The 144,179-nt window shown below is 40.9% G+C and overlaps 3 protein-coding genes across 6 annotated transcripts in view; all 3 read right to left on the bottom strand.

The window, feature by feature from the left end:
* TECTA (tectorin alpha) overlaps nt 1-11,487 on the bottom strand; it is an 89,999-nt gene extending 78,512 nt beyond the window's left edge. The window contains exons 1-5 of the mRNA XM_025357413.1: nt 11,424-11,487; nt 8,189-8,322; nt 4,674-4,961; nt 964-1,101; nt 454-619 (exon numbers count right to left, since the gene is read on the bottom strand). Coding sequence (XP_025213198.1) covers nt 454-619; nt 964-1,101; nt 4,674-4,961; nt 8,189-8,322; nt 11,424-11,487 — 790 coding nt within the window. The remainder of the gene's footprint in view (nt 1-453; nt 620-963; nt 1,102-4,673; nt 4,962-8,188; nt 8,323-11,423) is intronic.
* A 12,035-nt stretch (nt 11,488-23,522) lies between these two features.
* On the bottom strand, nt 23,523-88,951 carry TBCEL (tubulin folding cofactor E like). 4 transcript variants are annotated; one of them, XM_025358214.1, is made up of 10 exons: nt 88,732-88,908; nt 77,142-77,353; nt 76,475-76,582; nt 67,255-67,404; nt 65,421-65,560; nt 59,035-59,216; nt 57,472-57,728; nt 54,007-54,133; nt 52,386-52,502; nt 23,523-27,529 (listed from the first exon to the last, which is right to left on the bottom strand). In XM_025358214.1, exons 4-10 carry the CDS (start codon nt 67,385-67,387, stop codon nt 27,211-27,213), a joined length of 1,275 nt encoding a protein of 424 aa, XP_025213999.1. In that variant the 5' UTR covers nt 67,388-67,404; nt 76,475-76,582; nt 77,142-77,353; nt 88,732-88,908; the 3' UTR covers nt 23,523-27,210. The 4 variants fall into 4 exon arrangements, with proteins under 4 accessions (XP_025213999.1, XP_025213998.1, XP_025213997.1 ...); XM_025358213.1 differs by lacking the exon at nt 77,142-77,353 and having other exon boundaries at nt 88,732-88,951; XM_025358212.1 differs by lacking the exons at nt 76,475-76,582; nt 77,142-77,353 and having other exon boundaries at nt 88,732-88,951.
* Nucleotides 88,952-113,045: 24,094 nt separating this feature from the next.
* GRIK4 (glutamate ionotropic receptor kainate type subunit 4) overlaps nt 113,046-144,179 on the bottom strand; it is a 427,684-nt gene continuing 396,550 nt past the window's right edge. Inside the window, exons 16-20 of the mRNA XM_025356723.1 lie at nt 140,375-140,540; nt 138,787-139,012; nt 134,089-134,217; nt 119,706-119,824; nt 113,046-115,930 (exon numbers count right to left, since the gene is read on the bottom strand). Coding sequence (XP_025212508.1) covers nt 115,574-115,930; nt 119,706-119,824; nt 134,089-134,217; nt 138,787-139,012; nt 140,375-140,540 — 997 coding nt within the window. The 3' untranslated portion in view covers nt 113,046-115,573. The remainder of the gene's footprint in view (nt 115,931-119,705; nt 119,825-134,088; nt 134,218-138,786; nt 139,013-140,374; nt 140,541-144,179) is intronic.

Below are 144,179 nucleotides of genomic sequence, written 5' to 3'. Positions count from 1 at the left end.
ATAGGAACTTGGCAATACTCCAACTGCACCCACTCCTGTGTATCTACAAAGTGCAGATGGCAGAGTGAGAATAAGGATGAGAAGAAAAAACGTAAAGGGCAGAGGGAGGAAATGGCAACAACAACAAAAATAATGTTAAACAGGAGGGTTCCCTTCTGTCCCTCTGGCTGAGAAATCACTCAAGATCCTGGTCCATTTCGGAGCTGTTCAGAACTGAGAGCTGTGTGCACACCCCAGAAAAGGACTTCCAAAGCCGCGAGGCAGCGAATGCAGGGTTTTAGCTCCTGATGTGATGAATGTGCATGCTAAAATTACCTTGATCTCCATTACCCAGCTGAGAGATGTCAAAAGAGTAAGGCTTTGGGAATGAGTCCGCCCCCGTGGCTTAAAAGCTTGCCTGTCAATCTACCCTAAACAAACCCTGCCTTGCCATAGACAGAGGAAAAGCTTTACCTCTGGAGGTGCAGCCATTGGCTGGGTCAATTTCCTTTCCGTCAACTTTAAATGCCCAGCGGCCTGGAACATTGACGTTTGTGGTCTCCTGGATATTCACGATCTCGGGGGTTCTTGACCCGGGGAGGCTGAAGAAATTGGTGAGGTTTCCACCATTAAATCCTGCCTGCAGCACAAAAGGAAGACAAGATTTTTTGAGTACAAAAATCCCCCATGGGTTAACTGGCCCTACTGTCTTATTTTTAGAATCCAGCACCTCTAAAATCAAGAGCCCTCTTTTCCTGGAGTCATTGGGGCCAGCATTCCAGGTGAGAAAGGACTGCCTAGTGCATTTCATAGCCGAATCAGGGTGCCAAACATGGGCAGGACTAGCCTCATAGTTCACCTGCGAGATCAGATGTGTGTCTCTAGTTAAAAGCTGGTGGCAGGATTCCCTCCAGAATGCTGAGCCACAGAAGCAGAGAGTGCAGCGACGGAAACACGCGGGGGATGAAGTGGAGAGTCACCTACCTGTGCCATCACTCCACCAAGACCCGTCAGGGGGTCACCGCCACTAGCCGTCCCCGTGGTCCAGTTGATCTCGTAATAATTGAAGAGGGTGAATGTGTAGGAGCCATCGGACACCAGGACGGCCTGGAAGGTGTTCACCTACAGGATGGGAATGCACAGTCTCATGACTTGCACTCCCCAGGAGGTCCTGGCCCCAGGGAGGTCCTCCCCTCACCCTGCGCCCTCCCCACCCACAGGCAGCTCAGAGCTGCTCTGCAGCCAGGCCCTCCAGCTCTGACTCCTCTCTGAATTTGTTCTCGCCTCCAGTGGGAAAAGCAAGACATGTGGGATTGTGCATCTAAAAGAGAAATTGCCTGAGATAAACCCAGAGTCTGACTCAGCGTCCGCTTACATCTCTGACTTCTACCAGACAGAAAATTCAGAGGCCTGGCTAAGCGTGTGATAATGTGAAAGCACCTATAGATGGCAGCATGAGAATAAACTACAGGAAAGACTCGGCCGGGGACCAGGATGAAAGCACCCATTCCCCTTGCAGAGTGGGTTGGACGAGGGAGCAGATACCAGTTCCTGTGATTAAAGTGGCCATGTGGATTGTGCCCTCTCCCTTCCCGGAAAACAACATTAATCTTGATGAGATGTCTCCCTTTTTAAAAATGAAAGTGAGAAAGTGATTTTTAAAAAGCACTTTGTGGAGAGAAATTACTCCTCTAATTGAGCATTTGTGCATCACTTTATTTCTGCAAAATCGTCAACATTCATCTGTACCCCAGACCAATGCTAAGATTGTATTGGCCCACGCATATCTTATAGCTAAGAAAACTAGGCACTCTGGGAAATGAGTTACTGGAAATTTCACAGTGACCCCGCAACAGAAAACGGGATTTGCGCCAGATTCCCAGTCCATCTCTCAGGGCACTGCCATTCCATGCTGCCTTCATTTTAAACTTTTTAGGATAGAGATGTTATTTAAATTCATATGAAACTTGTAAACGGTTTTCAGAAATAAGCTGTAGCAAACCCTGTCCTTTATATTTTCCGCTTGCTAATCCTTACCCCTTGTCACATGTTTTCAAAAAATTTAATAGAAATAGAGTTAAAAGGAGAGGCTGCATTGACCTTTTTCTATTCAAACCCAGCACTTTTCCCTGCTGCCTGACACTGTCCCGGTTAACAGTCTGTCCGATGCAGAGGAAGACACAAATCCTTATCCTGTGTAATCAAACTGGGGTAGAGGATCTTGGAAGCCCCAAATCTCCCCATTCTAGATGATCCCAGAAAGCGAGGTAAGCTACGAGTAAGAAGAGCCCTTTTTGTAAAGAACTTTTCTTCCCACGCTCTGTGCTGGCCACAGCTGATGGCGTTTGTGATAGACTTGCTCAGGTATATGCCTTCAGTCTCTGGCCCCATTCGACAGAAGAGGAAAGTGGGACACAGAGATGAGTGAGCAGTAGGTTCAAGATTGCTGTAAGGTCACCAGCAGGCTCTCTTTCAAGGGACAGGTGCGAAGTCAAGGTCACACAAGGACTAAAGCTACAGCCTCCTTCAGACCAGGATTCTCCTTCAGAAGGGAATTCCTTCTCCCACAATGAAGCTGGAAATATCTGGTCCAAGCAGGTCTCAAGAGCAATCCATTTCCAACCCCTGGTCACACCTCTAAACCAACCAGCCATCCCAGTGACACCCCAGAGGCTGACCGCCACCAGCACGCACCTTGGCTCACTCTCACACATTCCTACACTACAGAATTCTTCAACATTTATTCTAAGACTCTTCTGGATAAAAAACCTTTTTTGCTTCTGAGGACTTCAGCCACACCCGGAGAAGGCAGCTGAAGAAAGAAGAGTCTGGGATTTGGAGTTGGAGGACTTTGGTTTGAACCCCTGCTGTGTCTCCTAGGAGATACGAATCCTATCCTTTTTCTTGCCACTTGAAGGAGATACTTGGCCTCTCTGGACCTGTTGCCTTCCCTTGAAATTGGAGACAGTACTTCTCCAGGAACATTTTGGGGAGGGTTAAATGATATGCAAAAGTAGCCTTCAGCACCAGACACACAGTAAGCCCTCAATAAATACTAGTTTTCCTTCCTCGAAGTAAACACATCCCCTTTCCTTCCCTTCTGTTGGCCTCACATGAGAATTTTTGCCTGTAAAAGACCTCTCAAGCCCAGTGTTTAGCTGGCCTGTGATATGTGTTTCTATACGGAAGGGGAAACATGGAATAACAGGATGAAAGAGGTGGGGCCAATTTCAAAGATGGTGATGGATGGACACTTTCGCAGCTCCAGAGAACTACACCATCTTTTTTTCTCCAAGGAGCTCAAAGCACTTAGAGGTTACCTCATTCATCCTCATAGAAAGAGTTCTCACCTAGTTCAGAAATTTACTCCAAAGTACAAGCCAGAAAGTATCTAAATTATCTTGCCATTTTTATTGCCAATGGAAGTTTTTTTGAAAAACTGGTGGTCAGCATTTGATGGGCATTTCTTCCCTCCACCCCATGCCACTAAAATTTATCGATTGCTGGCATCCCGCATTCTAACGCTGTAAGATATGAGGCTTAAAGGATATAAAACATCACCCGAGGAGTCATTAGTGATCCACAACGTGACAGAGGGAAATGTATGCTTCTTTAGAGGTTATTTCTAGCCAATGCATCCGCTGTTTAAACTTGTGTCTTTCTGTTCTACAGAACCTCTTAACGATAAAGTGCTTCTTGATGCTCTGGCTAGAAGGTGCTAAAACATAATGTGTTCGTGGTGTCGCAGCTGTGAACTGCAAACCCAGCACTTTTTCACCTCTCTAACTCAGTCGTTTGTGTTCCACCCCTAAACAACTGACTCATTGCCAAGGAAACTGGAAAACAGATGGAATTGGAAATAATCCTAAGTAAGTGGAGGGCAGATTTTTTGAGTTGTCTTTGCTTACTAGAAATTATACAGTTGAAGATGTGTCTACTACTTCAAAACTCTCCACTGGCAAAGTCACCCAAACAAGCTGCAGGCTTTTGTGAAAACTGCATTCTGTCCCTTTATGTAGAAAGTTGATTATCTCTGCGATAATGCCAGTGATAATCTTTCTTATTTGACTTTTATTTGACTGCTCATTTGGGATTTCAGAGCAGATGTTGAAATTTTATTCATGAAACACTTTCACTGCCCACTCTAATTAACATCAAATATGAATAATTTCAGCCCTGGTCGCAATAAAAAAAAAATATCACAACATAATGAGCCAGTTCATTTGGGCCCAAACTTGGGACGCTATTTTTCTCTTCCAACCAAATTTTACTGGGGAGAGAGGGAGGAAATTAGGAATAGAGGGAGGCATTTGTACCTCTGTCAAGAGAAAAGGACCTTTGGGTCCCTAGATGGGCTCCTAAGCATGTGGCCTGGAATGGGTCTCCATACCTCAATCACTCTCCTGCAAAACAGGAATGTCACTTACAGCGGGAAAGTTCTTGAGGGTTTTTTTAGGCATTAGTAATGATTTGTGATAGGGGTGACATATCTTCTGAAATATTACAGCTGACTGGGCTGGTTAGCTGTGATAGTTCCCTCTGTTTCCTGCAAAGTGGGTAGCAAGACTCATGAGTTTAACTCAAGGGAACTGACACTCCTTAGCTCTAATAATTAGACTCCTTCACGGTAGCGAAGATGGACAAGAATTAGATGTCAGGTTATGAAGTGGAAAGTGGAAAATTTGAATTATTACAGGTGTGGTGCTGCTGCCTCCATAAAACGTGACTTCCTCCCACGTCACAATGAAAACCCAAGTGGCAGAGAAGGTTGCCATGTCTTTGAAGTACTTCCTGATGTCCTTGGTGGCTCTTTTCAAGATGACAGGGTCCATGGTCTCTCTATAATAGATCTCGCCTCGAATTCCATTGTGCACATCCGCCCAAAATGGGGCGATGAAGGCCCTCCCATCCGTCAGGGGAAAGGATTCCGGCGTGAACTGGCTCACTAGCACGTTGAAGGAAACAACTCCGTTGTTATTGACCTACAAAAATAAGAGAGGTTTTGCACAGCGGATCTGAAGCCATAACAACTTCAGAGTCAACAGACCAAGACAGGCATTCGCCTAACTGGATGAATGAAAACAACTTTTAAACTACTGAATTAGAACCCCCAGATGCCGGCTTCCATTGCTCAGACTAAGAGGTTCGTTTACTTCCAGACAAACTCATTGGTTTTCTTTCACATTCGATTTGTAACCAGCTTCATTTCTGATTAATAATCAGTCTCATTTTCATGTTCCCTATCCTGTCTCTATTATGCTTATCAAATGCTCCTGAGTTGTGCTTGTGCATGTGTGTACGTGTGTACTGCGGGTGAGATGTGCATGTGTGTGTACTGCAGGGTGTGTGTGTACTGGGATGAGGTGTATGGGTGTGTGTGTTCTGGGGATGGGTGTGTGTGTGTGTACTGTGGTGAGGTGTGTAAGAGTGTGTGTACTGGAGTGGGCTTTGTGTGTGTATTCTGGGGTGGGGAGTGTATGTGTGTGTACTGGGGATGGGGTGTGTATACTAGGATGTGTATGTGTGTGTTTGTGACTGGGGTGGGGCGTATGTATACTAGGTTGGGGTGTGTGTGTGTGTGTGTGTACTGGGGGTGGTGTGCATGTGTGCTTACTGAGGTGGGACATATATGTGTGTACTGGGGGTGATGTATGTGTGTGTGTATATTGGAGTGTGTGTGTGTGTACTGGGATGGACAGTGTGTGCATACTGGAGTGGGTGTGCATATATGTATGTACTGGGAGTGGGTTGTGTGTGCTTACTGAGGTGGGATGTATATGTGTGTACTGGGCATGGTGTGTGTGTGTGTATACTAGGGAGGGTGTGTACGTGTGTGTGTACTGAGGGTGGTGTGTATGTATATTTGGGTATGTATGTGTGTGTACTGGGAGTGTGTGTGTGTGTGTGTACTGGGGGTGGCGTGTGTGTGTGTGCTGGGCCAGACAGGGAGTAACATGGTTACTAAAGATAGATTCAGGGTCACTAATACAAAATAAGCAGGAAAAAGAAATAAGCATGGAAGTAAAGTGAAATTTGAAAATTGAGGTGCTCTATATTAGGCCTTGCTTCCTATTTTATAACGAAAGAGGAGTGTCAGAGAGACAGAAATCAAACACTCCGTCCAACTCCAGTCTCCGACGAACAATATTCTGCTGTGGGTGAGACATTTAAAAGACCTCTACTGATGTCACAACCACTCCTGTGCTCAGAGCAAGGACAAGGTTAAGACCTACAGATGCCCAGTTCCATTCCAGCTCGTGTGGTGTGATAGTGTCTTGGTACAATCGCTGCATAAAAACTGAGGCATGACTACGTTGTTTATATAAATGACTATCTTATGGTGATTTCTTCATGATCTGTAAATGGCTTAGTAAACCAATTAAATAGGAAACCTTACTGGAAATCACAAGCCAAGATACACCCTCAGTTTACAAGGGACCTGTAAACAATTCAACCTCTGCCTGAATCTTTAGCTCTGTACGTTGGTAGATAAACTGATTTAACTCCGTGGCTTACATGGCTTCAGCAGCAGAGGTGCCTGTAGTGAAACTGCAATTCTTGGATATAGAAAACCTGGAGATAATTTTCCTATACACTCCAATCATATGTTAATTTCCTGTTAACCAGTAACATTATGGACATTAACAGTGGCCCAGATCCCAGAGGCAAGTTATCAAGGCCTGGGCCAAGGGTAGGTCTACATGTTTGGAAGTAAGGCTTTGGGTTTGGAAGAGACATTAAGAGTCTGTTTTCTTCCAGTAATAGGGAACATCCTAGAGGCTTGAAGAAAACTGCACTACTCAAAGTGTTGGAAACGCAAGGAACAATGTATCCTCAAATAAGTCTGCCTCAGGTTAAGGACCCTCCTGTTGCAAGGGCAAGAAAAAATTCTTCAGACTCCATATCACACAGTGCAATAGAGAAGTAAAACTAGCTTAACTGGGCTTCCAGTACGGAAGTCCTCACTCTATTATTGCCAAAATCAGGTCAACACATCCCAAAACTTAAAACCAGCTATTGCAGACTAGGGAGGCCCTGTCGTGAGTAGAGAATAAAAGGCGTTTCAGGATGTCAGAGTGAAGTGTTTGCTAGGGAACAATAGGTGTAATTAAAACACACAGACTGGCAGAGGAAGCTGGTGATGACTCACATGTGTCTTGATTATATCCTATGGTTGAGATCAGTGGTTCTCAAACTTTTGTGGGCATCAGAACCACTTGGAGGACTCATGAAAACACAGATTACTGGCTCCTCCTCCCAGAGTTTCTGACTCAGTAGGTGTGGGGTGGGGCCCAAGAAATGACATTGCTCATGAGTGCCTGTGTAACCCTGCCTCTGCAGGTTCAGGGACTACCAGTTAGGTAATGGAACAGGGAACTCTTTTCTAGCGGGAATCATCCCGGAGCCATAAATCAAAAGTTGGGAGGAGAGAGGTCCCAGAGGTAGAGATGGCCAGAGGTGGACATGCTTAGGGTTGCATTCTTCCTCCAGGGATGTGGTATAATCCCTCACCCAGTTCTTTAAGGCCAACAATAAAGGCAGGCTCAGTTGCTCTGAGTCTTCCTCTTCATGTGCAACCGTTTCGCTAGCAGCAAACCCAATGATCCAAAAAAACAAAAACAAGAACCTGAGAACACAGGTGCCTAGAAGAGCTCTGATCACAAATGGGACCATTTCTTAGTGCGGGTTGAGCGATGGGATCCTCTGGCCTATCTACAGACGATTATTGAGGGTGGCCAATTCTGCAAACAACTTTGATATAATAGTTGATTACCCCTCTACTGTGTTCAGACTTTGCTTCGAATTGGTAGGAAGCCCAAGAACAACAGATGCCTAAACTTTTCACACCCCCAGAAGGGAAAGAAAAATGATATTGCTCCTACTGTGGTTCATTGTATTTTTTTATCTCATTGAGCAGCAGAAATAATGTTCATGGCATTGGGGCTTCTGCTTCACTTCTATGTTTAATCACCCACAAAAGCAATTTATTACCCTGTATACTCCTCCACCATGAACATTAGCCATTAAATATACCTTTGACTTTCTTAATCATAAAACCTATCAGCTCATGAAATCTCAGAACTTGTCGTTTTGGCTGCCAATAAATCCTCCTTCCCAGAGCTCTGGAAGAGGATACTTAAAATGCTTTTCTTAATGACAAACAAAAGGGAGAGCCAGAGAGCAACAGCTGGGCTGCTTCTCCACTTACATAGACAGTGCGGTAAGGAACGCCAAAGAAGAAAACTGGGATGGCCAACTTAATCTCAGATGAGCTTCCATCGTCTACTTTAGGGGTTTTGGTGTCATTCTGCCAAAATGGATACATGAGCTCCCTGGGCTGAGCTGTCAAGAGAGATGATGGTTAGATAGATGGCAGCTCCCTCTTCCGTTTGGCAAGCTACATCCCTCCTACTTACTGAAGCCAGTTTCTTTCAGTAAGGCTTGCAAGCTGAACACAAGTCACACTGCCCTCTCATTCATCCTAAACCTAGGCCATACACAGTGCAGTATCTTCTGCCTCTGGGAAAGGGGAGAACGGGAATGATACTGTTTCTCCATAGGAGAAAGCGCTTTGTGCACGTTCTTGCACTTTCATGCATCTTGGTGATATCTACGGTTACAACTGGCTGGAAATTTGTGAAACTTCCCTGGAACCTTGAGCTTTCTGGGTACTGAGAGGCAGCCTCTAGGTCTGGCACGGCCACAGTTTTGAAGCTCCCTTTCTAGCTCAAGAATTCCACTATCGTGTCTTTTCTTGAAAGGAGTTCCCTCCCTCTTGCCGCACAATTGGAGAAAATCCCAGATCCCAGAAGGAAATAAACAACAGTGGGGACTGGGACAAAAGTGGGAGGAGAGGATTTGTAGTAATTGGCCCATGAATGACCTTGATTGAGGGCTGGCCCTGCAAGAGGCTCTTTGTCCAACTCCTTTTTACAAAAGACAGACACAAGATCCTCCCGGGTCAGGGGGTTGGGTCCTTGAGAACTCTTTGGAGAGGAATTGCAGGGCTCTGGTCCTCCTGGTCACGGGAGAGCCATCACACAAACACACACTGCACCCCGCCGTGACAGGGTTACCCCTCTCCTGGCAGCCCCGGCTTGCTGCTCCCAGGTTTCCCGTCCATACTGTTGCAAGGTGTGGCTCAGTTTTGTGGGAGAAATGAGACAAGTTCCCTAGGGTCTGCATCACTGAGGATCAAGTCCAATAGTATCTGTGAAATAATCTACATTTTGGGTGTTACTTTTCTCTGCCTCTGTCCTTTCTTCCCTGAATGAATATAAGACAATAGGACACTATCATTTTCTCCCTTTTTCCCTTTTTTTAAATTTCTCATTCTCAAGGGCAGCGGCAAGCCCATTCTGAGCATCAGTCACACTTCTTGAGGTACCTGCTTGCTGCCATGAGATGCCGATGCCCCCATTCTCATGTCGGGCCTTCTCCTCGGGAAAGTCCCTGCTCTGTGCTGATGGAAGCAATAGGCTGGGGAGCAACCAGCCAAGGACTGTCTTTGCTCCTTTGGGAGGCTTTTAGTGAACAGACAACAGCTCATGTAAAAGAGAGTGCAAAGGGGCCAGAAAGCAGGCCTGTTGCACCAGGCCAAGAGCCAGCTCTCCAGTTCTGAAGCAGGGAGCAAGAGGAGTTCTGCCTCAACGGAGGGCTAATTTCTTTCCAGGGGCTGACATCTGAGGAAAGCAGGGAAACGAATCTGGTCATTAGTGTATATGCATCGTCCAAACCCCAGAAGTTGCTGAGAAGCTGCCCAAATTTGAGCCTGTAGGAGGCACTGTGTCAGATCATAGGAGCTCTGGGCCCATGAGCTGTATTTAATTTACAACCAGCAGGTGAAAAGGGGTCTTCTAACATTTCTATTTACATAATAGTAACAAATTAAAAATTCCTAGAAGGTATGAATTAAAAAAAAATCTTTATAATCGCTACTACAGTATTATACACAGGTACTTATTTCTCAAGTTAACAGTAACAAATTGTGTCCTGGCATGGATTTATCCTTCATGGGGAACTTTTTAGGAGTCGTGCCCAAGTATGAATGAGGGCTTAAATTCACACTGAATTATCATCATTTTTTGGAAAGATTAATTGGTATTTTGGGCTGCATTAATTGGCCAGTCTGCCTAGGGAATGGAAAATCCATAATACCCCTTGGAGGAGACAGAAAACCATGGCCAGGGAGAATGATCCTAACCTCCTCTTCTGCTGCAAAGGTGAGGCAGTTTGCAAGATTCTTCTCTTTGCGGGTGATCCTAATTAGTTCACAATTTTGAATAGGAAAGAATGGACAGTTAAATATTTTTAATTTTAAGAAGGATACAAACAATAAGAATATCTAATATGGTAAATAATACTTGTCAAATGAAAAGGAGGGTGCTAAACACAAGGGCATAGGTTTAAACTACAGTAATTAACACCTCAGAAGCCATTATTATTAAAATATAAATATATATAACTGTTAGCAGCATGGCCTATCAATAACATCAGAGTTGCTAAAAGAAAGAATATCCCTATCCATGCTTGCCCTAAGCTGAGAATTTCACAATAAACATAGCTATGTTTCCAGGATTTTTTTTTCCACCAAATAAAATGTACTTTCTTGGAGCTGGGGTAGGAGGTTGAAGTCATGGGCCCTCTTTCATTCTTGTGGGGTCTCACACTGTGGTTTAACTGTTTAAATTCACCAACTCTGGAAAAACATTAGCGCTGCACAGGGGCTGGACATGCGCACCTCAGACTTGTACTCACGTGCCACCTGAACTAGACAAACTCTCAAAGTAAAGAAAGGTGCCTAAGAATTTTAGCCATAAAATGTTGAAATCTATGTAGACTACCCCATCTTTGTCTAAAATCCAAAACAACAGTAGAAAAAAATATATGTGGCCTTTCACTAACGCAGGGCAATGCTACACAGAGAAAGAGAAGGAATCACTGAGGGGAATAATTATCTTATTTAACTTGAAGTTTTAGATTTGGGGGCCACGTAAAAGGTCACTGATATACAAGCCACTGACATCAATACCATTGTAATTTCCTAGTTTTTGGCCAAAATAAGTAGATTATTTAAAGTCTCCACCACAAATTAAATGCCTTAATGGGAATCAGTGATCAGACATGAGGTGCACATACACCTATCTTATCTACTTTTAATGGAAGTATTTTGCATTATTTTAAAGATGTACTCCATTAGCACAGGGCAAGCTGGTATATACAAATAGTATTTGAAGTTAAATCAGAAGAAAGTGGGAATATAAGTAAACTTCATTTAAAGTTAATGAATTTTACCCTTGATAATAGAATTCAATTACATTTTTCTCATGTATCTGTCGACACACATGCACCTGCCCTTACAATTATGGTTCCTAATAAACGTGTCTCTTTATCAATTCAAGAGCATGCTAACTGAGAGCTTTATGGAATTCTGTAGTACTCACCTTGGTGCCGTACAAGTGCGAAGATGAAAGAGACCCAAATTCTAAGGAATGATGAATAATTCATCCTGGAATTTTAAAAAGAAAAAGAAAAAAAAAATCCCCAGCTTGCCAGAGTAAATAGAACACCAGGTGTGTTTGGTGGCGAATCCCAAGACCATCAAAACCATCACAGAACAAATTCACGTAACAACATCAACAGTGCTGAGTCGGGCTGAAATCCCCCGAATGCTGGCAGGTCCTCCTAAGTTCAAAACTTCACGAACAAATTATAGATGCCCAGAAGAAGTCAGTCTGGAAGTGTAATGAGATCGTTCGAATTGTCAAGTAATTATTTAGAATTAGTGAGAGCAGTATGAGTAAAGGAAAGGTATCTCCTGTGCATCGAATAAAGCACTGAAAACTAGGACCCAACGCTAAAGATGCATGCGGGTCCTGGGTTGTGTCTCTGCACCAGAAACCACACCCCAGTGAGACCTGGCTTTCCTAATTTTCACAACAGCTTTCCACCAAGATCAAACAAAAGTTGGTTAAAACACAATGTGTTCTACAGCTAGGAGAATTTAGAGTTTGCCATCACCTTCTCCATAGAAGGGAGCCGATCCATCATTCTGAAGTATTGACCAGATTCAGGGCCAGTCTACTCTGTTCACTGACTTCACATAGTGAAATGAATGACAGAAACATTAGTAATAAAAAAAAGAACCAGTCCAGAATTGGAATCACAATAAAAAATAGAATCCAGTGCACAAGCAACCAATTAATTCCAGCAAGTTAATTAAAGAAGGAACGCAGCAAAGATGAACTTGTTTTCGTGTTAGTTTACAATCAGTTGCACGGTGGCTTTACCCTCCATTAGGAGCACGTTTTGTCTGTGTCACTCTGCAAAGCTACAATGAGAACACAGACACAAGCTCAAGTTAGACATCACCAAAGTGCGTGGCTAGACCACGAAGTCTCCTCCTGAGAGTATTCTTAAAAAGAAAAACCTTCCTCTTATTTGAAGTTATCACAATTCTTCAGCCAAACTTTCACGGGAAAGGCAATGAATTTATCTTGTGAGAGTTTTATTGCAAATCTTTAGTTGTCAAGTATATATGTTGTAATTTCAAGCACATATTAAATATTAGACAGTTTTGCTGGAAACGGTACAAAGGCTTTAGCAGAGATCACACACAGCTTTAACGGAGACAGATGCCATGCAAGTTTAAGACTACAGCCCTTAGGGAACTGGTTCAGAGAGAACTAAGGAGGATTCATTTAGATATTTGTATTTACGAAAAATGTCACTAACCTGTTCTGTAGAGGCTGGAGGAACTGAGTCAGAAATACTAAGCCAAATCTTGGTAAGCCAGGAAAAAATTAGGTAAAACAAGAATTCATGTCAGTTCTCCTCAACTTGTTGCCAATAATTTCTGATTCCTGAAATGATGTCTGAATCCCGTACTCTTAAAACCAAAAATTAAGTTAGTCCTGTACTAGAGACAGGTAAGTGTTGAGTTGCAATCAAGTTTTTTTCTATTGATTAAGGAAAAGTAAATCTAAAGATCAGTTTCAGGATTGCATAGAGAGGTTCTTTTCCTGAAAAACTAGACCTTTTTTTCCCCCTTAAAAAAAAAAAAAAAAAAGGTAGATTCAGATGGAAATGTCAGGTACTTGGAGCTGAAACCTTGGGCCTTTCTGATCAGAATCACTTTGCACTGAAAAACACAAAAGAAAACCCCCCTTCTACCTTTGTACCCAAAAGAAGGCAACTGTATAATGTTACAGAATTAGCATCCACCGGCATGGGATTAAAACTCCGAACAAAGCAGCTGCCTCCAACATTTAAATGAAGTTGGTTTTCCATTAAAGTCTTTTTTTGTTTCTCTGGTTTTGAACAGTTGCCACAGATAGGCTCTACTCTATTTTTTCACAGGTATGTATGAAGTATTTAAAGAAACTTTTCCAAACTTTTTAAGTTTTATGCCCTCTCTTTTCTCTCTGATGCATCGCTCTGCAGGAGATAGGACAGGGCAGTTTTCAGGCAAAATCTAACAAGGGACCTAGTGCTAGACATGATCTTCCACAAGGGAAATCTCAAACTGTGGCCTGGAAACCTCCCCTGACACCCAGGGAGGGTCACTGGAGGCAGAGGGGGGAGATAAACCCCTCCTGATAAAAGTTTGCAGTAAGTAAATAGTTTAAAAGGCATGTGAATAAGGGGAAAACGTGCTCGGTTAGATGCTTCCAAGCATCCAGTAGATGTGGAATAAGCAAAACTGGCTAAGGCATAAGCTGAATCTACTATTCGAAATGTTTAAATGGAATTTATCAAGAAAGAAGTAACTTGACTGTAGCAGGAAAAAAACTCTTCTGTAAATCAATGGGAATTTAAAAATTATTCCAAATTTTCTCTGACCAGACATTTAAATGCCAACTGTACAAAAGAAATATAATTCTAGGTTTAAGCATGTTGTCACAAGAGTGTTTGGTGAACTAAATTTTTTAGTTTAAATTACTCCATGTTTTTCCAAAAACCTGTGAAAATTCAGCAGGTTTCCCACATTGTTTATTCTCTCACTGGTGTTATGAATCCTCCACACATATTTACTTACAGATGTTAAATGACTGCTTCTCTCCAAATGACTCACATTTATTTATTTTTCTTTGGATTCTAGGAGTGCTTAGAATGGCACATATTTATATAACAGAAAAGCTAGTTTCTTGGGTGCCTATTTAAAATAAAATTAAGTTCAAATCAAAGACACATTAGAGAAGGATTCTCTTTGTCCAGCCTTAGGTTGTAGTCCAGTAGTCAACCTACATGTCTTGAAGCAAAATCGTTGGCTCCGTTTTTCGTGTTAGTTTACAATCAGTTGCACGGTGGCTTCACCTTCCATTAGGAGCGCTTTTTGTCTGTGTCACTCTGCAAAGCTGTGATGAGAACACGGATGCAAGCTCAAGTTAGACATCACCAAAGTGCGTGGCTAGACCATGAAGTCTCCTCCTGACAGTATTCTTAAAAAGAAAAACCTTCCTCTTATCATTTGAAGTTATCACAATTCTTCAGCCAAACTTTCACGGGAAAGGCAATGATCTTCCTGGTGGCATATTAATTGCTTTCTTCCTTTTTCATGCTCTCTAGGATATTTATATCTCAGCCCTTTTGACCCACGTTGGATGCTCCATCCTTCTCGAGGCAGGACTGCTGCTGGTATAAATGCCATCGGGGCATAACCAGATACACAAGATGGTGGCATACATGAATTAGAATGCCTTTGAGAATCCGGCTGCAAGGGAACACCAGGTGCGTGGGGAGACGCCAGGCTGGCTTATCACTTTGGGAAGCTGGTCAGTGAGTGTGTGTTCTGGTGTACACCCAGTGGTCACAGATTGACAAATGACAAAAATCTCTTTTCATGCTGTGTCAGCAGGAGGACTTATTTTGTTGAAAGTGTGAGGTGAGCAAAGATTTTGACAAGATTTAGATGTGGGATGGGGGGGGTGCATCGGAGCTAGTCAACCAAGATATTTGTGCTTTATTAAAAAAATGGTGAAGTTGATGCTATTTTATAGGCAAGAGGAAAGACAGCTCAAACAAAATAAAAAAATACAGTCCTCTAAAAGCAAGTAGAATGGGTTTTACGTGTGGGATGCTTTTGTTTTTGTGTTGTTTTCTTAACTTTCATATACCTTTTTCTGTGGAACAGATGGTCAGATGTGAGCTACTTTGAAATGATGCAGTTATTGGCTATGGCAGACATGGAGATGCGCCACTCAGACCCCCCACTAAACTCCGTACAACAGAGATGTGAGGAGCACAGTTGGCCAACAGCCTCTAGCCCTCAGCGCTTTCAGGCTCAGCCCCAGTGCTAAAACCCAGGACACACTCTTCATGGGACAGCCCTCCGCCAATAACTGGGCAAGGTCAGGCTACACAGTCTAGCACTTTCCAACCAAATCAGGACTCCCCAGATGGGCAGTTTTTGCTCTGGAGAGCCCTGTTGAATGACAAAGACTTGGTCAGGTGCTCAAGGGAAGCAGTTCTATTATACCAATGTCAAGGTCTACCTGGGAAAAACATACATATGTGTGTGTGTATATAGGTATATATAATTTATTACACATTATATGCATACATATATATTATACATGTGATTTATCATATACACATGTACACACACATGTACATATAGGTATTTTATATGCTTACTTTATATACCTAGCCTCATTTGGAGGCTATCTGGGTAGATGCCTCCAAAGATTTATTTCTGAAAATTTCTGATCCTTTAGACACACCCTACTGCATACCATCAGGAACTAAAATTTCCCCCAGCACAGGAAGACAGTAGAGAGGACTTCCCCCGACAAGGCAACAGTTGCTCTCTTCAAAAGCTGCTCCCACCTTCTCTCCTGAATGCCAGGCCTGTAATCTGGGCTAAGCTGCTGCATAACCCAGCCAGAGACATGCTGGGCCTGACAGGAGACAAAAGGGACTGTGCCCACGAAGGTGCTGCAGGTGCAAAGTGCCAGCACGCACTGGTAGGGATGAGGGGAGGGCATACCCAGGGGCACTCTCTAGAGCTACAGACTTCAACGTGGTGTCAAGAGCACCAGCGGATGGTGCAAACTCACTCCTAGAGAAGCTTCTAGGAGCCTGGAAAAAGTGATGGCTCACACTGAGCAAGGTTCAAATGCCTGAATTACCATGGCAGATGGCCGAAGAAGGGACCAAAAGGCTCACAGATGTTTGCATGGTGGAATAGATATATTATGTGACTCTGCTAGGCCCACTGGACAATCACGTTCCATGGAAGGCCAGAGGACAGACGCACCAGCCACCAAAGCCAGCAGGAATATACTGGAGAGGGAGGTACCAGTATCACTAAGCAGCTCAGTAGTGGCTCCCTAATGCCGGCCAAGGCTAATGCCAGGAAAGGTGATCATGGAACTTGGCTCTGATAGCAACGGAGATGATGGGTCCCTGCAGAAATACAGGCCAGGTGACATAACGCTACTGCGTGAAGCCAGGGATGCTGGGAGGGCAGTCATAATTTTTGTAATGACCAAGAAGATCAGAGGGGCAGCCAGGGGACCTGATCCTTAAAGAGTCAAGGACATGCTTAATAAAGCACAGTATCCAAGGGGCAAAGCAGATGGGCAGCCAGCAAAAGCATGGCTTCCTCTGTATAATAATATAAAAGAGCAAGAGCCAGGCGCGGTGGCTCACACCTGTAATCCCAGCACTTTGGGAGGTCGAGGCAGGCAGATCACCTGAGGTCAGGAGTTCAAGACCAGCCTGGCCAACATGGTGAAACCCTATCTCTACTAAAAACACAAAAATTAGTGGTGGTGTGCCTGTAATCCCAGCTACTCAGGAGGCTGAGGTAGGAGAATTGCTTGAACCTGGGAGGTGGAGGTTGCAGTGAGCCGAGATCTCACCACTGCACTCTAGCCTGGGCGACAGAGCAAGACTCTATCTCAAAAAAAGAAAGAAAGAAAGAAAGAAAAAAGCAGGAATGGTTGAGAAAGGTGGAGAGCAGTGGTCCCAGTAAAAATACCATGGGCCCTGCTTGGTTTCTGGATCTGAGTCAGTTTTCAAATCTGAAATCTGTAGACTGAAAAGGTAACAGGTACCCAAAGGGCAGGACCCTCCAACACCATGGCAAATATGGTAATTTTCCCAATCTGTCCCCAAAAAGACCTTTGGCCATTTACACAAGTGACCATAGACTGGGAGAAGGAGAATGCTTAGACATTTTGAGGACTGTTATAGAAGGAGTTTGAGTTAATAATGATAAAGACTCCATTAAAGTGGGAACACATAGGGCTCAGAGAATAAAAGGAATCCTAGAAAAGTTTACAGTGGGTTTACAGGGGCTGCAGACCCGCTGGATGTTATTTTCCCAGTCCAAAGATATTACAATAAAATTAAGCTTAAATCAAAGATTCACCTAGAGAAGGATTCTCTTTGCCCAGCCTGTATTAAGGTTTTAGTCCAGTAGTGAACCTAAATGTCTCGAAGCAAAATTGTCAGCTCTATTTTAATAAACTGCTGCAGCATACTAATTGTTTTCTTTTTCCATGCACTCTAGGATACTTATATCTCAGCCCTTTTGGCCCACGTTGGATGCTCCATTCTTCTCGAGGCAGGACTGCTGCTGGTATAAATGCCATCTGGGCATAACCAGATACACAAGATGGTGACATACATGAATTAGAATGCCTTTGAGAATCTGGCTGTGAGGGAACATCAGGTGCGTGGGGAGAGACCAAGCTGACTTATCATTCATTGGATTAGGAAGCTGGTCGGTGAGTGAGTACCATTGGGATTGATGTATTAATACTTGGCACATTGCATCTTTAGCTTATAGAGTAACAACTATCATAGTAAGGCAGGCAAGTGGAAATCTCTGACACTCCCTGTCCCTACTCCGACTAAAGTAGTCACATAAAAGAATATTGCACCCTGGGCTGTGGGGAGAATGGTAACATTAGTATCACTCTTAAAGAAAAGGGGTGGTGAACTCTTACCATATCTTTATCGAACTGGCCAGGATGGATCCTAGAGAATGGCTATGGACTACTCCAACTTCAACCAAGTGGTAGTACCAATCGCAGCTGCTGTGCTTCAGATACGTGATATGTGGCCATTCATTTGACAAATGCATTTTTTTCCCTGTTTGAATCAGGAATGAGGGTCAAAAATAGTTCACATCTTATAGAACAGACAACAATATATATCTATATTTCTAGCTTTGCCCCAGGGCTATAAGTCTCCCACCTTCTTTCATATTGTAATGAAAGAGATCTGAGTCATCTGGGTACTACAGAACATCACCTTGATTCACTGTATTGACAACATCAACAAACCGGGCACCATGGGCAAGAGATGGCCAGCAGGCTAGACACCTTAGTAACACACAGGGGCTCCAGAAGGTGGAAGATAAATCCTACAAAGATTCAGGGATGCTATTTCAGTAAAGTTGTAAGGAATCCAGTGGCCAGGAACATGCTGGGACAACTCCTCCAAAGGAAAAGGCAAATTGCTGCATCTTGTAGCCTGTCTACAAAGAAATTCTTTCTTCTTTGTCAGCTTCTTTGGGTTCTGGAGGCTACATGTTCTAAACCCAGAGAAATTGCTTCAGGTGATATGAAATTAAGCCAGTTTTGTGTTGGTCTGAGAACATAAAAGAATTCCATTGCAGCTCCAGGCTACGATGCAAGCAGCTCTGCTGCTTGGGCCATGTGTTCAGTAGGTCCTTTGATATTGGAGGTGTGTTTGGTGGAAAAAGATGAAATGTGGACTTTATTGCAAACCCCAGGGGAAGAACTACCACATAGGCCCCTGGAGTTCCGGAGCAAGGTCATGCCATCTGCAGCAAAGAATTACACACCTTCTGAAAATCAGCTCTCTCATGAGACTAGGCCATGTGATGGAATATTTGTCTAAGAGACAGTGGTCATGTATCCAGAACTGCCCATGAAGACCTACGCCTTGTTGGACCCACCAAGTCATGAAGTCAAGTGGACCCAGTAGCAATCTAGCATAAGATGGAAATGACATATCTGGGACCAGTCATGAGTCAGATGCCTGAGTAGGTAGTCCAGACTCCATGTCACCTGACATAGATGTGTCAGTACCTGCTCCCCAATCAGATCACACATATGGCTGTATGTGGGAAGGTGAATACGACAAGATGGAGGAGGAGGAAGAAGCCTAAGCCTGGTGCATGGATGGACTCAATTGGTGTGTGTGTGCGCAAGCCTAAAGCAGACATTGGCTGGCTTCATGACAGCCTCATTCGAGTGGCCTTGAAAGACAATGATAAGAGAACATCCTCTCAACGTGTGGTGCTTTGGGTGATATATCTTGTCATGCATTTTGTGTCAAAGGAGAAAGAGTTCTGAGGTTAGAATATGTACAAACTCATAGGCAGTGGTGAATGACATAGCTGGCTGGACAAAGGCCTGGAAAGAAAAAGATGGGAAAATCAGTGACAAAGGGGCCTGGATAGACAGATGAGAGTGGACATGAAGTGTGAAGATCTTTGTGTCATATATTATCACCTACCAGAAAACATCCACTACAAAACAGGAACTAAACAACCAGGTAGACAAAATAACTCGGCCAGTTGATGTAAAGCAGTCTTCGTCAGTGTTGGTCCAATGGGCGCATATATAAAGTGGCTACAGCAGCAGGATTGGAGGTTATGCATGGGTCAAACAGCACGAACTTCCATTTAGCAGGCTGGTCTAGCTACCACGGTATCTGAAATGTTCAATCTGTTCAACCTGCGAATAACAGAGACCAAGGCTGAAATCCCAATATGTTACTATTGGGGTAGACCATTTGGCCATCTGGTGGCAAAATAACCACATTGGACCCCTTTCATCCTAGAAGGGTCAGCACTTCCTTTCCACAGGGATGGAGCCATATTCCGGACATGGGTATGCCTTTCTTGCCCAGGGGCCTCAGCCAGCACCACTAATGGGAGGCTTGCAGAATGCCTGATCCATAAGCATAGAATTCCATGCAAAATAGCACCTGACTAGGGAACCTGCTTTATGGAAAAGGAAGTGTGGGAGTGAGCCCACGGCCATGGGATTCACTGGTTGGAGTAGTGACAGTATGAGCGGAAGATGCCAGGTGAGAATTGAAGTAAATTGCTTAAGGAATAGGTGAAGCACCACCCTGAAGACAATATTATGCAAGGATGAGGTGCTATTCTCCAGGATACTGTGTACACAGCGAGTCAGAGACCTTTGTAGGGTGCGGTGTCCCCAGTAATAAGACTACATGGATCCAGGAACCAAGGTGTGAAGGCAGGAGTGGCCCTACTTGCCATTACTCCCAATGATTACTGGGGGACTTTGTGCTCCCCAACCCCTCATCTCTGGCCTATGCAGTTGGAAGTCCTGGTTCCTCAAGAGGGTACATTCTCACCAGGGGACATGAGTCCTGCTGAATGATAAGCTATGGGCTGTAATGGTGCCTGGACACACTGGGCTCCTTGTATGCAAAGACCAGCAGGCAAGAACATGAACCATCATCTCGTTAGGAGTAGTTGACTCTAATCAGCAGGAGGAGGCAGGGCTATTGTTATACATTGGGTTCAAGGGATAACATATGGCACTCAGGTGACCAATTTTGGTGCCTCTTGGTACTCCCTTACCCAATTAGACTGTGATGGACAAGTGTAGCAACCCTAGTCTGATCAGCATACGATTACGAAGGACTCAGACTATAAGGAACGAAGGTTTGATTAAGGTTTGAGTGAAACCACCAGGTAAGCCACTGAGACCAGAGAGACAAAAGCCAAGGGGTTATAAGGATAGTGGAAGAGGGAGAGAGTGGGTAACAGTTGTCACTCTGAAATCAACTGCAGTGACAGGGGTGTTAAGCCATTTTCCTAGCCTCCCTCTTCTAAGTTTCCTCTCAGATAGAGAGGCCCACCAGAGCCCTAGAGGAGCTGCCATTGATCATGGATGGAAAATTGGATCTACACATTGCATGGAGTGGACCGTGGCAGACACTAAGATGCAAAACTCAGACCCACCCTCAGAAAAGGGATGATTTCCAGCTACAAGGTGTACGGTTAGCTGACAGCTTCCAACTGTTGGCTCCTTTAGCATCTATATCAGTTCAAGCTGAGGTTATGTTCTTGAAGCATTCCCATATCAACGATTGAGAAAAGTATTGGTAAAGGGCCCTGGCCATTTCTGGCCAAGGTAGGACTCATCTAATGGAAAATCTGTGCTCCAGAGCATCCTGTTGGGCTGACTGATTCAGGTCTGTAGCATGGTCTGATGGTCCATCTGGCTCAGCCCTACTTCTTCCCCGTTCTTTCACAGGTGTTACTCCCCAACAAACTTCCTGCACTCCCAACTCCACCTCAGCATCTGCTTCCTGGACAACAGAATCTGTGACATTGATGTCTCTGATAAATTTACAAGCCCTGTACAACTGTTTTGCTTTACTGTATGAACTACCATGGAGTCCAAATAGTTCTGTAATGCAGTTGTTTCTACCACTTATCCACTGAGTGAATAATGTCTAACCTCCTAGATCTAGCTCATTAAGGTGATTACATCTAAGGCTATATTTACATTCTCCCTGAAAATGGTAATGTTGTCCATAACAGGATCCTCAAAATACATGAAGTAATGGAAAAATGAAATTCAAATTTAAAGCAAACAAAATTTTAACACAACCAAGACAGTTCCTATTGTCCTAGTTGTATTCCCTAACAATGGAATAAAGCTTACATCTGCCCTCAAATGTATCAAATATTTTGGAAAACATTTTTCTCTTTAGTCTGTATTATTTGACGTCTGCTTCCCAGAGTCTTGTTTTTATTTATTTAACACCTTAATTGTATTACTTAAGTGACTAAGAAGCATTCAGGGATGCAAAGTCAGAATGATCTGATGAACTGAAATTGCATTGTCTTTTTTTTTTTAAAACAGATCTAGATCCTGCAGACCATAATAGAAAAGCTGTCTCCTCTATTTTAAAAGTAATATTTATATTCTTTACAAGGCTCTCTCTTGAATTTTAAGGAGGAACAGTAGCGTGACTGCCTCATCCTTTCCAATAACAAAACCTTTGATAAAGGCTCCTGGAACATTAAATTATTGTTTTTCCTCAATAAATGCCTATTTTAAGTTCACTTGGAACATCATGCCTCCTTGATAAAAGTCTGAGTTGGAACTGAGTGATCTCTCTCACCTTTGGCTATCTGCTGAAACCAGTTTTAGGGCTCTAGAATGTCCCGAGGTTAAAAAACAAATCATCAGTCTTCTTGGGTCACATTACTTGTTCATTTATTATTGTGAGTAACACCCATCCTGTGTCCAATATGGCATTTCAGAGGAGAAGGGGGGACAACAGATACGTCCCAACCACAATTTCTCAATTCTGGAAATGGTTTGAGGGCAAATTCCAGTCTGGATCTAGAGCTATCAGCCACATCAGTGATTCTGTTACAGAGCCAATCAATTTAGTAAATGGATATTGAGGACATCTCATTTTAATTTTTCAGTGAAAAGGAAGACTAACAATAAAGGTGTGTGCTGGGGAACTTTAGCAGTAAGCACTACAGTACAGCTGTCAGTGCATGGGTTCTGCAACCAAACTGCTTGCGTTTGCATCCTGGTCTTGCCACTTACCAGCCATGTAACTTTTGGTATTACTTAACCTATCTGTGCATCAATTTCCTCACTAGTAAGAAAATGGAGATAAGAGTGTCAACCTCGTAGGGTTGTTGTAAAGACCAAATAGGAACTTCTTTTCCAGAGAAGAACTGAAAGAGAAATGTGACTTCAAAAGCCAACCTTCTTGTTTTAAATGCATTCTAATAACTAGAGAAAGTCACAGTATTTTCCAGTCCAATAGTTATTGGATGTCTTGATACATGTCTACTTTGCAGGTACTCAGAGAAGCTCATACTAAATAGTAATTAAATAAAACGTAGCACAGAGGCTTAAATTACAGTTCTTTGAAATTTGAATAGCAGGCAGAAATAATCTTAAACAGGTCATGATACTTATGTATTTCTGAGGCATTGAAAGACAAGTGAATGAACTCTGTCTCTTAAATACAGAAATAAAGTACAGTCCTTAGACTTTAATCCTTGGTGCAAGGTTAATTCATAACGGCTTACCAAGAAATTATTGATAAGCAAGCAGGGTTCAAATGTACAAAATTCTAATACATATAAAAAACTATTTTTCTAAGGAAAAAAGTAGCCCCTGAATAAGAACTGGCAAATTTTAATTTCAACAAATGAGATTTTTCAATCTTACTCATAAAAGGTGATGCCAAATATCTTAAGACAGGGTTTATCCTCAAAGGATAAAAAAGCAGTATAAAGAGCATGTCAGAAGTATAAGATTTTGCTAACAGAAAAGCAATAACACGTCTCTTATGAATCTTTGTTTTCTAGTTTTCAACTCTGGCAAAATTCCAATTAAATTTGTCAAAATGGTCAGACTTTTACTAGTTTGGGCCAATCCTCCAGAGAACTCAACCACAGAACCAATGAGTATTTTTAGCTATATAAAAATAAACATATACCTTGACCCCACACTCCAGAAAAAAAATCAGAACACAAAGAGAAAATGGACTTGAATTTTAATTTTTTAAAGATTATCTATATATATATATATAAATAAAAAATGCAAAGAATAGACCTTCATGTTTAAATTATATTCTAAAATATAATTTATATATATATATATATATATATATATATTTCCATTAACTGCAGGAGACAACTGGCAAGTAAAGAGCCTGAGAGAGTCCAGTCCCTCTCCACCACTACAATGGACATATATTTCAAGGAAGCACCTATGAAAAATAGTAGAATGTTCACAACACATCTGGTAACACAGATAGCTTCTGGGTGTTCTTGAAAGCAGTTTGTTTGCATTTTCAATTTGACATGAAATGAAGGGAAAAATCAAATTCATAAACAGAAATGACATTACTTAGAACAATCTAGTATTCTGTATTCATGTTTTACATGCCCTAGAGCCTAGTATTTTCATGCAGCAAGCTACACTCACATGTGCGTTAGTAACAGCTATCAGCTGCACGCCTCAAATGGTGATCAGCTCGTAGTGCAAGTGCTCTCTGCTCCTACCACTGCTGGTTGAGCAACACAGCTGGAACATCTGGTTAGAACTGAATTTTCCTTTCTTTAAAAATAAGTGAAATTTTTAAAAACACTGTAGCATTCAGCCCTGTTATACGTAGCTCAAGTTACATTTTGGCCTTAATATTAACTGAAAGGTCTTAATAACAAGGGGCTTATACTATCTGCTGCTTTCTTACGTATTTATGGCAATGGTGGCAAAAGGTTGCAAAACCTTAATAATAAAAAAAGATATATGACTGGATTTTTTCCTTTAAAGCAATCTAGGATATTTCAACAATTCAAATTCAAAAATTGATTTCTCCAATGGCTTCAGCAGCCATTCACCCACATGTAGAAAAGACCCTTTGGCTTTGATTTGGTTTTCTTTATTACTCTTTTCCTTTTTCATAACTGGAAATAATTCCTATTTTAGAAAAGGTATGTTCCATACATTGTGCCTGCGGCAACATATCAGTAATACTGGCTATGACAGCATTTTGCCTCAAAATGTCAATAATATGCTCTCACTGAATCTGGGCAAAGTCAGTATTAAAATACAGATAAGCTGCAGATAATCAATTAGGCATAACATGTAAACTCAAAGGTCCATGGTCTCTTCTCTCCTTTAGTCCTGTTATAAAAACAATTTTGGTTACAAGTGTCTACACAGCACCAATTTTATTTCAAAAGCAGCATCTTTACTCAGCCACCCAAATGAATCTATAAGTACACATGCTCAAATAGCTTTTTGCATTAACTTCTGTCCTGTAACTCTAAAAGACCAGTAATTGTATTACATTTTTCTCTTAATCAAAAATTATTCAGCAATTATTAAAACCATCAATTACAATGCCGTAAAAATACCCATATTCGCTGAATTAAATGAGAAGCTCCCTTTACATGCAACTGTATAATAAAAGAATTATGCCCGCAGTTGATAAACACTGTGTTCTGTAATAACAGAAGAAACAGGTCTCTAATAGTAAAAAAGCATTTCATAAAACTTTGCCATATATAAAATATCTTATTAATTGTGACCATTCCACTTATGATTAAAGCATAACATAAGTGTTTGTTCTGCCTTCTGCTGTGGGACAGTCCAGGGTCATACAACTTCAAAAAATAAGAATGCATCTGTGCATCTGTTTCCCAGGCGGACAAAAGCTTGGGGCTCAATTACACTGTTTCTCTCTCAAACTCGTCTGCACTCATGCGTACATACACAAAGCACCTACAGTTTCAATCTTCATGACACTGTTGCCATACTTTTTTCCTACCAAAAGTCTGTCAGGAAAATGTGTTTGCAAAATAATTATTCTTGTCTATACCCAGCCTGGATCTCCATGGCTCATTTTTATGATTTTGAAAGATAATGTCTGCAGCAGAAGGAGAATAGGCCTTATTCATCTTTCTCAAACCCTTTGGTTTCCACCTTTAATGTTACACTGAATGTAGATTTGACTCAGTAGGCCTGGGTCAAAGGCTTTACAGATAACAAACCTGAAGTGCATTAAGAGAATAAACATCTGCCACATGGCACAGGAAAATTTAAAAAGTAGCGTTAATAAACACAACTCCTCATACATGAAGATTTTACAAGAGTCACCTAAAAATTTCATTAAAAAATTAAATTTGTAGGAGGGGTGGAATTATGTAACAAAGGTCAAAAGGTCAAATGCAATCAGATAATTGCATTCTTTGAAAAATACTTCACTTACACACTTGTATTTCTCAAGCTTCCCATCTATAAACATGGTGGACCGAGAAAAATACACATTAAAGAAAGGGATTACATCTGATTAACAAAGGAATAGAAGAACAAACAAAAAGATTTCCAAGTAGGTAAGGAACTAGCTTTTACAGAAAAGTGCTTTAAATATGCTTCTGCAAAAAATATGACTTGGAGGCAATTGTGAAGTTTTGACACTTATACTTTACTCATAGATTGGGCAGTTATACTTCTATGAGGCAACTAAATTGAAATGTAAAACAAAAGACTTGTTCAATTATTACATCACAAAGCCCCAGGGAAAACCTGAGCATAAAAGCTCCCTTTGATTAATGTTTCCCACTTTTAATGCAAAGTGCAAGAGTAAGGTCTTCGAATGGATGACACAGGTGGGAAAGTCATAAGCTCTTCCCCCACATTCCTCAACTTCATTCCCCACACACACCATAGATAGTTTGCGAGCTAATTCTCAACTCTCCTGGTGCACGTATCCAGGACTCTATTGAATTATTTATAAAGTCAGGCCTCAGTTCCCAATAGTTTAAAGTAATGAAGAAGAAAGACATGAGAAAATACATTCAATAAGCAAAAACAAAAGAACTCTAGAATCTGACATATTTCATGTTATGAAAATAATGGCTGACATAACGTACAAGGGACATTAAAAGTGAGTCAGTAACATACAAAGAAATCAGACTGTTCTGCCGGTGCTTCCAGAATAACTGCAAGTTTTCCTGGAGTTTTCACTCTACATCTATTCTTCTTCGAGGTTCTAACAGAGTTATAGCTTCTTACTGCGTACCTGAGATTAGAATCAGGTTGAAAAATGCTTAAAACACTTTCAATTATTTCAAAAGGGAGAAATGAGAACAAAAACATCACCCAGGTTGAGAAATAAGAATTATGAACAGAACAAAACTATTAGGTAAACCACACATCAAAATGAAAAAAAATAGAACTGAACCAAAAAAGCCAAGGAGGGAGGGTAGCGGAAGGAAGAACTGGGAGAGAGAAGTTCTGGCCCTTCCTGTGAAGATTCCTTGTCCCCCCGTTTAAATTCTCTAGGAGACCCTTCTAAGAGGCTACACTGTTCATGTTATCTTCACAAGTGTACCCAACAGTAACGATAATCAGGTGGCAGGCAAATCCCAGTGAACACAGTAAGAAGTCGGTGATTTCTTTGTCATCTTTCCTTACAGAGGGCACATACACTGGAAATGTGGCCAATTCCACTGGCTGAGCCAAGTAAATCTGTGGTAGAAAATACCAAAAATGGCCCCCTACCCACTCCAGGGGGGAAAAAATACAAAATCCCTCCCAAACCTAAACAGAACAAAACAAAACAAAAACAACCTCCTCCCTCCTAAAGAAAACCACATTAAAAACAAATGCCCTGCAACAAGTCCTTATGTGTACGTTTTCACAAGGCTGGTAGAGGTTATTTTGTTTTGGATTCCACGTAAATTTTATCTCCATCCCTAATGCCAAAAGAATGCAATGCCCGAGAGCTGTACTTCATTTCCTCTGGGCCAAAGGGTGCTTCATGGTCAAAATAGTAGAGAAGCATGTTGCTTGTGGGTAACTGTACCAGAGTTTTTAACTGTTTCTTTAGTTCTGCAACTGTTTGGTCCAGACGAATGTTCATTTCTTCCACCTGATCGTTAAAGTGGACTTCTACTTTTGCACTGCTCTGGGGTCTTAGGTCCACTTCTGCCAAAGGCTCCAACTTCCCATATTTTGTGATCAGTTCATGATACCTAGAAGGATTAAAAACAACAACACTGTCAGCTTAAACTACTAGCACATGTACTGTGGACTTCTTCCCAACTACAGATAAACAATATTACTAGGCTCAACATCTTTAAAAAATCTTACTCTATCATTATGATACTGTGCATTCTGTGACCTAATATGAGTGCCCGAGGGAGGCCACTGTAAAACCGGGGAATCGTTTTTCCTGAAGATGGTCACATGCCTCCTGTTAATCAATGATTACATAAGAATAGGCTTAGGAAAAAATGGAACCTAGAAAAGTAGACACTATAAAGATAATAGAAGTCCAATCTCTCTGTAGAACTTGCTTTCTTGGGTGTCATCACCAAGTGCAGATATCCAGGCATGTATCTCTTGGGAATAGATGGAAAGACGGAGGGAGGCCAGCAGTTTCTGAGGCCTGGAGAAGCCATAACTTATAAAGAAAAACATGTAGTTGTATGTTAGCAATTAACCTAACTCTTTCAGAGATGCCTTGTTTGAATGTTCCAATCTAATTTCAGGTGTAATACATAGAATTTATGGAAGAATCAAGAATACATTCTTGGAAAAAAAGTGGTAAATAAGGGATACACGTTTCTTGATCAAGGAAGGAATACAGAGCAAAAGACACCAAGAGGAAAGTGAATTACAGAGATGAGAATAGGGCCCACAAAGGTCACGTTTCCCATAGAGAAAATTCTGTCTGCACTGCCAGCCCTGGAGGATCTAGATCCGATTTTATCAAGGACACTTACAAGTTTCCTACATATCAGAAAGGGAAAAAATGCTGAAAAAAATTAATATTAGTTTTATTAAAATCAAGATACAGTGAGGTCACTTTAATTAAGGATCAGAATACAAGTCACACAAAATTATCCCCCTACCTCCTCCACACCACTTTCAGCTTTAATTCAGTTAAAATCAATGTCATAATAAGGTTTGTGGGTACATTAAACATACAGTAAGACCACTGTGGCCAGGAGTGGTGGCTCGCACCTGGAATTCTAGCACCTTGGGAAGCCCAAGGGGAAGAATCACTTGAGCCCAGGAGTTTGACCAGCATGGACAACATAGAGAGACCCCATCTCTTAAAAGAAAAAAAAAAAGATTGCTGTGCTTAGAGATGGAAGTAATCATTTCTAATAAGTGGAATAATAGGGAACGCTAAAAATAGCCCTGGCTCTGTCTTCAGGGTCTTGACTCCATTTTATAATTAGCTGTGTGACTTGGCAACTCACTGTCTTTTTGGATCTCAGTTTCCTCATTAGTAAAATTAGGAATAATTTCTTCCCTTCCTACTGTATAAGACAGTCATAAGAACCAAATAAAATATCAAACGAGTAAACACTTTGTAAATTCTATGTTCATAAACAAATAAAAATATTTACATTATATTACTGCTGCTCTGAAGCTTATTTTAAAGCACATACACCCATTAAAACATATAAGATTGCTGGACACAGTGGCTCACACCTGTAATCCCAGCACTTTGGGAGGCTGAGGCAGGTGGATCACGAGGTCAGGAGTTCGAGACCAGCCTGGTCAACATGGTGAAACCCTGTTTCTACTAAAAATGCAAAAAATTAGCCAGGCGTGGTGGTGCGCGCCTGTAGTCCCAGCTACTCAGGAGGCTGAGGCAGAAGAATCGCTTGAACCGGGAGGTGGAGGTTGCAGTGAGCTGGGATTGTGCCACTGTACTCCAGCCTGGGTGACAGAGTGAGACTCCGTCTCAGAAAAAAAAAAAATGCACCCATATATATAGATATAGATATATGAATGATTGAAATCTACTTAGGTGGGACTTCAAGATGTCAGGATTTTAGCAAAGGCAAACAAAACAAAACAAAGCAAAACAAACAAACACAAAGCTGCCAGGACTTGAAATTTTCCAAGGCTCTAAACTGAAAAGGTAAGATGATTCAAAGTCTAAGGGTATCTTTTCCCCACCCCATATCCTAGTATATGCCTTCAAATAACTGAAACTAGGTTACGAAAATTTAACAAAATCTCAGAAAAGACAGCAGAACCCAGTGGTCAAATAAGAACTGAACCCAAGTCTAGAGATGTTTTACCTTCAGACTATAGAAAAGTAAAATTGTAATACCCTAGCTCTCATATTTTGCCTAGGAGTAACAAAAGAAACAATGTCAAAGTGTTCAAAGAGAATTTACTCATACTACATTTCAGCAAAGAGATGACATGAAGAGAAGTGACCACTTCAAGCACAAGCAAGATGATGAGATACAAAATAGCAACAGAGCACATACCACAGCAAAAAGAATAAAGGAGAGGAACACATAATAAGTAAAAGACAGAGGCAGAACTCAATCTGAGAGAAAACACAACTGAAGAAAAAGAAAACACTCCACAAAACTCAAAAGTCTAGAAATTACTAAGTACTTCAATATAAAACCAGCACTCAAAGATAAATGATAAACTGTAGAATGAGATGAAAATGGAAACTGCAGAGCTAAAGAAACAAACCGAAGAGCAAAACACCACCGACACAGACCCAAATAAATGAATTAGAAAGAATGGCCCCAAAATATTATACCTAACCTAGTGCTTTGGTTTGAATGTGCTCCCCCTCCCCAAGCTCATGTGCTGGAAACTTAATACCCAGTGCAACAGTGTTGACAGGGGGCACCTTTTAGAGGCGACTAGGTCACAAGGGCTTCATGAATAGATTAATGGTGTTACAGAGGGAGTCGGCTAGTTATCCTGGCAAAAGTGAGTTCAGCCCTCTCTTGCTCTCTTGTCCTTCCTCCTTCCATCATGGATAATACAGTAGGAAAGCCATAGCCAGATGCTGGCACCCTGATACTGGATTTTCTAGCCTGCAGAACTGAGAAATAAATTTATTTTCTTTATAAATTACCAAGTCTGTGGTATTGTTATAGCAACACAAAATGAACTAAGGCACCACGTTTTTTCCAGAAATAAATTTAATAAGCAGATATTCTAAAATGAGAAATAAGAAATAGAGCACCATGAGTCCTTCTGGTAAAAAACAAAAACAAAACCCCACTACTCAACACTGAGATTAAAGAACTAGGGATAAGCCCTGAATCTATTTAAATATAAAACTAAAACACAGTAACAACTGTATACTCCTAGACTCATTCATACTTGACATTATAGCCAACTGAATTAATCTCAACCATAAACATATTTGTACACAAAATTATGACCTACATTCAGAAATTAGCCTATCTTCCATAAATGGGCAAGTACATCTAAAAATTAAATGACCTATAAATTCAGACACTCTGAAGTCTTAGTTTTCTCAAAATCAACATGTTCGAAAACAACTGCCAGTCCCCAACTATGTTCTCTTCTAGTCTTTCGTATCTCAGTAAGTGGCACTGGAAACTATCTAATTATCCTAGCCAGAAAGTGGACAGTCATTCTTATTTATTTCTCTCCTATCTCTTCTCTACTTCTCTCATTCAATCAATTACCACATCCCACTCATCTTCCTATATATCCCATGAATCTATCTGCATTTCTCTTGTTCACTCACCTTATAAATTCAGGCCACTATAATTAATAACCTAGATTGCTACAATTTTTTGTGGCTGCATAAACTAGATGAGCTTTCTCAATATCTGTTTCACCCTCCTCCTGGTAGGCCTTCCTGTATTTCAAAGATGGAAAAGCTGAAAAATACATTTCCCATACTCTGTTGCCAATGAGATTTAGCTTCTATCAATCATAGCCCTGGAGAGAGGCAGTAGATCTAGTAGATATAGTGTGGAAACAGTTTGGGTAGAGGCTTCCAAATTACTAGATCGCACAGTTCAAGCAGTCTGTTTCTAGAGTCAACGACCCCAGCAGCAGCTTGCTGATCTCCAGATCACAGTTAAAGTGATGTGATCAGCACCAGGGACAGCAGCTTGTGAATTTTCCCTTTACTTGATTCCTTACAAAGGTGAGCAGTGCCCTTGGTGGGCCAGTTCCATGGTACTACTCTAGAGTCAATCCTAGAGAGGAGGCCTAAGTCTGCTCCTCCAGCCCTTCCACAGATTTTGTAAGCACTTTATTCACTGTCTGAAATCCCTTTCTTCTTAAAAAAGCTAATGGCTTTCTATGATCTCAGGGTGGCCCAAGACAATTCTTGTCTTTATGATAGCCACAGGGTTTGTTATAAAGCACAAATTGTATCCCATCACTCCTCTACTTAAAATCACATAATACCCACCAAAATAAAGTCCTAACTCTTCAACATGATTGTGGTAGGCAGAATTTTGGCTCCCATATCTGGGTAGGCCTAATCTAATCATATGAGCCTTCAAAAACGGAGTTTCCAACTAGTAGCAAAAGAGGAAGTCAGAGACAGTCAAAGCACCAGAATTTGACACACCATTGCTGGTTTGAAGATGGCACACATGGAAAGTGTAAGAGAGAAGAGAATTCTGCCACCATTCTGACTGTACCTGCAAAGAGATTCTCCTCCAGAGCCTCTGATATAGAAAATAGCCCTGCTGACATATTGATTTTGGCCTTGTGAGACCCTAAGCAGAGAACTCAGCTGAGTCACACTGTGCCCAGACTTCTGTCCCACAGGACCGTGAAATACTAAGTAGGTATTGCTTTAAGCCGTTATGTTTATAGTAATTTATTATAGCAGCAATAGAAAACGAATACAGTAAGCATAAAAAGCCCTTCATGATCTGGTTCCTTCATAACTTTCCAACCTTATTTTGTGTCATCACCATTACCATTTTCTGCACCTTCCTTTCCACTTGTTAAAATCTTAAAATCAATGTTTATTTATTAATTTATAGGTAAGGCCAGCAGACTTTTATAGATGGGTTAGGCTTTGGATGCGGGCTTTGAGAAATATTCACTATTAAATAAAAAAGAAGCAAGTGTACTAGAGTTGTGATTCACTATACATACTGAATATGTTCCCTTAAAAGCTACATAAATAAAAATCATGGTTTCAAGATAATCTGTTTTCTCCCAATTTTCTTATTTTCCACTTATCTTTAAGCAGGAAAAATTAGTAAATATAAGAAATCATAATTTTACAAAATGTCCAGTAAATTTCAGAAAGCAATTCTGTCCTAGTCTTTCAACTTATATATTTTATTCATTATCCAAAAGTCCATTCAAACTGAACTATACTGCATGCATTGTACGCCTGAGCTTTTCTTGGCATGAGTTCCAATGTCTTCCTGAAGTTATACTCTGAAGAGGTAGATGGTTTCTGCTGACTAAGCATTCTCTGAAATTAATGATTTTGATTTATATTCTACCAGTCAGTATCTTCATCTGACCATTAACAAGTATTTAATATTCATAAGCCCCACTTCTGAAGTGGGCAAAATGTAAATAAATCTACTTTGGAAAATATTACCGATAAGGAGGTATTACAATCATCAAATGCTAAAATGTAAAGTATGCCATGTTCAGAAGTTCTCTGGTGCATTCCACCATGACCTTCTAACAGAAAATGGCCAATCACAAGTAAAACAAAATTTACTACAAACAGCATAAAGGCCAGCATAACCACGTGGGCAACTGAGAGTGATAAATGGAAACCAAATGCTAGCTGCAACCCTGTGAAGAATACCACCCACAGGCAAACTGGTGCGGTTTTTTTCCCCTTCTTATTAAATAAAAACACCCACTGAGAGAAGCTTCTTTCAACTTTAGGGGTCTTTGAATCATAAGCAGTTAGAAATCAGGCTACCAGCAGAGTGGGGTTGAAGGTGATACTAACAAAGAGAGGAAGAGAGAATGAAGCTATCTGCGGTGGAACCAGGCTAGCTCTACTCCCAGTGCAAATAAGCAAACCTTCATACACTCAGGTCCTGGTCCATGGCACACCTGTCTAATGTTACATAAGAGCAGATTTTAGTAGCACAGTGGTCATTTTTAGGAGAGGTATGCCTGTTTCTCCATCTTGCCAATCCTCACTCTTGATTCCCAAGACCTGGGGGCATTTCCTCAATCACAATTCAGTCATATATGACTCCAGAATAGGAAGATGTGGTACACTATTTGAAAAAGACCACAGGTTCCTGCCATATGTCTTAGTCTGTGTTTCTATTTATTATAAAACCTAAAACAAACATTAATTTGTTCTCATGTTTGATTAGCCTTATAAATGATCCTAAATAAACAGTATATATTTTACATAATTTTTAGGAAATTGTAAAATGAAACTCTGTCTAGAATCAGGGACTTTCCAATGGCAGAAAGCATCCAGATTTGGACATCAAATCTCCAAATTCACAATCTTTAGGAGCATCCTAGGGAAAAATAAAGGGATTTACATTTTCTGCAGGTGCCTACGCCACAATGGGATCATAAATATCCCAGAAGTATTCTATTTATCCCTTACAACTGTCTAGAGGTGTATTCATGGGTAGCTTATGTAGTAATCTCAAGTTAACAATTCTGTTAATCAATCATTCCTCAAATGCAGACAAATATTGAATCAACCGAAGTCTTTACTCTAGATAATGCTGTATTACTTCAAAATAAATCCCTAATACATGTATCTCTTTTTTTAAGAAATGTAACAAATAAAACATGAAAAATCCCAGATGGTTCACTTGGTTAAACCAAACCTTGAAGTTTAATTAACTATAAGAAAAATATGGCCAGGTGTGGTGGCTCACACCTGCAATCCCAGCACTTTCGGAGGTCGAGGTGGGTGGATTGCCTGAGGTCAGAAGTTTGTGACCAGTCTGGCCAACATGGTGAAACCCCACCTCTAGTAAAAATACAAAAAAATTAGCCAGACGCGGTGGTGTATGCCTGTAATCCCACCTACTCAGGAGGTTGAGGCAGGGGAATTGCTTGAACTGGGGAGGTGGAGGGTGTAGTGAGCTGAGATTGTACCACTGCACTCCAGCCTGGGTGACAGAGCGAGACTCCGTCTCCAAAAAAAAAAAAAAAAAAAAAAATTACTGAGTTTGTTTCCCAAGGCATTGGGAGGGATTCAAAAGTACATTCAAAACATCTTCTGACTGCTGTTATCTAATGTCTCTTGCTACAGTATGCCTTCTCACTTTTGTGTGGCATCATATCCTGGGACATCAAAGAAACCTCCTTAACATTCTACAACTGGGACTTGACAACCTACTCAAGGTTTTCTCAAGGTCACCAACATTCCACTTATTAAAACACATAAGCATCACATTTTACAGGTAGAAGGAATCTTAGAAACCATCTATTACATACTTTACAGATGTAAAAATTGAGACCCAGTTTGTTAACCCAAAGCCTCATAACTAGTGAAAGGAAAGGTGGAGATTAGAACTCAGGTGTTATTCTGAGACTATCACTGTTTTAGTTTCAACATCTTAGTGGTTTGCTGCAATAGTAAATATTGTTCTAGAAATTATTTTCTCATTCCTACATTTCAAATGTCCCCATTCAATCTCTCTTCAAGGGTTCTCATTTCTCTTATTACCACCTATACTTGGGTAGTTCTAAAAATTCACTCCTGAACTCTCTTTTCTTTTTATGAGTTCCACCACAGAGCTCATTCCACTTACCTGAAGCCACAGATGTTTCCCACTTGTCTTCCGCAAATGTCTGCATTTCACCTACCTCCAGAATTATTTAATGTCACCTTTCACACATATAGCAAAGTATCTTGAAGTGAATTTAGTATTTTCCATTTAGTTTTTCAACAGAGCTTAAGTCATGGAACTACATTTGTTTCAACTCACTATTTCTTAAATTCAAGTGTTATCAAAAATCATCTAGTAATGGATAAATAGAATGTGATCTATTCATATGATAGAATACCATACAGCAGTTAAAAGAATGATTTTAATCCACATTTATCAACATGTTGCACTTTTGCTCCAGACGCAGAGTAAAAATTGGTAAAATGTAAAAGGTTGAAATCCAAGAAGATATAGCCCAGGCTCAAAAATGATAAGCATCTCCATGGACCAGAAACTGAACAGAAATACAAGTCATAGAACTAAAACTACAAGACCTCCAAGCTAGAAATCTACAGCAGCAGAAGCAGTAAGGAGTGCAGGTCACACAAGGCAAAGGAGACTGAATGTGCTTCATGGGAGGCAGGGGAACTAGAGCCAGGTTCCCTGCTTGAAGTAGGGGTAGAACTGGGTGCTGAGAGGCTGTGCATGAAATGAGGATGAAAAAAAGAAAACTTGTGCAGATCCACTGCCTAAGGCTACCTTTGTAGAGCAATGGTTCTAATAAGTAAAAGAATAAAAGGGTAGCTCCACCATCAGGAACTGAATTAAATCACTTGGTGCTTAAGACTAGGAATATGTACTATCTCTGTAATTATTGCAGGACAGGTTCTCCAAATTCCATTATAAGAGCTGGTTCTGGACCAGGAGTTAGGTGAGCTGCTTAGAGGCAAAACCATTAGACAGGGAGACGCAAGCTCCAGCAGAAAGACATAACAATCCAAAATGCGTATGTATCTAAAAACAGATATGTACACAAGAAATAATGAAGCAAAAACTGGTAGAACAACAAATAAAAATAAACAAACCCATAATTATAATTGGAGAAATCAACACTCCTCTCAGTAATTGATAAAACCAGCAGAAAACTGTTAATGATATAAAATACCTGAATAAAACATGCCGACCAACAACATCAGAATGCACATTTTTTTCTAGTACATACGAGATACTGACCAAGAAAGACCATATTCTAAATCGAAAATGTACCTCAAATATACCACAACAGACTTTAAAAGAATTGAAATAGTACAAAGTACATTCTCTAACTATAATGAAATTATACTAGAAATAATTAATAGAAAGATGAGGAAAATCCCTGGAAAGATAAGGAAAATATCTGGAAAATAAACAACATACTTGTAAATAACCCAGTGAGTCAAAGAGGAAGTCACAAGACAAATTAGAAAATATCTGAATTCAATGAAAATTCAAATATAACAAATCCCAATTACAGAATGTATCTAAAGCAGTGCTTAAAGGAAAATTTATAGAATTAAATATTATAATAGAAAAGAACAGTCTCACATCAATGATCTATACTGAAAACACCATAAAAAGATGAGCAAATTAAATCCAAAGCAAGAAGAAGGAAGAAATAAAGATATGAGCAGAAATCAATGAAATGTAAAAACTAAAACAGAGAAAACACATAAAACCTGAAGCTGGTTCTTTAAAAAGGTTTGTAAATTTGATAAACCTGTAGCTGGATTGATTAAGAAAAGATGATGCCAATACTGGAACTATAAGAGGGAACATCACCACAGACCACAAAGACATTAAAGGCTTATGATAAGCAAATACTATGAAAAAATTTATGCTTAAATAAAACAATTATAATTCAATTCAACAATTATAATTAAATGGGTGAATTCATTCAAAAATACAAACTACTAAAGCTCACTCAAAAAGAAACAGATCACTTGAATCATGCTATATGTCCATTAAATAAATTTAATTCGTAGTTAAAACCTCCAGCAAAGAAAACACCAGACTCAGATGGCTCCACTGATAAATTCTACAAAATATTTTAGAAGAAAATAACACTGTTCTACACAAACTCTTCCAGAAAAAAAGGAGAGAACACTCAAAAATGAGGCCAGCACTACCCTGATATCAAAACAAGACAAAGACATTATAAGAAAATTATACAACAATGTCCCTTATAAGCATAAACACAAAAATCCTTAACAAAATATTAGCAAATCAAATTCACCAACATATAAGAAAAGATAATACATCATAACAAGTGGGATTTATCTTGGGAATTCAAGGCTGGTTAAAAGTGCAATTAATATAATTCACTATATTGATACATCAAGAAAAATGGTATAGCCTTTTCAGTAGATGCAGAAGAAGCATTTGAATAAATTCAGTACCCATTCAGGATAAAAGCTCCAGCAAACCTGGAATAGAAGGAAATGTCCTTAATCAAATAAAGGTCATGAACAAAAAAACCTATAGCTAACACCACTTTTAGTGGTGTAATGAATGATTTTTTCCTAAACAGGGAAAAAGGCTAGGGTGTTTGCCATCACTACTCCTATTCCAATACTATACTGGAGGTCCAAGTCAGTGTAATAAGGTCTAGAAAACAACAAAAATGTAAAAAGTCATACTGGTTGGAAAAGAAGACATGTACTATGCTAAGTAACAGACAATACGGTTGTCTACAAACAATTTATTAAAAATCTACTAGAATTAATAAATAAATTTATCAAGGCCGTAGAATACAGAGCCAATTACAAATACCAACTGTAATTCTATGCCTAGCAGTGAACAACTTAATTTGAAATTTTAAAACAGTACTACTTATAACAGGACCAAGATACATGAAATCTTTAAATAAAATGTAGCAAAATATGTACAGAATCCCTATGTGGAAAATACACAACACCAGTTTTTTAAAGAATACTTAAATAAATGGAAAGAGATACTGGGTTCATGGACAGGAATAATCAATGTTATTAAGATGTAAATTCTGGCCAAATTCTTCTATAAATTCAACACAATCCTAACCAAAATCCCAGAAGAATGTTTCATAGACTTCAACAAGCATACCCTAATATTTATATGTAAGGCAAGGAATTAGAACAGCTTAAACCATATTGAAAAATGTCAAAGTTGAAGGACCCACACTACCTTAATTGAACAGTACCATAAGGCTACAGTCATCAAGATGGTGTGGTACTGGCAAAAGGATAGAGACACGGGTCAATACACACAGAATACAGAAATACAGGCCACCTATCTGATTAGTTTATTTCTGACAAAGGTATAAAATCAATTCAATAGAAAAAGGATAGTCTTACCAGTGAATTTTGCAGGAGTAACTGGCACCCATACGCCAAAACAAAACACTTAATCCATATCCTACACCACACAGGAAAATGAACTATACCATATAACCTAGGTGTGTGGTAGACTATACTATCTAAGTTTATGTAAGTACACTTTATGATGTTCACATGACAAAACTGCCTAATGATGCATTTCTCAGAACGTATCCCTGTCATTAAGCAACACAACACTGTACTTAGGTGTAAATCTAATAAAAGACGAATAGGACTTGTATGTTGAAAATTACAAAATTCTAGTGGAAGAAATCAGAGAAGGCCTTACGGAGAGACATACTGTAATCATGCATTGGAAGGTCTCACATACTAAAAATATTAACCTTCCCCAAACTGATCTATAGGTTTAATAAAATTCTTGTTAAAACTTCAGCCAAGTTTTCTTGCAGACAGAGATAAAATTAGTCCAAAATTTATATGGAAAAGCAAAGGCCCTAAAATAGCTAAAACAATCTTGAAGAATAAAGTGTGAGGAATCATTCAACATGAATTAAAGCTTACTATATAGTCACAGTAATCAAGAGATTGTGATACTGTTCACAAACATACAGATCAATGGAACATAAAAGAAAACTAGAAATACACCAAAACAAATATACTTTCCTGATTTCTGAAAAAGGTAGAAAAGCAATGCAATGGGGAAAAGACAGCCTTTTCAAATGGACAATGCTAAAGCAACTGGACAACTATTGGCAAAAAAAAGTGAACCTCAACCTAAATCTGTTGGGAAAAGCTGAGTGTTGGGAGAAGCTGAGGCAGGGTTTGCATGTCTGACATAATGTAAGTCTTGGAACATGTCCGGGGTCCAGGGTCTAAAACCCCTTGTGGCCTTTGGAATACCGAGCTCTGTGCTAAAGGGTGGAAGGCTACCCTGATGCACTATAATCTAAGCCCAGGGCATAAAATCCCTCGTGGCTTGGATAGAATCCAGGGTTCGTGGCTCCTTGCTCCTTGCTCTCCCAGGATCGATTGTATCTTGAGTTAAAAGAACCTGCTCTCCATTATCTCAAGTAGCAGAGCAAATGCTAAACCATCACAGCTATAATCGTGTGCTTGACTTTCGACAAGGTTGAAAAGCCACAGTATGAGGGAAGAAATAGCAATTCACACTAACAAAGAATCATAAAATGCTACTTTATATTTCAATGGAGATATAAAATATGAAAAACAGACATCAAGGATACAAATCAAATTTCTGCTAGTGGTTACTTTTGGAGTAAGAAGTAGGACTGAGATTAGTAGAAAAAAGGCACTCCAATTTTATGTATAATATTATTTCTTTTTAATGAAAAATAAACTCAAAGTAGAATAAAATATTAACTATCATCAGTTCTGAACAGCGTGAACATGAATGTTTTATTACTCTCAATAATTTTTAGTAGTGTTTTACTGACAAAAAGCAAACAAAAATGAAAAAGATAAAACTGGCCCCCTGCCCTGGCCAAAACGAAAGTTCATACAGCAAAGACAATTTTCTCCAAGCCCATGATTTGGGAGGGCTGGCTCTCACTCTCTCTTTCCTTTGCAAGTATATCCAAATACTTGTATATAACTCCAATCAAGATTAGCAAGGTAGTCTGTCTTCTGCTGGGCTGGGAAAGTGGCAAGAAGTCAAAATAAAGTCCAAGGTAACTGGAATGACAAAGGCTGTAAGCAACAGGGAAAGCTAACATTTCAGAGGCTCTCCATGGTGCACCAAAGAAAATGCCCCTTTTGTTTCTCCTCAGACTCTCGGCTGAATGTGAGGAGTGCTGTGTCACGGCCCTTGTCAGAGGATGATGGAGCATGGCAATATGGAGAACCCCAGGAGACTCATGTCCAGTATAGAAATGTTCCTTCACAACAGCAGGTCCTCTGTTTGGAAGGAGTATGAGGTAACGGACACAGCACACTAAGATTTCTCCAGCATCCAAGACAAAATAAGCCTTCATTGAGGTGGTGTCCAAATACAGGCTGCTGCCTGCTCTCACAATAACATGGAGATACAATCAGCTCTATTTAGAAAAGCCATTAGTCTGAAGCAGGGAAAAACATACTCTCCATATTTTAAAAAGCATACCACCAATGACAATCAAGTCAGCATTTGAGGAATTCCTAATGTAATCCTTGCCATCATAAAGGATTTCCCAGGACATAGATCAGGGATTACTCGGGACAAACAGAAAATAAGGTACCAAAGAAAAGAAAAGGCAAAGAAAAGCCTCTAAGAAAACCTGTTTCTGGAGTTGCCACTGTCCCCGACAATGGTACTTCCTCTTTCCATCAAATAATTGTTCACTGGAGCTATTTTCTTATGACTCCTCCTTATGATAAGCAAAATTTTAAAGTCTGAAAAGGCACCCTAAATCAATGCATTTACTTCCTACCACTGTCCTCAAAAACAAAAAGAAATCACTGAGTTCCCAAAGATACATGATAAGTTGATTTCTAAAAGTTACATTTTTTTCTTTTTTTCTCTTTAAAATTAAAGAGGATGACTGTGTATTAGGTAAGCACTAAAGAAGCAATTTAGATTCAATTTCTCAGATTCAATCTCTCAGAGGAAATGGGGAGAGAAAGTAAACACAAAATGAAGGGAACACTGAAAAATATAAGCAATGTGGGCAGACATCTGATCAAGGGCAAGGCAAAAACAATAAACATGTACACTTTACTATGTGCCTGACCCACAAACATGGAGGTTTCTTTCTCTCTAAATGGTATTTCTATACCCTCAGAGAAATCAGGGCTATAAACACCAGACAACAAGTACAACTTCACGATGTGTTTTCTGAGGACCAGTTCAAATTCTAGAGTGAAATTCAGTCTTAATACACATAATCTCTCTAAAAAGACATAAGCAACCTCCACCACATATATCCTCCTTTACTACAGTCTTGATTATTAAGTTTCTGGGTCTTTCTCAGCTGCTTTTTTTTTTTTTTTAATTATTATACTTTAAGTTATAGGGTACATGTGCACAACATGCAAACATGTGCCATGTTGGTGTCTTGCACCCATTAACTCGTCATTTACATTAGGTATTTCTCCTAATGCTATCCCTCCCCACTCCCCCAATCTCACGACAGGCCCTGGTGTGTGATGTTCCCTTCCTGTGTCCAAGTGTTCTCATTGTTCAATTCCCACCTATGAATGAGAACATGCGGTGTTTTGTTTTCTGTCCTTGCAAAAGTTTGCTCAGAATGATGGTTTCCAGCTTCATCCATGTCCCTACAAAGAACATGAACTCACTTTTTTTATGGCTGCATAGTATTCCATGGTATATATGTGCCACATTTTCTTAATCCAGTCTATCATTGATGGACATTTGGGTTGTTTCCAAGTCTTTACTATTGTGAATAGTGCTGCAATAAACATACATGTGCATGTGTCTTTATAACAGCATGATTTATAATCCTTTGGGTATATACCCAGTAATGGGATCGCTGGGTCAAATGGTATTTCTAGTTCTAGATCCTTGAGGAATCGTCACATTGTCTTCTACAATGGTTGAACTAGTTTACAGTCCCACCAACAGTGTAAAAGTGTTCCTATTTCTCCACATCCTCTCCAGAACCTGTTGTTTCCTGACTTTTTAATGATCGCCATTCTAACTGGTGTGAGATGGTATCTCATTGTAGTTTTGATTTGCATTTCTCTGATGGCCAGTGATGATGAGCATTTTTTCATGTGTCTGTTGGCTGCATAAACGTCGTCTTTTGAGAAGTGTCTGTTCATATCCTTTGCCCACTTTTTGATGGGGTTGATTTTTTCTTGTAAATTTGTTCATCTTCTTCTATATACAAACCAAAATCTCTCCACTTAACTTCCCAACTTGAAACCTTTCAATGGTTTCCCACTGTCTATAAGAATAAGCCCTACTGTCCGAGCATAGCATACCAAAGTCTTTCGTGGCCTGCCCTGTTTCCTGCTTTCCTCCCCAGCATAATATGTATCATTACTTCCCAGTTATTGACTACTTTTTTTTTTTCAGACAGACTCTAGTTCTGTCGTTCGGGCTGGAGTGCAGTGGCACAATCTTGGCTCACTACAACCTCTGCCTCCTAGGTTCAAGTGATCATCCTGCCTCAGTCTCCCCAGTAGCTGAGACTACAGGCACACACCACCATGCCTGACTAATGTTTTGTATTTTTAGTAGAAATGGGGTTTCACCATGTTGGCCAGGCTGGTCTTGAACTCCTGACCTCAAGTGATCCATTCACCTTGGCCTCCCAAAGTGCTGGGATTACAGGCATGAGCCGCCGTGCCCAGCTCCCACTTACTACTTTTCACTAGTCGTATCAAACTGTTGTAGTTCACTGTACATAAAGACATTTCATACCTCTGTGCCTTTACTTCCTATGTACTCACATCTGTCTAGAATATTCTTCCCTCACTGTCGCCAGATTAACTCAATCATTTTCCAGGAAAGTACCCTCTTCCAGCAGACCTAAGTCCTCCTTCGTGTTCTCAGAGTATAAAGCAAATACTCAATCATCTTACTGAACATTTGCTATACTGCCAGGCACCGCTCTAGGCACTGGGGAGATGGCAAGGTACAAAACAGAGAAAGTCCCTACTCCTACAGAGCTTACAGTACCATGAGGGGAGATTGACAATATACAAGAAATGTAAGTCAGGTGTTGGTAAGTGACAAGAAAAATATGAACAAAAGGAGGCTAAGAGAATTACAGGAGACAGAGGTGTGGTATTTTAGACTGGGTGAGGAGAAAAGGAATCTCAGATAAGGTATCAGTGAGGGAGAGAATGAAGCAGGTAGCCTGGTGCATTCCAAACAGGGAACAAAGTGCAAAGGCCTGAGGAGGGAGTGTGCTTGATGTGTATGAGGAAGAGTAAGGATAGTTTCTGGTTTTTGTCTGTTTTTTTAATTTGAGATGGAGTCTTGCTCTGTCACCCAGGTTGGAGTGCAGTGGTATGATCTCGGCTCACCACAACCTCTGCCTCCCGGGTTCAAGCGGTTCTCCTGCCTCAGCCTCCCAAGTAGCTGGGAATACAGATATGCACCACCATGCCCAGGTAATTATTTTTGTATTTTTAGTAGAGACGGGGTCTCTCCATGGTGGTCAGGCTGGTCTCGAACTCCCGACCTCAGATGATCCGCCCGCCTTGGCCTCCCTAAGTGCTGGGATTACAGGCATGAGCTACCGCGCCCGGCCTCTGCTGTTTCTTTAAAAATCAACTTGAGTTCTTACGAACAGGCTGCTATGAGATGCACAGGCCTTAAGGGAGCAAGGGTGGACTCAGGGAGACTGGTCAGTAGGTTACTCCAATAACACAAGTAAGATATGATGAAGGATTTGGACTAAAGTTATAGGAAGCAGTAGTCAGATTCTATATATAGTTTTTAAAAGAAAAAAAAAACAGACTAGATGTGGGGTATGGGAGGAAAAAAATCACAAATGACTCCAATGTTTCTTCCCTAAGCAATTGGAATAAATGAAAAAAGGAGAAAAACTGGCAGAGCAGTAGATATGGCACAGGGGACTAGAGGTGAGGGAGGCAGGGTAGGGGAAAAGACAGGGTATCAAAATTTCAGTTTTGGATATACTAGGTTTAAACATCCAGACAGAGATACCAAGTAGGCAGTTGGAAATCGCAGTCTGGAATTTAGGGGCAGATCACAGCTAGATGTATAAATCTGGCAGTTATTAGAATACAGAAAGCATTTAAAGCCTCAGGACTGGCTAAGTGTAGGGGATGAGTACAGAAGAAAAGAGGTCCAAGGACTAAGTCCTGGGGTAACTCAAGTTTTAGAGGTTGGGAACATGAAGAGGGCCCAGCAAAGGAAATATATGTCTAGCTTAGCTTCTTGAGAGTAGACACTACTGTTTTTGTCTCTTTATCTCTAGCTTGGAACCCAGTGCCTCTTGGTCCTTAGTAGGTATTCAGTAAATAAATTAAACTGCCTTTGAAACCCAGCTAGAATCTAGAGTTATTTCCTAGAAGTTCTCCTGGTAAGGCATGAGAGTTTAATAACTGAAATATGACCAGTCCAGTAAGGACATCTTTCCAGCTACCTGCAGCACACACTGAACTTATTCGGAAACAGCATACCACACCACTGCTACATAAGCCACTAAGAAACAAGGCCCAGATGAAGGCTTTAAAAGAAAAAAGTCTATTGAGTGGAAAAGCAAACAGTATGATGGTCAAAGGCCAAGAATCAGAAAACAGAGACTTTTCCTCTTCTGTTGTTTCACAAAGTAAATAAACATGAGACATATGACTGATTGTTCAGTTTTTTGTTAGTCCATTATTGCCATAAGCAGCTAGAGAGGCTAAACTTCCAGCTCTACCTATCAGTAGAAGGCAATAAAAAGGATAATTGGGCACCTATAAGAAATTATAAAGCTCTTAATAAGTATGTCTCCCTTCAGTCTCCTAAACATTTTACTCTTTTCATCATAAAAATTCAAATGATTCAGATTTTGCATTTCATCCTGGAATAGGGAAACAGATATGTGAATCTCTGGATCATCTTTAAAGTCTTCTATTGCCAAAATGACTAATCACATAGAAACAGATGTGTGTGAATAATCCAACTGACTCACAAAATAACTTTGCTACCATAAAGGACATTCAGCTGATCATGTCGGCTCTTTATTCATAACCTCAAAGACATTTTGAGTAACTTTTCTTACTTTATGTCAAAGTTAATTAGAGCCATTTCATGTTTAACTGACACGAGAGGAAAATGAAAGGAAGAAGAAAAGCTCAGGGAAGTGAACTAGGAAGGCTGTAGTGGAAGTTAGAATCTACAGGAAAACTGGCCAGGCGTGGTGGCTCAAGCCTGTAATCCCAGCACTTTGGGAGGCCAAGGCGGGCGGATCACGAGGTCAGGAGATCGAGACCATCCTGGCTAACACGGTGAAACCCTGTCTCTACTAAAAATACAAAAAATTAGCCGGACGAGGTGGCGGGCGCCTGTAGTCCCAGCTACTCAGAGGCTGAGGCAGGAGAATGGCGTGAACCCAGGAGGCGGAGCTTGCAGTGAGCCGAGATGGTGCCACTGCACTCCAGCCTGGTGACAGAGCGAGACTCCGTCTCAAAAAAAAAAAAAAAAAAAAAAGAATCTACAGGAAAATTGAGTTGAACACTGATTTCTTTAAAAATTTCATTAAATGAAAAGGAATGTTTTCTCCAAATAAATGGATACCTCCATCCTACCTGGAAAGTAAAGCTCAATTTTATAAGAGACACTGAATGATGTAGAGGGTCAAATTCCACCTTTTACTAACTATACACAGTACTATGTGCTATTCACTGACATTTTACAGAGAGATTATGGATATAATTTGGAAGAGAAAGAAATAAGTATAATACTAATACTCTGTATATATATAGCTATTCCATAACAAATACATACTTCATAACAAATGCATTTTAATGCAACTCCTCTGCTGTTATTCGCCACTCACTCTGGCCATCAGCATGAATACTATTATAGTTCCTTTTTAAAAGCCTAATAGTTCCCAGTATACTGCAAGGGCTCAAAAGACATTTGCTGTGTGAATGGGTAATTCCACAGGGGACTTGTATGAACAACTACTAAGGAACTGGTACTATAGTAGATATATGCCAACTTTGGCTATCCAGCATCTGAATGCCCTTCTGACTGTTAGAAAACCAAAGATAGGTGAGATGCTGGAACCACTTCCTACTATACAAACTGAAGAGGAGTAGATATTCTCTTTCTCCATTCCTTGGAAGCTAGAACATGGGAAGCTGATATAAGACTGTCTAACCGTAACTGGGATTTTAAAGCTTCAGGAGTAACGCAAGGACACAAGGTCTAACAGAGATTATTCACAAGAGATACAGAAAAGCAAAGAAGTCAAAAGCATGGCTTTAAGTGTCTGAGGGCAATGAAGAAAAGCTCAGGGAAGCGAACTAGTAAAATGACTAATGATGTAAAATGACCAGTGTCAGAAGCATGTTGTTTGTATAGTGAGATAACAGAAACCTTGGCTGTACCTTGCTTCCCATCAATCCTGCTCAAACTTGAAATTTTCTGATCTTTTCTATTCTGTAGGCCACACAATATTCATTATTCTTTTACTAAATTCCTCTTCTACTTTGGTTGGCCAGAATTGATTTCTGTGGTTTGTACTAAGAAACTGGTACCAAGGAGTGGATTACAGGCAATAGTTCCTCAGGTAAGTAAGCACAATTTAGGATTGGTTTCTGGTCTAGAAGAGGCCAGTAAATATCCTATTAGTGTTAAAGGGATTCTGTAAGTCCTTGACATGGAGTAATGAAATAATTATCACCTGTGGTCACGTGGACTGTTTTAGAGAGTGCTGTACTGTGCTGGTGATTTAGAGAGTGCTGTTGAGAATACAACAATATGCGGGGCATGAAGAATTCAAAACTCTGAGGTAGAACATCTGCTGTTCTGAGGATACAAAATAGCTTAAATAAAGAAAATGTTAAGGTCAAATCTCCATAAACTAGGCTTTAGGCACAGACTGAAATGCAGGTACTGTTAAGAAAATGATCTTTTTTCTCTTACAAAAATAGAGCTGATGTAACCAGAAAAATAAATGCACAGGGTTCGATGCTCTAGGTTGCTGAATTACAAGTCACTTAAATTTGCATACATATTGATACTATTACATATACAATGGAGAATTGATTAGAAAACGAAAAGAAGGAGAATTAGAATGGAGGTATACAGGAGGATTCTGACATGAGTAAGAGTATCCTAAATCTCTAATTCTCACTTAGGCCCCCCTTGCTAACTGGGTAGCCCCTCCTCCCCTGTCAAACGAAACTGATCTTTTCTTGCTTACAAAGGCAGTAAAATCCCCCTGCCTGAGAGAATTTTCTTCCAAGAATAAACTTATTCCTCATTTGCTCTGCTCTACTAGCTCAGATAACAGCATGCTCAGTAGGGTTAATTACAAAACACCAAAAGAATTGCAAGGCTTTAGTTATTTATATGGAAAAACACATAGAAAATAAGTATGTGCCAGGCACGTTGGCTCACGCCTGTAATCCCAGCACTTTGGGAGGCTGAGGTGGGCGGATCACGAGGTCAGGAGATCGAGACCATCCTGGCTAACATGGTGAAACCCTGTCTCTACTAAAAATACAAAAAAATTAGCCGGGCGTTGTGACAGGCGCCTGTAGTACCAGCTACTCGGGAGGTTGAGGCAGGAGAATGGAGTGAACCCGGGAGGCAGAGCTTGCAGTGAGCCAAGAACGCACCACTGCCCTCCAGCCTGGGTGACAGAGCAAGACTTCGCCACAAAAAAAAAAAAAAGAAAAAGAAAAAAGAAAGAAAATAAGTATGATAATGGAGATTATTATTATTATTGTGTCACTCATGTCCTACCTCTTCTCCATTACAAATCCTAAAAGGACCCAGAAGATATTTCCTACTCTAAGACCTTGAAAATATAGTAGGAAGTAGAGCACCCATACATCTGAAAACACTTTATAGGTCAGGGATGCAGACAAGAGACACTGAAATCAGGTTGCCCATTTCAATTTAATGAAGGATGGGAGAAACCAAGCAGTGGCATTGAACCACTAGTGCATGGGAAAGTAGGTATAATCACATAAATAGCAAGGCCAGAACAGCAAGTAAAATAGTCCGAATGCATGAATCTTTTGCAATAGCTAATTGGTCATGGAGTCTTTAGGATTAGAATGAACAGGTGGTCTATGAATCCGTTTCAACAAAAGCACTGAAGCAAAAGCAACACCACTTCCCTAAAAGGAAACAGAAAGACATTGCACCACTAAAAACTGGATGATGATTCCTTATCATATTCCCATTTAACTCTTCAGTAAGTATGCATCTTGAAGAACAAAAGTGATACCAGTTGTTCTTTGTCAGAGCAGACAGGTCTGCAAACTCAAGGGTAAATGTGAAAAACACAATACAGCTCATGATTACATCCAGTGACTAACCTGCAAAACTCTTATTTCATATTTCTAGGTTTAGAAGCTTTAGAACCCGAGAGGCACGTCTGCACTAGTGCTACAACAATTATTCCAACTGGAAGCTGAGACTTCCAAGTACTGAATTTAAGTTCTACAAATTACTAGGAAAAGTCATCCCCTACCCACAATCCCCACTTAAAAATCAGCTTGTCAGCTAAGATAAGTAATCTTGACTGTCAAGGAGAAATGCAAGAGGGGTAATATACGAGTGTGGATGGAACCCTGGTGGTATCTGCTGGTATTACCAGGCCTAGTGGTAAAAAGTAATCTAAGACTACTAAAACCCAACACAAGTAAAACTACCAAGAGTGTAGATTTTACCAGAAAAGACTGAGATCCACCCCTCTCCCCCAACAAAGAGGTACAGAACACTGTCCAACAAAGTCATCTGCAGGCAAAGTTAGTTGCAAGCAAAGAAACAAAGGCAAATAATGGAAGAGGGAAGTCGTAAATACCAATTATAGCCCCAGTGTAGAAAAATGAGAGCATCAGTCCACATGTATATTTTGTTCTTTCCTGTTTCATGTAATTGTTTGTGAACTTTAACTAACTTTCCTTTTCTTTCTTCTCTATTTTTCCCATTATTCTGTAAACAGTATATACCAGGGTAATTAAGTTTACAACTGAATCAACAGATTTAAAGATATGGAAATAAAGGATGAATGAATACCACCCAAAGATCCAAGACTGGGAACTAGATGCAGCAATTCATAAGACTTAGGTTATGTCATTTAAGGAGAGAGAAATGTATTTTCATTTGTGCAAGGAATGCATTAGGGAAGATAAGAATAATTTTTTAAAATGTAGTAATTTTTTAAAATGGGGAAAATGTATGTGTAGATATTGAAGAGTCCTAGTAGAAGACAGTAATACACACTATTTGTTTTTCTGAATTGTTCCTATTTGAGGGAAAGTCCCAAGATCAGAGGAAACAAGATTTTACCCCACCTGCAGAAGCTAAAATGGAGCAGATAATCCACCTCCCTATATCTTGAGATGGGGTGTGAGTACGTGTCCTAAACATAGCCAGTTGGTCCCATGCAGATTTTTGATTCTTGGGGAATGAAGTAAAGGTGTGTGAGAAAAACCATTAGAATATGAGCTCCATGAAGGTAGGAACTTTGTTCACTTCTACTAACCGCACCTACAACACTGCTAGTCACATGGTAAGTACTTAGTAAATATTTTTTAAATGGAGAAAAAAAAGGACAGTGAGAGATTATTTTCAGCACTCATGAGGGAATAAAAAGTCCAATGATGTAGCTGCTAGTGTCCAGTGGTAAAGTCCAGCATGCGGTGTCTAGAGATGACACTGCCAGCAGCAATATATGAAGCACAACAAGAGTTCATCCTGTATCTATCCTTAACTCCCTTGGTTCCTGTCTAAAGCTGGTTCTCCATCCTACCTAACAATTCTTTTCTTTTCCCAATAGTCTTTCAATATATTCCTCTCCTGACTAAAGTTAATCAAAACCGGTTTCTATGACTCCCATTCAAGAATACCAACTAGTACAGAAGTATAAATGCACTTAGAATAATTATACCATCAGGGACAGAAAACAATTCACTGTACAGTTAGGTGCCACATGAAGACATTTTGGTCAACAGTGGACCACATATACAACAGTGGTCCCATAAGATTATAATGCAGCTGAAAAATTCCTGTCACCTAGTGACATCTTAGCATCGTAACATGACATATCACTCAAGCATTTGAGTGATGCTGGTATAAACAAACTTACTACACTACTGTATAAATGTATAGCACATAAAATTATTTACAGTACATAATACTTGACAATCAATGACTATGTTACTGGCTTATGGACTTATTACACTATTTATCGTTATTTCATAGTGTACTCCTACTTATAAGAAAAAGAAATTAACTGTAAAACAGCCTCGGGCAGGTCTTTCAGGAGGTATTCCAGAGGAAGGCACTGCTATCATAGGAGACAAAGACTCCATATATGTCCTGCCCCTGACAACCTTCTAGTGAGAACAGATGTGAAGGTGGAAGATACTGATATTGATCCTGACATCAGGATCAGGATAGTGTTTTGTGTGTGTTTGTGGCTTCATTTTCAATTAAAAAAAAGTTTAAAAAGTAGAAAAATAAAATAAAATTTAAAAAATAAGAACGCTTATATAATAAAAATATAAACAAACAAAATGCTTTTGTACAGTTGTACGATGTGTTTATATTTTAAGCTAGGTGTTATTATGTGAGTCAAAACGTTTTAAAAAATTAGAAACCTTATAAAGTAAAAAGGTTAAACTAAGCTAAGGTTGATTTACTATTAAAGAAAGAAAAAAATTGTATAAATGTAGTATAGCCTAAGTGTACAGTGTTGATAAAGTCTATAGTAGTGTACAGTAATGTCCTAGGCCTCCACATTCACTCACCACTCACTCACTGATTCTTCCACAGCAAACTCCAGTCCTGCAAGATTTTCATGGTAAGTGCCCTGGACAAGCATAGCAGTTTTTATCTTTTATACCATATCATCACTATACCTGTTGTATGTTTAGATGTATTTAGATACACAAATACTTACCACTGTGTTACAATATTCATTACAGTCACATGCAGTACAGGTTTATAGCCTAAGAGTAATAGGCTGTACCATATAGCCTAGGTGTGTAGTAGGCTATACCACCTAGGTTTGTGTAGGTATACTCTATGATGTTCGCAACATAAAATCACCTAACGATAAATTTCTCAGAACATGTCCCTGTCATTAAGCAATGGATGACTGTAGGTACGTATGCATGTATGTATGTACATGTATATATATGTATACGTGTGTGTCTGTCTATATACAAAAAACCTTTTGTAGTAGACTAGAAGTTAAATAAACCGTGATGACAGACTTATGCTCAAAGCTATTTTATTTATTAATCTAACAAATCCATTAATATGTTAGATTAGACCAAATGAAACCAGATATTAAAGCATTTTTTATCTAAAAAAAATTTCATCTGGTTTAACCTAATATACCTAGGTTGTGTTAAATGATAAAGTAGTATCTATTTTCCCCTACTTAGTTGTTCTCAGATAGTTTTTAAAAGTTACCTTAAAAATCTTACTTAATTCATCTAATATTCTTAAATGCTTAGCTTTAAAACACTACTAATAATACCACAAAATCTTGTTATATGGCACTGATTGAGACTTATAGAATGTTAACCCCCTTAAAATCTATAAACAAGAGACAACTTTGGGGGAAAAATAGACACATTCAATAAGAATGAATTAGAATCACAGAATGAATTAAAGTCACAGGCATTTTGTAACCAAAAGAACAACTAATGTGACTGACATTCAGGCTGTTTGTCTAAAACTCCTCCAGTCAAATGGGTATTCATATTACCCTTAAAGTCATTAAGGAAGAAAAGCGCATAACTTTTCCAGTAACCAATTCTAGTTACCAATACCCAGAAACCTGTTTTGGGGGTAATTTTTTTCTTGTATGTTTGCCTATATCGTACCTGCTACATTTCCTTTTACATTTACAGAATTAAAGTTAGTTCCTCATTAGACAACATTTATTAACTCTTCATATATTTAAAGTTAATTACTAATTTAGCCCTCAGCATTTCTCTTTAAATTCACCATCCTAATTCCTTTAATGTTTCCTCAAGAGTCTCTTTTCTAGTCCTTTTCTCATATTCATATTCTGTGAACTTACTGCACATTTGCCAAATCTTCCTAGCCGGAGAACTTAGTATATCCTAAAAGCAGATCCAACATGAATGAACAGACTAATTTGAGGGGTAGGTAAAAATGTACCCCAAAAAAGAAGATCAAAAAGGAATCAATGATACGGAGTATGCAGCAGGAGCTACAGGGATTGTCAAATACCCCATCATTCTTAATACAGGTGCAAAGCTAAAAGAAATATGCTGTAGAAAACGAGATAAAATAGGTTTGCTCTTGTGTTTCTTCCTTTTCTTTAAAATTTTTTTTAACAAAGTTCTCTAAGAAGGGTCCAATAACAAATGATTACATTTTGCTCTAACTCAAGAGTTCTTAACTGTCATCACCACGCTCTAAAGTGTTTGGCCAATGAGGAATTTTTTACCTGAATGGCACTTCTTCCTGTGGAACATCCACATAGTAACGAATAAAAAATCTCTCAGAATCTTCTCGTTCACCATCAGTAACAACGCTGCCATTAAGTTTGGATACTGATGGCAATCTATAAGTTAAAACCAAAATAAAGACGTATTTTAAGATACTTATATATTTAGCTTTAGAAAGAAACTAATTGGCTTGTGGGCCAGTCTCATTTTCTTGAAAGGACACATTTGATGTAGTTCCATTTGTATACAACTACTCACATGAACTAAAGTGGTCTAAACTGAAAAGACAAAAAAAATTGAATTTGACTTTCACGTGACACTGAACTTTCATAATCATACCTCCCCTTTCAAAACAAGATTCTAGGCAGCACTGTCCAACTTAGATTAATATAATGAAGCCACATATGTAATTTTAAATTATTTAATGGCCACATTTTTAAAAAATAAAAATTAAACACATGAAATTAATTTTAATATTTCATTTAACCCAATGTATCCAGAATATATAAACATTTCAACATGTAATCAATATTTTTAAATGAGCTAATTTACATTTTTAGCCATATAAAATATTTGAAATCCAGTATTTATTTTACCCTTATAGCACATTTCAATTCAGACAAGACATATTTCAAGTACTCATAGCTACACATAGCTAATGGCTGTCATATTCAACAGCCCAGTCTAGAGAATAGTCAGTAAAACTGGGTTATATAATTCAAGAATTAACTTATTATATTTGCAAAAGAATTGTGTAAAGAAAATAAAGCACAAGACCTACTGCAAGACGTATTCTTCTTCAAAGAAAAGTATGCTCACATTTATTTCTTCAGAAAGATATTAATGTGTACGTTAACAACTACAAAGCAGTAAGGATCTGCTACGCATTAGCTTGTCACAAAGATCAACAACCTGTTTAAAGAACCACTCTTCTTTAGAGAACCTTAAAGCCTACAGTTCCCCTTTCAAAACTACTATGTATAGTATACAAAGAGAAAAAAAGCAAAGCTCTATGGCCCTTGCATTTTAGCCCAAATCTTATTTCTGCTAAAGGTTCATACAAAAATAAATACTCATGGGAAATTCCCAATTATGTGGAGGCAGCGGCTGAGACACAAAAGGTAAGGGGAGTTAGAGAGAAGATAATAATGGTGGTCATATTTAAGTCAATCTACATTCAAGAAGAAAATGCAGATGCTGCTCTCTTAAATTTTCCACGAATGAAACAGTCCAAGTTTCAGGAATTTGCGATCTGAATAATCAATACGTTCACAGAGAATATAAGGACAACAATAATAGAAATGATTCCCTGCTGTACGTACTTTTACTTTGTGACCCCAAACAGGACTTCAAATATTCTAAGTATTAAAAAGCATAAAAACAGATTTGTAGAGAAATTTTTCAGTGGTGTCAGCAGCCCAACTACATTTCATGTTTTCCTCATCATACTGCTCGCATTCCTTTTCAGCAGGATTTGGAGCTACAGAGGCAGCTCCTTCAAGCACAGTCTGCTCAAAGGATGAATAAATTCATAGTGCACTCCCACTAAATAGCGCATTATTCCTTTAATGAAACAATAAGGCCTCACAAAAATAAAGCAAAACAATCAGGACAACAGACCTGGCTATTACCAATTTCCTTCGCTCCTCAGTGGTATAAGGCTGCAGAAGAGGAATTCCTAACAATCTCACTTCTTCCAGTTTGGGAAATGAATTTAGCTTATCAATGTCTTCCCAGGACTGCAAACCTAATTTGAGAAATATATTAAGTAAATCCAGAGATGCACACAAAGAAGAAAAGAAGCATAGCAAAAATATTAGCTCAATTAATAACTTCTGAAATGTTAAAAATGATCATAAACTAAATGGTCTGAAAGTTTTCTTTATCCAAGGCAAGAGTAGAACATAGTTAAAACCACAAAACCTTCCCCATAGCCTCTCCCACCTCTGTGATCCAGGGGTTAAGAAAGAAGAGCGTTATTGTCTAACATCCTCTCATCTACTCATTTTCTACCAAAATGACTTATAAAGAGGGGTCACTGGTAGTTTCATCAATAAGCAGGATGTATGCCATGATTACATAATTTAAAGAAAGCTATGTGACCAACTCATTTCATTCAAATATAGACTCATGGAATAAAACTATTGATCAGAGTTGATACTAACATACTCAAATTTTTACCTGAAAAATTCTAAAATGAGGCAAGGTTGACAGAACCAGAAACTGTCCCTCATAAATACAGCTGTCCCTCATATCTATGGGGGACTGGTTCCAGGACCTCCTACAGATACCAAAATCCACAGACGCTCAAGTCCCCTATATAAAGTAGTATTTGCATATAACTTACACAAACCCTCCTGTTTACTTTACCTCTAGGTTACTTTTAATAGCTAATACAATGTAAATAATTGTGATACTGTATTGTTTAGGGAATAATGACAAGAAAAAAGTCTGTACGTGTTCAGTACAGACACAACTACCCTTCTTCCCCCTGTATTTTCGATCTGCAGTTGGTTGAATGCATAAAGAGTCCATGAATATGGAGGGGTGACTGTATTATGAATTTGGTGACAGGAGAGAGAGAACTAAAATTTAAAACAAACAAAAACAAAAACCTGAACCTTTGAGTAAGGAGAATATGTAACAAATTAAGATTTTTAGTCCTAAAATGAAACTCTTCTTATAGCTATGAGAAACATGTATTCTCCAAGTCAATACTTAACTTCTAAGTCAGGCAGGTCTTCTACATAGGAAAAATTTTTCTATAATAATGAAGCTGGTCAATTTCACAATGCATCAAGTCTATTTCAGAGAACAACATAGTCCCATCCTATTTTTATCAACCTTCAGCAGGGGTAAAGACAGAGGAGCAATCTAGGAGGTCTCTGGTGTATAACTATCCCAAGTCACAACTACCCTCATCCCTTAGAATGGCATTTCCATCAAGGAGGAAGAATAGTTAGCTCAAGGGTGTCAAGGTATGAAATACACAGCTTCCTTGTGCAAAACACTGGATTTTAAAACTTACTTCCCACTTTTAAAACCTCTATGGTAAATTAAACTAAGTTTATGCTTTTTCAGTTGTAGGTTAGAGTTATTTCTAATTACGTAGGTGTTTTAAGAAATTAGCTAAGACGGCCAGGCGCGGTGGTTCACGCCTGTAATCCCAGCACTTTTGGAGGCCAAGGTGGGCGGATCACGAGGTCAGGAGATCCAGACCATCTTGGCTAACACGGTGAAACCCCGTCTCTACTAAAAATACAAAAAATTAGCCAGGCGTGGTGGTGGGCGCCTGTAGTCCCAGCTACTCGGGAGGCTGAGGCAGGGGAATGGCGTGAACCCGGGAGGCGGAGCTTGCAGTGAGCCGAGATCGCACCACTGCACTCCAGCCTGGGCAACAGAGCAAGACTCCTTCTCAAACAAAAAAAAAAAAAAAAAGAAAAGAAATAAGCTAAAAGACAATATCAAGAGAATGAGAAAAAAAGTCACAGACTGGGAGAATGTATTTGCAGAAGACATATCTCAGAAAGAACTGTTATTCAAAATATACGAAGAACCCTTAAAACTTAGCAATAAGGAATAAAAAACAACCTGGCTACAAAATGGGCCACAGACCTGAACAGACACCTCACCAAAAAAGATATACCGATAGCAAACAAGCATATGAAAAGACATTCAATATTATACATCATTAGAGAACTGCAGGTTAAAACAAGATACCCCAATGTACCTATTAGAATGGTCAAAATCCAAAACACTGAGAACATCAAACTCTGGTTAGGATGTAAAGCAAGAGGAACTCTTGAACTGCTGGTGGGAATGCAAAATGATACAGCCACTTTGGAAGACGGTTTGGCAGTTTCTTATAAAACTAATCATACTCTTACCATATGATCCAGCAGTCATGCTCCTTAGTATTTACCTAAATGAATTGAAAACTCATGTCCATACAAAAACTTGTACACAGATGTTTACAGCAGCTTTATTCATAACTGCCCAAACTTGGAAGCAACCAAGAAAGATGTCCTTCAGCAAGTAGGTGAGTAGATAAAATAAACTGTAGTACATCCAGAAAATGTAATAGTATTCAGCACTAAAAACAAATAAGCTATGAAGCCATGAAAAGGAATGGAGGACTTAAAGACATATTCCTAAGTGAAAGAAGCTAATCTGAGAAGGCTACATACTGTATGATTTCAACTACATGACATTCTGGAAAAGGCAAAACTATGCAGATAGTAAAAAGATGAGTGGTTGCCAGGATTGAGGGGGTAAATAGCTGGAGCACAGAGGATTTTTAGGGCAGGGAAACTATTCTGAATGTTATTACAGAGGTGGACATGTGTCACTACACATCTGTGAAGATCTGCAGAATTTACAACACCAATAGTGAACCCTTAGGTAAATTATGGACTCGAGTGATAACGACGAGTCAACATAGGTTCATTGATTGAAATGGTACAAATGTCCCATTTTGCTGTGGGTCACTGACAGTGGGGGAAGTTGTATATATGTGGGAACAAGGGGTATATGAAAACTCTCTGCACTTTCTGTTGAATTTTGATGTAAACTTTAAACTGTTCTAAAAAATAAAGTTTATCAATAAAAAAGAAATAAGCTAAATATATTCATTCCTGTGATACACAGGATCAAATGGCAATAAACTGACAATCAATTACATACAGATACTAAAAAAGTCAGCATTTGAAAAGACATAGCAGGTTGGGATTCCTTAAACTAAGTCCAGACAAAATGGTCTATTTTGTAATTCTTTGTACTATTTTTACTGTGTCTTTTAATATCCAGTGCATGAATTTCATTTCATTCTTTTCATAGCATGACCCCTTTAATGTATAAAATATAAACTGTCAACGTAATGCTATGCCACTCAGTATTTATCAGATCATTTATGAAAATCAATGTCTTAAATTTAGCCAATCATAGGCATCTGCATGTCATATAGAAAATTCACTCTAAAAAAGATAAAACTGTGACTCTGTGACTGAAAGGAATATACTTTCATTGTATTTCATGCATATGTTCAGGTTAATTTGAATGTAGAATAAGAACAAGCCTGAACCTCACCTGACTTGTGGAGGCTGATGGATCGAAGATTAGGAAACAACCTGGCCAATGAATCATCAGGCTCCTCAATAGCATTCAAATGATTGTTGGCCAGGACGAGGGTATCCAGTGAAGGAAACATAACTCCTAACTTTCGTATTTCAGTCCAGTCTTGGAGGTTATTGTCTGTTATATGTAGTAGCTTAAGAGAATGACAGCAAATAGAAGGACAAGACACTGTTTCATAGTCATTAAGGCACAGGAAGAGCTCCTCCAAACTGCAGAGACAAAAGGAAATATTTCATGTTTAAAGCAGTTTAGTTTCTACTTTATATCTATTTTCATTCATTCAATAAATAAATAAATAAGTGCCTACTATATGTGAGACTCTGCTAGGAATTGTGGAGAAAATACCAAGATGTCTTCCTGAAGTTCAAACTATAGCTGGGAAGACAAAACCTAAAGTACACACTGAAATAGCAAAGAATGATGTAAGGTAGTGCGAAATTACTTTTGTGCTTAATTAAGTACTAAATTAAGCAGTACTAACTGTAAGTATAATAGTCATTCACATAAGAATGGAATTGAAATTATAGTCAGAATAACCAGGAAAGGATGCATGGCCTTGAAGGAGGGGAGGACTGCCACAAGTTGAGAGGACATAGAAGAAAATTCCAGAAACAACATGAACAAATGTTTAGAAGTAGAAATAATAACTATCATTTGTTGAATCCCTACCCTGTGTCAGACCCTATGCCAGGTGTATTAAGATTTTATCCCTACTTCTGCAAGGTAAATGCAATTATGCCCATTTTACAGACAAGGAACCTGAGCTCAAAGAAGTTAAGTAGCTCATCAAAGGTCATATGATTAGTAGTGAAACTAGCACTTAAATGTTCATTCTGTGCCATGCTGGGTGTTGGGTGCAGTGAGGAAACCAATCTCATTAGAGTGAGAGTGCGAAATTAAGATGGAGTAAGTTGGGTGGAACAAGATTCTGAAGGGCTTTGAGAACTTCCATATTTATACAGTCAAAGAAACTACAGCTTCTTTAAATTTCCTTTGCACACTTACATGTAAATACAAAGATAGAGACAAACGAAACATAATAAAGCATTTTTTAATTGACTAAAATATAATTTCTTTCTTAATTTATTGAAAATAATACTAGGTCACTTTTCCCATCAGATCAGCTAGGTACTTAATCATCTGAATGTTAACACATTTTAGTGATACTATGACTTTTTCCTCCCAAAGAAAAGGGCTGAGGCTCAATTTGCATATCAGAAGATTAAAATGGAGTAAGGCTGAGTTGATTTAGAGTGATAAGTGCTTCTCAGGGGTATTTTCTAGCCCAGAGATGACATATCCCATGTCTTGGTGCTACTCAACACTGAACATGTATTCCACTGGAAATGCTACTAGATTACCCGCACATTTTCGTTCCAATAACTTCGTTTTTCTAACCTCTTTCTCCACTCAATCTGCAGTTCTAGTATTTCTTGGGTGGGAGATCAGCAGTAATCCTATGTACTAACACAGATGGCAACATAGCTCCCTTGCCCTCATGCTCTCTGGGCTTACTCTGGTAACTCCTGCAGTATCGTGTGGACTGTCTCCCAAGAAGCTTTGCTGTTGTTGAGGACAAGTTTGCGAACCCCAGAGAAGGACCCAGCACATGTTCTTTCTAAAACCGACAAATTCAGAGGGTTGGAACTCAGGTTTAGAAACTCCAACTGAGGAACATTTGACACAATTTTACTGACCTAAGGAGAAAAAAAGAAAAGCATTATCAGGCAGTAACCAGAGCTGTTAAATAGCAGTCATGCTCAAGAAAGCCTAGGGGAGCGGGTCTCCAGGCAAAGGGCTGTTTATATCAAGGAGTCCTATTTAGTAACGGTACTCACAGAGGGACATAAGTGATTTCAACAAACCTTGGCAAATAATTTAATCTTTCAATGAAATAGTGGCAGAACTGACTGGTACATAACAGAACTTAATGGTAAAAAGGAAGATTTCTTATGTTGCCTTTAGAAAGGCTTCTGATTCTGTTCTATGTGATGTTCTCTTTGATAAGTGGAGAAAAGATAGTTTTGATGACATTTCTTAAAGAGTTGAGATTACTTCATACAATTCTCTTTGAATATCTCCTTCCTCTCATTCTTAGCAAAATATTAAGGCTAATTAAAGGTTAAAATTCACCTGGTACTAATTCATGTGTTAAGTTTGATTATATTATCACAATCACTTAGAAAACAATTTCAATTTGGTTTAAAGATGTACCAAACTTTAAAATATGTTTACTCAAAAACAAACAAAATCCATAACTATATAATGAAAGGGAAAACAAGATTATCAACGATTTAGCTAGCAACTTGGTAGACAAAAAGGAAAAAAAGAAAATGAGCATTACTGACCTTAACTATTTGGTCTGCATGGTACTAGTCTCTTTGATATAGTTTATTCATTAAATTCTCAAAACAGCTTGCAAGATAATACTACTTTCATTTTAATAAATGAGGAATCTGAGGCTCAGAAATGTTAAATAATTTGACTAAGGTCTTACAGTTACAAAGGTCAAGTCTGGGATTTAAAATTCAGAGCCATTTTTCTTTCCAATATGCCATATTTATACATCAAAAATATAACTAGAAAAAATGAACAAAGAAGACTGAAGACTATTTGGTACAATCTGTGAGAAGGATCAGCTTAAACAAGTATGAAATAAATGCTAAATGTCCAGTAAATGTATTAAGCATCAAACAGCCAGGCAATGTTGTAAGTAAAAGTTATAAGAAAAGGAGAAAAGAGTAGTTAGGATTAGTTTTAGAGTAAAAAAACCTGGGTTCAAACGAGGTTCCAACACTTCCTAGCTGTGTGGTTTCAGACAAGTTACTTAACCTTTCCAAATCTCAGTTTCCTCATTTGTAAAATAGGGAAAACAGTTCCCATCTGTTGGTAGGATTAAATGAGATACACATATAAAGTGCTTAGCATAGCAAGTGACACATTTTTTTGAAACTTGTTTCCCCACATCCCCCCAATAGCATGTAAGCGCTATAAAAGCAGATATAGTACTTACCTACTTCACTACTGCATAGTGGGCACTTATTTATTGAATAACTTAATGGCACTAAATCATTTAATAAATGTAACTACTATGAACATAAGCACAGCATGAACCATTATCTAAACCCTGGCTACTCAACAGAATCACTGACAGAATTTAAAATACACTGATTCCAACGTTCCACCATAACTACTGAAACAGAAGCTTCATAGGTGGGACAAGCTTCAGGGTTGTAACCTGAATATCTTTCTTTTCAGAGCTCCAGAAGTAATGCCAAAAGAGTATCCAGGAGGGAGAACCATGGGTAGAAAGAAAAAGTAACCTGTATTTTACATCAGATCTACTGTGTAAACATTCAGGTCAGGAGCTCTAAAATCAGTGAGAAGTAGATTAATTCCAAGAAGTTTCAGAAGAGTGGGTGAGAAGAAAAAGTTCCCTGCATTCACTATTTCACTTATTCCACACACTAACCCTATAAAGTGGGTACCATTTTTATCTTCATTGTACAAATGAAGAAATGAGCTGACTTTTAGAGAAAATACACTAGGCTTCTGTTTAAAGTGTAAGGAATTGGCCGGGCGCGGTGGCTCAAGCCTGTAATCCCAGCACTTTGGGAGGCCGAGACGGGCGGATCACGAGGTCAGGAGATCGAGACCATCCTGGCGAACACGGTGAAACCCCGTCTCTACTAAAAAATACAAAAAACTAGCCGGGCGCGGTGGCGGGCGCTTGTAGTCCCAGCTACTCGGGAAGGCTGAGGCAGGAGAATGGCGTAAACCCGGGAGACGGAGCTTGCAGTGAGCTGAGATCCGGCCACTGCACTCCAGCCTGGGCTACAGAGCGAGACTCCGTCTCAAAAAAAAAAAAAAATAAAAAAAAAAAAAAAAAAATAAAGTGTAAGGAATTTATACCAGTGTGCACATATCCTCTTGCTTGATCCCTTTTGCAATCAAATGGTACCAAACATTTGTGCAATATATGGCTAGTATTTGGAGCTTAGTCTGTGACTAAAACACAGCTAAATAGTTCATGCAGGAACCAATCTATACTGCATTCTATGACTGAATACCAATATGAAGAACTTTCATACAGAAGATGCTTACCAGCTATACTTAACCTCTTTGTGGGGGTGGGAGGGGGACAGGAAATATGCTCCAACTAAAGCATAAAGAATAACTCAATTATAGGACAACCCCAGTTAAATAAAAATAAAACATAAACTCTTTGCTAACTACTACCACTCATATTTTATTTTTATAATAAAGAGGAAAACACTTTAAAAAATAGTCAATTTAAGGGTTTTGAAACAATTTCTGGGACATTTCCCAAGGCTAGCAGATATATGACATAATCACCACAGTCGGCATCAGCATTACCGCACAGGGAAAATAAATATTCAGAATAATGACTTGTTAACTCTAGAATATCCTAAAAGACAAAACTGGACTAGAATTTAACCATTCAAGCAGGAAAAATAACAAATGTTAGAAATAAATGAATTATTTTCTTTAAAGGGATGAAATAAAAAAGGTTTTTTTGCGTAACCTCAAACTGATAAGGCTCAGGAAGACATAATATTCATTACACAGATAAATTTACTTATGACAGAAAAATTTCCCAGTACCAAAAGCTGACAAACATTCCATGAGTTTCTAGGGCAGTATACTGACTTCTCTTTTTTAAATTCTAAAAATAAAAAAGACTCCTCCAACTGGAATGAGTATGCTCATGTGCAGAAACATGGAGATGAACTCAGATCACCTTTTAGGTTTCTACAATTCTATTATTTAATAGGGGACCCTTTACTTTGGCTTCTAAAAAGGAAGAAATTGAAGATTTAAGAAAAATGGGAAAAGGGTTTTAAGATATCAATCTGTCATCTATACCTAAGCTATTCTCTACCTTACCTGAGTGGCTACTTCCTCCCTCCTCTCAACCACTAGGTTTAATTTCTTTCATAAAATGGTTTTGATAAGTAATGGAGTAAAAAGAAGGTACCCTGGGAAAGGACAAAGATCTACTCAGCCAAAAATTCAAGTCAAAAGCTAAAAAATTACATTATTTTTAAACATAGGTGCCCAATTTTAGAAGGGTGAAGGCAAATCTTTGCCTCCCCAAAAGTATTACTTTTCTCATCCATATTTATCTTAGTCTCTGGATATACAGCAGCCAGCAAATTAAGCTACAAAAGAAGTTACTCATAATCTATAATATTCTTGGTCATCCAAAAAACCAAGGGAAAAATTATACAACTGGTTCCACATTGCCCTATCAGTACTGGCTGAAATAAATTCCATTAATGGCTAAGGACAAATTATCTTTTTGGTAATCAGATATATGGGTCATAATGGGGTTGAAATGTAATGTCCTAAAACTGGCAACCTATGAAGCATTTGTAGCCTGGCAAAGAGTTTAATCAATCCTAAAAATCAACATTCTTTTGTCATATTTCTCCCTTCTCTACGTTCTGATATATCCTCTAGAAGACTAGGATCAACTACAGTTAAGGATAAAGAGGAAATAATAAAGGAATGATGAAAACAAAAATAAATTGGAAAATGGATACCTGAAAGTAACAGCAACAAATATTTACTTGAAAACTGCCTGAAAACAGACAATAGAGCACTTAGGAATATGCAAACTGAGTACAAATACAGTATAAATAAGTATGTGACCCTCTGGCTACATGTCAATGTGGCTTGAGAAAAATTTAACATAGACCTTTGTCTAAGCAGAGAAAAATGCTGAATTACTTAGTTTACACACTGTGTACTGATCCGTATTATACCCATCTTCCTCCTGAGGTAGCAACTACATCACTATTAAACTGTTCCCAGTAATCAGCAAAAGCTTATATACATGGTCAAAGCACAAAACCTTTGTAAAATTTTGTATTTCCAAAGAAACAAATTTGAAGTGCAGACAAAGCATGTGTGGCAATTAAATGTTGCAGAGGACCAAGAAGGCACAATCTGTAATTTGTTAAACAGTAAACTATACAAGTTGTTCAGATAAGTAAATAAATACATATACAAATAGAAGTTATTTCTTAGAATAGCCCTATATATCTGCATATGTTAATAAATCACTCAGAAATAGGTGACATGCATTGCAAAGAATTTTGGTTAAAATCCTAATAAAAGTAGGAAATATAACCAAGAACACAGTTACCAGATTAAACAAGGGCATAAAATAGATAAATATAAGAAAAGCTTACCAAAACTAGGTTATGGATAGGTTTTTCTTAAACAAGAAATCTGTCTTAGAATTTGTATAGCATTCAATATCTACTAAGTGTTTCAATGATTAATTTTATCAGCAAGCCTATCTTATGGATGAGCAAACTAAAGCTCTAAAGGATTAAGTGAATTTCTTAAGATCACAGGAAAAGTTGGAACAAGAGGTCTTGAGCAATTCTTAAAATATAATCATTTAATGATTAACACACTCAACAAACATTTGACTACTTGGTATGCTGGGCTTATGATTTAAAAAAAGATAAAAATCTCCACTTGGAATAAGCTCATAGGCTATTAGGAAAACTGTGAAGTAAGCAAGTCATCACACCTGACTGTGATAAATCCTTTCATACTGGTATAGTGTAGGTGCTCTGCGATAATCTGTCTGTGAGACAGCCAGGGAAAATTTCACAGACGAATAGCAACTTGGGCCAAGTCTTGAAGGATAAATAGGAAGTGGCCAGGTAGACAAGAGAAGAAAGACAGCAGTGGGTTCAGAATGAATAAAAGCAAGGAAGCTTTTTATTTCGAGTTTATCATGAGCTGCAAGTAAAAGTATATGGCTAAAGAGGGAGAAAAAGTTCTAGAAATAGCAAAGGGCCATATGATGAACAGCCATGCTTACAGAGTCAGACCTTAATTTCCAGGCAAAGAAAGGCAACTATAGGCCTTTATGCAGGACAGCGTCATAATCATGCTTCATGTAGTAAAAGGAGTCTGTGGTAGCACTATGGAAGACAGCTTAGCGGAAGCAGAATAAAGCCGGATCCAGGAAAACCCATTAGGAAAGTCTTCCTAAAGTCACATCAAAAAGTAAGAGCCCAAATTAAGGCAGAAGAATGAACCAAGGAGGAAGAACATTTTAACCTTATTCTTCAGGGTAGCTTCTATCAGGTAATGTTATAAGCAGGTAGGTAATGTTATATATAATAATAAGAGAATGTTACAAAACTGTATTTGTGTACTTTTACAAACTATGTGTGTAGTTTATAGTTACTCTGAGGTCAACACATCAGTTATGTCAAACCACCCAAGGGATCTGATAACATAAGAAAAGTTGTAAAATATTTGAATAAATTTCAATAACAAAAATAAATATATTTATAATCTCAGTTTCAACAATCAATTTTATGTCAATTTTCAGTAAAATTTACATTACTGAACATTCAGTCAATATTTATATTGAAGTAGAAGTAGAGAATGAGCATAGGATGCATAAATTAGTGAAACAGTAGAAAATTTAATGCACTGTTAGCAGTTTAAGCTGACAAAGACTAATGAACCTCTTGATGCCTGAATTTCCTTAGCGATTTTCACCTTGATGAAAAACAAAGTAACAATAACAAAGCTAACAAAAAATCACCATAGACAGAGTCAGTTATTTGCTTTTTTTTTTTTTTTTTTTTTTAATTAAAGATGGGTTCTTGCTATGTTGCCCAGACTGGTCTTGAATTCCTGGGCTCAAGTGATCCTCCTGCCTCAGCCTCCTTAGCACTGGGATTATAGGCCTTATTTATCTTGACATACAGACATACAGACAATAAGATATACAGACAACAAGAAGCCATACAGACATCAAGTAAGAACAGAATTTAGAACATATAACATAAACAAGGGTTATTGCTGCTTTTCACCAAAATGTAGCAATATAAAAACTTCACCTCATGCCAGTCTTCGAGTTTGTTGTCAGACAGATCTAGTTCCGACACATGAGCACAGAAGGCAGCAATTTCTTTCTCATCTCCTGCACAGGTTATTCCACAGCTGTTCAACACTAGTACACTTGGGAGGTTGAGGCGATCTGAATGATGGGAGACACAAAATACTTTCCATATCAGCCAAATTCTAGTCTACCTATGTTCAGCCCCCAGGAATTGTCAAGAAACAAAAATCAAACTGTGTGAAATTACACAAGGATCTAGAAAATACAGGATATAATGGGACCAAAGGGTACTGAATTCTAAGAAGAGACACCCAGTTATTGCCCAGGAGGAGCTCAGAAGTACTGCACCAGTACCACCAAAAAAAGTCCTTTAGGCTTTAACTCATAGCAGGATTGTTTATCTCAATTACCAACAACAGAGCCCTCATCCACGCTATCATCTTATCATCTGAAAAAGAGATCCATGAAATTCATGTGTGGACTACCAGTACTTTCTAACAGGCCTCAATTCTTTCTTTTTTAAATTTAGTTCCGAAGTATTCTAGATGGCTCTTTTCTCTCTATCTGATGTGTATCTTTATATTTTGTGCCTCTGAAAATCATCTCAAACCATTAATCTACTAAATCACTTCTGTTAAGTTTATATCATTCAAGAAATCTTCCTCACTTAAGTGGATCCATTCAGAACTCTAATCTCTCTCACTCTTGTCTATCAATTATCTCCATTTCATATCCCTACAGAATTTGTCCCTTATGAAAATTAGCCTTCTTTTAAAATATAACTATAATGGAAGAAAGTGTTTCAGAGTCTTACACTATTCACTGAATTTGGTCAAACCGAGGCAATGACTTTTTGACTACTGCCTGTTTCAAAAACACATGTGTCAATAAAATCACTCTCACAATCTCTACTAAAAAGGATAAACATGAGAATGCAATCACTCTTTTCCCATTTGGTATTAAACAAGGACTCATCAAAGTAATACTTTGTTAATGGAGACCTCAAATTACATGGTTTTCAACTTGCTACTTTCAGCAACATATTTCTCAGAATGGGAATGGATCCCCCTCAAAAAAAATTACCAAGAAATCCACTTCTCTCTGCCATTTCAGGTTACATAGAGATAAAATTATTGTATTTAGCAACAGCAAACACTCAGTAACCTTTGAAAGTAAGAACTAAAACAGTGATTCAATATTAATCCCCATAATTACAAAAAACTACTTCCAAGAACTCTCAATTGCAACGCTAAGCAAAAAGGCAAGCAAAAATATACCCTGCACATTTCTAGTTACAGATTTTTGATCACATCTAATCCCTCTCCTAGAATGTATCTCATCTCTAACCAAATTCTACATTCTTGAAGGACTAGTTAAAATCTCACAGCTTTGAATCATTTTTTGATCATATTAATTATCTTTTAAATTTCTTTCCCAGTCACTATACCATTCATTTGGCTCAACATAAATTGTCTTGTGTTGATTTACCTTTGTAAATGCGAATGTCTTGTAAACCAATTAGGCTATAAGGTCCTGGAGGGCACAGGCCAGTCCTGTACTGTTTTGTACCCTCTATGTTCCATAAAAGAACATGCATTTGAGATATTATCACTCAAATTTATTCTTGTCCTACACATGCAACTAAAATATCTCTTAGTCAATCTGGAGGAAAACCAGTCCTGTTATGTTCTTTAGAAAACTGAAATCATAACAAGGAGGAAAGATTATTTGACTGTAATTAAAAATAAATCATTTGCAAACAAGGCAACATTGTGATTTAACATTCTAAGTAAGTTCCACTAAATAAGTGTTTTAGGTCCCATCTTTCTTACCTTTCATAGGAGAGCCCTGAGGTGTGGCTGGGACATGGACTCCCATCCCTGGGCCACGGCGATAAGGAAAATTTTCAGGACTGTATTTTTCACATAATACTTGCATGAAACTTCTTCCACTAGGCTGATCCATCTTTCTTTCTTAAAATGCTACAAGAAACCAAGAAATCATCAAATTATGTATTTACTCACGTAAGAAGTATTTATTGAAAACCAATTATTTATAAAGTACTAGACTAGGCATTACAAGACGTATGATACTCGGTCACTGACCCTATAAACATATACTGTGGTGACAGCTTACAATTTAGGGAAGCTACATATACAGACAAATGACAGCAATAACAGTTGAGCATATTATCTGCAATACAGATGAAAAGTATTACAAGATTTAGAAGAGGAGTTGATCACTTTCAAAAAAGGGCAAGGAGAAGGCTTTTGGCTGGTGCATAGGATTCATGTGGATAAGTAATTGGAGAAAGGTCTGAAAAAGAAGGTACAGATTGAACACCAGGCTAAATAGTTTGGATGAATCCTTTAATATCTGTCCCTCAAAATCCATTATCTTCTTCCATAGTCAAAGAACCTTTAACTGGATAACTGTATTTGGGAACGAGTGCTAGCTAAGTTCTAGCTGATGGGATAGAACCCAAGTATTCTGTGGCAGCTTCTAGGAGTCATCCTTAAAAGATGACCAGAGTGTGCCATTTGCCCTCCTTCTTTGTTTCTTCCTCCATCTGTTGCCTAGAAAACTGATACCACCAGACAGTGAACCCAAGGAATATACACTAAGAAAAGTGGGACGAAGAGCTGAAAGGGCTTTGCATCGCTGAGGACTTCATGTAACTGAGCTGCCATACTGGTACATATCTCTGGAAATTTCAGTGACAGATGAATAACCTATTTTGCTTAAGCCATTGTTCTTCTCAATTTTTTAGTTACCTATAACTGGACCTACTCCTAAACAATACAAAATGTCATCTTTTTTCGTTCTGAGTTTGGGTAGGGTCCTTTCTGTTTAGCATCAGCTAAGGGTCCAAACATTGAATGACTCCAGCATCTGAGAAGATGAGTACTGAGGACTCATGCATACATTAAAACAGGTAATATTAAACAACACGCTAACTTCTGACAACCTGATAACTCATTACTTAAAGGGCTGTCCTATGACCATATTAAATATTAATCAAAATATAGGCAGCTAAAATTGACCTCTGTAATTTCAACTATTAGGTATCAGGCATTTTTCCTAAAATAATCAGAAGGCAGAAGGATATACGTACAAAAGAAGGGATATCATAAGAAAAGGAACGGCAGTCAAAATGTATTATGGTATATATGAGTAAGCACAAAATATCTGATGTTGCCAAAGCAGCCTGCCAATGGTAGACATCATCCGGAGCATCTAAATAGGAACCTCAGAGGAGATCTTGTATACCACATTAGGAGGTTTAATGTTATCCTATAGGAAACAGAAAAAACTGAAAGGTTTTAAGGAAGGGAATACAACAACTAATTTTTAGGGAAAACTCATCCTGGAGCTGGTGAATATGAGAGAAACAAGACTGAAGGTAGGGGGAAGAGTTAGGAAGATACTGCCAGAATACAGCAGACAGATTGTGAGAGCTTGAAGTCATTCAGTGGTAGAATAAATAGAAAGCAGAGGCATATTCATGATCATGTTAAAAAGCAAACTATTCAGAAATTACAGGGACTGAGGGAGAAGGTAAAGTCAAAAATGACTCCCAGGTTTCTAGTTCAGGTGACCAGGTGACTGGTGATACCATTAACTAACAAGAAAGCAGGAACAGAGCCAGTTGTACAGAAGAAAATGATGAATTCCACTTTATACATGTTCAATTTGAAGTGCCTGTGGAATATCCAGGGAAACAATCTGGAGTTGCATGAGAAAAATGAGCTACAGATGAAGATTTGGACACCTTTATGATACACAAAATGTTATGAATAAGAACAATAACACAATAGTCACTGATATTTAAGGGACAGGAAGAGGAAAGAGAGTCATGAAGAAAAAGAAAGAAAACAGCCAGACAGTAGAGTGTTTAGCCAACATTTCAAGAAGCTTTGCTGGGAGTGGAGAAGGAAGATGGGATGATAAGAGAGTAGGGAATCTGGGCAACTGTCAAGATTTTATATCTTAAAATAAGAGAGACCTGAACATGGTTATAGATTACAAGGAAGAAGCCAGTAGCCCTGAAGAGGCTGAAACATCACTACCCGTACTTTTTCCTAGAAGAAACCAGCAGGAACGAACACTGAAAAGCTTCTCAGAAGGCTGTTTGGTATTAGCCAGATAATGCTTCAAATTGCTTCCCATTAGTGGTGACATGTTTACTTCACTATAGTTACTGGTTTACTTTTGCTTATATTGTTTAATTATAATGAACGTTAGGTATTTTTCTTATGTGATTATCCTATCTCTACCATTACATTAGAAAGGGGAGTGGAAGTGTGTAATCCTATTTCCTTCAGTATCAATTCATAGCATCAGGCATAGTTTATTATACATGGTAACAGTTTGATAAATGTTGCCAAGTATTAAAATCGCTAGCCTCTCAGGTGCTGAGAAGAAAGGGCAGAGAATTCAGGATGAAGGGTAGGTCTAGGCCCCACTCAGTTCTGATTACCTAATAGTTCTGTACCATCAGGCAAGTCAGTGCTATCTCAAATGTCTTCAACTATAAAATAAGGTATTAACATCTCTAGTACCTGGATTACAGGGTTGCTGTAGAGCCCTAAAACATACAAATGCACTATTTGGATTACAGGGCCATTGTAAAGTTCTAAAACATATAAATGTTAATTCTAAAAGGAAGTTGTAGTACAACAGAAAGCACATGGACATAGGAAATTTAAGCTCTTTCCCTAGCTGGGTAAACCACAGGCTAATTACCTAATCTCTCTCTACTTTAATTTTCTCACTTACATATGGTCTAAACCTTCCTCTCAGGTTTGTAATAAGAATTTGAAAAAAGTATGAATATAAAAGTGGTTGTTCAACTTGGCTCATTTCCTACATTACTACCAGGACCATGATCTACTGGACTTTGTGGAAGCAATTTACAAATGCCTAGAACACAGGAGATGCTCACTGAGCACATGCCCAACAACTGAACAAAAATTTTCATGATAAATGGCATCAATGTCATCATGAGTAAAGTGACCTTGAAAATAGAAGGCTGCCCTTTGCTCAAAATTCCCATTTGTAAGCTAAAAGATAGAGTTTGTTCTTTCTATCCACACAGTGTTAAGTATTTACATAGCGGCCGCCCTCTATTCCAACACTGAGTGTGTCGAAATTGAACTGTGTTGTGTTCAGCTAGGGCTTTGGGAATTTCAAGTTGAAAAGTTCTTTTTCAATGTAAACTCCTCACCTCCAACAGCAGACAACATAGAGCAGGGACTATGCCACTAGAGACAGGCACCATAGCTATTAAAAAAAAAAAAAAAAAAAAACCTGTCTCAAGCAGAATGCCAACAGAATTTTTAGAAATTTTTAACGAAAAAGCCAAAGAAGTTACATTGTTATCTTTCATACAATCAGCAGATCAAAAGAATACAAAGTGTGTGGGGAGGGTGAACTGTCACTGTCAAAATAATATCACTGAGTTTAAGCAGCACCTTTTATCTGGAGGCTTCAGAACCACTTAAACTCAAACTTACACAATTCAAGGGCAGTAATCTTACATACAAATTTAAATATAGAGAAACCAAGGGATGGTAGGAAAGACGTATTCAAGTTAAAGTGCTAGTAAGCAAGCAAACATGGGAACTTAAAAGCTTTCCCTCATGGTCCCATGTTGTAAGAACTCTTCCAAATAGGATTTTTTTTAAACACTTTTTGTTTTGTTTTATTTTTGTTTTAAGACTGAAAAGCAACACCAAGCGCCTTCATTGGCCATTTTCCAGGATGCACTATTGGATTAGCTTTCCAGGAATGCAGATGGGCACACATTAATACATAGGTTTTGAATTAGAATATCAAGATTGTGAAATGGATTGGTAATGTAACTCTACTCAAAATCTGTTGGGGCAGTCTGAGGAGGAACAGTAGGTGGGAAAAAAAGGCTGAAAACCAAACAGATTGAAAAATGAGGAAATACAGGATGGAAAAAGATCTTTCACTAGAGCCTTTAAAAGGTTTTTGGGGGGTGGGAGGGTAATCTATGACATTTTGGAAATAACAGGTATCAAATTATATCAGACTACCTCTATAGTTGGCAGAGTTCTAATACATTTGTAAAACTGTTCTGAATTGGTGCTGAAAGCCAGAGAGCCAGGGATCTTTGGTGATATTGCTTGCTTCCATTACTAAGTTGTGAAGTAGGCCTGTGAAAATTTCAATTCATTTGTGCCTCAAGATCCTGACTGTAATATACTCTTGTAAAGTGCTTGGAAAAAGTCAGGATAACGTATGAATTGGAGGATAAGGTGCTCAGTACACTTTTGCCAACTACATTAAAATCAGAACAAAACATCCAGTCACCTAGGTACTCTTAACCACTGTTGAGGTTAAGTACACAAACAATTTGTATTTTATGTTCCCAATAAATGGGTTAGGTAAGAAGCTCACACAACTGAAAGTTGTCTGAAGCTCAACACAACAGAAAGTAGGCCATGTCTGACCACTAACACTGGGAAACATATAAGATAGATCCTTTTGTACAATAAGTATGCAAGGTCAATACTTATTTCACAAAGAAACAACGTAGAGTAGTATAATTCATAAAGTACAAATACAGCCAGCCTCACTAGCTAATTCCAAAAGATATAAAAAGTACCCCACAGAGTGCCAAAATATACATTTTAAATCTTATAAAAATAGATTTATCTGCTTGTATATGCATAGACTATCTCCGGAGGAATACGAAAGTTTTGCTTTCCAATGTTTACCCTTTTGAACAACTTGAATTCACCATGTGCATACATCATCTTTTTGAAATGTAAAATGTTTTTAAGTAATGTATCTGGAAATGACCTAATAATTTGTCAAAGGGTTTTTTAATGTCTTCATTATTAGAATATTTCTATTTTTAAAATTCCAAATTGGAATTTGTGTATGTAGAATATAAAATATTAATTTTGAAGAAACTGGGGAGGAAGAAAAGAGAAATAAAATAGATGGCTAAACAGAAATACATAATTTTGTAAAACAGCAACAGCACAGAAAAAGCAAGCAGAAACAAAACATATCCAAGCCTGAGAACCAAACCGCAGTGAAACTAAGAGGAGAGAATGAGATGAAGGTGAGCAGGCTGCCAAGGCCACAGCAGCATTCTGCCCTTCTTTACCATGGCTTTCACAGGGCTCCACTATGGGGTGTATCAAAGGGCTGGAAGAATACCCTCAGCTTGCACAGTTCCATTTCCTTTGCTAGCCAGTTACCCAAATCTTTCATCCAAATTACCAAAATTTGACCCAAATTATGCTGATTCTGGAGCCATAAGCTAAGGAGATGTGATGCCTTAAGATGGCTGGGAGATTCAGGCCTCCCGGTCACCTCTGATTGTAGAGGTTAAAAAAGGAAAGAGGTGCTTCCTGCAGCAGGAAGCCATTTCTGCAGGTTTCAAGTTACTACAATAGTAGATACTTGGGAACAGATTTGTGCTTTTGAAAAAGAAATCACAATAATTCAAAATATGCATTAATTTAGGATGGGGCTAAATTTTCAAGAAGTTTTCATAGCTTTCACAAAAATGGAGAAAAGGAAAATACTCTCAAGTAGTTTAAAATTACTTTCAGTTATTTGACAAGGACCCATTTGTATTCAACGAATCAATCATATCTATTCATCAGAGAAGTGCAGAAACTACACCCTAAAAGCTACCTGCCAATATTTTGCTACCACTATTTGGAAACAAAACTTCAGGTAAACAATTTGTCAAAGGCTCCACAATTTCACCTTCAGGTTCCTTGGGTCAGATGACATTTCATTCTAGTGATTTGCTATCCACTTGGGTAATTGTTTTCTTCACAAGACAACCTGAGAATGAGAATTTCCTTACCAATTGTTTAGTAAAAATGCAGACAACTAATATATTTCGTTTTCTCTGCCATCTCTTTTCATTTTTATATCTTAACAAATTCTCCCAATTAGGTTTATTTCCCCATTCATTTATTTTTTAAATGTGTGCCTTCATAGAGCTTAGTTTCATTTAGTTCAGTTCAACAAGCAAGTAGCAGATGCTAAATCTACACCACACACTATGCTAAGCACTAAAGAAAGTGAGAAGGAATAAAATCCAAACTCTGCCCTCCGGGCATCCACACTCTAGAAGGAGATACATAACACATATCTAAAATAAGCCAGACAAGAAATAGTGAATTAAACATAAGAAGTGATTAACTTTCAGAAGTGTGATCAAGGAAGTAGGTGAATCCTGAGCCATTTTGAAAGATAAAGGTTAGCTGACAAGGTGAGGAATGGCATTCTAGGCACAGGAAACAATAGCACATGAACAACCACAAGAGACCAGAAACAAGGGTTATCAGCTGTACTGCTGAAACATAAAATATGTGTGCTGACAGGCGGGGAAAGGAGATTCAACTGTGGAGGTGACTGTGGTCAGTAAGGTCATGACTGACCTTTCTTGGGCTAGACTTTATCCTGCAAAGATAAAACGAAGAAAAATTCTGAGAGATTACCATGACTACAGTGCAAGGATGAGGGTTATTGATCTTTATGAAGAATACAGAGGTCAAAAATGAGAATTTAAAAATCAGTAAAGGACTGGGCAACTAAGAGTTTGTTTACCTTAGGAGAAGCATTTCCAGTACAGTTAAGGGAAGAGAATCCATAGAATAGGGAGTTCAGTAAATAAGCCGAGAAAAGAGTAGCAATCATACCTTTGAGAGGCTTAAATGAAAGTGGACGAGGTGGGACAGTTGGTGGAAAAAAACAAGCGTTGAGAGAGTTTTTTTTGTTTGTTTTTGTTTTTTTTTTTAAAAAAAGACAAAAGAGAAATGTATTGCCTCTGAATTTGCAGGGGGTGGGGGGAGGTCAGCAAAAACTAAGAAACGAAGCCACAGGAGGAAAATCTCCTAGCTGTCTTCAAAGAACCTCTCAGGATTGCTACCTTTCTCAATTGTTGCAAGTTTTGTTTTTGTTTTTTGTTTTTTAAACTCATTAAATTTTCACTTTGTGAACTCTTCTTCTAACCTCATCTCCAAAAAAGCTTTCTTCTTCTGAACAATTATCCACTGTATCAAAACTCTGCCAGATTCTTAGACAATTTAGGTAGCTGGAATTTTTGTTTTGTTTTCTAAAGCAGTCTTTCTGATCTGCAGCACAAGAGTATCCCCAAAAAGACTAATTTATTCTGGAAAAGCATACGTATACATGTTTTTCCCTCCAGGAAAGATGAAATAAATCAATGAATAAAGGTCTACTAACGAGGTTTATTCTAAATATTTGCTTTTTTTTTTTTTTTCCTGAGACGGAGTCTCGCTCTGTCGCCCAGGCTGGAGTGCAGTGGCCGGATCTCAGCTCACTGCAAGCTCCGCCTCCCAGAACATTTGCTTTTAAAAAAATACAACATTTGGTGGGCGTGGTGGCTCACACCTGTAATCCCAGAACTTTGGGAGGCTGAGGCAGGCGGATCACCTGAGGTCAGGAGTTCGAGACCAGCCTGGCCAGCACGGCGAAACGGTTTCCATCTCTACTAAATATACAAAAATTCGCCAGGCATGGTGGCACGTGCCTGTAGTCCCAGTTACTTGGGAGGCTGAGGCAGGAGAATCGCTTGAACCCAGGAGGCAGAGGTTGCAGTGAGTCGAGATCATGCCACTGCACCCCAGCCTGGGTGACAGAGCCAGACTCCATCTCAATAATAATAATAATACTAATAATGCTAATAATAATACAATGTTCATTCTGAATTTTTTACAATTTCCAATTGAAAATAAGTAAATAACAACAATGGCAAAACCAGTAACCCCACCATGTAGTTTCCCTTTTTATTAGCTAAGCTAATAATGTAAATAAGTATTATCAAAAGCTTTTCATATCTGAAGCATAGAGCCACATCCACACCAGGAGACTTTAGATTTCACAAGCACATGAAGCCGGAGGATGTACCTCATGGTGTGTATCCTTCCAGACCATTTTTTCCATGCTATGTAAATATATATTTTTTACACAAAGATTGAATATAGTTTTATAACCTGCCTTTTTGCAAAATAGTCCATGAAAAATTTTCCATGTCAGTAAGTGCATATCTACCTAATCATTTTTAAGGTTTATAAAGTATTCCATTAGTAAGTTTTTGGAGCTGAAGTCATGAATGACAGCTATCTCTCCCATATAAACACTTCCGGGACATTGACCAAGTCAGCGTAATTAGGCTGGATGGTCTCATTCTGTATGGCACTTCCAATTTCATTTATCCCGAAGTATCTATACCTGTGATTCTATCTCAGTTATTGTAATAGAGCGAAGTGGATGCTCTCTTTGGATGAAACGGAAAATAAACTAATTATATCAACTTTTAGCACTATTTTGTAGAATTATAGTTAGCCAATTCACTAACTTAACTCTTAGCATTCTAAAAGCAAAATGAGTGTAGCTGATAAATCCCTTATCATAACACACCATGCCACCACGATTTCACACCCTACTAAGAACCACCCTGTGTCTCAAAGTCTCTTACTCAACTATATGCTACACTATACGCAAGTCTAGTAATGTGGCACATCAACCTTTCTTGGTAGGAGGTTTTTTAAAATCCAGCACTGACAGATGAAATATGAATTTGGACTCCTGATCGTTCCTTTAATTATGCTATCAGTCAGCCACTACCACCCTCTTCTTGTATCACAGTACTATGCTTCTCCTTAAAAGCACTACAAACATTAAAATACCTACCAAAAAGCCTTTATTTCATTGTATTAGTGGCAAAGATATCTAAAACTGTGACTATGTTATCAGTGAGAAGTGCAGCCTCAGAGCTGTCTATATTTTCTACTAAAGAACTATACTGTGTTTAAGGCACTTCAGATGTTGAACAAAGACACAAACTTTTTTCACCAATGACTGCACATTAGCAACTATGATTGACTCTCATGCTTGTAGTCCACCCAAATACATAAACATAGCCCTTGAAATTTCTAATCCAAATACGCTAGCCCCAAAATGTCATAATTTTGATGAGAAATATGAGGGGAAAAAATCAAGACAATACTACTATTTAGACTGAAGTACCTGTTTGTGTGATATTTCTAAACACTTCTTTCTTCATTTCCATAGCCTCTCCTCATCCAAAAATATTGGTTTAAACCAACTGTCTATATCCCTATTAAATTAGACATTCTGAAATATAAGACAAAAACACTTTGCATATACTTTCAGCAACAAAAACAACCAAAAAGGTTTAACATTCACTGACTTTTACTCCAAGGGCTTCCAAGGAGACTTCAACCCTGCCCATCCCTCCACCCTCACCCTGCCCCACCACACACATCCTCAACTCCTTTACAAACAAATTTACATCTACTCCTACCTTTCTATTTGGCCCAGATTCGATTTGGTAAAATCCCAAGACTTTAAAGTTACATTTATTCAAAGCAGGATCAGATATATTTACTCTTGAACTGATGTCTCCCAACCAAATGTCCCTGTACTGAGATTAACAATCATTTTAAAGCCTAGTAATTTTCCATAAGCACTCTCTGAAACAGAAAAACTAACTTATCTCTATTTACAGGATACGAAACTGGGGGAACTTGCTTGGGTTTTTGTGGCCTTACCAGCATGCTAAGTCATACTTCTGTAGCTCTAATCTGTCAAGCCATTCCATCTTTACCAAAAAAGGAGTATTTCATGTCAACAGTACACAACATCACACAGAAGACATGGAAACATAACTTACAAAAATGTATGAAATCCATTACAGCCAAAATTCCTCTTGTAACCACATCAAAGTAACTGAGCCAAAAAATTAAGCAACAGTACTGACTGGTCTAATCATCAAAGGGGAAAAAATTATTCCCAACTTTTCCATCCTTCCAAAAAGCAAGATTCTTTTTCCTGAATACATTAGGTTTCATCAGAAGAAAATTGTATATGCATGTTTTCTTTCCGCTGTGAACACACAAGTTTAAGGTCATTACTTAGCTGTTTACAGAACAGATTACCCCCATTATCTGTGCTCTTCAGCAGCTACAGAAGCCATCATGTTAAGGAAAAGCCTCATTAGGAACAGACCACCAGTTCATCACTCTACAGCTTTTCAGAGCAGTTTACAAACCACCCTGACTAATAACCAGGGATTGCCAGAATGTTGAAACATCAATCACGCATAAAGGTTGCAAAAGTTTGCAGGTCATTAAAAAAAAAAAAAAAAAAAAAATCCACATTTTTTTTTTCACTAGCCCCTCCTACATTTAGTGCTATGGCAATATTGACCAGTGGTAATAAGTGCTGGTTCTAAAACTAAACTCCCTGGGGATGTAAATCCTGACTGATTCCACTACTCTGTGCAATTGTGGGCAAGTTACTTAAGTTCTCTAAGTCTACCCTTCTTCATTTACAGGAAGCCATAGTAGCCCGCAACTCCTAGCTCATAGGGTTACCAAAGAATGAATGGAGATAATATTGGTAAAGGGTGGTTAGCAAAGTGCCTGGCACATAGAAAGCACTTAACAAATATTAGCTGTTACTTCTCCTGCTACCACTATTACTGCTACCATCACCATTCAGTGAACATGGTAGCATGAACAGAATGTAGAGCTGGAGGACTAACTTGCAATTTTTGTTCAATAGATTTAATCTAATTTTTAGGTCCAAGGACTATGCTAAATTAATGCCAATTAATGACTTGGCACAGTAAAAATGTCTGACATTTATGCTATTCCTCCTTAATTGGAAGAGCTTGCCCTTACCTCTCCACCTATCTGAATTTTATGCATCCTTCAACACACTACTCAAAATATACTTTAGAGATGAAGCATTTTCAGATACCTCTCCCGATAGTGATATTTCCTTTGAGCTAAGCTCATGTTAATCTTGCCTCCAAATACTCAGTGGGCGATTAATCACATACTGGCATGTCATCTTTTCATTTTAAATAATATACCCTTATTTTTCATGTGTAGCAATGTAACTTTCATGTGTTTGTCTTGTGTCTTCAAACTGTACAGCTCTTGACAGTAATAACCATATCCTAATGGTTCTTTGCATCTATCATATACTGGAACCTTGCATATAACTGACACCCCATAAATGTGCTAATCAGTAGGTTTTCTAATCACTTTTGATTGTGCATACCAAATATATTTTATGTAATATGAAAAGTAGGTTTATTAATAAACTCTGAAATCAAAGTACTTTAGAAACAAAAATTCTTCATAGCTACAGCTAGAATACATAATTTTATCTACTCCACGGAGATTCCAAAAGAGGTGCCATCATGTCGCAGTCAGACATATTTGCCACTGCAAGTTAAATTATTCAGCAAAAACCACAACCACAAAAGATTTAATACTGAATATATGATTTTTGTACCCATACTATACTTTACAACTCATATGCAAGAGTTAATAATTTATGCCATACTTCAGAACAATAGGTGCTGCTCAGTAACTCAAGATGAATATATGTGCACTGCTGGTAGGAATGTAAATGGTACAACTGGTGTGGAAAATACGATTGTTCCTCAAAAACTTAAGCACAGAATTACTACATGACCCAGCAATTCCCCTTCTGGGAATCTACCCAAGAATCAAAAGCAAGAGTCAAAACCTATTTGTACACCAATGTTCATAGCAGTATTATTTACAATAGTCAAAAGGTAGATAAATGGATAAACAGAATGTGGCAGATCCATACAATGGAATACTATCAGCTTTAAAAAAAAACTGACACATGCTACAACATACATGAACCTTGAAGACATGATGCTAAATGAAATAAGCTAGACACAAAAGAACAAATGGTGTATGATTCCACTTACATGGGGTAACTTGAGTGCTAAGTTCACTGAGACTGTAGAATGGTGACTGTCAGGAGCCAGAAGGCATGAGGAATGGGGAGTTATTAATTAATAGGTACAAAGCTTCAGTTTGGAAAAAGAAGAAATTCTGAAGCTGATTGATGGTGATGGTTGCACAACAATGTGAATGTACTTAATGCCACTAAACTATAAAATGGTTAAAATGATAAATTTTATGTTATGTACATTTTACTATAAAATAAACATTTTTGAAAAACACAGGAATATAGTGTATGCTATATAAAAAAGATGAACATAGGTGAGGTCTACCATTTCTGATTCTTACTCTCAGCACTTATCAAATTAATGCAAATAATTCACTTGAGGATCTTAAATCATGAGGGATAAAACAGCCAAGTCTCAATAAATACATTTAGTGGGAGATCTGATTTACGATGTATACAATCTTCATTCATCTTTTTCTTGCAATCCTTTATCAATGGTCATGAGGCAAATTGTCACTAATGAGGGACTAATAGAGCCAATATTTAAATTTCAACCTCCAAATGGTATTTCCCTTTATAAAACTTATGCCTTAAGTTATTAATAATGCCTATGAGAAAATATCGTAATACAACTCTCATATAATAAAAGTTTAATAGTTTAAACTTGTTTTCAACATTTTAAGAGTTGCAATTATTTCCTACAATTATTTGCTTCAATTTACCTATGAACTAAATAATAACATGATTATAAATAAAGGTATTCTCAAAAAAGAAGTCTCTTTATTGACATAATGGCATCTATCAGAACACTTAGTATTAGAAAGATTCATAGCATTATTCTCTTAAAATAAAATGCTATAAAGATATGTGTAAATATGACAGAGAGGGGAAAGTGCTAATGCTAAGTTTCCTAAAAAACTGCCTCTCTCCCAGTATTTCATAGGTTGAGTCTCATTCTTCACAAATTCCCTATCTGCAATTTTCCCTACTTGCCAAAAGGTACTCGTTACCACAAAATCAACACTTGCAGCATTTTCGTGGTCATTTGCAGATAAGCACAAAGTAACAAAAAATTTGAGTTGTTCAACGTGTATGCTCCCTGCTGAGGTAGAACAAGGTGGCACTATGCCTTCTTGTTTCAGCTTTCATAATATAAACAAGTGTCCTTTCCATGATCTATCCAGTGCCATGCTTTTCATATTGTTGTGCTTTTGGTTGGTGACTTCACTATTTAAGTGGTCCCCAAGGGTAGTGTTGAAATGCCATCTAGTGTTTCGAAAGCACAAGGAAGCTGCAATATGCCTTATGGAGAAAATACACAATTTAGATCACTTTATTCAGGCATGAATGTAGGGCTGTTTGCAGTGAATTCAATGTTAACGAATCAATGATACATATTAAATATATTTACACAGAAACTAATATAAAACAAAATTATCTATTGATTACTTGACAAAATGCTACGATCAGAGGCTCACAGGAACCTAACCCTATATTTCCCCTAGGAGTAACAATTTCCATATTCACTAAGTCACTGTTCATGGCAACTTTATAAAAGTACTGTAAATAACAAGAATCAACTGTATTCTTACCCTGGGTAAGAAAAATAGACCAATGAAACAGAAAACAGAGCCCAAAAACATGCCCATGTAAATATGGCAGGGAAGTAGCATAGAGATCAGTAGAAAAACATTAAGCTATTCAATAATTGGTGCTAGGACAGTGAATAACAATCTGAGAAAAGATGAAATTGAATCCTTACCAAAAAATTCACCTCCACACAAAATATGAAAGCAAACTTTATCTCCTTGAGAAAAAAATAAGTTATTTCTTCTAATAGGAAGAGAACTTTATGATCTTGATTTAGGGAAATATTTCATAAAGAAAACATTTTAAAAATCCATTAACAAAAAGTTGGGCAGTCAAATGAAAACTTGACCAGGCATGGTGGCTTACATCTGTAATTCCAGGACTTTGGGAGGCCAAGGCAGGAGGATCACTTGAGCCCAGGAGTTCAGGACCAGCCTGGGCAATATAGCAAGACCCACCTCTACAAAAAAATCAGTCGGGCATGGTGGCATGTGCCTGCAGTCCCAGACACTTGGGAGGTTGAGGTGGGAGGATCACTTGGGCCCAGGAGGTGAAGGTTGCAGTGAGCAGAGATCGCACCACTGCACTCGAGCCTGGTGACAGAGCAAGATCCTGTCTCAAAAAAAAAAAAAAAAGAAAAACTTTTGATCGTCAAAAGACATTAAAAACATGAAAAGACAAGCCAAAAACTGGAAAAAAGACATTTGCAACACATGTAATATAGAGAACTCTTAAAAACAGTAAGAAGAAGAAGACAATCTAATAGGAAAATGGACAAAAGACATAAACAAATAATAGAAGATAAAATTTAAAATGGTTAACATATGTAAAAGATGCTCACGTTCAATAATTTTCGGAGACAAAAATTAAAATCTCAATGAAATACCATTTTATGCAAATCAGTAAAACTTAAAAACTCCGACAATATCAAGTATTGAAGAAAATGCAGAAGAATAGAAACTGGCAATGTAGCCAGTGGGAGTATCAATCAGTACAAACACCTTGGAAAACAATTTATTACTGTCTAGTAAAGTTGAAGACGCACATACTCTATGATCTAGCGATTCCACTTCTCCGTATAAACTCTACAGGAACTTGCACAGCAACTTGTAGTGTGTACCAGGAAACAAGTAAAAGAATGTCCATAACAACAGCATTGCTTAAAACTGCAAAAACCCTGGGGGAATTGCCGGTGCAGGCGGGGGGCAGAGGGAGTGTAGTGTGGAGAAGCCCTTACATCTAAGAAAGGCAATTGGATAAATTACAATATATTCATAAAATAAAATGGCACACAGCAATGGAAATTAACATTTGGCAATTCATTATGCCTACTTCCTCATCAACACAAATGGCTTTTAAAAAACAATGCTGATTTGTTCACACAGGGCAGGAAAAAAAAACAATGCTGAATAGTTAAAAAAAATCACAAGAATATATACAGTATAATTCCATTTATACAAAATTTTAAAACATGGAAATTAGCCATCTTATCATTTCAGGTCACATACATATATGGCAAAAACTGTAAAGAAAAGGCAGAGAAAAAACACAAAATTCAGAATAGTGGTATCCTTTGTGGATAGTATGATCAGGAAGGCAAAAATGGAACTCTGAATTCTCTTTCCAAATTTACTCACCCTCCACTCTTTCCCATCTTGGAAGTTATATTTGACTTTTCTCTTCTTCTCATAACCCCATATAACTAACCAGCAAGACCTATCAATACCACATCCAAAATATCCCAATTTTGCCCAATTTTGTCCATCTCTATCACTTTATTCTTGTTGAAGCCATCAACTGCTCACCAGAACCTCTGCATTAGCCTCCGCCCTGGTCACTCTTGACTCTTGTACAATTCATTCTCCACAAAGCAGCCAAGTGATCTTTTCAAAATTTAAGTCAAATCATGTCCTTTACACTCTCCAATGGCTCCTCTTCACATGCAGAATAAAATCCAATCTCTTCATCATAGTCACCAAGGATTCATTTAATCTGATCACTGCTTACGTCTCTAATCTCATTTTCTGCCACTCCTTTCCTAGCCCACTATTCAGCCTCCGTGGCTTTCTATCTCTCAGACTTGCCAAGCTGATTTCCCCCATGGCCTTTGCATTTGCAGCACTGCGCTTTTCCTGTCTCTTGGCAGAGATGCTTCATCTCAGTGTTTAGGTCTCAAATTTAAACACAAATGTCACCCTCTCCAAGAGGCTGCTTCTGACCACCCCATCAAAAACAGCATTACTGCCACCATCACTCATGGTAACTTCACCCGCTGTCATTCTTTATAGCACATGTCATAATCATAATCCGTGAGTTTAGTGTTTGTTCTCCAGCAGAAAACAGGTCCCACACAAGCAGGGATTTGTCAGTCCAGTTCAGTTTTGTACAGAGCAGTGTCTGGCATATGATAAAAAATATTCATTGGATAAATGGAAAGTGAATTTTATTATCAATAGACATGAAGCAACACCTTCTGACAGTGAAAGGAAAATGAAGCTCACCAATGGCAGAATGAGAAGAAAGAAAAATTTTGAAAATCACTGGAAACGCATTATTCCAAGAACAGTTTTAAATAACTTTTCACAATAGTACTTGTTATGGTTCACATTCCTAAGAATGATTAGTGATTAATCAAAGTTTCACACAGTTTTAAGATCCTAAGTTTGGGAAATGTGCTACCTGTTTACATTTCATTTTTAGAAGAGCACTGTAACTAAAAAAGCATGGTCTTCAATTAGTTCTGAGTTCACTTATGACTCTACTGTGTAATTTGAACAAGTTACTTACCTATCTCTATGCCTGCTTCCTCACTTGTAAAATGAAGCTATTAATAACTATTTCACAGTTAGTGTGAAAATTACATGAAATAAAGTTTTTGAAGCATCTAATTAAGTACCTGGCATGAAGTAAGTGGTCAATAAACTAGTTACTATTGTGAAAGCTGAGACGTCCAGACAAATGGAGGAGCTGATATGAGTCAAATAAACAAACATCCTCCCCTTTTGGCAGAAGTGGGAATACATGCCAGGATTAAATCGTTTTCCCTCCAAAAAGACAAATGTACACAAAGGTAATATATAAATAAGTATGGACAAAGGACTTTGAGAACACTGAGGGAGTGACTATCTTCACTAAGGAGGTCAGTCACATGTAAAACTGAGTTTTACAAGATAGCAGCAGGAATTTACTAGATGAAAAGAAGGGGAAAGCATGTGTACAAATACAAATGAGTGAGAGATGCAAAATAAAGTGAGAAATGTAGTGTAGTTGGTGTAGAGTATATGTGGGAGGACGGCTAGAAAATAAAGAATTGGTAGGGCCACACGGTAAGGGGCTAAGGTCCACCATTCGAAAGTTTGCACTTTATTCTTCCATCAGTGGGAAGATGAAGTGGACACGCTAATTTGACACCAATTCTTCTAAAGACGGCAAAACATCTTTATGACTTTAAACACCACATAGGGCCACAATCTGTTAATGTAAAATAGAAAATATTTTAAGCTTTAGTTCTTAAAACCATATGAGCAATTTGTGTATTAACAATGACTGACCTGGAACCTCTCCTCACGATGCTTTATTAATTACTCTGGTGACCACTGTTGTGCTAGGCATCATCATGACAGCAGATAAAATCTATCGTAAGTTTACTATGTGTTGTGTACTGTGTTGTTTTATATGTATTATCTCACCCAGTTACCACAACACTTTTATAAGGGGTACTATTACCCATTTTGCAGATCAGAAAACTGAAGCAGAGAGGTTACGGGCCCAGAGCTAGTGACAGAGCCAGGTCTCAAATCTAGGCTGACTTCAAGGTCCTAAAATTAAACCAGTTTGCTGAACTATGATATTGCTCAGTTTATTAACATCACTTGCTGAAAAATATGAGTGCCTACTGCAATTTAAAGCATCATGTTAAGTCAGTTACTTTTAACTTTTACTGTATGGAAGAATCATCTGGGCAGATTGATAAAATGCAGATTCCTAGATTCCACCAGAGATTCTGATTCAGTAAGTCTAGGTTAGATCTGCTTTATTTTATTTATTTTTTTAAACAGTGCCTCACTCTTCTTGCCCAGGCTGGAGTGCAATGGTATAATCACAGCTCACTGAAGCCTCAATCTCTGGGGCTCAAGTGATCCTCTGGCCTCAGCCTCTCAAGCAGCTGCGACTACAGGCATGTACCACTATGCCTGGCTAATTTTTAAATTTTTCATAGAGATGGGTCTCCCTACGTCGCCCAGGTGACTTCGACTCCTGGATTCAAGCGGTCCTCCTACCTCAGCCTCCCAAAGTGCTGGGATTATACGTGTGAGCCACAATGCCTTGCCGGATCTGCATTTTTAACCATATGTTCAGTCAATTCTGAACTACTTGGTCTATGAACTATGCTCTGGTAGACCCTGTGCTAGATGTCCTAGTGATTCATGGGTATTTGAGCCTCGTGCTCACTAGGCATTTATAATCTAAAAGGGATAAAAATAAGGTGCACAAATAATACAAAGCAATATAGCAAAAATAGTACAGACAACATAAGCAACAAAGACTTCAAAGAAGAGAGGTCATCTGAAATGAAATGAGAGGGTGTAGGATTTCATAAAGAAGGGGAACATTTTATATGCAGACTTTCCGGGATAATTTTACACACAAAGGAAGGTACATGAGCAGAGGCCTTGGCAGGCAGAGGAACTGCATTTACGAGTGTAATGATGATGCCAGAAAAAAAAGTAGAGAAAGTCTGTAGAAGGCCCTAAATGTCAAGCTAACCACTATGGGCTTTATGCAGTGCCTGTCCCTGTACTAGAAAGCAGCTAATGGTTTTTGAGGAGGGAAATGAAATAATCATAGCGATATTCTTTGGAAGAGTACTTTCATGAAGCTATGGAAACAAAAGACAAAGGGAATATTCCGGTTGTTACCATTCTAATCCCGAAGAAATAAGGCAGAACAGGTAGCATGAAAAAGGGAGGAATGGTAAATCTTAATAACTATCACGTGTAGGAGAAAGGCAGCAATCGCAAATGATTCCTTCACCCTTTAAGCCCAAATTGTATCACTATCAGTTTCACGTTACTTCTTACACAGCTAACCAGGCCCAAAATATATAAAGAGTTCACTTATTTAAAACACAGCCCAGGACTAAGTAAATTGGCCTCCAAGTAGCCAACATACATGTCACACACTAAGAAAAGAAAAAAAAAGTATTATATAACAAATATAAGCATCTGATTTTCAAAACCATAGTAGTTTGGAAGCAAAAAATAGAAGGGGAAAAGAGCCTGCTACAGGTGGACATGCTTAAGAGTCTAAGGATCAAAGAAGAAACAAAACTATTAAAAAGCACACACAATCACTCAGGGTCACTTCTCCATAACTGTTTATTGACAAGTACACGATTCCCAGAAAAATGATATAAATAAGAATCTTCCTTAATGTTCCAGGCACCTACCACAAAAGAAAGTCTTCTTTAAACATTCATTAAAGTTAAGTATTTTAAAACAAACAGTATTTCCCTGATTAAGAGGTCATTTTAAAGGACGGCTGATATATGCCAGCATAACCCCTCTATCAGTACCTAAGAAACAATTAAAGGCAAGAAAGATTTATAACACACAAAGTTTGAAGGTGATAGAATGTTTTCATAAAGCATTTGATCAAGAGTGTGACCCCACTGAGTGTAATTTGGGTACTTCTGTCCTGATGACTGTGTCTTTGAATTCTATGTTACAAATAATATGAACTCATCCTCAACAAAAAGAAACGCTATTAAACTGGTCTTAAATACATACCCTGTGTACCTACTGAAATTAGACAACATCCTTTGACGCTCAATGTCCTGCAGCAATAGGCCGTGTAACAACTTTTCAAAAGACTTTAACATTACAACATTTAACATTACATGAAGGACTCTCACTTTGTTCACCAACAGTCATTAATGTTTATTATGAATTAATACCATTTTTCTAAGGACCCCACCTAAAATTTTTGTAAGGGGAATTAAGATGTTAACTGATGCAAAGTTATACTTAGGTTGATGATTAAGTTTAAAATATATACCAAAGTCACAGACTATAAGGCTTTTATATATGTCTATGGCTTTGGTATATATTTTATCGTGTATTTTTCACATAATTTTCATCATGTAACAAAAAGTATATCATATTACTGGAGCAAGAAGAATTTGGGATGTTTCTAAATGGCAGAAAAGAAAATCAGTGTATCTTCACAACACTGGAACAGTAAAATAACATTTCTTTAACTATGTTGTGGCGATAAAGCAACTAAGTGGAACTAGGCCTCTCACATTTCTCAGACACAGCAAAGGATAGAGAAAACTAAAACACACAAGCATACACAAAATTTCATCAATCAAATGATCTGACAACTTTCAGATATTGAAGATCAAGATTATGGTACTTCAGAAAACACAGGTCAAATATGCTACGTGGTATAAACGTCTAAACCGAAGCAATCAATTGCACCTAGCTGCCCTCCCTCTCCCCCACCCAAAAAAAAATTCATCTTTTTAGAATCATCCCTGCTCTTCAGAAGCTTACAGAATGAGGACGCTGAAGCCAAATAAATGCGCTTTTCAGTGTTTTTCAAACTGCAAGTTGTGACCCACAAATCATCAATTTAGTGAATGTCAGCCAGCAGGTTTTTTTAATGCAAGAGGGTGGAATATAATAGAAATTAGCAGAACATATCATATGTAATAAAGGTTAAATACTGCTTTGTGAAAGTTTCCCCTCATACCTAGGCATGTACTAGATCTGAATGTAAGCCATACTTAATACTGTGGGGCATGATTTTTTTTTTTTTTTTAAGTTTGAAAGTTACCACCCTAGAGATCTGGGTCTAACGCTGCTCAGGACCCAAAGGGTGAATGTTTTCCTCAGTCCTCGGCACCTATTCATACTCTTTGCTCAAGAAAGACTACTGGAAACTAACTTAAGAGCTCCACAGCAGCATGACGTGAACAAGGGACAAGCCCCAGCTCAGCCTGTATTTGGACTTGAAAGCATTGCCAGCTTCCCTCAACAGCCCTAGGCGTTGCCTATAAGTTCTTTGTAGCCTAGCAACCTTCAGAGTAGAGCTCCTCCTTCCTCCACTGACTGTATACAGTTCAACACTTCCAACCAACTTTCCTCAACTACAACTTCTGGAATCACCGTGTTCCAAGAAAAGACAGTATTAAATCTCCTCTCTTCACCAATTCCCAAAATGTCTTCCTACTAGAAGACCTAGAACTCAACAGAGAAGCTCCACACAGATCCTTACTTCCCCCAAGATCCCAGCACCCTCCTGTCAGTCCCCATCTTATTCCAACACCCTCGTTCTCAGTCTCCCAACCTTGGCGCAAATCTTTTATCCCAAAAGCCCTTATTCAATTACCACATCCTTTTATCAGCCCTGGTAAGAGCAGGCCTAATGTCCCAAGGGCCTAGACATGCCAGTCCTTCCCCCAGCAAACCTCCCTGGGGACATGTCCTCTTTTCTGGGATTCAGTAGTTCAGAGACAAGTTTCCTATTTCCCCAGCAGTCCCAGACACGTCTCCCTCTTCTAACAGCTAGGAGGCATCTACCCATCCCCCCACGCTGGGGCACGGTGAGACGCCTGGATTCTCCCAGGAACCCGGGCAGGCTCCCCAACACGCCCTCCTCCAACCCGGGGCCACCCCCCAGCCCAGGCCAGCCCAAGACCCTCCCAGCTCCGCCCTAGCCCAGGCCAGGCAGGCCCCATCCTCCCTCTAGCCCCAGAGCAGGTCTCCCATCCCCACAGCTGCTCGAGACAGGCCCCGTGTGGCTCTCAGCCCCTGCCCAAGTGTCCTATCCCAGCACCCTGCAGGAGCGACCCTCCGCGCCTCGGCTCCGGAGGGGAGCGCCTCGGGCCTCGAGAGCCCGGCAGAGCTGGCGGGCCTGGCTCCACTCACCCCTCAGCCCGGGAGGCGGGGGAGCTGCTGCGGCGGCTCCTCCGGCTGCGCCTCTCCTCCCCCCTCCCGGCCACCGCTGTCGCCGCCGCTCAGCCTCAGGCCTGTTCCCGGCCGGCCCCGGCCCCGCTCCGCTTCACCTAGACCCCAAATCTGGCCGCCGGAGCCCAGTGTCCTGCATTGACCCGGAAGCAGCTTTCCCGGCCCAACAACAACACGTGACCCCGCCGCACGTGTCACGTCCGCTGCGTGAATGGGAGGGGGCGCCAGAGGAGTGGGTACTCCCTAATCGAGCTGGGGTTGCCATGGCGACGGGGATGGCTGTACTGGCCTGGGCTTCACCACAAACACCTCATCTGCTCTTTCTCGTGCCCATCCATTGAGGGGACATCCCCAGGGGCAGAATAGGAGTACACATTGTCATATCAGAGGACAATAGGAGCTGCAGAAAGGAGTATTGGGCTGAACCTTTCCAGAGACACTTGGAATCTTGACCCGGCTCTGTTACTGATTTGCTGTGTGACCTTGACCAAGTCTGTTCCTATCTCTGGCTTCAGCGTCCTCAACCATAAAATGAGGGAATTATACTAGATGAGCCCTCAGGGTATGGTGGCAGTCTGAACTTTCTTCCGTGCCCCCTTCACAAGTGGAATCCCGAGCTTCCAACACCAATGTAGTAACAGCAGCTTTCATTTATTGAGCACCTTCTAGGTACAGGCGCTGCGCCTGTGCTATTTTTAATTTTTATAGCCCTCCAAAGAGATGGTATTTATAGAGCTGAAAACAAGTTCAGAGTGCTTAAGTGATCTGTCCAAGACCACCCAGTTAGTAAACGTGACCAGGGTGAGATTTGAATCCAGGTCAGGCTGGCACCAGGGTCCATGCACTTCACTTTATGCCACGCTATCGCTCCAACTCCATGCTTAGTGTTATTATATCTGACTGTTGAGCTGTGATTGCTGAGGTACTCCTTTGTCCATTTCTTTTGCAGAAACATACATGGAATAGGGATGGTGCTGGCTCATCCCAAAGTGAATTCAGCCTTGTATGGGAATATCCCCTGAAGTGCTAGGAGATGAAGATGTCTTTGTGCATACAGTGTATGTGCTTTTGTGTGGTGTGTGCCAGAAAAGAGGTGGGGGATGTAATGTGCATGGGGAAACAAAATTCTTTAGGAGAGACCCAATAGCAGCTTACCATCATCAGTTCCTGGAGACTTATTTTGTCATTCTGTTTTGTTTTGTCATATCCCATAGGCAGGGCTTAGAGAGGTTAGAGGGGGGAAAAAAAGCCAGAAGGACGTGGATAAAGAAACTGCTCTGGGGATAAAGGGGATGATTAGCCAAGAATTGTATCTTAGGTTTCTTAGGAGGGGGCTTTACTCCCCCTTCCACAGAGAACAGAGTGCCTTTCTGGCAATTTAAGAATAACTGGCTTTGGGAGCACTCAGATCATTTGCATGACCACAGTCAAAAGTAGCCTCAGTGGTGAGGACCATGAGAAGAGCAGAGTGAAATGTACAAGGTGGATGCTGCATGGATACTCTGTTGACAGACTTACTTCTGAGCTCAGGTACCTTTGGGGACACCCAGAAATGCTTAAGAGGCTAGTTGCCTTGTGAGCAACTAGGAAAAAAGCAAGAAATATGGGTTATTACTGTTAACATATACTATGTGCAATGTATATAAATACACATATGAGTATTGTATGTGGCTGGGTGTGGTCAATTATACACTTCTTTTTATCGCTGAGATATCCTCCAATCATTTTTCTGCCTCTTTTCCCATCTTTCCCCTTATAGATCAAACTTCTAAAGACAAGATCAATGTCTCTACCCACCTCCCCATCTTTCTCCCCAAGACAGCTGGAATTTTCTTTCTACGACTTATGTCTGTAATCTCAGCACTTTGGGAGGCTGAGGCGGATGGATCAAGCGGTCAGGAGTTCGAGACCAGCCTGGACAATATGGTGAAACTCCATCTCTACTAAAAATACAAAAATTAGCTGGGTGTGGTAGTGCAAGCTTGTAATCACTGCTACTCAGGAGACTGAGGCAGGAGAATTGCTTGAACCTGGGAGGCGGAGGTTGCAATGAGCTGAGATTATGCCACTGCACTCCAGCCTGGGTGACAGAGTGAGACTCCATATCAAAAAAATAAAAATAAAAACAAAAACAAAAAACAAACAACTCATATGTGATTGTGTTATTCCCTGGAACTTAAAACCCTTTCAAGATTCTCTGTGGGTCTCAAGATAACATCTATTATTATTAATGTACTTCTCAAAATTTTTCCAGATCTGGACCCCACTTTTCCAGCCTCCTTTCTCACTGTTGTTTGCTCTTCTGTATCTGCTTTATTCAATCTGGTAGCTACTAGCCACATGTGGCTATTTAATTTGAAATTAATTAAAATTAAGTGAAATTAGAGTTTCATTTCCTCAGTCACTTGACACTAGTTACATTTCAAGTGCTCAATCACGATGTATGGCTAGTGGCTATCATATTGGACCGGGCAGATACAGAATATTTTCATCATCACAGAAAGTTCTATTGAACTGCACTGCTCTGTACTCACAAACCTTCCTGTATGATGTATTCTATAGGAATTCCCTCTACAAAACCATTTGCTTCAAATGTTCTTCTTTCACTTCCTTGAGACAGGAGGACATCTCAGAGACAGCTTATTTCCTTGTTGTTTCTTTGGTGAGCATGTAAGCCTCAATGAAGGCAGGAGTAGGTCTATCATGTTCACTATTGATTCCGCATTATTTCTAAAGGGCTATCATATAGGAAAAGGAGAGAATGGACATTGAACTAAACTGAGAGAAAATAACAGAAAGGCAGATTTGTGGCCATTTTATTAGATATTATGATTATTAATTATCATTTTAGACAGGGTCTCTGTCACCCAGGCTGGAGTGCACTGGCATAATCATAGCTCACTGCAGCCTCAAACTCCTGGGCTAAAGTGATCCCTGCTTCTCAGCCTCCCAAGTAGCTGTGACTACAGGTGTGTGCCACCATGCCTCCCTAATTTTTTTTTTCTTTCTAGAGATGGGATGTCACCATGTTGCCTCAAGCGATCCTTCCACCTTTAGCTTCCAAAGTGCTGGGATTACAGGCATGAGTCAATAAGCCCAGCCAAAAAAAATATTCATAATTTGATCACTTTGACCTACAAAGGGCAATTTTATACTGTGCAACCTAATAATAAGGAAGAACTTCGGGAGAGTTGGAGCTGCTTTAGTCAGTTCTAGTTAATTCTCTGTCATTGGAATAGGTTGAGCAAAGGCAGAATCTATTAAAACAATGTGTAAACAATTCCTGGATCAGAAGATTCGAAGTCTTGTAAGATTCTCAGTCTATGTTTCTCCTACTGGATGTTTAATTCAGAATTGAGTATGCCATAACAAAAATCACAGCCACTTTCTAAGGTTTTACTATGCCAGACACTGCTTCAGACATTTTATGTAGATTACTGTTTTTCCCTCAATCTTCACAATGATCTTATGAAGTATGTTTAGTGCTATCAGATTTGCCAACTAAGACTGAGGCCAAGTCATACACCCAGCAACATACAACTAGTAAAAGGCAGAGTCCAAATTCACATTTAGGTCAGTCTGAAATCAGAATTTGAGTTTGAGTTCACAATGACCCTGTATGATGAGATATAGTTCTGTCATGAAGTTTCAGTCAGATATTTGCATGTCATTTTAATTAAAAAATTGCTTGTTTTGTAAGAGTTGTGTTCCTTGTACTTAGCTAGGTGGTTTGGGGAAAACAAAGAAAAATAAGGCATGGTCTCTACAATGTAATTGGAATGATAACAGTGATACATGGCAACTTACAGGATGTTATTTTTTTAAAGGGCATAAGGGAATTATCTTCACAGCTGAAGGCTCTTCCCAAGTAGACAAGAGGATAAGGACATAATTATATGAGAATTTAATGTGAACAACAACAGTACACAGATGGGAACACAAGGGAAGAGAAAAGCAACTGCTTCACTTGAAAGAATAATGGCTGGTTTGGTGATTGTGTCTTTAATACCATTCCTGGCTTCTCCACTAACCACCTCTGCTTCTTGGACTGTTTCTGCCTAGAGCATTATCTACCAAATAACAGAGATAAACTGTGATATCTGGATAAACTATCATGGCAAACCACCTGAAATTATATATATTGTGTATATTACACATGTATGCATTTTTAAGAGGAAGTGTCCCAGATTTCATCAGATGCACACACACACACACACACACACAAATTCTAAGTCAAAAAAATGTAGAATGGATGACCTCTTTAAATTTTGCAGTTCTCAGATTCTATATTTTATTTTGGTCAACATTTTTCACATATTTGTCAGGAGCTGTACTGTCATGCCAAGCCTAGTGACCAAGCAAATGGCAAATATTTTTAAAATTTTAAACTGGAGGGTCATACCTAGAATTATTTAGGAAGGATCAGTATTTCCTTACTGGGCAGAATATGGTCTTTAAAAAACAACTCTTAATTTGCTATTTTGCAATTTGCAATAGACAGATCAGCCGCATAAAGCTTAATTTTCAAGAAGATCTTACATTAATTAAGATCACTTGCAACAAATTGCTATCAGCCTCATTAATCCCTCATAATTTTTTTTATTGTGAATAACAGACATACAGAAAAGTGCACACAGTGTACATAAATGTACAGCTCAATGAATTATCACAGATAAGCATGTAACAACCCCCCATTTAAGTCATAGAACACTGCCAGTTTCCCAAAGACTTCCCCCGGTACCTACACTCACAATTCTCCCCAAGTTAATTTAACTGCTGTTCTGACTTCTAATAGTGTAGCTTAGTTTTCCCCGTTTTTAAATAAATGAAATCAAACGAGATGATTTCTTTCACTTAACATTATGAGACTCATCTATTTTGGTCCATGTACCTATAGTTTCTTCATTTTTGTTGTTACACAGTATCTTACATTATAGTAACACTAATTATTTATCCATTCCACCATTGGACATTTGGGTTGTCTCCAGGTTTTGGCTAAAAGCCTGTAGTCCCAGCTACTCAGGAGACTGAGACCTAAATGAAAGCTCTTGTCTTTAAATCTGAGAAGACACGATATGTCCATTTATCTGTGAAGACAGCCCCACCTACCAGGCAAAATTGAATTGCTTCTTCCATTATGTTCCCAAATCCTTTATTCATTCTTCTATTATAGCTTTTATAAGTGTCTTTTTTTGTATGTAACCCCATTAGACCCAGAATTTGTCAAGGAGAAGGCAAAGGCCTCACAAAAGTAAAGAATGTCCTTGTCTCTTACATGTGTGCGTATATATGGTGTGTGTATGTGTATATATGGTATGTGTATGTGTATATATTTGATACATTGTACAGCAAGTATTAGAGTGGGGAAAGGGAAGTGAAGAATTGGTTATATGGCTATGGCAGGACAAGACTCAAGAATTTACAGAACCTGGGGCCCTGTCCAAACACTCCCTTGCAAACATCCCCAACTCTAGTGCCCTCGTATTGTTCTCTGTCCATCTTGCAGGGCAAGCCTCGAGGTTGCCTAGGGTTCAGTTCTAAGGCTTCTCTCTTTTCTCACTCCAGTTTCTCCTTAGGTTACGTCATCTATTGCCCTGAATTTAAATAACATCTTCATGTTGATAAATTCTAAATAAGGAGCTCAGACATCTCTGGACCACTAGACTTGCTTATCCAGACTTGCATATCCAACTGCCTATTAAATATTTCCACTTAGATAGCCCATATGCGTCTCAAATTTAACATGCCCCAGAGAGAAATCTCAGTCCCCCCGCTCCTTTCCCAATCTAATCTTCCCTATTTTAGTAAACAGTATCACTTTCCATACCAATTACTAAAGAAGTCAGTATGATGGAATCATTTTTGACTCTACCAAATGCTGTCTACCTCCAAAATATACTTATCTGTATCTCTACAGATACCTAGCTCAGATAGGCACTCTATAAATATGTCATTGATGAAAAATAGGAAAAAGGTCAATATGTTTGTCCACTTGAGAAACTCTGGAACAGGTTGCTGGGAGTCTTATTATATGAGAAGTTGGTATTCTTGTTGCCAGCGGGGTAAGAAGATATTGAAATTAAAGCACCCTAAAAATAAGTGGGGAAAGATTTTCCCAGCTTCCAGAATGAGTAAAAAATTACCTGAGAGGAGATAAGAGTCAAGGTGCTCAGATCCTTTTGAGTCACCATATTGTGGTGTGCAAGGGAGGAAAGCTTATACAGGTGTATTAGTCTGTCCTCATGCTGCTAATGAAAACATACCCAAGACTGGGTAATTTATAAAGGAAAGAGGTTTAATTGACTCACAGTTCAGCATGGCTGGCGAGGCCTCAGGAAACTTACAATTATGGTGGAAGGAGAAGCAAACATGTCCTTCCTCACATGATGGCAGGAAGGAGAAGTGCCAAGCAAAAGGGGAAAAGCCCCTTATAAAACCATCAGCTCTTGTGAGAATTCACTCACTATCATAAGAATGGCAACATGGGGGTAACCATCCCCATGATTCAATTACCTCCCAACAGATCCCTCTCATGACACATGGGGATTATGGGAACTACAACTCAAGATGAGATTTGGGCGGGGATGGGATCAAACCCCTCTAGGCCATACCTTGGGAATTTTCTCCAACTTTCTTCACAGAAGAGCTTGTAATATCAGAGAGTGAAGCAATACGTTGCAGAGCTCATTCAAAGGATCATAGTATCCTAAGAAGAGGGGCAGCTCTGTAGTACCTGGAATGGGTAACATGGAGGTCAACAGCAGTGCCAGCAAACAGTAGTACTAAAACAAAAGAGAAGCTTTACAAGCCACTGACATGCAGGAAGAGGAGGTCCAAGAAAGGTGTGTTTTCAAGCCTTCATGTTCCCAAGTTGCTACAGGCGATTTACACACACAAACATGCACATGTATGCACACATACCACAGCTCTTGTCAAAAATGTCTGTGAAAAGCACCATTCCATATCACCCTCTTAGAGAGTCACTGTACACATTTGCATTATAAATGCTCCACAAAGTTCTGCAAAAGAAAATAATGGCTTAAGTATATTTTGTGCAGCATATGTGGCCTGGGAGCCCTTTGTCATGGATACCTGTTACCATGTCACTGATTACTGCTCTACCAGACACGGGATTGCAGGGAGGCAAGATTTCTCTAGATATGGACTCAGGTTCAGAGGGTCCTGGAGAGCTCTTCAAAAGGGGGTCTGCAAATCCCACTGCACCAAACCCTGAATAAACAACAGTTCTTAAATACATAGGTGCTACTTTAACAAATATGGATCACTACCTATAATTTTAAAAATACTAATTTTTAATCACTTTATACTAAATGTGTAACAATGACCCTATTTTGCGGGAGCATGAAGAATATTTTTTCAATAGAAGGGTTTTTTAAATAAAAATGAAAAATTTGTGGATCAACCATATTTAAAGTGATTTTGACCCTATAAATAATGATGGCTAACATCTTTTGGTGCCTAATATGCATATGCATGGGTACTACCCTAAATGTGTTATAGAGATTATGTTACTTAATCCTTACAAACACTGGGTGCAATGGCTCATGTCACTTTGAGAGACCAAGGTGGGAGGATTTCTCGAGGCCAGGAGTGCAAGACCAGCCTGGGCAACTTAGCAAGGCTCCATATTTACAAAAATAAAAAGAATTAGCAAGGCATGGTAGTGCATGCCTGTAATCCCAGCTACCTGGGAGGGAAGCTGAGGTGGGAGGATTCCTTGAGTCCAGGAATTCAAAGCTGCAGTGAGCTATATTTGTGCCACTGCCCTCCAGCCTAGGAGAGAGAGTAGGACCCTAGCTCTAAAAAAACACTTTCTTTTAACCACCTTATGAAATAAATACACATATTGTCATTCCCATTTTATAGTTGAAAAAATTAGGCTTAGTGAAGTTAAAGTGCTTCAATTTGTTGAAAGCACACGTTATAAAGTGATAGAGTTGGGGTTTGAATCCAGAAGCCTGAGTCCAGAGGCAACGTGTTAACCACTAGGCTGTATCTGGCTCTCATTGGAATGATGTGTCCTGAAGGGAATAAGGCACAAGCCACATGTTCTATCTTTTTCAGGGAAGAATGGGGGCTTCTGTGTCCTGTTTTATGGCAACTAATCCTAATCCTACAAGCTCCTGAGAAATGTCTCTCCAGACTTCTTCACAAGACTCTGCCCTCCCTTCTTCATTAATTATGCAACTGGAAAGAAAAGTCAATTCAGCATTTGGAGGAAAATGAAAGCATGAAAGAAGGGACCTTACCTCACCTTTCTTTTAGGCTAAAAATTCACATTCTTTCCTCATGCAGTCACATCCGTCTTCATAGCACCTCACCAGGATTTGGCCCAGAAACAATTGCAAAAAACAAATTGAAAGAATTACCAAGAGTTATGAAGCAAAACACTCCCCACTGGGGCGGGGGGGGGGGGGGGGGGGGGGGGGACGGGGGGGGGCGGTTGGGGGAGTGTCAATGTGCCTTTCCTAAAAGAGAGAAGCACACGTGGTTCAGAGCTGAGGCCCCCTCACCTCACTCGGAGTTATAATGCTGAATTCTGTGCACTCCTCTTAGTCAGGGACAGGGGACGTAATTTGAGTGAGCTAAGTTGTACCCTTGAACCCATGGCGAGGCTTAATGTCTATAATTTTAAAAATAAAAGCAGACGCGCCAGAGAGCAAAAGGAAGGCAAAAAGTGTTACGATGGTCTTTCACGTATAAAGATGACGATGACTGAAAAAGTGCAAGGCCTTGACTCTCAGCCCCAGAAAATAATCTCCTGAGCGCTCCTGCTTAGTGTCTCGCATTGGAGTTGCTTTCATCTTTCTTTTAGCATACAGCGTAGATTTTTGCTTACATATAAGTAGTGCTGCCCCATCCCAGATGGTATCCCACCAGGAAAATGGAACATAAAATTGCTTTCTTGAACTGTTTTTATTTTTGCAAGTTATTTTCTGGAGTTTTCCCAGCATGTCTCAAGCAGCACTTTAACACCTCAATTCCTGAGGTGCAAAACAGTATATTAGAAATGATGTATTGGGAAAAATGCTTCTTTAGGATCTAGGTGAGGGTTAACAACTTAACTGCCTTTTTAAGAGCTGCATTTAAACGTGTATATGAAGGTTTTATGGGAAAAACAAAACTTTTGACTAGTCTGCACTGTATTAATCTATTCTCAGACCACCCAGAGTGACAATATTTTGCTTAATTTCTTTTATAGATCAGTCTGGAGCACTATGTTGTAGTGTAGGTATATGTATCTGTGTATCTATATATTTGTGTGTTTTTTAGCTAAAAGTAGGGTGAAAGGAGAAGAAAAACAAGGACAGGAACAAAGAGAACTCCAGAGCAGGGTTAAAAGTGCACACCGTGATGACATAACGCATTTAACCAATAGATCTCAAATTTAGCTCTCCAGATATTGATTCAAAAAAGGAAAAGAACCTTGTCAGTTCCCAGTATCTATAGGATAAAACTAATTGCTCAAGATATTTTTAGCTGTCTGTGGCTCTAAGATCAGATAGGCATTTTCCCCAGAGACTTAGGAATAGACCGTGTAAGATGCAATGCACTGAACCTCATTGTCAAAAACTGTCTTTACAATGGTGCTAATGAGTTTCACTGGGCTCCATCTCAGCTAATAACATCTTACCAAAGGGTCCTTCCATAAGACTAATTCTGCAGGGGTCCCGTATAACATAGTCCATATAGTCAGCTCTCTGCTGATCAATATTGTGCAAACAATAAAGTAAATCAACGCCACAAAAATTACAATAGTAAAATAGGGTGGCTAGTTATCATCTAAGTGCAATAAACTACATTTTGCCACTACGTGCTTTATAGACTTTTGATCCATTTGCATAGTTTTTTTGTTCCTTTCCCATCAGCACCATAAATATTTGAAGGAGGCTGTAGCTGACAGTAGCCTAGAAAAGGGCTCTTCTGGCCGGGCGTGGCGGCTCACTCCTATAATCCCAGCACTTTGGGAGGCTGAGGCAAGTGGATCACCTGAGGTCAGGAGTTCAAGATCAACCTTGCCAATGTGGTGAAACCCCATCTCTACCAAAAATACAAAAAAATTAGCCAGGTGTGGTGGCAGGTGCCTGTAATCCCAGCTACTTGGGAGGCTGAGGCAGAAGAATTGCCTGAATCTAGGATGTAGAGGCTGCAGTGAGCCAAGATCGCACCATTGCACTCCAGTCTGGGCAACAAGAGCAAAACCCTGTCTCAAAAAAAGAAAAAAGGGCTCCTTCTTCTCCTCCTTCCCCTCCTCCTCCTCCTCTTCCTCTTCTTCTTTTCTTGGTCCTCATCATCATTATCATCTCTACCATTTCTTGGACCCTTCTTATTTACCAAGCCCTGTACATATGTTCTTTACATGTGTTACCTCTGTAAGCCTCCCAGCAAAGCTGTAAGAAGTTCTATTTTATTTTATTTTTTAACTGGGGATGAGAACCATTAAATGAATTGCCCAAAACACCACCAGTTCATACGTGGTAGAGGCAGAATTGACTCAGTTCTGACTTTCCATTGTGCCATGCCACCTGTATACATCCATGCTTTAATTGGGAAGATTTTTCCCCCTGATTTCTTGTGAGCACTTTCTATTTTGGATGACTTTCTTCCAAATACCACATAGGACTACAAATCATTTGGGTAGAAACTCAGATTATTGATCCTTTGATTATATTTAATACTCTAGTAAAGAAAAACACAAACACTTCTCAAACCTTTTACTGTGTTGGTAGCAACAGTGCAATCTGAGTTCTTGAAGACTCTCTTCCAGATTTCCTTTGACTAACACATTCTGATTCAAAAAACTACTTATCTGCCTTCCTTTAACTGGGTTACTGCTCCTTTTATACACTTGCGATCGGCAGATACTTTTTGGGTTGTTTTTCTGCTCGTACCTGTTGTACTCCACTGTTGATAGTACAAATGGCTCCCTCCACATACTACAGGTGCACCTAAATCATGAGACCCTTTAGGAAAAGTTTCTTTGCTGGCATAAAATCAATAGTTCAGCCTCCTAAAATACCTGAGGCCATGTCCATATGATTAAAAACATTGCTTTGAAAGGACGGTTGAGAAAGTGTTTTTCCTGGTCAATGACTGAATTTGAGTGACAGCTTAGTTCACCTGAGCTACAGGAGATTTCACTCAATCTTGTATGGTAAAGACTTATCCATATGGAAATATGTAGAGCTGGTCCATTCACTTTTACTACTGTGAATTGCTGCATTGTATTGATTAAGTCATAGTTTTCAAAATCTGTTTTTTCATTGGTATACTTTTTAAATTGCTTCTAGGTGTTTTGGTTGCATCTGTTTTGCTGTTACCAACTATTGCAGTGAATATTTTTTGTCAGCGTCTACTTGTGAACATTTGTGAGAATTCTTCTAGAGTATATTCCAAGATATGGAATTGATGATTCATAAATGTTCCTCACTTTACCTTTACTAGATATTACCAAATTGTTCTCCAGTTTACCATCTACCAGAGACAGATACATGAAAGTTTCCTATATCCCACCTCCTTACCAGCTTTGGTACTATCAGATTTTTGTTTATTTATTTTGCTTACCTGATGGATGTGACGTATTATTTCATTGTTGTTTTGAAAGTCTTCAAGTTCCGGACAAAAGCTGACTTGGTAGCTTTGTGAGAACATAGCCTTGTTCTAAAGGAAGTGGACAGTTCATGAGAAGAATTTATTCAATTAGGTCCCAATGACTATGATAAAAGAAATCAATTACCCACAGTGCTTTGAGCACTTTTTGTTTGTTTGTTTTTTTGAAACAGGGTCTCACTCTGCCACCCAGGCTGGAGTGCAGTGGTGCAATTATAGCTCACTGTAGCCTCAAATTCTTGGGCTTAAGCAATCCTCCTGCTTCAGCCTCCCGAGTAGCTAGGACTACAGAGGCACACCACCATACCCAGCGAATGAGCACTTATATTTAAAATAAAAATGAGGCCAGGTATGGTGGCTCATGCCTGTAATCCTAGCGCTTTGGGAGACTGAGGTGGGAGAATGACTTGAGTCCAGATCGAAGCTACTGTGAGCTATGATGGTACCACTACACTCCAGCCTGGGTGACAAACAGAGACACTGTCTCTAAAATAAATTTTTAAAATAAAATAAAAGTGAGTTGCTGGTATTCATATTTTGACAAGTCATAAAAAGTTCTTCCTCTTTTCCTATGCTGCATAACCTTTTCCTATTCGTGTTGAGTTATGAATTTGGTGCTACTCCAAAATAAATAATTCCAGATTGGTGCTTGTTTGCATGGGGAAAGCATTTGCTTAGAAATTTGAGGGTTGGCTTTAGACAATGGCCTGAACTTGCAGAAACACAAACATGCTTTAAGATGTTCCAAGTTGCTTGGGGTGGGATGGGATGGGGACTTTGGTCTCTGCCACAGAGGCAGGCTAGAAGCTAAGCAGGCAGGAGCCTGTGCAGGGGCCCTCTGAGGATGGACCATGCCTTGGAGAGCCATCACAACTCTTAAGCTCAATTAATTAGCTACCTTTTAATCTGTGTTTATTTTCCTTTGTTATCTCTGGGCCTTTTTGTTTAGCCTTACTTTACCATTTCAGCTTTGTTGCAGCTGTGCTACAGGGAATTAAGGAAAAATTTTAAGTCAGTTTGAGTTTCATTTGTGCAAGAGCAAAAGTGGCACCCTAAACAAAGATGGCAACAGTGATTTGTGACAAGACTCCAAGGGGAAGATGAGTCTTGAGGGGATTGAAATCTGGTTATCATATCCAGACTCCCATTCTCATGTAGAGATTCCACCTCCATTGCAATCTTGGAAGATTTTATTAAGTGAGACTGTGGGGGTTCTTAGAATCTCCCACAGAGGCCCCTATGGCAAGGTGAATCTTGGCTGACTCAGCTGTGAAATGAGCTTCTTATTCTTTTATTTCCAGGGAGCCAGCATATTGTTCCAGAAAGACCAGGATCTTTGAATTCTGGCGAACTTGAGCTCAGATCCGTGCTGGGAGAAGTTTGTGAACTTGGACAAAGTACTTACACTCCCTGAGACTCCAATTCTCCAGCTCTAAAATGAGGGTAACAAGACTACCTTAGAGAGTTAATCTTGATGATTACATACGATAACTTGTATTAAAGTGGCTAGTTTAGGTCTGGAACACAATAGACATGAAAGAAATATCTGTTTGCTTCTCCACCCCCCTACCTCACCCCTATGTCAGGTTTCCACAGTAGCTGGTGCCTCCACACTCTCAGACCCCAGGATCCTTGGTGTGGGTCTCCTGGCCCCAGGCCTCGTGTGACCGTCCAGGAGTTGACCTCTCCCTTGTCGCATGCCTGACCTCTGCTCTTGGGGAGCAACTGACTTTTTTTTTTTAAGACAGAGTTTCATTCTTGTTGCCCAGGCTGGAGTGCAATGGTGGGATCTTGGCTCACCGCAACCTCCGCCTCCCGGGTTCAAGTGATTCTTCTGCCTCAGCCTCCTGAGTAGCTGGGATTACAGGCATGTGCCACCATGCCCGGCTAACTTTGTATTTTTTTTAGTAGAGATGGGGTTTCTCCATGTTGGTCAAGCTGGTCTCGAACTCCTGACCTCAGGTGATCTGCCGGCCTCAGCCTCCCAAAGTGCTGGGATTACAGGTGTGAGCCACCGCGCTCGGCCTACGACTGACTTACAATGATGAACTCAGTATTATACCTCCTTAACACAAAGAAATCACTCTATTGATGGCGATTTCAGGTACCACAGCAGGTGTATGGGGGAATGCTGTCTTTGACAACAGCAGAATCTTGCAGTAATTAAAACTAACCTCCAGTGCATACCTTTACATCCACCTCAGGGCAAGCTATGGTATTCAATTCAAAGTGAATGGATTTTTCACTGAGCGTCCCCAGGGACAATTGATGTCCTCACCTGCCCTTAAGGCAACTATCTCTCCTCACAACTGAAAGACACTTAGGACCTATAGATGGTATTAGGGATCTCCTTGACATGCTTTGGTCTTAAATTAAAATGCCTCCAATAGCTGCTGGCTTGGGTGGCTGACTGTGGAACTTTTCATCTCTCAGTTACCATTTCAAATTTGCCCCTGCAACAGCATTCTTCTCCTGGAAGAAGGCAGCCTCTGATAAGGAATTTGAATGGGGTCTCAGCCATGTCCCTCACCCGTGGACACTCGGCTAGCTGGAAGCATCCTTCCTTCCGGCATGGTAGTCTCAATGGAGGAACTGAAGATCAAACAAGTTTAATCTCTGACCTGCACACTGGCCACCTAGCAGGGTTCTGTCTTTAGGGCAAGAAGGATCTGAAATAATTCATGCTGTTCTCAGCACAGTGTTATTTCTCCATAGGAGGCTGTCAGCTGCTGAGGGCTATCAATCTGACATACTTCTCTAGTTCTACATAGAGACTAAAATACCATTTAAGTCTTATTCCAACATTTCTCAAATCATGTGGGCATTACCAAGCATGAAATTATCATCTAAAAACTCAGTTTGAAAGAGCTGGTTCTTTGGGGAAAATAAGAAAGAACATTTCTTCCTGTTTACTCTGAGATTTGCTTTTTCCCCCCGATAATGTGGTTATTGTGTCTTTCTTAATCTTTAGCGATCAGGCTTGAATTTTCACCTAGTGTCCAATTTGCTCATAAATCTCTTCATTTTGCTTAATTTAAATGTTTTGGCCAACTTCATGGTTTAATAATGGGAAATAAAATTGGAGCCTTAATGATTACTAAGAAGGGAATTTTCATTTCATTTGGAATTAAAAGAGCTGTCAAAGGAGGGGACATCCCGTCAGACAGGCTGCCACTGCCTTAGCTGGAGCATGCCAAATGCAGCTTGATACTATACATTTCTTTACGCTCAGGGTATTCTCCAATAGGATTACTTGAAAAATCCCTCAACTTCATCCCTGCTTACATCCACCTGGTTGCTATGCCCCTATTGATTAGCTGGGCACTATTAATTGAATACAGGCCATCTGAGAAGCCCCCAGGTCCCCAGGGTGTTGTTCTCTTGCTGCCCAGCAGAGCCAAGGCAAGTTACCCAGCTCCAATACGCTTCAACACAAGTTGTGTAATAGGGGCCCTGAGACCACAATTATCAGATAACTAGGCAGTAGAGAGTACTGTTTCAGCACTTCTACCTGAGCAGACTCAAACTTAAAAGAGAGACAGAACTATAAAAAGTTTTAAAACCCTTTTCTAGTAAGTTTACCCACTGGAGAAAGATATCCACAGCATGGCTATGTAGCCTAGAATTCCCTCCTTGTCCCAGAGCTGGGAGGAAACCCTAGCTGGGTAATTCCCCTTGTGAAGAGAGAGGAGCTCTGGTTTCTTTTGCCTGTGTAGAATACAGTGGGTCCTCTGAGACAGTCAATGGGGAGACCGCTTGGCACCGGGTAGAAGAATGGGAACTGGCTTGAGATCGACTAACCCATTCCTGTTGGGGGCTTATTGGAGAGTTCAAAAACAAAATAATCTCAGATTCGTTAGGCTTGTCCCAGGGCATCTTTCCTCACCACATACCACTTCTTTCTAAAGAGTATCTCACAATTACTATTCAGCATTTAATCACACATTGTCTCGGGTTAGAAGGCTGCACAAATAGACTTGACTTTCAAAACAGATTGGAAATGCCTCAAGGGCAAGAAATTTGTTTTTATATTTTTTGTGTTCACTCATTTATTAATTGATAAATGAATGAGTGATCAATCCATTCATTATTCCAGCACCTGCTGTACTGAGAGCATTGTGCAAAGTTTGTGTCTCTGTGCTCCAGGGGCTCCAGAGATGTGTGCTCCCTAATTTCTGCCTCCAGTAGCGCACAGTCTGGTTGGATAAGCTTGATGTACATGGAAAGATAATAATGCAGTAGCCTGCAGTAAGAACACAATGTCTCAAAAACACATAAAAATGACTAGAAGAGCTGGGCGCAGTGGCTCATGCCTGTAATCCCAGCACTTTGGGAGGCTGAAGCAGGTGGATCACGAGGTCAGGAGATTGAGACCATCCTGGCTAACACGGTGAAACCCCATCTCTACTAAAAATACAAAAAATTAGCATAGTGTGGTGGCGGGAACCTGTAGTCCCAGCTACTCAGGAGGCTGAGGCAGGAGAATGGTGTGAACTCAGGAGGGGGAGCTTGCAGTGAGCTGAGATCGCGCCACTGCACTCCAGGCTGGGCAACAGAGGGAGACTCCATCTCAAAAAAAAGAAAAAAAAATGACTAGAAGAAAAAATGTCACTAGTGTTTTTAGGTAATGCATTTGGGGTATTCTGTTTCTTTCTTCTACTTTTTGGATTTTCTAAATTTTCTATAATGTATGAGTATTACTTTATTAGTGGAAAAAACCCTCAAAGTATAAATTGAGTACCAATACAATATATAACAAAAATGTCAAAAAAGCAAATTAAGATTCAGGGCCAAATGAGTCATCCAGAAAGTGACTTCCTTCCATTGGGCCTTGCTTTCTGTATCCTTCAGTTGCCTAGGACAGAAACGTGGACATAGTAGGTGTTGAAGGAACATTTTTTGGACTATATAATAAATACTTGTTGAATATCAAGTTTGTTAGTTGATTAATTTGCTGTTATGCCTCTTGTAGTCATATCTTTCATTATTAAAGAAATCTCTTCTATCGTTTTCTGACTGCGTTTCCAGTCTCTTCAATGAGACAATGTTTTTGTTTTACATATTATTTCCCCTTTGCACTATAGTTTGTCTCCTCTCTTACATGGCACATATTGGTACTTCTGTCTCCTGTTTTAAATGGTAGTCTGAAGGCAGGCCCCATGGCCTGATAATCATAAGATGTCAAAGGTGGGTTGGAAAAGACTTTTACTGAAAAAGAGACTTTTGAGCCAGGCAGCTGTGTTCAAATCCTAATTCCACCACTGACTTCAACATTGATGTTGACCAAGTGACATAGTCTTTTTTTCTGTAACATAAGGAAAATACTATCTACCTGCTATGAATATTAAAATAATATATATGAAACAGAGTACCTCATCTGGAAATTATTAAATACTTGATAAAATATAGCAGCTATTATTGTTATTATACTACTCTTATATGATTATCATAATAACAGGTCACCTAGTCTGACCTCTCACAAAATAAAATAATCTCTGATATTCTTAATGTATTAAGGTATCTCTCAGAACATTAAGTCACATCTTACAGTGATAAGGAACTTGTTACTTTGTTTAAAGGTTTTTTCTTTCATTGATCGTTATTCTTTATCTCAGCAATATGCACCATTAGTTCTAGGGGCTACAGAGAAGAAAAAGTCTATAACCTTTTCCACATGGCTTCATCCACCTTCATAGCTCTCAGCCGTACCCACAAAACTCTCTCCTTCCCCACCAATTCAAATGTGGCATTTAATAAAGTTTTATGGATTTCAATTGATAGATTACCTTTGTAGTCTCGATGGCTTGGGTATGGTCCTAATGGTAGGGAAATAAACTAAATTGGTGCACTGACTGTGGGAAGGTCCTTCTGGTTTACCAATCTGGGTGACAAACTTCTAGACCTCTAACGGCCTATGTACAATTTTCCTCAAGTAGATATTTATGTCTGCTCACTGAACATTGCTTTCTTTCTCTGGAAGAAAAACCAGAGCAGCTGGTAGCTTATGTCAACTAAACGACTGTCCTGGCTAGTTGGTGTGTGCTATACTAAAACCATAAACCCTCATTGCTATTAATAATAATAATAAACATGGTCAGAGAACCTAATAAAAACTGTTCTTCTAGTAAAAGTCCATTATTTTTGTTTGTTTTTTGGAGAGAAGGTCTTACTCTGTCACCCAGGCTGGAGTGCAGTGACATGATCTCGGCTCACTGCAACCTCTGCCTCCTGGGTTCAAGCGATTCTCCCACCATAGCCCCCCAAGTAGCTGGGACTACAGGTGCACGCCACCAGGCCTGACTAATTTTTGTATTTTTTTTTTTTTTTTTTTTGTAGAGACAGGGTTTCGCCATGTTTTCCAGGCTGGTCTTGAACTCCTGGACTCAAGCAATCTGCCCGCCTTGGCCACCCAAAGTGTTGGGATTACAGGCGTGAGCCACCGCGACCAGCCAAATGCCATCTCTTAAGTCGTATATTTAGCATCACTGGTGATTTCTGAGCATTTACGGAAGCAGGTTGTTTCAAAAACTAATGTAAAAGATTAAGGGTGAACAAAGTTATAGAATCAAAGTGATTTGTCTGCTTCAACAACAAAAAGCAAGAGTCCTAGCTCTCAAAAAACCAAGCATATTTGGAACCTTGCCTGGGTTTTCTCCTTTCTGGGATCAGGTGATGTGATGCAATAAAAGATATCCTGGAAATGGAAACAGAGAGAACGGGGCTCTAATCTTTGCCCTTCATCTTGAAGCTTTTTCACTAACTGTGGCACTCTGGGCATGTCATTTCACTTCCAGAAATCTTCATTTTCTCTCCTGTTAGTAATGTTTAATTCATGGGGCTATCACAAGGATTAAATAAATGTTTTTGACAGGTAGGAGATCCTGGAGAAATGCTGGTTCCTTCCCTCAGTGTCTCTCCTTTGTTGTTGTTGTTGTTGTTGTTTTCAAGCCAAACACTAACACTTAGAAAAACTGCAGCATTTTTCTAAACTCGTCAAAACTGGCCAGACTTCCCAATATGGTAATCACTCTAAATGCCAGAGCTATAATTTGTTGTCCTTCAAACCATGATGATGTTTCGCATTTTAAAAGCAAATCACCAAGGGGAAATGTGTCTGTTTTCCTGGCAACTGAGGAGGAAACATAGATTGATTTTGATGATTTTGGTCAAGAAGACTGCATCCGTTCTGAGCAAGCACCACCTTGCTGGACTTACATGAAAATGGATAGCCCAGTAACCAAGTTTTGGTAATTTTATTTTGGAGCACAGATCACTTTTTGAGGATAATGAAGAGAGAAGGGAGAAGGCTGATTGATTTTTTCAAAGCTGGCTTGGGAGTTGGAAGACTGAATTCTTCTAACCTGTGTAGAAGGCATGCAGGCAGTGCGAAGAAAACATTCCCTCATACCTACTGTTTGGAACCAACTCTGAACCACTCTACACATATTATCAACTCTCTTCGCACTAGGTTCATGCCCAGTAAAGTAAATGAAGTCATATTTTTGTCTGGTATAAATTATTTAGTAGTTCTTTGCATGGTTGCTTTAAATCAAAGGTGTATTAGCATATCCCTGACACTCAGTTTCACACCTGCTGCATTTTTATGTGCATTTGCTCTCAGTTGAATTTGCCCCATTCATTCATGCATTCATTCATGGAAACCAAGTATGTGCCAGGAATCCTATGCACTGTGAAAGATAGAAGATGGAAAAAGGATTTTCTCTATACTTTAAAGACCTCACTCTGGTAGGTGGGAGTAAGGGGGCCAGCATATGTGTCACATATAATTTAACGTAGCAGGTGATAAGGGTCGTAAAAAAAAAGGGTTGAGAATGTTCAGGAGAGGGAGAGGTTGTTGTTTACTCCCTTGGTGATGGGGATCAATGAAGACTTCGAAAGGGAGGTGGCATTTAAGCTAGATCTGAAATATGGGTAGGCTTTGGCAGTGTAGAGATGAATGGGAAGGGCATTCCAGGAGCTGGCAACTTCCAGAGCAAAGGCCCAGAACATGGGATGCGGAGGGTCAATATGGGGCAGTGGGGGATACGGTTTGACTGCTGTGTGGGGTGGAAGGGAGGTAAGAAGTGTCAGGAGAAGGTTGAAAGATCAGCAGGGGCCCAATCGGGGAGACCTTTGAATCCTCTGAAAATAATGACAGCTTTAGCAAATTTGCTGTTTTATTCAAAACAAGAGATAGGCTACCTGAGTAAGAATGTTTCTGAATTCTGTACTTTATTGGCCAATTCAACCACTCAAATTTGAACAATTTCATTGTCTGAGCTTTTTGAAAATGATTTTCTGCTTAAAATGATGAGGTTATTGATAAGAATGGAGTGTAAATGCAAGCCGGCCTGCACCGCTCTGGCTCTTTCTGGCTGTGTTCTATCACAGTATCGGCACGACACGTTTTTCCAGTCACTTACTAATGCTAGAGGGACTTTCTTTTGCAGCTGATGGAGGTAGAGTGGGAATAAGTTTTAAGAAGTCAGCTCAGGCATCTTATCACTCATCTGGGAATGGGGAAAAACACCTTTTACCTCATGCATCTACATATGCGTTCAGCTTAGAAATAAATTACATCGAAGACCGTTCAGTGAGAACTAAGCCTCCAAAGCCAGAAGACTAAAGCCAGCGGTGTGACCTAGAAGCACGGAGAAAGGCTGAAGCAATAATGGGAAAAGCCTTCTGTCTTTTGAAAGGGACATTAGGGGCATGGACAGGAACCTGCTACACACACACACACACAATACAACACACACACCACACACACACAACACGCTGACGGGAGCCGGAAAGTCTGTGCTAAACTGCTACACACACACACCACACACTCACACACATTGCACACTTACACATATACACACCCACTTGGTGCACACACACTACACCCACAGACAGGAACCTATATGTCTCTGCTAAGCTGCTACACACATACATCACACACACATATACACACCCACACCACACACACACCCTACACTCACACACTGAGAGGAAGCTGTAGGTCTGTGCTAAACTTCTACACACACCACACCACACTCACACACATATACATACCCACACACCACACGAATACACCCACACAGACCCCACACCTCGACCCCACATGCACACATACAGTGACAGGAACCTGTAGGTCTACTCTAAACTGTTACACATCCCACACTCTCAGACATGACACACACACATATATATACCCACATACTCCCCACACACCCTACACCACTCATACACACACCACACACACATATATACACCCACATATCCCCCACACACCCTACACCACTCATACACACACCACACACACATATATACACCCACATACCACCCACACACCCTACACCACACTCACACACACACCACACACACCCTGACACTCATACATACACTTGCACACCACACATTCACATATCACACACACATACACACCCACACGCCACACACACACATATGCTACCCCACACTCATATACATGTCACACACATACAGCGGCAGGAACCTGTAGGTCTATGCTAAACTGCTACATACTCTCATGCACACACATCACACACTCACATCCCATATACACACCCATACACCACACACACACACACACACACACACTCTGGCAGGAACCTGTAGGTCTGTGCTAAATTACTACACATACACACCAGTTTAGTTTATACAAGGGAAAAATCAGCAAAGAAAAATAACTTCAAGTCTCTCTATACTGAACTATTTCTCATCTGATCCTCTGTAAGTGGGTTTTAAAGTTCTGTCACCACCTGAGCTTGAGGGCACACAGTCTCCTAGTAATGACAGCCCGTGCTGTCCACCTGTTTGTGACTTCTCTCCGTTGACCTTCACATTTGACCAATCTTAGTGATTTAAAATGCTTTTGTAGCCCATTCGGTGCTATAGGATTACAGATGATGGAAACGGAAGTTACATTTTATTATTTTTAATGGAAAAGCTACTAAGAAGCTAATCAGAACAATCCAAGGAGAATACCTTTCCAGGTAGACTCCTTGTGCTGTGACTAACAGGACGGTTAAAAGGACTGAAAAGGAAGACAGTTCTAAATGTTCCTGTACAGCAGAAATTTGGACGTTTGGTTCTGTATTAATTTTTACACTGGCTCCACACCTTCGGTCCTGTTTTCTTACTCCTTCCCTCCAATTTTAAAAATCTTTGATCTTTTTTTCTAAAAAGAGCTCCCAATCCACTTCAGACAGTTTCATTGCTTGTTTCAGTTAGCCCTTCTGTATTCTGTAGGGCTAGGCTGTTTGTATCTGCAGCTAATTCCACTAATACAACTTAAAGAAACGAAGGGATGAGACAGTGGTGAGAATCTCTAGTGTTGGCAGCAAACAGGAAGAAGCATCGTTTAAAAGCCAGAATTCCTCAAAAAGGGATGCTGTGGGTAAAAACAAAACAACAGCTATAACAAACTATCTTTTATCAGAGTGGTGCTGAATTCATCAACATGAATTAACCATATTTCACTCCAAGGGCAATGAGCAAGATCTTATTTCCCAGACATAAAAAAAAAAAAAAATTAATTAACAACCCAAACACGCAAACAGTTCTGCTTCCTCCACCCAACCTTCCTTTGCTTTTTCAACTACTTAGAATCTTGAGCTCCTCTGAATTTCTACATGGTTAGTATTCCAAACCACACACTCTAGCACTTTTATTGTTATATTTTGTGTGATATTTTTTCCGTTTCTTACAGGTTAGTTTTTTCCTTCAAGCAGAGTGTAGATCACTGCTTCTATGTCTTATTTCTGGCAAAATCTAACGTGGTGCGGGGTGCTAGGTAATACCCTCTCCAGGTCACTTACCAATCTATGGAAAAGTGCCAGTGCTCCCTGACAACCAAGAAACAACATTTGATTGGGCACAAGGAATACTGAAGAGTGGGCAGGAGCTTTAGCTAATTTTCTACAGGAGAATCTTTTGCCCTAAATACAGATGATAGAGGGATTTGTAATCCACTATCTGTATCTAGTCTAACTTGTAAATAGGATCAAGCCCTCAGTTGCTACACCCATCAGTCACAATGCACTGACATGCATTGTGACATGTAAATCCTGGTGACTGAAATATTTATATGCATATGCTTAGTTAACCTACGGATATAGTATATGCTGAATTTTTTTATGACCCTTCTTGGGGCCTCAATTTTCTGCCACTTCTGGTAGAGAGCTTAGTTTTTACTTCATTGCCTTCGTAGACTTCTTTCTTTCTTGATCTCAGCATTACTTCTGCTGTTTGTCAAATGCTAACATTCGTATTTGTTTCATTCACTCTCCAGATTTGGAAATTAGTATGAAATTCATAAAACTTGAATGATAATGTTCTAACAGTAGTGGTGGAATTTCTCTTGCTTGATTGCCCTCAAATTACAACAAGCTTGTTGACCATGTAGGCTCTAAAATTTGGATTTTTTTTTCCTTTGGAAGCCACTCCCAGTAACAACTTTTTCCCCTATGGGAAAAGTCTTAGGAGAGCATACTGTCCCCAGCCTTTGAGGCAAACCTTAGGATGGGCAGGTTGTCAGTTCCTGAGGGCACTCTCTGGCCACTGTGGGGAGTCGCCTGTGGGGAGAAAGTCACCATTCCCGGAAAGGCAAAGGAATTACTCAGGTCGCTTTAATTTCTCTTTGAGAAGATCCCACAGGAAGCATTAGCTATAAGCAAAACCTTTATGAAAGGATTCCTTCTCTGAATTTTCCAAACAGGCCTCTTTGTTATTACCCCAAGAGAGCTGACAACTAGTCAGGCACTCAAATCTCCCTTATCATTTCCAGACTGTTTTACCTTGCTGTGAACATCCCGTTGGTGGGAGGGCCACAAATGGTCTCTCAAGCTTCTCTCAAACCACCAATCTGGTGTTTCTGAAACGCCCCAGCCCTTTTCTGGCCTTGTGTACTTGACTCCTACACCACGGGGAAGCTCCCCCTTGGATTCCAAAAGAAAATTAAACTCCTTGGAATCCAAAACTAAGAAACTTTCACAGAGTGGCCCCAGGTGGATTGGTTATCATGATATTTCAGTCTCACCTAACCAATAAGAGAGCTGGCTGGCACGTTCCCAGGAAGAATATTCTCATATGAGCAGTGGATGAGAGGAAGCCAAAAGATTTTCGGCCCTCTCCATGCTCACCTTACACTCTACCTGGGTTCTGAGGTAGAGATCTTGTGACGGTTGGGGCCCTGCAAAGCAATTAAAAGAAATAAAGTATTATATTTTAATTGATGTAATCTTCAAGCTCCCAGTGGAATCTGGGGTGATATCTGACTAGAGTTACCCTAGGTATCAATAGATGACTCTTCTGTGAAAGTGCATTTAGGAAGACAAAACCCTAGGAATCCTGAACTTCATTAACATATGTATCCGTTTTTGGGGATGGGGGGCGGATTGGCTCTGGCTCCTAGGACTAAAAATTGAAAGAAGCCACCTAGACTTTTCTGGGATCTGAACAAAGAGCCAAAGCGGGTGGGGGAGTAGAGAGGGAGGTGGAGAGAGGGAGAGAGAGAGGGCAGGGAGGGGAAGACAGAGAGTGGGTTTATGATTTTGTTTGCTTTTCAAATCTAGTACCTGGATATTAGACACACTAAACCATACTTTCTAAACCCAAACAGCTTTCATCCATCACTAACATTTCAGGGTTTGTTTCTGTTTTATTGTAAATATTCCAGTTGAAGAAAGATAAACAGACAAGAAAAAACTGCTTTATACAGTATACAGAGTCAGATAGAAAATACAGAATGGAAAAGAAAGCCAACAACCAACAGATAAAAAGTGGAGACAAACCAAAGAAGGGTACTAGCTGGTTGCAAATTCACCCACCAGCTCGAGCGAGGTGCGGCCCTTGTCTCAGCAGCTAACAGAAACCATCTAGTGCTGGCAGTCTTATCTTGATTCCACACGGAGAAAGAAACAGACTATAAATGATGCATAGGGACATTTATTTCACTAATCCATTAAAAAAAGTTTGCTATTGATCAAGATAGCCTGCTCATAAAAACGAGTTTTTTTAAAAAACCACCCTTCCCGCCCCAAATGTGATCTGACAGTAGGAACCACGTTGTCAGAAGCATGAGATGGAGCTGCAGGTTGGAGCACAGTGGCACCACTGGGGTCTGTGGTCAGCCGGCCTTCAGGTGCCCTTCCCACCAAATCCATGTTTCTCCACGAGGATCAAGGCAAGGTTTAAAAAAAGACCCACGTGTCTTGCACAGCTTGTTGTCATTTGATGGTTAAAGAGAAAAAAGATAAAGGATTCAAATTCATGAGTGAGGTCAGGTGAGGACAAAATGAGTCTCCCTCACAGGAATAATCAGGGTACCATTCGGCCCCCAGGACGGCAGCCCTAACTAACTGTCCTGGCATAAAGAGGATGCCGACCAACCCAAATGGCAAAAACATGAATTAAGCTCGTCATCTTCCAAAGATGTCTTTATTTTAGTACATTTGCAACAGCAACAAAAGTGAGGACAATTCCATTCAAGGTGGTGGCAGCGGTGGTGGAGGTGGAGGTGGTGGTAGTGGCTGTTTGTTTCTCTCTCTCTGAATTTGCTAAGTTTACAATCGGAAATTGCATAGAATTTGTTTTCCATCAGCAAATGAGAACTCTCTGCGTGAAACTCCTAATTGGTGAAGTCAAGCAAAGGTCAAGCAGCTGCAGAAAGCCTCACCCCTCCCATCACACGTGTGCTCTGGACTCTGCAAACTTCTCACATGGAGAGCAGTCACTAGCAGTCACCTGGTAACCTGGACAGCATCAGTAACTCCTATTTGGTGGATGGAACAGAAGTTCAATGCTTTACCTAAAGTCATACAAGGTGGGGGGCTACTGCTCAAGCTGAGGTTAGGACTCAGGAGTTCCTGGTTCCCAGGACTGTGTATTGACTAGGAGACTCCACCTCTCTCCCAGGAACCTAGCAAATTCTTGATTACTTAAGGTCTTTCTATGGAATAAATACACACACGCACACGCGCGCACACATACACACACACACGCTTGCACCCAGGTCTCACATCAAAGTAGCAAGAAACTACCCAATCCATGATTGATAGTCTTGGGGGTCTGGCTTCATAGGCAGCCACTGAGTTTGGTTGAAAAAGAGATGCAGTTGACAAAGTATGCACCATACCAACGGCGTGGCCCAGTCCTTCCTCCTCTGTGAACAGCATGTTCCACGGGAAGCCAAGGCCATGGTATGGGAAAATTCTATCCACTCTTTCCGCTCCTTAAACGAAGTCCTAGGACGCTTTGTGCATTCTGTTCTCCTCCCCTGTCTGTCTTCAGAGACTACATTCACAGAAAGATCAAATCAAACACAGTAACAGTGAAAGTCAGAAAGAGAAAGGGAAAGAAAAGACAGATTAACCCTTGACATCCCAGGCGTTTCAAGGTCTCTCTGAGTATCCGATGAGTTAATTGCTTTTTGGCATCTACAACTTTACTTTAATGCTTTTGAGACTCTCCATCTGACTCTTCCCGAGACCTCTTCTCTTGTGCTCCTGCAGGCCCCCAATCACCATACAGAAAGGAGAGTTAAGCACCTGAAATCGGATGCACTGGTAACACAATATCCCAAAATTCAGGAAGAAGAAGAAATGGGGATTATTTAGGCTTCCATTCCCTAACCCAGCCTCCCCGTCCAAAAAACACAAAACAAATTAACAGAACTGAGAAGATGACAAAGAAGAAACGGAGAGGAGGAAAGGGAAAAGAACATTAACAAAAATATACAAATCCAGAAAAGAAAAACTTCCCTGTTTAGTTTAATTTTTTTTTTCGGTAAGAACTAGACAGAGGGTACATTGGCCTCTGACTAGGGGGAATTCAGCTGATGATTCCACCAATTCATTGGACTGGTCTGGGTAGGGACCCCCCACCCTATACTCTGTTATTTTGGCGAGAGGGAAAGGCCCGCTGGGAGAAGATGTGTCTTTGTGCCCAGGAGGGAGGGCCGTCCTTTGCCACTTGGGTGCAACGTCTCCGGGTGGACCCCGCTGCCTGACCGGGCGCGGTCTCTGGCTGGGGCGTCAGGCTCCTTGATCTTTTGGAAAAGTGACTGGCTCCGAAATCCGGAGAGGTGTCGACGCTGTACAAGTCCCGGCTCGCGGCTGACAGCAGTGCCCGCCCCGCGCCGCCTCCGCGCGTCCTGTGGCCGCCGGGACTACTCGGGCTCGCTGCTGTTGGTGGTCTTCTCCCACTCCAGGCTCTCCTCGCTGCGGGCGGGCGACGGCCGTGCCCGCAGGCCCTGGAAGCGGCGGCACTCGGGGCAGACGCGGATGTGCGTGCAGCCGCGGGCCACCAGGGCGGCCTCCTGCGCCAGTCTCTGCGCGAGCTGGTCGGGCTCCCCTGCCCCGCACAGTTTCCCGTTGCTGAGCGTCGCCGTGCCCCGGGGCCTGCGCTCCTCGGGTATGGGGGGCCGGGGCGGCGGGACTCCGGCGCGCCGCCGGCGGGGGTGGATACTGTCCTGACACAGGATGATACTGCGCAGCTCGGTCACCATCTCCTGGCAGACGGACACCTGGAGGAGATAGCGAGGTCAGGGCCCAGCCCCTCAACCAGCCACCGCGGACCCCTTGCTAGTTCGCTGGGATGGGGGATGAGGGGGACAGCGGTCACAGAATCGTGTCATGTTAGGTATGAAGATAATAAAGGCTTTTCAGTCCATCTCCTCACTCCACTCCCATTTAATGTCCAAACACCCTCCATACCATAATATTCAAGAGCCCCACCAGCTGGTCTCCAATCTTTGATGAACACCTTCAAAGACAATGATCTCCCTTTTTTTTTTTTTTTTTTTGCACATTTCCATTAAATGCTGCTTCCTTTTACCCAGCTAACAATTTCTGTCCCTGAAATTTTCATTCATTGATCCCAGCTAAATTTGGACCTTGAAGTCTACTAAATAAATAATTCCTCCACCACATGTCAGTCTCTCAAGTATCTGAAAAGGCTACCATGTCTCTATGAACATTCTGTTCCTTAGGCTGAAGATTCCTGTTTCTTTTAGCCAACCGGTTATAGCTGGAGATGGATGTATCCTCATGATAACAAAAACAAGAGGAGGGTAATACAATGCACAAACAGTATAGTATGTATCACACCCTGTGGGTCTGGGGCAGACTTGAATGCAAACCCACTAATGTTCCTGTAGCAATATGTATGTACACTCACACCGTGTGAGTGTGATAAAGGCCACAAACATCAGTCAAGCGAAGTCACCACTAAGTGCATTTGCATCAAACTTACAAGGAACTTGGAACTCTCCCAGCTTTTTAGGTTTCAGAACTATGGATGAAGAACACAGGAGAGGGCTGGGCACAGTGGCTCACACCTGCAATCCCAGCACTTTGGAAGGCTGAAGTAGGCAGATCACTTGAGGTCAGGAGTTCGAGACCAGCCTGATCAACACGGTGAAACCCTGTCTCTACTAAAACCACAGAAATTAGCTGGGTGTGGTGGTGTGTGCCTGTAATCCCATCTACTCGGGAGGCTGAGTGGGGAAAATCACATAAAGCCGGGAGGCGGAGGTTGCAGTGAGCTGAGATACTGCCACTACACTCCACTCCAGCCTGGGCAACAGTGAGACTCTATCTCAAAAAAAAAAAAAAAAAAAAAAGAGAGAGAATACAGATGGGCCTGTATTTTTGTTTGTTTGTTTGTTTGTTTGTTTAGACAGAGTCTTGTTCTGTCGCCTAGGCTGGAGTGCAGTGGCGTGATCTCAGCTCACTGCAACCTCCGCCTCCTGGGTTCAAGTGATTCTCCTGCCTCAGCCTCTCCGGTAGCTGGGATTACAGGCACGCGCTACCACACCCAGCTAAATTTTGTATTTCTTAGTAAAGACTGGGTTTCACTATGTTGGCCAGGCTGGTCTTGAACTGCTGACCTCATAACTCACCCACCTCGGCCTCCCAAAGTGCTGGGATTACAGGCATGAGCCACTGTGCCTGGCCGATGGGCATGTATTACTACGATTACTATTATTATTATATCCATTTCACAAATGTAGAAATGGAGGCTCAGAGAAGTTATGCATATTGCCAAAAATTGACTAATAGCTGACTCTGAATTTGGACCAATACCTATCAACTCCAAGCCCGCACATGCTCTGCTGAGTGCCCTACTCTGAGTTGAAAGGACACTTTCCTAGACCATATGGGAGCAGAAGTCCTCAGTTCTTTCACGTTCTTTCTTCCAATTCTATAATTGGGACAGTTGTTCTACCATAACCAAATCGCTAACACAGCACTGACTCTTTATTTTAGCTATTTGGAGTGCTCTAACTACTTGCTGAGTTTGTCAATGTACTTCCAGACCATGGGTGAGCTTTGGGGGAGAATAACAAAATGTGAAGCGGTTATAGAGAGGTGATGTCACTTAATGGAATATGGCCTACATTAGTTTTCCCGACTTGGATTATAGGAACATCACACCCCCACAATTGTTAACTAAATAGCAGAGACTCTTGGCAAGTCACCTAACCTCTCTTCTTCTAATAATAACTACAATAAAAATAGTACCACCTGCCTAATCTATTACATGTGACAATAATATAATAATGTAGATTTATTGACTGTCTACTGTGTGTCAAGCACAGGGATAAAAGACACAGTGTTTACTGCAGGCAGCTCGACCTCTAGTTGGGGGCTGATACCAAAATAATTGCAATGTGGTGTGTAAGTGGTTCATGCCTAGGTTACAGCGGTGTCAAGAAGAAGGAGGATGACCAATTGCTGAGACACAGCAGGAGAAATGAGGAAGGATTCAAGAGGAAGGGAACACTTAAACTAGGTCTTAGGGAATAAGTAAGACCACCACCTTTTAAGGGGTGGGCAAAAGGAGAAAGCCAGTAAAGCTGGAGACAGCAACACGAGGGGAACCAAGAATCTGGGTGCCATGCAAGGCAAGGGAAGCGGGATTCTGAAAAAAAGTATCCCCATCATCAAGAGACACACCGAAGTCCAATAAGGCCCAATAGATTCTCTTTGGTTTGGTCCACTGGGAGGGGTCAGACCTTTAAGCACTGGCCTTTCGGTGCAGGGGTAGGGAGAAGCCAGGCTGCCCTGGGTTTCGGACCAAAATGGGGGTGAGGAGATAGAGACTGAGAGTCTCTCAGCTGGATCCCCTTGGTTTGGAAGAGGAGAGGGATAGAGCAAGCAATAGTAATCTTCCTATTATTTCGAAATACGGCAGACGCGTTCATAATTGTGGATTGGAGAAAGAGCAGGCAGAAAAAAAATACGGGGGAGAAAGAGGATAATCCTGGAGTAGCTGAGGAAAGACAGGATCAAGGAAGAGACAGCAGAAGGACTGGGCTATCTGCTGCAGCTGCAGGGTGGCTGAGCTGTGGGGAGATTCTTAGTGGGGGTTTTAATTCAGGGCTGGCCACTCCTGATTTCTTGGGAGATGGGAAGTAAAATGAAGCTCTATGCATGCCGAAGCAGAGAAGCTTGAGGAGTGGGCAACAGCATGGAAGTCCTACAAGGAGACAGCAAAGGGGCTGAGCACAGAGGACCAGGACTGGCAGGCAGTGTTGTGTTAAGGCCCCATGTGAGGCCAGACTCCATAGACTTCCAGCGGCACTGTTTGTCCTGCTGTGAGATATTTCCCCAGTGCCAATTAGGAAAGGTTTTAGGAAGATTCAGAGTTGGGAGACTGAGATAGAGGCTAATGTAACTTTAAAAAAAAAATCTAATAATGCAATTAACATGTAAGGATTTATACATCTTCCCTGGGGTGGGCTGGAAGAAGAGCAGGATAACATCTTCTTCCCTCTTCTCCAACTGTTGAAGCTGGGTAAAGTTTATGTTAACCTTGTCTCTCAGCCACAGCTGGGGAACTGAACTTATTCAAAATCCCCGAGAAGGGAGATAAAATTCTTGGATTCACATGAGTCAGGATATCTCTAAGGATCCTTCCCTGCAAGGCAAAAACATACTCAAAATGGAAGGACTGAGGTTGTCTTTTCCGTAGTAACCTGGTACTTTCACCTATTTTTCTCAACTACATCTTAAAGGATAGTTCTAGACGGCTTTGTTGTTCATAAAAGCTTTTTCGCATGCGTATTGGCTGGGCTGTTTCAAAGAAAACTGAAGCCCGGCGAGGTTAAGTGCCCCTTCTGTAGCTGCATAATTACTAAGTAATGAAGCATTGAGCCAAATCCCCTCTGCTGGGCACTGGGATTCTCTTGGCTGCACTTCCTGTGGGAAGCGTCAGAAATGACTTTATATGTGCATGAGTCGATGAACTTCACCCCATCTGCCAACACTATGGATCATACCCCTTTGGAAGTTTACCTCAGTTGCTTCCGAGTGTCTGAGAGTCCATAAAAACTCCAACATAGCCATGAAAATGGCCACGATTAAGCCACAAATAAGAACCACAAAGATTCCACCAATATTCTCCATTCCCAGGCCTGTAAGAAAGTGATAACAAATAAAAAATATTGTAAAAGATCAGGAAGACACAATCATTGTATCAAAAATGCTAAAATCATTTAAACAAGAACTTGAGTATTGTAGATGCTCAAGTAGACACCCATGAGTCTACCTGACATAGAGACACCCAGTCCTTGAAGATATTTAATTATCTATCTGGAAAAAAATGCAGCATAGTTGAAATAAAATGGAAGAGAGAGATCTTGCCATCAATCAAGGACACTGGCAAGAAGCCTACCAAAGGGTGTCTGGGGCTGGGAGGTGGGGACCTTTTAAGAAAAGGGCTCAGGCAAACTCTGACAGCTTATAGAGAGAGACATGACGCCAAAATACCTGCCAGTTCTAACAGTTTCATAAAAGTTTTACTCAGTCTTCCTAATATTGTATTTATGTGATATAAAAGCAACTGTTTTGACCAAACCATGGATAGAAAAAATTCTATTTACCTATCTTTGTCAACATGTTACTAAAATACTTATTTGGAAAGTAAAACTTTTTTTTTTTTTTTTTTTTTTTTTTTTGGTGAGACGGAGATTTACTCTTGTTGCCCAGCCTGGAGTGCAATGGTGCAATCTTGGTTCACCACATCCTCCGCCTCCCAGGTTCAAGCGATTCTCCTGCCTCAGCCTCCCGAGTAGCTGGGATTACAGGCATGTGCCACCAGGACTGACTAATTTTGTATTTTTAGTAGAGACGAGGTTTCACCGTGTTGCCCAGGCTGATCTCGAATTCCTGACCTCAGGTGATCCGCCTGCATTAGCCCCCCAAAGTGCTGGGATTACAGGTGTGAGCCACTGAGCCCGGCCTGGAAAGTAAAACTTTTTATCCCACCAAACGAGTGCTTTACAAACCAGTTGCCATCAGAACTGCCTAGAAAGCTTGCTAAAAATATTGATTCCCAGTCCTTACCCCAGACCTACTCGATCAGTATCTCTGGACATGGGGCCCAGGAATCTGTATTTTCACAGGTGATTCTTTTCTAGCCATTCCTAAAAATAGTTTACAAATTGGTAATTTTAGAAGCATTGTGCAAGTTTGTAAGTTCCTGGGAGTCAGACATCGTTTCTGGTCATGTCCTCATTGCAAAGCACGATACCTGGCACACAGTATATAGTCAATACATACTTATAGGATATGATGTGGCTGTTTCATTTCCACTGTGTCAAACACTGAGTTCAGCTATGGAATTAAATGCTTTTTTTTTTTGGCATTAGAGAAACCCAAACACAAAACACCCTGATTCAACTGGGGCCACAATCAGAAATCAAAAGGCATCTTTCATCCAGGAGGGTCTGTTGTGTCCCGTGTTCTTCAGGAATGCTTGCATATCTGAGTGTGCAGTCAGTAGTGTCCTCACAGAACACGGAGTCTTGTCAGTGTCAGGGGCAGTCAACCTCGCACGGCACTATAAAAGGAGTCACAGGGCCAGAGCAGAAATCAACGCTACCTTTTGCACCTTGGAAAACTGGAAAAATAGCCCTACCTGGCCATTTCAGGATGCCCAGGGTTTCCTTTCACAAAGTCCTAAGTGGATGCCTGATTTTTGTTTTTAAAATAATAGTGCAGTAGCCGTCCCTGCCTACAACTGAAAATCTGCTTAGAATGACGCTGAGGACTCACATGATGAACGCACCAAATGAACTATACACTCTGATCTGCAGGTCCACAGTCAACTCTTGAGTACCTGTGTGAATGCGGGAATTCTCTATTTTGAATAATAAAAAATAGGGGATCATTTAAAAACTCAATTCTACCTTCCAGGAGGAAGGTGCTTAAATGGGCAAAAAGGCCTTAAAACACCTATATTTGGAGGCCCCATCTCACATAAAAGCAAGTAGAAGAAAATGCACCCACATCTTGTGTTAACACCTGTCCCCCTAATCTGGGCCATTTGGGTAGAAGGTTTTCACTCTGGGAGCATCAAGAGCCACAAGAAGGAGGGGATGAAAAAGGGACACTTAAGAGGGAATGTACCAAGGAGCTGGCTGGGGTTTGTAGGCAGATACTTCAGCCCACAGATTTAGGGGTGGTGAGAACTGGAGTATTAGGATGTGTATCTGTGCGACACGGATGAATTACCTTCTCTGGCCAGCCCCTGTGGAGGGAGGCTGGGTGGACATCCCTCGTGAATGGGGAAATGACAATGGTGACATGAAGGACGGCCATCTGCTCAGGTAACTGGAGTCCCCAAGTGACTGCTGAGATTCTACAAGATACCCCCATCACTTGGCAATAGTTGTGCTTGAGATAGAAAACAGGACAAGGGGGTGGGTGCAGTGGCTCACGCCTGTAATCCTAGCACTTTGGGAGGCCAAGGCAGGAGGATCCCTTGAGGTTAGGAGTTCGAGACCAGCCTGGCCAACATGGTGAAACCCCGTCTCCACTAAAAATGCAAAAATTAGCCAGGCATGTAATCCCAGCTACTTGGAAGGCTGAGATAGGAGAATCACTTGAACCCAGGAGGCGGAGGCTGCCACTTGATCCGAGATTGTGCCCTGGCACTCCAGCCTGGGCAACAGAGTGAGACTCCATCTCAAAAACAAAAACAAAAAACAAAAGAAAATAGGACAAGGGCCCCTTTGCAGAGGGTCTCACATTCCTCTTGTTTCTGTAGAGGTGGTTTTCTTTCCCCTTTAGGTCTTCTTCTGCTACCTGTGTTCCAGCTGTGCCCCCTGCCTCCCTATCAGTCACCTCCCTGGTCCTCCTCCAATCTTCTCTCCACTGGCTCTCTCCCTCAGTACATTCACATACTCATGTCTCTCCCTCCTTAAAGACAAAGAAATCCTCCTTACTCTCTCCAGCTCTGTCTAATCCAACACTTCTTCTCTCTCCTTCCATGGCCAAGGATTTTGAGAGTTGTCTACATCAGAACTATTTTAAGACCTTCTAAAAGCCCTTAAAATCACTTACATTTGGAGGACCCATCTCACATAAAAGCAAGTAGAACAAAATGCACCCACATCTTACGTTAAATGCATTAAAAAATTTTTGCTTCTGATATTACTGAGTGGCAAGATACAGTTAACTTAAAATTGGCTGTGATTTCTCAGCAATCATTGCACATACATACAAAAGAATGTTGCAAAATTAAAAATATAACCAATAAATTATTTCTACATGTAATGAAGTTTTTATGAATATTAAAGATTAATGAAGTTGAAACAATGTTACATTTTGGAGATATTTAATTAAACATGTCTTAATTTAATTTTGCAGTTTCCTTTTTGCATTCTGAAACCAGTAATTTTTTTCAGACCTCAAACATAATTTGGACACTCAAAAAGCTTTTAAGCTCCAAGTAACTCTGTCTATGATATCTAAAGGAGAAAATAATTCTGTTTTGAATACTCTTTTGTTCTTGCTATTCAATCTTCATCCCATGCAATTTTGTCTTGCACCACTAAAACCACCCTTGCTATGGTCACCAATGAACATTTTGTTTCTAGCCTAATGGAAATTTTCTAGTCCTAATCTTGCATGACCTTTGTTAGCATTTGAATCGTCAGTCACATGCCAGTCTTGGCATTTTATAAAGCCGTTTCTTATCACTCTCTTCCGATCTCCTCAATCTCCTTTGATTGGCCTGGGGCACATTTTCTTCTCATTTTCCTGCCTTTGGTCTCCTACCCCTCCTCCATGTCTTGGCTATTACCAAATCCTGCTGATTTTGCCTCCTGAATATTTTTCAATTTCTTACCCTTCTCTCTATTCCTCCTGCCACTTCCCTAGTTTAGGCACCCACCATCTCTTGCTTGGACTATTGCAGTAGCCTTTAAAACTATTTCCCTCCCTGTAGCCATTTCCTCCTCAACTCTGCACACTACACAGTTGCCTCACTGATCTTTCTGAAATGCAAAATCTAACTGGACACATTCTCAAGTAACACAGAATTGTTTATAGTTCCCAGCACACAGCATCGTTGCTCCTACCTTCCATACCTTTGCTCCTGTTAATTCCTCTGCCTGGAACCTACCCCTACCCCCGAGACACACACCTGGCTAAACTCAACCTTTCCTTTAAGACTTAGCTCAGAGGTCACTTCCTCCAGGCTGCCTTCTTTACTCTTACCTGACTTTTAGTGATACTACTTTTGTGTTTTACTAATAATACCTTGTTTATCACTATTATGCATAAAATAATACACTAGTTTATATATCTGGATTTCCCACTACACTGCGAGTTCTTTGAGGGGAAGAACCATGCCTTGCTCAACTCTACAACCTCACAGTCATGGTACCTGGCCCATTATAGGAGCTCAGTAAATGTTTGTGGAAAGAATGAGCAGAAAGAGAGAGGACAAAGAATTCCAGATGTAGAGGGCTGCCTTACCAAAAGCTCTGGACCCATATGTATTCCTTTCTAATTAAATTTGGTTTGAAATAATGGTAAAACGTGACAGCTCTGGTTGAGTGCTCCAGTCTGGTCATAGAGGAAGACGGCCCAGACTGTACTGAGTGGTGGCTAAAGGGGACTGAATATTGACATGGGCAATTCACAACATGGACTGCCTGTGTTGGGTGGGGGTATTGGGACAGTTATCAACAGGCATGTGGTCTGCACTGGAACAATTTTTATTGGATCAGGGAAAGCTTTTGGGGGAGCTGAGGTTTAACAGGAGGCTGGCAGAAACCATGAGTCACTGAAACACCCCATAGTCTTTCTTTCCTAGCTTCTCGCATTTCAGGGCCAGCATGTTAATCATGGGTGTTGGCTCCAGAGTCCTGATTCCTGGCTGAGTGGCCTCCTCCTCACAGAAGCAAGGCTTGAATACCATTTGTGCCTTGAGGAAGTTATTGGAAAGAGGAAGCAAGAATAGAATGCTGGCAGAGTCAGAGTTGAAAAACAGATGGAGTGGGGAGTGGGAAGGGAGAGTTCGGAGAGCACAGCAGTTCCATTTAACACTGTCATCAGTCATTCTCTAGAAGTCAAATGCCTTCCACAGCACATCGACATTCATCAGAAGGGGCCCTTGATGTGAACTCCCTCCAGCCTACAAGGCCCACGTGGCACTCACAGATGCCTCAGCACCGGCAAGGGGGATTGGGAAGCCATCTAGTCATCTCTTTCCTTCCCTTCTTCAGATGGGACCACGCATAAGCCATGCAGGCAGATGGCTTTACAAACTGGGACTTTCTCCTGACACTTGAGTCTCTGAGCCTCAGCTAGGCCCCAGCAATCAGCTGCAGTCACTGAAATAGAATCACGCTCTCCCCACAAACTCCTGGTTGGCTAAATACTAACTTTGGTGTCACCCGCAGATTGCCCACAAATATTTTGCCCACAAAATGATAGTTCACAAATGCAAACGAATAATGTTCTTTGTCTCTTGAACTAAGAACGGGAAGGGCACCCTGGAAGAGAGCACCTGTGAAGAGATGTGAGTCTCCACCCACCCACTTGCTCTTCCTTTGGTTCCATCTGGCTAATAACCACTTCTTGGATTCAGGTACACTTGTGTCCTAGCCCGTAAAACCCTCACACATCTCCACGAAGCACTGTGGAAATCTGCAACTAAAATACAGAGGAAAAGCTCCTTTTGAACAAACAGTGAGGGAAGGCTAAGAAAAAAGGCAGAGACCATAAAAGCCATGGAGGCAGGTGCAGAGAATCCACTCGCACAGAGAGAGGACTGACTAGTGCCACGAGATCCCGGCAAGAGACAATGTATTTGCTCTTTGACCTTGGTCAACAGATCTTGACTGAGAAGCTTCCATGAGCTGGGCACTATGCTAGGTCCTAAAGCTCTGTGCCACATTGGCTCATCAAGAGCACTGGACAAGAACATGAATTCTTGGACCCATAAGGCTTTCAAGCACTTTCTATTTCAGAACTATATTCACCTATAGCCATGCAAGTATATCAAATAGTCCGATCTCCAGGGATTGTAAATAGCAACTTCATGTGCCCAGGTATAAACTGACTTACATGACCTTCCCAGAAAATGCAAAGTGATTCATCATGTTGAAATGGTAAGCTTGACATTTCGTCTTGCATTCACCAAGGCATCTGGTGACTAGACCTAGCAGATTCTGGAAAGAATAATGGGAGAAAAGTAGGCAAAAGGGACTCAAACCCGAAGAGGGATGGGAGAGGTATTTGATAAATTTTGCAATTTATCAAAACACGAGCTATGGGAGGGTGCTTATAATCCATCAAAATATGAGCTCAAGTACCTCATTTTTCATTTGCTATCTCATTCAATTATCATTAAAAACACCATAGAGAAGGCCCATTGTCCCCACTTTATAGTTAAAGAAACAGAAATTCAGAGAACTTAAGTTGTCTATGTTTTCATAACTAATGTAAATTCTAGATCAGTTTGATTCCAAAGCTAACGCTCTGTATATATGTAAAGCTGACCTTTATGAGTGTTTACTATGAGCAAAGTTAGCCTGCTAAATGTTTTAACTCAATCCTTACAGTTACCCTGTGAAATGGGCACTACGCTTACCTGCATTTTCCTGACACGGAAACCAAGGTACAGAGGAGTTAGGTAACTTGCCCAAGGTTCCATAGCTGACAAGTGGAAGTGCCCGAATCTAAACTGAAGCCAGGCCCCCCTGCCGGCCAATTCCACACCACCTCTCCCGGTCACTCGGCATCCACTCACGCTGCAGCGGGGCGATGACAGAGCTCAACCTGGCATCCTAATGACTGAACACATTCCTGGGAACCTCTAGAGGGACGCAGGGCAGGGGTAAGGGGGTCTATGTGTGAGCTACAGCTCAGCTTATAAAATCCCCTTCTGTCCTTCAGAACATGACATCACATGTTTGAATCGATGATTTGTTGGCTTAATCTCGGCCCAGTTACCAGACAACAGTGAGCTGAAGTCTTAACAATTCGACCTGCTTTGTTGCAGACTCATGGGGCCACCCTTTGCCTCTGCTGTGATCATGGTTTTCTGGAAATCCCTCTGGAGTTTCTCTCTCTCAAAAATAGATCTAATTTGATCAGAGAGAGGCTTCCTCCACGGCATCTCTCTGAAACACTATCTAAATTCCCACATTCAGGTTTCCAGCCCTGGCTCTCTCCAGAGAAACCAGAGAACCAGGATAACTACGCTGGACCCCATGAGAAGAAAGAGAGAGGGAAGCATCCCCGGGGCCCCTTCCACCCCCATCACTCACCCCCACTCTTGCTAAGATGTCTCACACTTCCATTCCCACCGTGCCAGACAGCAAACTTCCTGTTTTCTAAGGGTTCTGTGAGTCAATGCCACTGGCCTCTTTTCCATTTTTGAAAGGGAACCCTGATTTTCACAGCCTGGTGGTGTATTTATGTTCCTTTGAAGCCCAACTGTGAGCTCGTGTTTTTCAAGATAAAGGTATTTAATTTCCTTGGAGTTCACCAACCACCTTTTTGTCTAGCAATTGTTCTGCAAAGACTTCAGTAATCCAATCTCCTTGAATTGGGATGCCGGCATCTGTGAGTGGCTAGCGATATTTCTTTTTATAGCAGCTAAGTGAGAAAATAAATAAATAAGTGTTTTTTGAAAAGAAAAGGCAGAAGAAAATGAAACAGCTTGGAATGGAGCCTGATCCTTTTTGTAATCTCCAGTTTTCCACAGGATCTGCTGTTTCATTTTTTTAGCGAGGTAGGGAGGTGGACAGTCACCCAGCTACGGGCAGGGAGAGTCAGAGGGGGCGAGGAAGCTAAGGGGTAATGTTGTGGCTCTTACCAGAGGCAAGCAAGACCTGGCACAAAGACTCGGGATTGGTGGCATTATCACAATGTTAGGATTCTTCTCTGCAATTTGGCAGTAATGTTTGAGCTGTAATATTGGATTAGAAGTGGGGTAAGCACCAGTTCCTTTTCTTTGAAATTTCTCGCATTTTAATAGGATAACAAAGTAGAAAAGGATTATGTTAGGCACTGGCGCGTCGTCTGGTACATTCTAATTAAAACTGCAGCCACTCTCAGTTTCAGAGGTCTCCGAAAAACAGACCCACTCATAGTTCCTTTCACCTCTATCCCTCTCTGCCCATTCCATATTTCTCTCCTTCCTTTAGGCACACGTGAAAGCCAACTGATTGAAATTCTAAAAAAGAAAGATCACCTTGGAGCTGCTTGGGAAAGCAGGTGAAAGCTACTGCCCTCTGTTCAGCCTGAGACACAAGAAAAACAATGTTCCTAGGTCTCAATTCTTGGTGAACACTTAAAGACGTAAAGCCCGGGTGCGGTGGCTCACGCCTGTAATCCCAGCACTTTGGGAGGCCGAGGGGGGCAGATCACTTGAGGTCAGGAGTTAGAGACCAGCCTGGCCAACATGGTTATATGCCATCTCTACTAAAAATACAAAAATTAACTGGGCGTGGTGGCAAGCACCTGTAATCCCAGCTACTCAGGAGGCTGAGGCAGGAGAATTGCTTGAACCCAGGAGCTGGAGGTTGCAGGGAGTCAAGATCACACCACTGCACTCCAGCCTGGGTGACAGGATGAGAATCTGTCTTTAAAAAAAAAAAAAAATGATTTAATGGAAGAGATGTTTGGGTCATGTTGGTCCTGTTTTTCCAAATCCCTTGGACAATGAATGACACAGCATAGTAAGTTTGACAGCTAATTTACGAGAGAGATCGATCAAGCAATGGCACCTCCCGTTTCAGGCTAGTGGCTCTTGCTTGGTTTGGAAGAAGTCACATGCAGTTTCGCTTGGCCAAGAAGCCTCTTAGCCTCTCTGAGTAATGTTTGCTTGGGCTCCAGCCATGGCACAAATGGGGCCACCACATTAAACTGGCACTAGCAGCTATGGCTGGGACAGTAGCTGAAGTCCTGGCTTTCAGAGTGATTTGCATAGCATCTCCCACACAGCCCCACTCTGAAACATTGCCTCTTATTAATACAGCTCACCCTCTTGTTCCAAAGGATGACCGTAGAGAGACAAGTTAACACTGGCTGGCTGATAGCACCCAAATGAATCTTCGGATGCATTTGGGACCTGGGCAGGATGATTTCCACTGTTTATTTTCCCTTTCATCTGTTCAGTTCTCTTCTTCATGCCAGGGAACATTTGGTCCCAAAGTGCAGTGGAGAGAGGCCTCCTGTTCACTTCTTTCCATCTTTCCTGGAAGCCTGATCTCCCTCTCTGCCTCCCCTCTCCCTCCACCCTGAACTCCACTGTCAGCGCAGTCTTCCGAAACTGTGGAACCATCTAATCTATTGTGGATGTGGAACTGTTTCCAAGGCCAACAACTGCAACAATTATAACTTTGTATTTCTATTCCACCTCCAACTTCCATTTCCACCACATGGGCAAAAACATAGAGACTTTTCAGTCATTTCATGTTTAAATTCGCTTAAATCCAGTGTCTTCTCCATTCCCCCTTCTTTCCGGGATGTATTTTGGGTTTGTGGTTGTGTCATTGTATTGGGGTGGGGATAGGTGTCTGGTCTTATGCTGTAGTCCACTTAGATTTCCAGTATCTTTGTCTGGAGTTAAGGAAAACTCAGGCCTTTCACTGGGCCCTCTGCTGTGGGTCCCTATGTGCCACCTCTTATGTCCCCCACTTCACTGAGGCATGGCACATATTTCTGGGGTTTGCTAAACTCCAGAAATATGCGTCATGCCACAGTACAAACTCATTACACAGCCAAACTCCCCAGATGCGAATTCTTCTCTGCTCCACATGTACCACCCACAGCCCCTGCACAAGTAAAAATCTCTTTAGAACTCTTGGAATACCCAGCTAATTCTGGGAGTGCTATCTGCCACTCGCCGGCTCCCAGGAGGGCAAGGACCAAGCACATTTTTACACGTCACTTCCTGCTCAGAAGCTCCTGTCCTGGCCAGGGCATCCTTTTATCTGATTTGCAGAGTTGGTGGCCCGGTTCTTCTATTTCTTTTTTTTTTTTTTTTCACTCCTACTTCTAGCATCAACTTTTTGCCCAGATTCTATTAGGAATTAACCTTCTGTATTCCAAAATACTTCTCTAGCAAATCAAAAACCTCACTCTTCAAGGACATTATGTCTGCTGTGAGCTTTAAGAACTTATTTTGGAACTTAAAGCCAGTAATTTGACTTGGTTTCTCCCGAGGCAATAACTATCCCCTGGGACCATGAATGCCACCAAGAGCTCAGAATTCCATCCCACCACACCTGCTTTCCGTGTGCCACATCTCACCCCAGAACCTTTGATGGCTACTGCCAATTCTCCCAAACCCAGTCCAGGGCACTGTTGCTGTGCCAAGGAGTCTGGCAAAGCTGTGACATGCTGTTAGGGCATCTTCCTGGGACACTGATTTTACTTAGGGCTTGGGTGGGAAAAAACATTCTTACATTAAATAAACATGCCTATATTACAGAGTAAGATGCAAAATTCACACGTATTTTTAGGCCAGAACAGAAGACTTTCAGGAAATTCTGAACAAGTAGGCTGCTTTAGACAATGTCCTAGATCCCCAACAGTTCCCATTTGGTCTCCTCTGCTTTTGGTTCCTCCTGTGAAAATGCGTGAGACAGACTGGTTGCAGTCCAAATACCTTTACCCAGTTTTCAACTCTCTTAAGTCCAACCTCATCCTACCTTTTCAGACCGAGTTCTCAGCATAACACCTGTGCCTCACAACAGTCCTAAAGCAGCCATTCCTACGGGATGCTTCCAGGTCCAGGCCATGTGCCCTTAAACCTTCCCTGACCATTCCGCAGAATTCATCACTTCCTCTTCTGGGCTTCCAGACATTCTCTTTATACCGCTATTAAAACTCTCCCACACTGCAACCATTACAGCAACCATCTGTGCCTCTCTCTAGCTTCTAAGCCTCTTAAGGGCAAGGGCAGGTTGTGTTCCTTTTGGTAATTTCAGAGCCCTGCACAGTGCCTGGTACACAGCAGTTTACCACGCTGTTTGTTGGCAGCAATGAGAGCTACATGAATATTTTCCATGCCAACATTTGGGGTGCTGGGCTCCCGTTTCAGAGGAAACAATCATAAGATAAGGCTTTCCAGACTTTTCCTCCTCCAAAGTCAGGAGGACTTTGAGACGCTTGCTCATTCACCTATTCATTTATCTATTGTAAATGAATTGTTCATTGTTTCATCAAACACTGACGGCAGGTGATGTTCTGGGCATCAGGACACAAAAATTAATAAGACACAGTCCCTGTCCTTGAGTTGCTTATTGTCTATAGGGGGGAAAAATGTCAACAGACAGAAAATAAATGTCTTAAGTGTTGATTTTTGAAGAGCCCTTCAGCCTGAGGGAGAAGGGATGGATGCGCACATTCGCAGCTTGGGGACACTATTCAGACCTCTCATTGTGCCTTAATTGCTCGTTCAGGCCTCTCTCTTCTCCAGCACCTCTGCACCACCATATGCCTTCGGTCAGCTGTTCAGAGGCAGGAACAACTGACTGTGAGCGGACAGCTCCTGGTGCGAGGGCTATTGGGGAAAGTAACTTCAAGCACAGTCTCATGAGTCACGTTAGCATGACCCAGGAGAACACAACAATTGGTAGCTTCCGACAGCTAGCGGCAGTTTTCATCACACATCCCACAAACACTGGGTAACTACTATGTGCCTGGCTCTGTTGGGGAGGCTAGGACCACAGAAGCAAATGAGACTGAGTCTGGGTCTAAGGTGCCAGCAACTGAGCAGAGGAGACCAAGATTGCAGCATAGTGTGTTGAGTGCTCTGTCCAAAGTCACAGAAGGCCCCCAACCCACTGTGGTGAGGGGAGAGGGAGATCAAGGGTTTCTAGGAAGACAGATACCTAGACATTTCTTCTATTTCATTTATCAATCAGAGGAAGGATCGATTAGCAGAAGGTCCTCTGCTGTGGGCCCCAGGTTCACCTCCCCATTTCCACGTTAGACAGCTGCAGAGCACACCACCACTACTGTTTCCCTGCAGACGGAGGTGAGATGGCCCTCTTTCCTGCCATCCTTTAGCTCACTGTTATCACAGAGCAACATTAACATATGCTGACAATAATCCAATTTTATTTTAGCTATTCCAGGTCCAGCCACATGTTTCCAATCCATGTCTTTTTTTCGGAGAGGGAGTGGAGGAGCATTTTGCTACCCACACCTTCCCTAGTACAAACCCATTACACAATCCAACTCCCCAAATGCGAATTCTTCTCTGTTCCATCTGGACCACCCACAGCCCCTGCACACAGCCCTGCCCACTGCGCTGACTTCTGCTCCACATCCGTCTTCAAGGTGCTTATCTGCCTGCAATGCCCTCCTCCTACACTGTTGCCCTATTGAGGTCCTGGGCATCTTCAAAATCTAGTTCATTCTATCCAATCCACAAAAGTGTCTTGACACTTTTTTCTGCATATCCCCCATTTTCTATTACTCTGAACAAGCAGAAGTAATCTCCGCACTTCACCCCCTAGCATTTAACTGTAATTTGGCAAGTGTCAGTAATTGTGTGCTGACTGCTTCCAGTAAGTTAATTTTGTTTCCAGAAGTCACTTTAAGATGCTTGCTGGTAAGTCTGCAGAGCTTTCTTACTCCCAGGCGTGTGAAGTGATGTGCTAGGACACCTCACTGTCACTCAGCACATCCCTATTGATGGAATATCCGGCTGACCCTTGAAAATAACTCCCCTGCAGGCAGCTGATGGAATCAGACAGCCCGGAAGTTCAGAGAGCAGCCGAGTACAGTGCTAGGATGCAGATCAGTGACAGCTACGATACACTGGGCCCGGGGAGGAGCCAAGCTCTGTGCTTTTTCACTCTCCCTTCACAGCAGCCCTACAGTGTGTTACTTACTGAACTCATTTTACAGATACAGGAATGAGGGCTCAGCGCTGTTAACTAATGTGCTGAAACTCACAGACTCGCGGTCGGTGGAGACGGGACTGAAATGAGGTCTGCCCATGCCCTGTGTCCATTCATGTCCACTGCTTTCCCCATGGTCAGATATGGCCTTTGGGGAATGAAGAGCCAAGAAGTGTGTGGCCTCACTCAGTTCCTCTGAGAGCAGCATTTCCTTTAAATTATAAAAAATACTTGCTCCATATATCCATATTGTTGAGACCTCTTCTTGCAAGATAGAGATCCACGTTTAGACACTGAGAATCACATAGTTATTCATTCGCTGTCTCATCAGGGACAATCATTCATGCTGAGCAGAAAAGACAAGCACATGATATCCTTCATTCTGTTCCTCAGCTGTCTTCCTCAGGCAGAGCATGGACAGGTAAATCTGTTGCATATTTAACAAGGCTGCAGTAGATGGAGTAGTAGATACGGTATGTGACCATATGATTTATTGTCTAAACCAGGCCACTTTGAGAATGAAAGCTGTCTAGAAATAATTAATAGGCATTAACTGATCTACAACAGATAGAAACAAGACTATACCATCCTGGGCAAACTAGGGTAAGTGTTCCCCTACAGAAAATCCTGGGTTCTCAGGCACCCTCAACACTCCTTAACCAAACATCTTAGTCAGGGACTGCTTTCTATTTAGGCAAATTTAACATTCGCTCATTCATTTGATAAAATATCCACATGTCCGGCTCTGTGGGCAGCCCTGTGATGACCAACCCTGCCCTCATGAAGCTTACATTCTAGTAGAGAAAGTGGAAAGTAAACAAATACATAAGAAATATAATATCAGGTAGCGATGAGGTCTGAGAAGGGAAATAAGGTGGGGTTAAGGTGATGGAGAGACATGTGTAGGGTAGGAGTGAAGAGCTCTTCAAAGAGAGGCCAGGAGGAGGGAGCAGGTGCACAGGCCCTGGGGTGGAAGAGCCAGATGGGAGGCTTGGGGACCAGAGAGAAGAGAGGAAGGTTGAAGGGGAACAGATCATATAGGGCCCTGAATTTTATTCCCAGTGGGATGGGAAACCGTTGGAAGGTTTGTGCAGGGGAATCCTGACATCGAATTTGCATTTTTAGAAAGGATCACTCTAGCTAGTAGTGGAGAATATATTGTAGAGACGCAAGAATGGGAAACTAAAACCAGGCGGTTGTGATTGCACAGGTGTGAGACGACGCGGCACGGGCCAGGGTAGAAGCCGTGGTGCTAGGGGTCAGAGGCAGCTGGGTTCAAGAAACACCATGGAGGCAGAGTCTCTAGGACTTGGAAGCCAGGTGGACACTGGATGCCCGTGATACGCAAGACCCTGGGACAGACCTGACCCCCTGCCAGCCCAGCTTATACCTAGGTTCCTTCCAAGGCGGTTCGCGATGGGTCCTAGAAGTCATTATGTGTACCTGGAATTTGAACATGAGAAACAAGCTACTTTGGTCCTCTAGGGCAGGAGGAGGATGGCCCTGAACGTCCTTACCTTTAGCTCTGTGATCTTCCTCCTTGGGGCACTTCCCTCCTTCCCACCATTTGCGCTTCAGGATCTCCAGGCGGTTGTTCTCCTGCAGCTGGAGAATGGCCAGATCAAACTCGTCCCGGAAAACCGAGCCTGCGGGGGTCACAGGAGAGCCCAGGACACAGGTTGTGAATGCCCTGTTAGGCGTCACTCTGCTCCCCTTCCCGGCACACCTCCTGGCCACCCTGCCTGCTTTCACCTCCAGAGGGGACAGACAGATGCAGTGGATGGGGCGAGCCCATGTGGCCACTGCTCTCTACTCCATCAGGGCTTCCCCGGGAGAGTGCGGCGTTCTGGCTTCACGCAGGGTTCTCAGGTTTTTCTACTTCCCTTCTCTCCATGCTGACTGGCGCATCCAGCCCATGGCCCAACACCCCAAGATGGGTCAAGGAAAGGCTTTCCAGGCAGTCGTACCATCCACCTCCCCAGCCGGACACCACCACTTTCTAAATTAAAAAGATGGTCTATTCTGGTTAAACAACCTGCCCACCAACACCCAGGACACTGGCTGCAAAGCATCCAATCCACCTCCAGGAGGCCAGAGTTTGTGTTTCTGTGACACAAACCTCTTAGGTGTGTCCAATTTCTACTTTATTTAAATTAATTTCTCATGGCCAGTCACGGTGACTCATGTCACTTTGAAGGCTCAAAGTCCAAAGTGTGAATGTCCTTTTAAAAAGCACAGAGAATGAGAATGAGAAAGTGCTCATTCTCAGCACTTTGGGAGGCCGAGATGGGCGGATCACTTGAGGCCAGGAATTCAAGACCAACCTGGCCAGTATGGTGAAACCCCATCTCTACTAAAATACAAGAATTAGCTGGGTGTGGTGGTGCGCACCTGTAGTCCCAGCTACCCAGGAGGCTGAGACAGAAGAATCACTTCAACCTGGGAGACAGAGGGGCAGTGAGCCGAGATCGCACCACTGCACTCCAGCCTGGACAACAGAATGTGAGACTCCGTTTCAAAAATAAGTGAATCAATTTCTTAAGCACTCGTAACTCACTACATTACACCTGACAACTGTTTATCCAGAGAAGTCATCAATCAGTGAGAGAAGAGCCACACCAGAGTGTGAGAATCAGGTCACCAGGTGTTTCCCATCCTCAGCGCTGCCTTCTGAGCGCACGAGAACCCACTGGCCTGTCCATCACCCTGCTTCTCCCACTCCTCCTTCCCTCCTCAAAAGAAGGTTTTTTTTTTTTCTGTTCAGTACCATTCTTTTTTAATTTTTCTAATGCAATTTTGCCAAGGAGCTTTGGTTCTAGAATTTAGGTTTAATCACAAAAACAGGCTTAAATCAAACCATGGAAAGCTCAATGTCTCAGCACAGGCTGAGGCCTGAGATTATTAAGAAAAAGCTGCCAAGAGGCTGGAAAACAACTAAGCTGCCCAGTTTCCTTGCCCAAACTCTATGAAGGCTGGATGTGGACAGATGCCCTAGAGGAGAAAGGCTACTGTGAAGGATCAGGCAGAGCTTGGAACAAACAGATGAGTGCTTCTGAAATTTTCACGTGCATTGCAATCACCTGGGGATTTCGCTGAACTGCAGAATCTGATTCAGTAGGCCTGGGGTGGGGCCTGAGAGTCTGCATTTCCAACAAGCCCCTAGGTGATGTCCATGCTGCTGGGCCACGGACCACACTTTAAGAGGCAAGGAACCAGAACATCTCCCAGATCTCTTCCAACCGTGACAGCCCACGGCTCCACAGTAGAACCTTCCCTACTATAGACACAATTCTGCTTGGACACCCAAACCCAAGCCTGTAGCACTGGATGTGTGCATGTGATCTGGGCAAACACCAGCGAGCTTCATGTAGAGTAAGTACTTATTACACATCTTATACATAGTTGGACCCGAACCCCAAGCCTGCAGCACTGAATGTGTGCAAGTGATTTGGGCAAACACCAGCAGAGCTTCAAATACAGTAAGTACTTATTACACATCTGCAGTGAATGGACACATGAACGAGTTGTCTAACAGAGGTTGTTAGGTGGTGAGGCTAATGAACAGTCCAGGTTTAGAGAGAACGGTCTAGCCCAGCAAGGCAGTTCAAGCAGTTTCAAGGCATGTTCAACCCAACCTCCTAACACACCAGGGGCCACATGAAAGGCCTATTCTGCTTACTCGTTGGTTGCCTACTTAGTTCCTAAGCCACCTGATTACTTTTTCCATCTTGTTCCTTGTTTTGTTTCTCTTAATTTTCCTGGGTCCAACCACACTGCTTATTCCATAGTTAGGCTCTTACATTCCACTTAAGAATGATATACATGCTTGTATCTCCTGGGCATACCCCCAGCTGAACCTAAATCCTGGCTCATCAATGAACTGTGTAATGTTCTTTCCAGCCTCATGTGGGAAGCTGGGCTAGCTCCGAGTAGACCTTCCCACCTATCCTGTCCTTTCTAGCTGATAGGACCCATTGGCAACATGGTCTGGTAAATGAGTTACTGGACTGGAGACAAGCATCCTAGGCTCAAACCCAGCTTCTCTACCTATTCTGTGACCTTGGACAAGTAATCTGTCAGCTCTGAATCTGAGTTCTGTCCTCTACAGGATGGGAATAACCACATACATCTTGCAGGGGTCTATGAAGTGAGATAAAATGTGAAAACAGTGTCATGTCAGATATACAGCAAACGCATTTCCTTTCACTTTTCCTTGGTTATTGATGAAAATTTCTAGAGTTGTGGTCTGTCTTACCCCAACTCTCCATTGTTTTGCTCCATGAAAACTTTGGAAGCATTTGAAATTTAGGTAAAATGTGTTAAATTGCACACATCAAGGTGTGCCTTAAGTTCATTTTGCAGTTCACACTATCATCTTGAAACAAAGGGGTCCATAATCTGTATTATTAGTGGACATCAATGAAATACAATGGCATATAGAGGGTTTGGAGGTTTATAAGTACCCGGAGTGAAGCCTCCAGTTCACAGTTCACAGAACTCCTAGTGCCATAATGTACAGAGTTCAGGGATGAACCATATTATTACCTATGTTCATTTTCTTGGTTTCTGATCAGAATTTAAGTCATGTGCTATTGTCAAATAGTGGTGGCTCATGCCTGTAATCCCAGCACTTTGGGAGGCTGAGGTGGGCAGATCACCTGAGGTCAGGAGTTCAAGACCAGCCTGGCCAGCATGATGAAACCCCATCTCTACTAAAAATACAAAAATTAGCTGGCCATGGTAGCACACGCCTGTGGTCCCAGCTATTCGGGAGGCTGAGGTATGAGACTCACTTGAACTGGGAGGCGGAGGCTGCAGTGAGCCTAGATAGTGCCACTGCACTCCAGCCTAGGTGACAGAGTGAGACTCTGTCTCAAAATAAATAAATAAACATATATATATGTGTGTGTGTGTGTGTGTGTGTGTGTAATAACATAGGAAACCATAGAAGAGATGAGAAGGACACTAATATCCCCCAAGGTAGGCTCAGTGTGAGACACTAAGGTAAGGCACCTAACTAGATTATCAGGTTTAATCCTCCCAACCCCATATGGTAGGTATTAGAAACCTAATTTTATGAATTAGATAACTGAGGCTAAAGAATGCATCTAAGGTACCACAGCCAGTAACTAGAACACATCCCGGGGTCTGCCTGACTCCAAGCCTGTGCTCTTTACACTCCACAGGTGTGAGTGAATCCTGCAATTTACAGAGTTTTGAGCTAAGGTAAAGATCAACAACAGGGATGTGTACTGTAAATACAAAGATGAGCATACCGTATGCCAATTTTCTCCCAGAGACTGATGGCCTTGATCCCCGCTTCTTCCCCTGTTGCCTTGTACAAGAACACCCTCATGCAAGAACAACCCTCTACAGACGGGCTCTCTATGGGGTGTGTGGAGGGGGAAGGGTGCATGTCAGAAGGGGCTGGGGAAACATTCAGATCCCCTTCACAATCACCACCGCAGCCAAACATGTCCTCTCCTCATCTTCTTGGGGAGGTTCTGTTAGCAGGTGAAGGCTCAAAGTCCGAAGTGTCAATGTCCTTTTAAAAAGCACAGCCAGGATACCTTTCTGGAAGCCAAACATCTCTACCCTCCTATTAATAGAATGAGACGGGGTGACACCCAGTCAGCAGGCCTAACACCAGAGCGTTCCCGCCCCTTCTCAATGACCCACACCAACCTGCTGTAGATGGATCAGTGAAATCCACAAATAATTTAAAAGCCATTTCATCTAATCATGGCCGTCCCCTTTAGAAGTAAACTTTTCACTGGTGACGCTAACAAATAGCAAAATTAACTGAATTTCACCATCTCATCCTTCTTTCCACTGCTAGTAGAGATAGCAATCAATAGAGAAATGGCCAAAGGGTAGCAAGCAAGAAGAGGAACAAAAGGCCTAAATACACACCAAAGGCATCAATGCTCTTTAATAATTAGTATTAGCCCTTTAAATTAGTCAGTTAATCAATCAGTAGCTAATCAACTAACTCTTTAATAATCAAGGATTGAGCACTGGTTGTTGAGTAAAAGAAATATGTGTGTTTGCTTTAAAAAAAAAAAAAAAACAACTTTAGAATGCCCACCTAAAGTCACTGTTAAACTGGTTCTAGCAACAGGGGTTACTGGATTCAATGCAGCATTCAGTGGTTTGATCTACCCTGACCCTGTCTGGACAAAGCTACCCAAAGAGGCTGTTCCTCTCCCGCATACCGACTGGCATGCCAATCCCATAGCCCTTGGTGTCCAGCAGGCCCCCAATCTGAGTGAGGTTGCAGTTTCGCTGCCGATAGTACTCGTTCATGGTGGATTCCAGGAGGAAGGCGTAGTTGGAATTCAACACCCTGGCGATTCCCTCCTCTGTGCTCTTCACGAACACGCTGGGCTGCTTGGAATACATGTAATTCCACATGCGTTGGTAGGTCTGGTAGCGGGAATTCTGGGAAAAGAACAAAAGGAAGCAGGATTGGGAAAAGAGGAAGAAAACGTTGATTTAAAAAGAGAGGGAATCAAAGTGCACCTGAAGATGCTGGCCCTTCCTCTACTCTACCCGCTGATTACAGACAAGAACCTTTTCCCTTTCTGTCTCTCAACACGAGATGTTCACTGTCACTGTGTAATGGCAGAGGAGGGAGTTGTGCCTTTGATACCTTTTACAGAAAGATGAGGAAGCAACAGGGCACTAGGGCCCTGATTTGGTAATTGGTTTTGCCACATCTACCCTCAAGAGCTCTTCTACTGCAGACCTCCATTTTCCGGTAGAACTGAAATTCTGGTTGGGTACCTTCATTGTCCCTCAATTTGGGGCAGTGAACTTAGGTTCATTTAGGACTATACAGAAATACCCTTTGAAGAAGCAGTTTCACTATTTTCTATCCACCCTAAACCAGTTGATCAATCACATATACGAAGCTGGCTGCTGTGTTACAAATAATAACAAGTCAGAGAACTCTGGGGGTCTATCCAAACCCTGTGTTTGCACGATGACTTCACTGCTCTCTGTGCCAGTAGGCACTGAGACTTGCCTGGAAAACAGAAAGCTGAAGGCGTTGGACTTGTTTCATGTGAAAATGAACTTCTTGGATATTAGGTTGGTTAGACACCTTTTAACCCCAGGGGAAACCTGCTTCCCAAGAGAGCTTGAGGCACATGAAAACCACTATTCCATCTGGTCTGGCTGTCAGTCTTGGCGATCGATCCATTTGCCTGACAGCAAACACATCGCTGTGGCAGGGCTTTCTCCTGAGCCTTGCAAGGGAAACTCAAAGAAGCCAACAGCTCCCTATCTGATACCTATCAAGTCTGGAATCAATGAAGCCAGTTTGTCTTAAGCTGGTGTTCCTCAAACTTCAGTCACTCGTGTATGAATCTTGCTCTAAATACTACCTATACGATTTAAATCACTTGTTAAAATGTAAATGTATACGTTAACCCCATTCTATGCAGTAATACAAATAAAACTACAAGTTTGATTCGCTGCATATATATACTTTTTTTCTGACGGCCATTAATATAAATATGAAACTATGGCAACGAAAAAATAGTTCCACCACATTAGACCTAAAATCATCTCAAGTATCACCACTCTGGCACCGGCTGATATTAACACAAAGTTCTTTTGGGACCTCATTCCAGGTGTATTTTGTGGAGCAACAGATAAATGAACCCCATGTGGACTTCCAAACTATATGTTCAAAAGAGATAATGAGATGACGAGAGATGTTTTTATCTCCAACAGACAAACATCTCAACTTTATTCTGCCCAGTTCCCGATGTTGGTGAGCAACCAAATGGGGTTTACTTGGAAGAAGGTCATGCTGGAGCCTCCGTGAATTGTGCCATACTCAATGGCGGTCTGGTCAGCCAGGTCATCCACTGACTCAATGGGCACATCCATGCGCTGCACGGTCAGGAAGGCTGCCAGGTTGGCCGTGTAGGATGAGATGATGATCAGCGTGAATGCCCACCTATGTAGGAAAAGACGAGGAAGTCATCATTGCCCGGGCACTCCCTGGAGTCTTGGCCCCCAACCCCAGTCCTGCTGTGACATGGGAGAGACCAGGCATCTTTCTTCTGAAAGAGCTTTCAGCTTAGTGGGGGAAGAGAAAGGAGGCAGGGCATATGATGTCAACAGAAATGAATCGAGTTGGTGAGCACTGCCTGGAAGAAGACAGCTGATTTGTTTTTCTTATTTCCTAAAGGAGATGATTATTGGGTTATTATTCAGAAGAGGTATAGTCCATGCACATGAGACAGTTTTGGACACCGTGAGAAATGAGCCAGTGAATGAGCTGCGCGTGCCAGCTCCAAGGGCTCTGTTCAGAGCTAGAGCAGGAGGGCTTCCTCGCCTCCTCGTGCTGAAGCCAACCTTCAAATGTGCATTGCCAGGCATTGATCATCTACCACGAGCTACATCCACTATCTCACTTAATCCCTACAGCTCAGGAAGGCAAAATTCTTATCCCAATTTTACAGGTGAGGAAATTGAGGCTCAGAGAAGTGAAGCAACCTGCCAAGTAACACATTGATATATTCTTTTTTTTTTTTTTTTTTTTTTTGAGACGGAGTCTCACTCTGTTGCCAGGCTGGAATACAGTGGCGCGATCTTGGCTCACTGCAACCTCCACCTCTGGATTCAAGTGATTCTCTTGCCTCAGCCTCCTGAGGAGCTGAAACTATAGGCACATTCCACCCTGCCCAGCAAATTTTTGTATTTTTAGTAGAGATGGGGTTTCACTGTGTTGGCCAGGATGGTCTCCATCTCTTGACCTTGTGATCCACCTGCCTTGGCCTCCCAAAGTGCTGGGATTACAGGCGTAAGCCACCGCACCTGGCCAATAAATTCTTTTTTTTTTTGGAGACAGGGTCCTGCTCTGTCGTCCAGGCTGGAATGCAGTGGCTTAGTCAGGGCTCAATGCAACCTAGAACTCCCAGGCTCAAGAGTTCTTCCTGCCTCAGTCTCCCAAAGTACTGGGACTATAGGTGTGAGCCCCTGTGCCATCTGATAAATTCATATTTTAAAATCAGTTCTATAGATTGTAACAGAAAATCTTTAGTAAAGACGACCTAGTGAAAAGCACCTTTGAACTGCTAAAAGGCTGGAATTAGAAAATACTCTTACAATGGTCATGCCATTTCAAATTAGAAGATTGTCTTATTGAGTAGACAGAACTCATTTAAAATTAGAATAATTTTGCAGCTCACGCAGCATATATCCTAAATCCCTTAAAACCTGTGTGTTCACTTTAGTAGGTTAAACAAGCCTTCTCCCATCTGGCCAACAGTATGGAGCTACGTCTCAATCCCAAGGGGCTCAGAGAGAGATCGTAGCACAGTTTGGGATGGAGAATCACAAATTCTGAATCAGTGGAGCCTGAGTTCATGAGGCTTTATCCATTATAGACACACTAATGATGAATGCATAGTGATTAACACACAGAACTCGGCAACCTGCTGCTGCTGGGTCGATTTTTAAGAGCAGCAGGTCCCACTGCCCTTTTTGCCACTGTGACCAAGAGCTCTTGCTGGCTGTCTCCCCAGGAGTGAAGCAACAGGGGCCTCCTCTGACCCGATGGGCACGTCTACATGGCAGACCACCGGCAAGTGAACTGGGTTTTGGTTCTGGCTGTGTTCCACTGTGAGACCGTGGGGAAAACCACTCACCTACTCTAAGCTCATTTACTTGTCTAATAAATATATGGGGATAATCATGCCTGCTCTGCCTGTCGCTGGAGAGCTGTGAGATAAAATGAAGTAATATGTCATGAGTGATCAGCAATCTGTAAAGGACTAGAGGGATGTGAGATATAGAGAAATGTCTAGAGAGACCATCAGACTGAAAATGGGATGAAAATCATCTGGCTACCTCCTTCTGCCTTCTCTATCTGTGACCTGTAAGTAGCAGGTGTCCCTCCATACCCAAGGTCTGCTTTCCCTGCTCCTGCTTCAGCTCTTCTGCCCTATTGGAAGGTGCTTCTCATGACCATCCCTAAGAAAAGGCCTGGGGCAGGGCGGTCCCCAGGAGGAAGCCAGCGCTCTGCAGCTGCTTAGCTGTAGTGGCGTGTGCTGGGGGTTAATGAGCCCTAGGTATGGACATGACTCAGAATTGGCTACACTCTGGCTACACCCCAGCTGGCTATTTAGGCCACTGGTCACAAGGAAACTGGTCAGAGGGCACAAGCGGCTCAGTGCAAGGCCATCGGCTCTGCTGAGAAAGGGAATGATGCCCGCTTCCGGAGGGGTCAGTGCAGCCTCGCTCCTGTATCAAAGGGCATTTTCAGTTGTCAAACTGGCATTCTCTCCAGCGACATGGTGTTTTCTATCTCATGCTCTGGGTGAGGAGGTCAAGGTAGGCCACAATGGCCCCGTCTTCTGACCTCCCACTCCTCCACAGAACGGACCAAACCGAGGCCCTGATTTAAGAACTAGGAACTTAGTGTGCTGGGAGAGAAGCACACTGACCACCTGGAGTCGGGGCTGGCACAGGCCTGTCACAGCGGCTTCGCATTTGCACTGAGCCCCTTCCCACACACACTCTGGAACAGAGTGACCAAGCCACCTGCCGCCAGCTATTTAAAGCAGTGCTGAGTCCTCCCCTCAGGGCAGGGCAACCTGCAGGACGGCTGGGTCCTGGAGGAGGGATTTCCTGGGGTGAGGGTGGAGCTGACAAGCGGATGAAATGGGCAGTGGGGCCCTAGCTGCATCCATCCGTGTGAGCAGGCACCCCCAGAAGGAAAAGCCCCAGGGAGAAGATGAACATCCTGGCATGCTCCTCTCCCAGGGCTTCTGCCCAGGTTCCCGGATGTTGTGGGACTTCCATGACTCTCCTTGCTGGGACTGTGCATCCTTCTTCCTGGGGACCTGAGCTCCCGTTCTCCATGGTGATCTACTCAGTGACGTCTCCGAACTATCTGGTAACAGGCGAGCATCTCGCCCAAGTTTAAATCCTGCTACATTTGTTGTTTATCAGGGAAAATGGAAACCCCAGACAGGAAGGCGTGGCTGTCTCAGCTGCATTTTCACCTTCCTAACAGCCCAGTGGCTCCTCCAGTAATTCTGTCCAGACCACCCACTCTGGGCACCAGTACTCAAGGGTGGAAACATCACCTGTCCTTTTCCTTTGGCTAAACAGGCTGAGAAGGAAGGGAGAGAACCAAGGTCATAAGTCCTGTATGCTATGGCAGCCAAACCCACAGCAGATCTTTAAGAAAGGATCAAAAAAGTTGTGTTCTGCAAATGTGCCTCTCCAGGCTATACACACACACACACACGCACACACATACAATACATACACACATTTGTTTCATTTTGTTTTTCCTTTGCCCCCACAGTGGTCTAATAACAATGACCAGTCCATATGTTTATGTAGCACTTTCAAGTTTTCAAAGAGCTTTCCCACACATTGAATCATTTGCTCAACTCTGAACGACAAGAGTTTGCATTTTCCCACACCTGCTGAGGTGAACAGGCCAGCAAGCCCCCAGAGCCAGGGGCAGAGACCCAAAGCCTCAGAAGGCTGGTAGAGGGGGCGTGATGTGGCAGCCAGGCTGGCTTCCTCCTGCAGGGACTTCCTGCCAGCAGGCTCATATTTGCATAAATCTGAATAT

Source organism: Theropithecus gelada, chromosome 14 (genome assembly GCF_003255815.1).
Source record: "Theropithecus gelada isolate Dixy chromosome 14, Tgel_1.0, whole genome shotgun sequence".
NCBI classification, from domain to species: domain Eukaryota; kingdom Metazoa; phylum Chordata; class Mammalia; order Primates; family Cercopithecidae; genus Theropithecus; species Theropithecus gelada.
The sequence above is the reverse complement of the archived record's forward strand: the minus strand, read 5'-3'. Positions and strand labels throughout refer to the sequence as shown.

What these genes read in the sequence shown, in the direction of transcription:
- TBCEL (XM_025358213.1), bottom strand. Translation starts at nt 67,387, where the DNA reads ATGGATCAGCCTAGTGGAAGAAGTTTCATGCAAGTATTATGTGAAAAA. An exon ending in ATACTGCAGGAGTTACCAGA is followed by an intron (nt 57,729 to 59,034) that starts GTAAGCCCAGAG and finishes TTGTCTCTGCAG; the next exon opens with TTTGGAGGAGCTCTTCCTGT. An exon ending in CAGGAAGAAGTGCCATTCAG is followed by an intron (nt 27,530 to 52,385) that starts GTAAAAAATTCC and finishes TAATCCTTCTAG; the next exon opens with GTATCATGAACTGATCACAA.